Raw genomic sequence first — 123424 nt, forward strand, 5'->3', positions numbered from 1 at the left:
TGCCATTTGGGATGCAAATCTATGTGTGTTACCTTGGACTCCCCTCGGCTCCCCCTATTCATGTGTGGAATCTCATTGTTGGTGGGGACATCATTCAGGCTAGTGTTTTAAGGTCTGGAGAAAGGGAGGGAGGCTGGTTCTCGGTCCTAGTTCATTAGAGCTGTGTTTGGAGGACTGCACTGAGAGTGGGCACTACGTCTGAACCTGACAGCTACACTTTGGTGAATAGGTTAGAAGATTCACAGATCTGTGGGAAAGGGCCAAGAAGACAGTAGTCTGAGGTTTGGAGTATCTGACCGTAGAGAAGCCAGAGAGCACGAGTCCCTTTGAAGATGACACCTGCCAGTTTGGTGTTAGCCTGGCTCCTGCTCGCTGTGAGGACAGTCACCACTGCTGTGTATCTGGAACCCGAGGAGGAGGGTGAGTTCAGTTCAACTACTTCATGAGAAGGGTTGCTAAAATCCCCCAAATCCACTGGGGGTTTTCTTCTCAGAAACCCCAGTTGCAAGATTTCTGGAATCAGCAGGGAATAAGTTGATAGTAACCTCCAAGCTGGAATTTCTTCAACCAGGATTTTTGAAAAACCAGGGAATTTTGGGAAACGTTTTAGGAGTTTGCAACCCTATTCGTAGGCAAATCTCAAGTTTACATCTAGAATCCTTAATTGAAACAATAAACAAAGCGCCACCCCGCCTCTGTTTTGGTAAAAAGCTGAGGGATGGCCTGGAGAAATGTACCCACTCTCAAATTCATAGACGGATATATGGATGCAAGAACTGATCATTCATGCTATCAAAATAATAGTTTTAAATGCGTTTTGAGGCGACACAGCGTTTATTTACATTTACGTTGTATACAAACATTGGAGTTAAACAAGCTTATGTTGGATTCTTCAAGAATCAATGGGTATATATCATTAATTTATAAGTCCATAACTTGATGTAATGTGTTGTTGTTGTTTTTTTTGGGGGGGGGGGGCTGTTTCTTGATGTGGTCTTAATGTTGATTGGTCTTGTTAAACAATAAGCACCTGTTGAAATCTAGTGACCACATATATAATAGAGGGGGAGCCCAGAATCATGTTTTGACTGAGGAAACATTTTGGAGTTTGGGATGGAGCATATAGGAGAATGGAATCTGTAGTTGTTATTTCTCCGTGACCATATTGATGTCACAACTGCCCTTCATAATAACTGGGATAAATCTATTTTATAAATAACTCTTGAACTGTATACTTGCAAAAATGGAATAACAATGCATCACATTTCAAATTCGTAACATATTTCAGATGATCTGATATCATGTCAGGGTCAGGGGGACAGGATTTTTTAAATATTGTCCCACTGACCCCTTCCTCTCTTCTAGAGCTCAATGAAACTGTCCTCTGCACCAATGACCAGATGGAGGTGGTCATTCCCAGTGCCTTCTTCCTCAATAAATTGCCACCCATTTATGTAAGTTCAGTGTCAACCCGAATCGATATTTCTCTATATTACAGCTTACCTACCATTAACTCACTGTGAAGTTTGATATAATAAATCACTGCCTGTGTGCTGTGCTGTGTTGCTGTGTTCTCTAGTCATTTCAAGAACCAAATCAACATTTTAATATTAAGGCTGTCAGGTGGGTCTACCGTAGCTCTCTAGTCAGGTCCCTTCCTCTCTTTCTTAGGTCTGGGATTTGCACCTAAATGACCCAGAGTGCCGTGGTGTTGAGATTGAAGATGACTATGTCTTCAGCATCAAGACTAATCTCTCTGACTGTGGGACAATCATGGTAAGACTTTGAGCTTTACCCCCCTAGAAATGCCCTTTCATATTTGGGGAATTTCATTGCCATTCTCTGATAATTGCTTTGGGAGATTAAGATTCACTTGTCTACGCCAACTATGAAGGATTTAAATCCGTAAAGTAAACAAAGTAGTAACCTTTGTCGTTCAGAGCAACCCTGACAAAGAAGACAAACATAAGCACCAGTAACATGGAGACAAACTACAGTTTGGATCTCTTTTACCAGCCACATAAAATCCCCATCACAGTAAATTATCTAATTTTACGATGCACCTCTGTTGTATTGAGCTCTGGCCTGACGCCTGGTGTAGTATTGTAGAACTTCTCTGCACTGGTTTGTGCCAGGAAAAAGGACTTTTAATGTCTCTGTGTCCAGCATGGAGGAAGTTAGATGTAGTTTCGCAACTGGCGTTAGCGCAATGACTGGAAGTCTATGGGTATCTGCTAGCATGCTAGTATATACCGATAGCCTTCCAGTCATTGCGCTAAAATCCCGAAGTATCCCTTCAATGGGAGTTTGGATACACGCAATGCTCATAATAACTAGCATGAATAACACCTCTTTTCCTTTATAAGTTGCGTACATGGGCCTCCGCTATCAGTTTCCTGCAATGAAATGATCCCATAATCTGTAAAAAATTTTAAAAAATTTAAAAAGCGTGAGGGAGAGACCCAGACAGAGAGAAAGAGAGAGGGGAGGGATAAGTAGCCTATATTTAAAAGAAAATGGGAGTGTTGTTCCTTTGCCCTTCTAAGAGCCACTGGACTTTATTCAAAGCAGCGAGGAGTGGGTGGGAGCTCTAAATTATCCGGATTGACATGGAAATGAGCGTGTTTTCAGGCCTGCTGAATAGCCAGGCTATAATTCATTGGCCCACTTTGTAGTCGTCCCTTTTATACTGCCTCCCAGCCGCGTCTCATACAGTGGTGGCAGGAGCACAGCTCCGAGGACAATTTTAACTTTGGCGTGGTATAAATTTGTACTCAAGACCATGAGTGTCATTGAAACACTTGCTTAGAATGCACAGAGGCATTTCTTGTAAAGCAAGCAAAAGGTTAACACAGCTTTGTGTGTGTGTGTGTGTGGGGGGGGTCGGGTCTCTCCCTCCTTTCTCTACCCTCTGAGGTTTTACAAGGCTTTTGCTTCAGCAAACCAGCCCTAGTGAAAGTAGTAAGCCCGCTTTGCTTCTGGGATTAGACACTGTTGGGAAAAGAAGGGAATGCCATAGTTAGCAAACACTCCTCCTTTCACCTTGAGAGGTAGAAGTAGACCCTCTTGAACCCCACAGACAGAGAGAATAGCAAGTGGGAATGTAATGACTCTCCAAAATAAATTGGACTTGAAGATTTTGTCACCCATTGCCATAATCATTGTGGTCTCTTTGTCAAATTGCATGAGTTTGTTAATGAACCATTCATAAGAACCCAAAGTCAGTGAACAGAGCATTATTCCTACAGAATAATGAAGACGTTAGTGCACTGTGTAGGGAATAGGCTGCTATTTAAGACGCAGCTTCTGTGGGTCAGACAGTAGGCCCTGTGTATTTACCCTGGGGTAATAAAACAGTACTGGACAGTCGGGACAAGGGGCAATTCATCCTTCTCAATGGCCATGGGACCAGTCCTCCAGTTGCTCTCAACGGGGTTCCGGACACAACCCAGTCACAACCTTTTCATCCAACCCCTCTTTATGGTTTCTGCCTACGTCAGTAGTCTTCTACTAAACATTTTAATTGTATTACTTGGAACCCAGAACCAAATCTTGCATGGGCTGGCCAGCTACTCAATTTGATATTTATGTTAACAGTATGTCACAGGAAATTAAGAAAAGAGTTTGCTGAAGAGGGGTAACTTTTGGTGAATGTAGCAGGGTTTGGGACTTGTAGCGTGTGCTAGCTCACCCTTTCATGGTTATCAATCTGCAGTTACAGTGCATTTGGAAAATATTCAAACTGCTTTACTTTTTCCACATTTTGTTACTTTACAGCCTTATTCTGAAATGTATAACAATATAAAAAAAATCTCATCATTCTACACACAACACCACATAAAGACAAAGCAAAAACAGGTTTTTAGAAATGTTTGCAAATTTATTACAAATAAAAAAAACTGAAATATCACATTTACAGCGGCTTGTGAAAGTATTCACCCCCCTTGGCATTTTTCCCATTTTGTTGCCTTATAACCTGGAATTAAAATAGATTTTTGGGGTGTTTGTATCATTTGATTTTACACAACATGCTTACCACTTTGAAGATTCTACAGCTGCAAGTCTCTTTGGGTATGTCTCTATAAGCTTTGCACATCTAGCCTCTGGGACTTTTGTCCATTCTTCAAGGCAAAACTGCTCCAGCTCCTTCAAGTTGGATGGGTTCCGCTGGTGTACAGCAATCTTTAAGTCATACCATACATTCTCAATTGTATTGAGGTCTGGGCTTTGACTAGGCCATTCCAAGACATTTAAATGTTTCCCCTTAAACCACTCGAGTGTTGCTTTAGCAGTATGCTTGGGGTCATTGCCCTGCTGAAAGGTGAACCTCTGTCCAAGTCTCAAATCTCTGGAAGACTGAAACAGGTTTCCCTCAAATATTTCCCTGTATTTAGCGCCATCCATCATTCCTTCAATTCTGACCAGTTTCCCAGTCCCTGCCGATAAAAAAATAAATAAAACATACCCACAGCAGGATGAATGGTGTTCACGGGGTGATGAGAGCTGTTGGGTTTGCACCAAACATAGCATTTTCCATGATGGCCAAAAAGCTCAATTTTAGGCTCATCTGACCAGAGTACCTTCTTCCATATGTTTGGGGAGTCTCCCACATGCCTTTTGGCGAACACCAAACGTATTTGCTTATTTTTTTCTTTAAGCAATGGCTTTTTTTCTGGCCACTCTTCCATAAAGCCCAGTTCTGTGGTGCCTACGGCTTAAAGTGGTCCTATGGACAGATACTCCAATCTCCGCTGTGGAGCTTTGCAAGCTCCTTCAGGGTTATCTTTGGTCTCCTTGTTGCCTCTCTGATTAATGCCCTCCTTGCCAGGTCCGTGAGTTTTGGTGGGCGGCCCTCTCTTGGCAGGTTTGTTGTGGTGCCATATTCTTTCAAATTTTTAATAATGGATTTAATGGTGCTCTGTGGGATGTTCAAAGTTTCTGATCTTTTTTTTATAACCCAACCCTGATCTGTACTTCTCCACAACCTTGTCCCTGACCTGTTTGGAGAGCTCCTTGGTCTTCATGGTGCACTTGCTTGGTGGTGCCCCCTTGCTTAGTGGTGTTGCAGAATCTGGGGCCTTTCAGAACAGGTGTATATACAGTTGAAGTCAGAAGTTTACACGCACTTAGGTTGGAGTCATTAAAACTAATTTTTCAACCACTCCACAATTTTCTTGTTAACAAATTATAGTTTTGCAAGTCGGTTAGGACATCTACTTTGTGCATGACACAAGTAATTTTGTTTACAGACAGATTATTTCACTTGTAATTCACTATATCACAATTCCAGTGGGTCAGAAGGTTACATACACTAAGTTGACTGTGCCTTTAAACAGCTTCGAAAATTCCAGAAAATTATGTCATGTCATTAGAAGCTTCTTATAGGTTAATTGACATCATTTGAGTCAATTGGAGGTGTACCTGTGGATGTATTACAAGGCTTACCTTCAAACTCAGTGCCGCTATCCACAGTAAAACGAGTCCTATGTCAACATAACCTGAAAGGCCACTCAGCAAGGAAGAAGCCACTGCTCCAAAACTGCCATAAAAAAAGCCAGACTACGGTTTGCAACAGCACGTGGGGACAAAGATCGTACTTTTTGGAGAAATGTCCTCTGTTCTGATGAAACAAAAACAGAACTGTTTGGCCATAATGACCATTGTTATGTTTGGAGGAAATAGGGGGAGGCTTGCAAGCCAAAAAACACCATCCCAACCGTGAAGCACTGGGGTGGCAGCATCATGTTGTGGGGGTGCTCTGCTGCAGGAGGTCTGGTGCACTTCACAAAATAGATGGCATCATGAGGACGGAAAATTATGTGGATATATTGAAGCAACATCTCAAGACATCATCAGTCAGGAAATTAAAGCTTGGTTGAAAATGGGTTTTCCAAATGGACAATGACCTGAAGCATACTTCCAAAGTTGTGGCAAAGTCAAGAAAGTGGAGTCGCCATCACAAAGCCCTGACCTCAATTCATATAGAACATTTGTGGACAGAACTGAAAAAGCGTGTGCGAGCAAGGAGGCCTACAAACCTGACTCAGTTACACCAGCTCTGTCAGGAGGAATGGGCCAAAATTCACCCAACTTATTGTGGGGAGCTTGTGGAAGGCTACCTGAAACGTTTGACCCAAGTTAAACAATTTAAAGGCAATGCTACCAAATAATAATTGAGTGTATGTAAACTTCTGACCCTCTGGGAATGTGATGAAAGAAATAAAAGCTGAAATAAATCATTCTCAACTAATATTTTGACATTTTACATTCTTAAAATAAAGTGGTGATCCTAACTGACCTAAGACAGGAATTTTTACTAGGATTAAATGTCAGGAATTGTGAAACTGAGTTTAAATGTATTTGGCTAAGATGTATGTAAACGTCCGACTTCAACTGTATGCTGAGATCATGTGACAATTAGATTGCACACAGGTGGACTTTATTCAACTAATTATCTGACTTCTGAAGGTAATTGGTTGCACCAGATCTTATTTAGGGGCTTCATAGCAACGGGGGTGAATACATATTTACGCACAACTTTTCCTTTGTTTTTTAGGTTGTTTTTTTCAATTCACCAATTTTGACTATTTTGTGTATGTCCATTACATGAAATCCAAATAAAAATAAATGTAAATTACAGGTTGTAATTCAACAAAATAGGGACAACGCCAAGGGGATGAGTACTTTTGCAAGGCACTGTACATAAATATTCACACCCGTTACTCAGTACTTTGTTGAAGCACCTTTGGCAGTGATTACAGCCTTGAGTCTTCTTGGGTATGATGCTACAAGCTTGGCACACCTGCATTTGGGGAGTTTCTCCCATTCTTATCTACAGATACTCTCAAGCTCTGTCAGGTTGGATGGGGAGTGTCGCTGCACTGCTATTTTCAGGTCTCTACAGAGATGTTTGATCATTTTCATGCCCGGACTCTGGCTGGGCCACTCAAAGGACATTCAGAGACTTGTCCCGAAGGTACTCCTGCGTTGTCTTGGCTGTGTGCTTAGGGTTGTTGTCCTGTTGGAAGGTGAATCTTTACCCCAATCTGAGATTCTGAGCACTCTGGAGCAGGTTTTCATCAAGGAGCTCTCTGTACTTTGCTCCATTCATCTTTCCCTCGATTCTGATTAGTCTCCCAGTCCCTGACGCTGAAAAACATCACCACAGCATGATGCTGCCACCCCCCCATGCTTCCCCATAGGAATTGTGCCATGTTTCCTCCAGAAGTAATGCTGTCAACTGTAGAACCTTACATAGAGAAGTGTGTGCCTTTCCAAATCATGTCCAATCAATAGAATTTACCACAGGTGGTATCCAATCAAGTTGTAGAAACATCTCAAGGATGGTCAATGGAAACAGGATGCAGCTGAGCTCAATTTATTTGTATTTTTTTAATATATGCAAAAAATTCTAAAAACCTGTTTTCACTTTGTCATTATGGGGTATTTAGAATAAGGCTGTAACGTGGAAAAAGTCAAGGGGTCTGAATACTTTCCGAATGCACTTTACTTCCAAAGTGACTCGTTGACTTGCTTCCAAAGTTGCACCATCCACAATAACGATTCATACTTCTCTTTCTAGGCATCGGATGATACACACATTATGTTCATTAACACTATACGCAACAACGATTTGGATGTCATCACAAGGAACTACATAAACATCACGTTTGTCTGCCGCTACCCAATAAACTACATGGTCCAGCAACCTAATGGGGAAAACATGATCAGGGTGGATGTCAAGTAAGATGTCTAGTTATGGCCTTTAAAAAGGGTGGTTTAAACTTTCATTAACATTATTCACATAATCTTAATCTACAAGCATTTAGCTACACCCACAATTACATCTGCTAAATATGTGTATTTGACCAATATCATTTGATTTGATGTAAAAGAGGTCGCTTTATGTTCTAAGTAGTGCTTGCAGTTTGTAGAATACATCAATCCAATCACTTCTAATCGAATTTTGGACTTGTAACTGTAACTCATGCAAATTGGACCTGTAACTGTAACTCAAGCACTGCATCTGTACAATCTCTACTATTCTGTCCAGGATGATCACTCTGAACACGGAAGATGGGAACTTCTCTGTGTCCATGTTGCTATATAAAGACAAGGACTTTGAGGACAAGTGGACCACTGTTCCCTCACTGACACTGGAAGACAACATCTACGTTAAAGTTTTCATGGTAAAGGTCATCATATGATTTCATTCTGTTTGAAATTGTTTTGTTTTTTTCCAATCTGGACTCAGGGGTAGACGTGACATAGTAAATGTAAATCCAGGACACCAAATTAGTATGACATGTTGCGTTTTGCATGGTATGTATTAATTTGTGGATGTCTATCATCCATTTGTTATGATATGTTACAAATTGCAATTCGTACAATGTTACAAATGTGCAAAACATATGATGTTACGAATTACAATATGTTGTGGCTAACGTTAGCAAGGTGGTAACTTTCTGTCTTATGTAACCATACCAAACGTAACATATCATACTAATTTGAGTGGCCCGGATTTACATTTACTATGTTACTTCTAGTCTGAGACCAGGCTGATTTGTTTTCTTATTGTCATTGCAAGCACACGTGACACCATCATAGTCTTCTAGGAATGGTGTTGTTGCAATATGAAATCAGAGCTGATCATGACCAGCAGATATTTAGTTAGGCTGGTTAACTGAAGTACCAACCAATGTGGTGTAACTTTCTGTGCAGCTTTTGAATGTTAGAATAGGCCCAATTAACTGTAAGCTTACCTTGGTTGAGACATTTCTCCCTCTTGCTAGATAAAGATGAGCACCTTTAGTGAGTGTTGCGCTGAAGACCAGTCTTTGGCCCTGGCAATAGACATACGGTACATGTCAAGTATATTGGCCCTGGTCCAACGTGATTGTCTGTTGCTCCATCTTTGGCTTCCAAGAAACCCTAGTTCCCACTGTTGTTTACTCTCTCTTTATCTGTACATCTGTTGACCTGCTGACTTGGTCAAAATATTTACTGAGTGCAGTGTAGGCCGGAGACACCTCTCTCTACTTGTGTGTAGGGGGGTGTCAATTAGTCACTGACTGCAGTCCCGGTTTGTCTCTCTCTCTCTCTCTTAGATACCGGCTCATCTTTTGCTGCGTGTGGAGAGATGCTGGGCTACCCCAACCAACGACCCGTATAGCAACATCCAGTACACCTTCATTAAGGACAGGTATTTTAAGAAAGAAAGACATTTTTAAGAAAGAAATGAAGAAAGAAAAGTTTAACATTATATAAGCCCTGTCACCACATATTGCTCTTCATTCTGTTTATTAAAATTCAAAAATGTGTTATGGAGGCATATCTTTTTCCACATTTTGTTACGTTACAGCCTTATTCTAAAATGTATTAAATTAAATGTTTTCCTCGTCAATCTATGCAGAATACCCCATAATGACAAAGCAAAAACAGGTTTTTGGAAAAAACAGATGCCTTATTTACATAAGTATTCAGACCCTTTGCTATGTGACTCGAAATAGAGCTCATGTGCAACCTATTTCCATTGATCATCCTTGAGATGTGATCAAACTTGATTGGAGTCCACCTGTGGTAAATTCAATTGATTGGACATGATTTGAAAAGGCACACACCAGTCTATATAAGGTCCCACAGTTGACAGTGCATGTCAGAGCAAAAACCAAGCCATGAGGTTGAAGGAATTATCCATAGAGCTCCGAGACAGGATTGTGTCGAGGCACAGATCTGGGGAAGGGCATTAAAACATTTCTGCTGCATTGAAGGTCCCCAAGAACACAGTGGCCTCCATCCTTCTTAAATGGAAGAAGTTTGGAGCCTGGCCAAACTGAGCAACCGGGGAGGAGGGCCTTTGTCAGGGAGGTGACCAAGAACCCAATTGTCACTCTGACTGAGCGACAGAGTTCTTCTGTGGAGATGGTTGTCCTTCTGGAAGGTTCTCCCATCAGCCGTCATTGAAAATAAGTATTTGTTCATAACTGACTTGCCTAGTTAAATAAAGGTCAAATTAAATTAAATACCCAAGAAGCTGCCAAAGGTGCTTCAACAAAGTACTGAGTAAAGGGTCTGAATGCTTTTGCAAATGTGATATTTAAAAAGTATATATAAATAAATTTGCAAAAAAAAGTGGGTAATGTGTGTAGTTTAAGGAAAAAAAATATTTAATACATTTTAGAATAAGGCTGTAATATAACAAAATGTGGAAAAAGTCTAGGGGTCTGTATACTTTCCGAATGACCTGTATATTTTTGTAGTGTCACACATCAACCACACTTGACACCAGCACATAATCCTCTGGGAATGGCGTTGTTGAAATATGAAATAAGAGCTGTTGAAATGCTTAGACTTAAGAGTTGGGGGTAACACAACAACCTCAGACCCGTCACGTGATCTAGGACCCAGATCAACAACTGTGCATGTCCTTGACAACCAGGACATATGTTGTACTGTTAGCAACAGCACAGCAAAGACTTGCACAAGGACTTCTGTTTACTACATCTGAGAAGAAAACACTTAAGAGGATCTTCCTTGTCTTTTCCATAATCCTAATACTTTCCCATTATGAAAGATGGATATGTCAGTCACAAAGTGCTCTGCTCTTACATCGCATATGTTTAATGTAAACAAGCAAATGGATATTCTTTGTCGGGGTTTTGTTTCAGATGTTAGTATAGCATACCAGGAATGATTGTAATGGATTTGATTAACCAACGCATTCTAAAATGTATGATATCTTATTCAACCGTTGCACATGCTGCCTCTGATACTGATGCGATCCACTGCCTGCTCTCTCTCTCTCGCTCTCTCTCCTCTCTCTCTGGTTTTCTCTCTCTTTCTCTCTGGTGTGTGTGTTTCAGCTGCCCCGTGTTGTCAAACGAACAGACGTTGACAGTGCTGAAGAATGGACAGGGGCCAGAGGCTATGTTCAGGATACAAATGTTCAAGTTCGTGGGCAGCTCTTACAAGGATGTGTTTCTCCACTGCAATGTTCAGATCTGTCACAACACACCTGGGGTCTGTCAGCCTGTGAGTGATCCCTCCCCCTTTCTTCATTCTGATGATGCTCACTGGCTTGTTCAAACCCTAGTTTAAAGCAAGGGCCTACTGCTGTCACAAATAAAGACAATGAAAACACATCGTTTTCCTTTTTTTATTTTTGCAGTCCTATTATTTCAACTGGTATTAATTAAAGAAATGTGATAATTTTGGAAAATGTCAAAGGAAAAGTAAGTAGGATAATAATGCTGTGATAATACTAAGCTATACAAATGCTTGTTGTACCTTAACATTTGTCCCTTCATGTAACAGAACTGTTCTGTTGAGGATAGCTCCAGGCGGATGAGAAGAGATGTTGCCATGTCCCATACAGTATCTTATGGACCAATCAGGCGACGTCTGCCTGAGAGTGACCAACCCACTCTGAGTAAGTCTCACAATATAGGCCCTTTATTTATTATCACCAACATACTGTACTGGGTTGTGTTCAGCAGAGATAAAAGTTTTGTATTAGAGTGAAACAGGTAGGTGTTAACATGAGCTTGTCCAATAAGAACAGAGCCAAATTCAGGAGCCAAATATTGTTAAACATTGTAGATAGAAATGCCATGATAGAGCCAAGATGATTCCTTATTCTACATGGCAGAGACAGACCTGAATTGAAATGCATGTGTACAGTTGAAGTCGGAAGTTTACAGGTTGGAGTCATTAAAACTCGTTTTTCAACCAATCCACAAATATCTTGTTAACAAACTATAGTTTTGGCAAGTATAAACACCATGGGACCACGCAGCTGTCACACCGCTCAGGGAGGAGACGCGTTCTGTCTCCTAGAGATGAACGTACGTTGGTGCGAAAAATGCAAATCAATCCCAGAACAACAGCAAAGGACCTTGTGAAGACACTGGAGGAAACAGGTGCAAAAGTATCTATATCCACAGTAAAACGAGTCCTATATCGACATAACCTGAAAGGCCACTCGGCAGGGAAGAAGCCACTGCTCCAAAACCACCCTAAAAAAAAGACAGACTACGGTTTGCAACTGCACATGGGGACAAAGATCGTACTTTCTGGAGAGATGCCCTCTGGTCTGATGAAACAAAAATAGAACTGTTTGGCCATAATGACCATTGTTATGTTTGGAGGAGAAAGGGAGAGGCTTGCAAGCTGTAGAACACCATCCCAACCGTGAAGCACGGGGGCAGCAGCATCATGTTGTGGGGGTGCTTTGCTGCAGGAGGGACTGGTGCACTTCACAAAATAGATGGCATCTTGAGGAAGGAAAATGTTGTGGATATATTGAAGCAACATCTCAAGACATCAGTCAGGAAGTTTGGGTCTTCCAAATGGGCAATGACCCCAAGTATACTTCCAAAGTTGTGTCAAAAGGGCTTAAGGACAACAAAGTCAAGGTATTGGAGTGGCCATCACAAAGCCCTGACCTCAATCCTATAGAAAACTTGTGAACAGAACTGAAAAAGCATGTGCGAGCAAGGTCTACAAACCTGACTCAGTTACACCAGCTCTGTCAGGAGGAATGGGCCAAAATTCACCCAACTTATTGTGGGGAGCTTGTGGAAGGCTACCTGAAACGTTTGACCCAAGTTAAACCATTTAAAGGCAATGCTACCAAATACTAATTGAGGTTATGTAAACTTCTGACCCACTAGAAATGTGATGAAAGAAATAAAAGCTGAAATAAATCATTCTCAACTATTATTCTGACATTTCACATTCTTAAAATAAAGTGGTGATCCTAACTGACCTAAGACAGGGAATTTTTACTAGGATTAACTGTCAGGAATTGTGAAACTGAGTTTAAATGTATTTGGCTAAGATGTATGTAAACTTCCGACTTCAACTGTATTTCTATGTGAACATTCCAAAATGTTTAACAGCTTACTTATGTTTTCCATTTCAAAATGTTTTCCTACTTCTGTGTTTTGCTAACGTTGTGCCCTAACAACACATCCCTGCATCTCTGACTTGTGGTCTCTTGCCCTGCAGACTCTGGAGGTGTGCTTTCGGTGGAGACGTTTGTCCTGGGAGGACTGCTGGTGGTCCTACTGCTGATCACTGGAGTGTTCGGGAGGCTGTGGCTGAGAACCAGACACTCTTACCCAGCACAGGAGGCTGCTCAGCTCACTCTGTCCAATATACACCACATCTCAGAGGTAGCCTCCTAAGATAGCCTGAGCAGACCAGTAGTCCAAGCTATGAGAACAGATGTCAAATGGTGCATTCATACATACATCTACAAAGGCAGACACACAAGTGTAAGCATGCACAGGCATGCATGCAGTGGTGTAGTGGAGGGTGTATGCAAGTATACGCCGTATACACACTTATTTTTCAGTGGGCATTGCGTATACTCACTTCTTAGTCCCCACAATGTGTGTTGAAGTAGTATAGGGGAGGTATACGCTGTATCAATTAATACGGCTGATGGAACAGATCGGAATGTTTAGCTTAAAATGTTGATAGACTATTATTTCTTCATATTTTAGGTGCAGCAATGTGCTCAAGGCTGTAGGATATACACTAATGTTCCAAAATGGAATTTGCGGGAAAACTCTGTTCTAAAATGCACACCAGGTTTAATGGGCAGAGATGGAAATATCAGTTAGACATTTTTAAAGAGGCAAGATCTAAAGGTGCAACAACAATCATGGGTTGATAATATGACTAGGATAATGCCTTTGGCTGCTAGACAATGGAAGGATGTTGAAAGAAAACCAATAGAACAGGAGAATGCATATGAGGAAGTCTTTATAAAATAATTGCCTCCACATTTCTATGATTTCAAACAATGAAGGAACACTAAAAATATAGTGATGCTAATGATAGGCCTAAACATCTTCTGGTAGATAAAGTCTTTCCCAAAAACCTTCACAATTAAATGTTAACTAGCTACAAAGTAGCCTATGCCTTCCTGGCAGAATGATTGCATGATTATTTGCATTAATCCAGTGGCCATTTGTTTTCTCCATTTCATGTCCTACAGAAACACTGCTAACAAAGCAGCAGTGCTAGGTGCCCGTTCACTTGAATTAAAGGATAACTACACTCAAAAATACAAATGTCTTAGATTTTTCCCAGACCTCAAAAAGGGGTCTCTGGATGTGGTTAAAGCATTGTTGTGGTCTTAGAACATCCAATTGTGTTTTTCTATTTTGAAAAATGTACTTTGAGAGCATAAACCCTTCTATTAGCCTACTTGCACAGTACAGATTGGGTTGGCCTGATTGTGAAAGACCAATATGGGATTTATCATATTAGTCCATTCAAAGTGTATGTCACAATTTCTCATAGAATTTTTCACACATGGCGCCTTTCCTTCACCTTGTGGGCCTTTTGGTAAATTTCTGGCAAACTTTGAGTATACCCACTTCTCCAGTCACCACTACACTCACTTCATGCTTGCACGTGCACCCACACAAATTAAAATGTTGGATAAGGAAAGAGGAAACCATGAATTTATTGTACGTTTGGGTGTTTATAAAATATCAGTGTAGAAATCAGGGATTTTGAAGATGTGGTATAAAGTAACATATGGGTTTTTTGTAAAGAAAAAAAATAAAGGTATTTCAAAGAGCTGTCTTTAATTGAACTATTTCTGACCTTTTCGATGTCTGAAACAACATATTTATTGGAGATGTAGCTCGCTAAGTATTCTTGGGGTATTCCCCATCTATTTCAGGCGCACATCTCTAGCCAAACTTCGCTGTGGTCCGGGTCCGCTGAATGATGACGCAATCAACTTGCGCCACTTGTAGATATTAGGAGCTAGTCACAGATGAGCTTGCTAGCATTTTACAGCAGAAGTCACAATAGTGACTCGAGGCGGAAGAGACGACGTCAATATTTGTAGCCGACTACAAGCTAGCTGCTACAATATTACCTACCGAACTTTTAGTTAATTGTGTGTGGCTAGTGTTACTGCCGAATATAAGGACAAGACTCAGATATCAACGATTTGCTGTCTCGTTATTTAATACGGGTAAGCCAAATGGTATTGTGACATGTTTTTTTAAGTTAAATAGCTAGCTACCAAGCTAACTTTAGCTAGCTCAGTGGCTGGCTAAAATTGGACATTTGGAGAGCCGCCGGATCCAACCTCCATCTCATTTTCACCCGTTAATCAATATTGGGTATGTTAGCCGCTAGCTAGCACAGCTAAAGTTGGTTGGTGTTGCTAGTAAATCTAACGTTATAGAGTAAAAAAAAAAAAAAAAAGTTTAACCAGTAAGTAGGCCGGACATTACACTTGCCAGTGGCAAAAATAACTAGTTAGCTAGTTCTTTAACTGTGTTACTATTGTGTTAATCCAAATAGCCAGTTACTACTATGTGTTACTTGTGTTAGTTAGCTAGTCGTTTGTTTTTGTTTATCTTGCGCAATCTGACATGAGGCCTGTGAAGCCAGACAACTCAGTCATGCCCAGTCAAGACTGGCAGTGTAACGTTTCCCCTTACATGGTTGGCTGACAGTTGCTTAGACAGGTCACCAGGTTTTGTTGTCATCAAGCTTTGAGCAGGCCACTGAACCGTCTGTTTCATAAAATATTATGAATGAATATACTAACAAGATACACGGAGTGTACAAAACCTTAAGGACACCTACTCTTTCCAATACAGACTGACCAGGTGAAAGCTATGATCCTTTGATGTCACTTATTAAATCCACTTCAATCAGTATAGATGAAGGGGAAGAGACAGGTTAAATAAGGATTTTTAAGCCTTGAGACATGGTTTGTGTATGTGTGCCATTCAGAAAGTGAATGGGCAAGACCAAATATTCAGGTGTCTTTGAACAGGGTATGATTATGGTGCCAGGCGCACAAGTTTGTGTCAAGAACTACAACGCTGCTGGGTTTTTGTCAACCGTTTCCTGTGTGTATCAAGAATGGCCCACCACCCATTTTTACATTTGAGTAATTTAGCAGAAGCTCTTATCTAGAGCGACTTGCAGTAAGTAGTGAGTTCAAAATTGTCATACTTTTTTCGTACTGGTCCCCCGTGGGAATCGAACCCACAACCCTGGTGTTGCAAGTGCCATGCTCTACCAAGACCTGCAACGCTGCTGGGGTTTTCATGCTCAACAGTTTCCTGTGTATATCAAGAATGGTCCACCACCCAAAGGACATCCAGACAACTTGACAACTGTGGGAAGCATTGGAGTCAACATGGGCCAGTATCCATGTGGAACACTTTCGACACGTTATGGAGTCCATGCCACGACGAATTGAGGCTGTTCTGAGGGCAAAAGGGGAGGAGGTACAACTCAATATTAGGAAGGTGTTCTTATTGTTTTGTACACTCCGTGTAAATGTCTCTCCGCCCTAATAATGGGAGTCCGTAAAGCGGCACGGTGGGCTTTCTAGCTCCCGCCCATCATTTCTTCGAAGTGGTGGATACATCGCATTATTGTAATCCTTTTGTAAATATTTGATGAGGGTTGGTGACATCAACTGCCTGTATTCAATGGAGAGAGACGCTATGCTTACTAGCCTGATTTCACGAATATGCATAGCTATCTCCAGAGAGCTCTGATTATAAAGTTGTTTTTTCTCTGTTGCCGCGATGTTACTTGTCCTACTTGTATCAGTACACTCTTAACGACTTAAGGATTACTAAACTTCTATTTGGTCAAATAAAGCTCACGTAGCAAATAAGCTGTTAACCTCCATACAAAAACTCCTTGCTAGGTGGGCAGAACAATGACAAAACACCTGCTGGAGGGAGATTTTCCACAGAGTTGGGCTTCTCTCCATCCCTGGCTTCATACAGCCTCAGCCAGGGGTTAAAGGTCATGGTCCTTTAGGCTAGATCCTAGAACTGGTGTTGTGGCCATGTACTGTAACCCAAGAAGAGTGTTGTGAAATGTCATGTGGCAGCTTAAAGATTTAGTAAACAGAAATACTGAGATGGGAGCAGGTGCTAAGTTATAGAATGTGATGCTGGTTTTTAAAGGCATGGGACGCCATTGCCACGTGTTTGGTAGGTAGAGAGCTGGCCCTAGAACTGTCAGTGGGATAATTTAACAGGACAGGATGTTTCTAGGAACTGGGACATGGCCTGGTTGCTTTTTCTATTCATTAACTGACTGGTTCAACTTGAATTTGTTCACATCTAATTAGACCTAAATCTTTACTAAAAACGGCATGATTTTAAAACTTTTTTTCTCATTATTTCAGGGCAGGCCACTTCACTCATTCCTCCTTTTAAATCTAGAATATCAGCACCACAAAGATGGAGGCGCTCCATGCCCACTGCATGAAGTGTGTAAACCGGAGGTGTATGATCCGCCCAGAGACTGGTGTGTCCTGTGATCTCATTGGCTGCCCTCTCGTCTGTGGAGCCGTCTTCCACTCCTGCAAAGTGGAGGAGCATCATTTACTATGCCCGTTTGAAAGAGTGCCTTGCCTCAACACTGGATTCGGGTGCCCTTTCACTATTGCTCGGCTCAAAATGGCTGAACACCTAGAGACGTGCCCAGCCAGTGTGGTGTGTTGCACCATGGAGTGGAACCGTTGGCCTGTGAGCTATTCAGACAGGAAGTCCTATGAGTACCTGAGCAATGTTGAAGTGGTGGAGCAGCTAGACATGGCCCTGGCTCTCCAAGATCAGAGGATGCTACTGGAGTCCCTCAGAGTCACCACCAACACGTCAAATAACGGATATAATAAACCAGCTGTGGAAACAAATGAAAAGATGGCTGATGTCGTGTCAAGTGTACCAGAGACTGCAGTTAGTAATGGAATGGTTGAAATGGACGAGGCTGCTGCTTTGACTAATGGAGTGATTGAAATGGATGATGAGGAGTCCTATATTTCGGTACACAAAAAGAACTTAGCAGCGACCTTGGAAGTTCTCAGAAGTGCAAAGGAAGTCAACTTGATCAATGGAATTATAAATGGGGGAAAAACAGAACGAAATGGGGTTCTCCATAATGGAGAGAACAGTGATGATGACTTGAAGAATGTAGAGATGAAGGAGAGTGGCACACAGTTGGACTGTGAGCTCGGAGCAGTGGGCGGAGTGTCCGTGGACTGTGGAGTCGGAACAGGCAGACAGGGAGATGAGAGCCACTGGATAGAGCTCGACGAACTAATCAAGTCTTCAGAGGAGGTGGAGAAGGACGGCATGATGGGTCTAGCAGAGGTGGGTCGTCCTCCTCTCAGTAACGGTTTCCACCATACAGGAGACGACCACAATCACTTGAGACGACGTGAGCGGATGGATCTGAGCAGATCTCCACCCAGGCGCTCAGAAGTCAACAGGTCTTCAGACTTCAGGCCGGTGATGCCTTATCTCTCCATGCCTAATATAGTAGCACCACGGGAGCCCTCTGGGCCCCACCCTCCACCACTACCCATCCACCTGCCTCTTCCCATGCCTCTCCCTAATCTGGAACCCTACAACGTGCTCCAGCACCTGCCCTTAGAGATCGAAGATAGGTGGCTGGAGAGGAAACTACAGAACCTCCAGGTGCTCCGAGGGATGAGTGTGTTTACGTTTAACGGGCGCAGGGCTATGATGTCTGATCCCTATTTGTTCAGAGCTAAAATGGAGGACAAGTCAGTGGACACCTCAGACCTGGAGGTAACTGACGATCCATTGGGGCTCCATGGGATAGACCTGATCACGGCAGCGCTGCTTTTCTGCCTGGGTGATTCCCCCGGGGGCCGCAGCATCTCAGACAGCAGGTTTGTAGACGGTTATCGCGTCGACTTTGGTACCCAGACCTTCTCCTTCCCCTCGGCAATACTGGCCACTAACACCATGGTGGGGGACATCGCCTCAGCGTCGGCCTGTGATCACGCCAGCCCGCAGCTTTCCAACCCCAGCCCCTTCCACACCCTCAGACTGGACCTGGTGCTGGAGTGCGTGGCCCGCTACCAGACCAAGCAACGCACCATGTTCACCTTTGTGTGTGGACAGCTGTTCCGCAGGGATGAGTTCTCCTCGCATTTCAAAAACGTTCACGGGGACATCCACGCCGGCCTGAACGGCTGGCTGGAGCACCGCTGTCCCCTGGCCTACTACGGCTGCACCTACTCCCAGAGACGCTTCTGTCCCTCTGTGCAAGGCTCCAGAATCATCCACGATAGACACCTGGGCTCGTTCGGGGTGCAGCCGGGTATGCCCCCCCGGTTCGGAGATAAAACTCTCCCCAGGAATGCCTGTCGGTTCGGCTCCACCTGCGACCACCTGAGCTCCCTGCCCTTCGAGGTGCAACAGTATGTGGCTAGTTTCCTGGATGGCTTCAGCCTGTGCCAGCTGTCCAGGGTCTCGCGTACCATGAGGGATGTGTGTGGCAGCTTACTCAAGTCCAGAGGCATGGTGGTGCTTCTCTGGGAGAACACACGACGGGCAGATGGGTCTTCCTCATGGCAGATCCAAAACAAGGTTAGTCGCTCACTGCATTTTAAACATGTGCATTAACATCTGTATTGAATTTTACTTTATTGCATTTTCCCATAAATCTATGATCAATGGGTAATTTCAGAGATGTACGACAGTTTGAGACACGCATGGGGATCTCAAGTTAGAATTCACTCCTATTTCCTGACCACTGAATGCATGCTGTCCTGTATTAACACAGTAATCAATTACATTAAAGGTGTTGCGTTGCAAGCAGGCATACCATATTACACACATAAATGTCTTCATTACAACTAATGAATTTCAATTACTCTCTTTTGTGAACCAGGTGTGGCGATTCAGTACGGCTTTCGGTACTGTGAACGAGTGGAAGTTTGCCAACATCGCCAATATGGCCGAACATCTGAAGAAGTGCAAGTTTAACACCATCACCCGTCGGGACGAGGCAATCCCTCTGCCCTGCATGTGCTTCACCAGAGAGCTCACCAAAGAGGGACGCTCACTGCGCTCAGTCCTCAAGCCAGTATTATGAGTTGCCCTATAACAGGGTTGTAGTCCATGGGTATGTCTGAATTGGCATTCTATTCCCTATATATAGTGCACTACCTTTGAACCAGGGGCCATAGATATAGAGCGGCAGGTAGCCTAGCGGTTAAAAGAGCATTAAGCCGGTAACTGAAAGGTCGCTGGTTCGACTATGTGGAAAATCTCTTAATCTCTTAAGCAAGGCACATAATTGCTCCTGTAAGTCGCTCTGGACAAGAGTGTCTGCTAAATTGCTATTAAATTGAAATGTAGGAATAAGGCTGCCATTTTGGACTATGCCCATTTAATTTCAGTCCATTCAGGAAGTTTTTACTGAATTGAAATGGACTCCCAACCCTGCTTTTTTTCCAGCCTTGACAGAAAGAACCTGAATTGTTTTCAATGCCATTTTGTAATGTCATATTGTTACCAATGTACTGAAGAGATTAACTTTTACATACTCTGTCAATGTGTAAATAAAACAAATGTTACTTTATTTTTATATGAATAACTAGCGAAGTCAGTACTGTGCCACGTTGACAAAGAAAGAAAGTGGAGCCTTATGATAAACACTTGCTTTCTGGTCATACGAGGGTTTTGACGAAGACCTTTTAAAGAGATTTTTCACTAACTCCCAGCTAGAGCGATTTACACCATCTTATTGTCGTGCACGGTTTTACATACTTAGGGTCATCATGGTTTGAGTTAGCGGATAATGTCATTACCTTATCTGAATTTTAAGATTCAGACCAAACTTGATGTCCACACTACAGGCCATTATCAGAATGGAACATTTTACTATGTAGCTATTTAACTCTACAACCAGTATCAGACCGGGCAACCAATGTTGGCTGGTTAAATTAAGGGTGATTGGTTGTCTTTTATCTACTTTCCTAATTTGAGAAATGGTACTTCTGTGAAAACCATTTGTGTGAATACTAGTTATTGGATCTGTTTGAGTCCAGTGAATCCTGCAGGTCGGGGAACGTGGGCGTACTGTCGCTTCTGGGGATGAGAGTTGATCAGTATTGAAACTGATCATGGCGACTAATAATCAATCATGTTCCTGTCTATAAGTCATTTTAGTGTTCATCTTTATATTTTTCTCTTGGCACTACGTAGACACTGCTCAGAAGTTGCCTGCTGTGTCTCAGGGTTTGTAAAACATGCCTACCTCCAAAATAAGACCCTATTCCCCTATATGGTGCACTACTTTTGACAAGGGCCCATTTTAGGGCTCTGGTCAAAAGTAGTGCACTATAAAGGGAATAGGGTGCCATTTGGGATGCAGACAAGACGCTGTATCAATAAGTGCTGGCCATTACGTGTACTGTATTGCCTGCTTCACACGACAGGTTCCACCCAAACTGTACTGTACAGCTCTGCTTGGTTTTTGGTTCGGCTCTAGAGTGTGAATCAGGCTCGTGTGTAAAAGATACACCAATCTACCAGTCTTCACATGGAACAGTCACTTTAAAGTCATGGTTATAGAGTGGGGTTAGTCAGGACTGATATACCGGTCAGTATTATTGTGTTTTATGGCAGTGTTGGTACTGACACATTAAATTCCATGTCCTCAATAGATCTAATTATCAATAACCTACCTATCGTTTGACTTGATTTTTCTCTGAGTTGAGTATTAGTTGAAAGTCTTTGGATTTGGAAGTGTGTAGAACAAGATGTAATTATTCGGACAGATTGTGCTGTAGAAATGAAGGCTGGGATTCAATCCGATCGTGAGTTGTAGACAATGCAGCTTTAAAGGCTATGTTCGGAGCTCGCATTCCTGGTAAAGGCTGCATATATTGTTTCAATTAAGTGGTACATTGTCGACAAAGCGTAATCGGATTGGAGTCCAGCCTTCGTTCATGGGTCTAAGATTCTGTTGTAGAAAATTGAGGGCCAGACATGGATCTTAAGGGCATAGTTTGCATCCTGTTAAAAAAAAAGAAGTAAAAGACAAATCACTTTATTTGACCTTAAGTTCTTCTTCTCGGAATCCCTGTACAGTTTATTCTACAGTTGTATTCCATTTGGGGGGGGGGAGACCTGTGCAGACTTTGCATGGTTGAAAACATGATTAGCACCCCAGATGGATAGTTTGAAACATTTGTTTTGTGTGTGTTAACTTCCAAAATATGCATCAATCCTGCGTGTGTTTTGTGATATTTTATTTGTATTGTCAGAACTCAACTCTTTTTGTATTCTTCCATGCAACCCTTTTTTTAATGTCCTATTATCTGGTGTAGTTTCTAATCTGATGAACATGCCACAAATATTAGACTGTTCAGAGGATGCTATGGTTTAACCTATTGATCATCCCCACATTATAGCCTGGTCCCACATAAGTTTGTGCTTTTTAGCCAAGTCAGATGGTAGGCAAATGACTGTAGGCAAAACGCCATAAACAGATCTGAGACCAGGCAAATCATGTTTTTGCTCAAGTCAGATTTAATTTCCCCTGCATGTGAGTGAAGAGATTAACAGTCATTCTTAACCTTACATGTTATGGATAAATCAGGTTATGTTTCCTCTACAATAACCCTTTTAAAGGTTGTGTGTGAATTGAGCCTGGATACACTGGGCCTATGTAGTTCTGTCTCAACTGTTCATATTTGTTTTGTCTTACTATATTTGTATGGTAGCATCTGCAACAATGAGATCACACCAAGTTATAGCTTTAAACAAGGTGTCTTACCACTGTTTTACAATGTTTTTGTTTCTTGTTTTAGCCGCCCAGGTGTATAAAGGTCCTTCACATACTGTGTATCATCTAGATCATTTTCATCACCAATAAACGTTTGTTTCCATTACTTGTTACAACATGGTTGACATTTTTCTACAGGAACAGCATCATTTTTGCTGAAGGTGTGTGAGGAGACTAGAGGAGGTTGGGCCTCCATCAGTGAGGTTTGGTAGCAGGGCCTCCGTGGTGAGGATACGCAGGCGAGGCGGTTCCTGACAAAACACACAAACGATACAATTCTATTGGGGAAACGAAGCCACACAAAAGTTCACTGGTTACTAGGCTGTTATATGCCAAGAAGAGATACTCACTGTTTTGGGTCTCTCCAGCTGGGTGGTAGAATCCCTCTTGCTATCGTCCTGCTGTGGGCCAGTGTGTTCTGGGTTTCTGATGCTGGATCTGTTGTGAGGGAAAGTGTAACAAGATGTCTTGCGTCGCCCTGTTGAGAGAGAGCACAGGCTGAATCAATGGCTAGCTGCAGCATAGTGAGTTATTCATTAAACAGTGTGTTATGTTTTGTACTGGGCACATACACTACTCTAGAAGTGCATAGCGTAGTGGTTCTCAATCCTGGTCCGCTGGACCCAAAGGGGTGTGTTTTTGCACTAGCACCACACCTGATTCAAATCATCAAAGCCTGATGACGAGTTGATGATTAGAATCAGGTGTAGTAGTGCTAGGGCAAAAACAAAAATATGCACCCCTTTGGGTCCCCAGAGCCAGGATTGAGAACCATTGCCATAGTAAGTTACTGCTGTATGGAAAGGGAGTGAGTGGAACACACTGAAGCTGAGCCATTACCTGCTGTGTAGGTACACCTGGAGAGAGCAGTCTCAACATCCTCTACCTGGCTCTGCAGCTTGTCCACCCGCTGGAAAGCCTCCTGTTTGAGGCTGCGTTCCTGATGAAGCTGGCCCTTCACCTAAAGCCACAGTGGGTGCCTGGGTTAATGTCCATTACCATTACACCAATAATCTAAACTTGCTCTGTCTAATTTACGGTAAATGTGCTCCCTTCATCAGGGAATATACACATTTAGATAAATTATTCCCAGGGCCAGGGATTTTCCATGACCATATAATCTGACCAGGAAGTTTATACCTACGGGACACATACACTGCTCAAAAAAATAAAGGGAACACTAAAATAACACATCCTAGATCTGAATGAATGAAATATTCTTATTAAATACTTTTTTCTTTACATAGTTGAATGTGCTGACAACAAAATCACACAAAAATTATCAATGGAAATCAAATTTAGGTCTGGATTTGGAGTCACACAAAACCACACTACAGGCTGATCCAACTTTGATGTAATGTCCTTAAAACAAGTCAAAAGGAGGCTCAGTAGTGTGTGTGGCCTCCACGTGCCTGTATCAAATTCAAATCATATAGCCCTTCGTACATCAGCTGATATCTCAAAGTGCTGAACAGAAACCCAGCCTAAAACCCCAAACAGCAAGCACAACCCAAGGGGGGGGGGGGCAACCCAGACAGGAAGATCACATCAGTGACTCAACCCATTCAAGTGACGCACCCCTCCCAGGGACGGTATGAAAGAGCCCCAGTAAGCCAGTGACTCTGCCCCTGTAATAGGGTTAGAGGCAGAGAATCCCAGTGGAAAGAGGAGAACCGGCCAGGCAGAGACAGCAAGGGCGGTTCGTTGCTCACCTTCCCACTCCTGGGCCAGACTACACTCAATCATATGACCCACTGAAGAGATGAGTCTTCAGTAGAGACTTAAAGGTTGAGACCGAGTTTGCGTCTCTTACATGGGTAGGCAGACCATTCCATAAAAATGGAGCTCTATAGGAGAAAGCCCTGCCTCCAGCTGTTTGCTTAGAAATTCTAGGGACAATTAGGAGGCCTGCGTCTTGTGACCGTAGCGTATGTGTAGGTATGTACGGCAGGACCAAATCAGAGAGATAGGTAGGAGCAAGCCTATGTAATGCTTTGTAGGTTAGCAGTAAAACCTTGAAATCAGCCCTTGCCTTGACAGGAAGCCAGTGTAGGGAGGCTAGCACTAGAGTAATATGATCACATTTTTTGGTTCTAGTCAGGATTCTAGCAGCCGTATTTAGCACTAACTGAAGTTTATTTAGTGCTTTATCCGGGTAGCCGGAAAGTAGAGCATTGCAGTAGTCTAACCTAGAAGTGACAAAAGCATGGATTAATTTTTCTGCATCATTTTTGGACAGAAAGTTTCTGATTTTTGCAATGTTACGTATATGGAAAAAAGCTGTCCTTGAAACGGTCTTGATATGTTCTTCAAAAGAGAGATCGGGGTCCAGAGTAACGCCGAGGTCCTTCACAGTTTTATTTGAGATGACTGTACAACCATTAAGATTAATTGTCAGATTCAACAGAAGATCTCTTTGTTTCTTGGGACCTAGAACAAGCATCTCTGTTTTGTCCGAGTTTAAAAGTAGAAAGTTTGCAGCCATCTACTTCCTTATGTCTGAAACACATGCTTCTAGCGAGGGCAATTTTGGGGCTTCACCATGTTTCATTGAAATGTACAGCTGTGTGTCATCCGCATAGCAGTGAAAGTTAACATTATGTTTTCAAATGGCATCCCCAAGAGGTAAAATATAAAGTGAAAACAATAGTGGTCCTAAAACGGAACCTTGAGGAACACCGAAATGTACAGTTGATTTGTCAGAGGACAAACCATTCACAGAGACAAACTGATATCTTTCCGACAGATAAGATCTAAACCAGGCCAGAACTTGTCCGTTTAGACCAATTTGATTTGGGTTTCCAATCTCTCCAAAAGAATGTGGTGATCGATGGTATCAAAAGCAGCACTAAGGTCTAGGAGCACGAGGACAGATGCAGAGCCTCGGTCTGATGCCATTAAAAGGTCATTTACCACCTTCACAAGTGCAGTCTCAGTGCTATGATGGGGTCTAAAACCAGACTGAAGCATTTTGTATACATTGTTTGTCTTCAGGAAGGCAGTGAGTTGCTGCGCAACAGCCTTTTCTAAAAATTTTGAGAGGAATGGAAGATTCGATATAGGCCGATAGTTTTTTATATTTTCTGGGTCAAGGTTTGGCTTTTTCAAGAGAGGCTTTATTACTGCCACTTTTAGTGAGTTTGGTACACATCCGGTGGATAGAGAGCCGTTTATTATGTTCAACATAGGAGGGCCAAGCACAGGAAGCAGCTCTTTCAGTAGTTTAGTTGGAATAGGGTCCAGTATGCAGCTTGAAGGTTTAGAGGCCATGATTATTTTCATCATTGTGTCAAGAGATATAGTACTAAAACACTTGATCCTAGGTCCTGGCAGAGTTGTGCAGACTCAGGACAACTGAGCTTTGAAGGAATACGCAGATTTAAAGAGGAGTCCGTAATTTGCTTTCTAATAATCATGATCTTTTCCTCAATGAAGTTCATGAATTTATCACTGCTGAAGTGAAAGCCATCCTCTCTTGGGGAATGCTGCTTTTTAGTTAGCTTTGCGACAGTATCAAAAAGGAATTTCGGATTGTTCTTATTTTCCTCAATTAAGTTGGAAATATAGGATGATTGAGCAGCAGTAAGGGCTCTTCGGTACTGCACGGTACTGTCTTTCCAAGCTAGTCGGAAGACTTCCAGTTTGGTGTGGCGCCATTTCCGTGCCAATTTTCTGGAAGCTTGCTTCAGAGCTCGGGTATTTTCTGTGTACCAGGGAGCTAGTTTCTTATGAGAAATGTTTTTCGTTTTTAGGGGTGCAACTGCATCTAGGGTATTGCGCAAGGTTAAATTGAGTTCCTCAGTTAGGTGGTTAACTGATTTTTGTCCTCTGGCATCCTTGGGTAGACAGAGGGAATCTGGCAGGGTAGCCTAGTGGTTAGAGCGTTGGACTAGTAACCGGAAGGTTGCAAGTTCAAACTCACAAGCTGACAAGGTACAAATCTGTCGTTCTGCCCCTGAACAGGCAGTTAACCCACTGTTCCCAGGCCGTCATTGAAAATAAGAATTTGTTCTTAACTGACTTGCCTGGTTAAATAAAGGTAAAATAAAAAAAATAAAAATAAATCCTTGGGTAGACAGAGGGAATCTGGAAGGACATCAAGGAATCTTTGTGTTGTCTGTGAATTTATAGCACGACTTTTGATGTTCCTTGGTTGGGGTCTGAGCAGATTATTTGTTGCAATTGCAAACGTAATAAAATGGTGGTGCGATAGTCCAGGATTATGAGGAAAAACATTAAGATCCACAACATTTATTCCATGGGACAAAACTAGGTCCAGAGTATGACTGTGACAGTGAGTGGGTCCAGAAACATGTTGGACAAAACCCACTGAGTCGATGATGGCTCCGAAAGCCTTTTGGAGTGGGTCTGTGGACTTTTCCATGTGAATATTAAAGTCACCAAAGATTAGAATATTATCTGCTATGACTACAAGGCCCGATAGGAATTCAGGGAACTCAATGAGGAACGCTGTATATGGCCCAGGAGGCCTGTAAACAGTAGCTATAAAAAGTGATTGAGTATGCTGCATAGATTTTATGACTAGAAGCTCAAAAGACGAAAACGTAATTTTTTTTTTTGTAAATTGAAATTTGCTATCGTAAATGTTAGCAACACCTCCGCCTTTGCAGGATGCACGGGGGATATGGTCACTAGTGTAGCCAGGAGGTGAGGCCTCATTTAACACAGTAAATTCATCAGGCTTAAGCCATGTTTCAGTCAGGCCAATCACATCAAGATTATGATCAGTGATTAGTTCATTGACTATAATTGCCTTTGAAGTAAGGGATCTAACATTAAGTAGCCCTATTTTGAGATGTGAGGTATCATGATCTCTTTCAATAACGACAGGAATGGAGGAGGTCTTTATACTAGTGAGATTGCTAAGGCGAACACCGCCATGTTTAGTTTTGCCCAACCTAGGTCGAGGCACAGAGACGGTCTCAATGGGGATAGCTGAGCTGACTACACTGACTGTGCTAGTGGCAGACTCCACTATGCTGGCAGGCTGCCTGGCCTGCACCCTATTTAATTGTGGAGCTAGAGGAGTTAGAGCCCTGTCTATGTTGGTAGATAAGATGAGAGCACCCCTCCAGCTAGGATGGAGTCCGTCACTCCTCAGCAGGTCAGGCTTGGTCCTATTTGTGGGTGAGTCTGAGAAAGAGGGCCAATTATCTACAAATTCTATCTTTTGGGAGGGTCAGAAACAGTTTTCAACCAGCGATTGAGTTGTGAGACTCTGCTGTAGAGCTCATCACTCTCCCTAACTGGAAGGGGGCCAGAGACAATTACTCGATGCCGACACATCTTTCTAGCTGATTTACACGCTGAAGCTATGTTGCGCTTGGTGATCTCTGACTATTTCATCCTAACATCGTTGGTGCCAACGTGGATAACAATATCTCTATACTCTCTACACTCGCCAGTTTTAGCTTTAGCCAGCACCATCTTCAGATTAGCCTTAACGTCGGTAGCCCTGCCCCCTGGTAAACAGTATATGATTGCTGGATGATTCGTTTTAAGTCTAATACTGCGGGTAATGGAGTCGCCAATGACTAGAGTTTTCAATTTGTCAGAGCTAATGGTGGGAAGCTTCGGCGTCTCAGACCCCGTAACGGGAGGAGTAGAGAGAAGAGAAGGCTTGGCCTCTGACTCCGACTCGCTGCTTAATGGGGAAAACCGGTTGAAAGTTTCTGTCGGCTGAATGAGCGACACCGGTTGAGCATTCCTACAGCATTTCCTTCCAGAAACCGTGAGAAAGTTGTCCGGCTGCGGGGACCGTGCGAGGGGATTTATACTAACATTACTATCTGTACTTACTGTTGGCACAGACGCTGTTTCTTCCTTTCTTACACTGAAATTACCCTTGCCTAACGATTGCGTCTGAAGCTGGGCTTGTAGCACAGCTATCCTCGCCGTAAGGCGATCGTTCTCCTGTATATTATGAGTACAGCGACTGCAATTAGAAGGCATCATGTTAATGTTACTACTTAGCTTTGGCTGTTGGAGGTCCTGAGGAACCATGTCCAGCGTCCGGAGTGAAAAAGTTGAGGGAAAAAACAAAAATATAAACGGTAATTAAAAAGTAAAAACCGTAAAGTTGTCAGGTAGCAAAGTAAGGTTGGCAACAAAACGCACAGCAACACGTAAACAAGTCTGCAAGTTGTGACCGGAAATGGCGTACCATGTATGACCTCCCTACAACGCCTGGGCATGCTCCTGATGAGGTGGCGGATGGTTTCCTGAGGGATCTCCTCTCAGACCTGGACTAAAACATCCGCTAACGCCTGGACAGTCTGTGGTGCAACGTGGCGTTGGTGGATGGAGCGAGACATGATGTCCCAGATGTGCTCAATTGGATTCAGGTCTGGGGAACAGGCGGACCAGTCCATAGCATCAATGCCTTCCTCTTGCAGGAACTGCTGACACACTCCAGCCACATGAGGTCTAGCATTGTCTTGCATTAGGAGGAACCCAGGGCCAACCGAACCAGCATATGGTCTCACAAGGGGTCTGAGGATCTCATCTCGGTACCTAATGGCAGTCAGGCTACCTCTGGCGAGCACATGGAGGGCTGTGCGTCCCCCAAAGAAATGCCACCCCACACCATGACTGACCCACCGCCAAACCGGTCACGCTGGAGGATGTTGCAGGCAGCAGAACGTTCTCCACGGCGTCTCCAGACTGTCACGTCTGTCACATATGCTCATTCTGAACCTGCTTTCATCTGTGAAGAGCACAGGGCGTCAGTGGCGAATTTGCCAATCTTGGTGTTCTCTGGCAAATGCCAAACATCCTGCACGGTGTTGGGCTGTAAGCACAACCCCCACCTGTGGACATCGGGCCCTCATACCACCCTCATGGAGTCTGTTTCTGACCGTTTGAGCAGACACATGCACATTTATGCCTGCTGGAGGTCATTTTGCAGGGCTCTGGCAGTGCACCTCCTGCTCCTCCTTGCATAAAGGCGGAGGTAGCGGTCCTGCTGCTGGGTTGTTGCCCTCCTACGGCCTCCTCCACGTCTCCTGATGTACTGGCCTGTCTCCTGGTAGCGCCTCCATGCTCTGGACACTACGCTGACAGACACAGCAAACCTTGCCACAGCTCGCATTGATGTGTCATCCTGGATGAGCTGCACTACCTGAGCCACTTGTGTGGGTTGTAGACTCCGTCTCATGCTACCACTAGAGTGAAAGCACCGCCAGCATTCAAAGGTGACCAAAACATCAGCCAGGAAGCATAGGAACTGAGAAGTGGTCTGTGGTTATCACCTCCTTTATTGGGGGTGTCTTGCTAATTGCCTATAATTTCCACCTGTTGTTGTTGTCTATTCCATTTGCACAACAGCATGTGAAATGTATTGTCCATCAGTGTTGCTTCCTAAGTGGACAGTTTGATTTCACAGAAGTGTGATTGACTTGGAGTTACATTGTGTTGTTGAAGTGTTCCCTTTATTTTTTTGAGCAGTGTACAATGTAATTGTTTAAAAGTCTGGGAATTTAAGTTATTATCCATCTCTGTTTTATGTTGCTCCAAGCCGGATGATGTCTGTTGTAGTAATACTAGAACAGATCATTTTATATTATGTGTTGGTGTGTTTGTACTGCAGGGATGAGAACGAGTGTCACCTGTCTGATGTCTTTGGCACTGCGTTGTCTCAGCAGCCGTCTGTCTCTGCTGCTCCTGTCCAGCTGAGTCCTGAGGTCTTGGAGCTGTCTGTCTCTGTCCCCCACGCCCTCTCTCAGCTGCTCCAGGCTCTGCAGGTGGTAGCTGTCCAGCTCCTGTCTGCTCTGGACCTCCTGAGCAGAGTGATGCCTCACCTCATGGAGCTCTGCGCTCTGTGGGCATAAAAATATCTCTACTGTCAGACCAGACAGGCAAATATCTCTAGATCTGGTTATTAAAATCGGCTATGACAGAAAATATCACACTATTTACAATGATGTAAAATGAGAAGAAAATGTGAAGATTCATTCCACTTGTTATCTGTAATGTTGTAGAAAGAAATGCATGTGAATGAGTCAGAGTGAGGATATAGCTAGCTACCTGTTTGGTGAGCAGTCTCTTGGTGCGGTTGTACTCCGTCTGACACTGTGTCATGGCCCGCTGAGTGACTTCCAGTTCCTGCTTCAGTACGATCACTTCACCCTCTGACATCATCTTCATTCGCAGTGCCTCCCTCTGACAGGACATCTCCCTCTAGACACAACACAAGTCACAGTCGCACAAAACGTCAGCAAAAAAACATGAAAAGCCACAGCCATTCTGGTGCAATCCATATGAGTCTCTACATTTGTATTCATATTACAATAATTTAGCAGAGGCTCTTATGCACAGATTAACATCTGTGCATTCAACTTAAGTAGGTCAAATCATAAAACAACCGCGATGTCACCGTCATTGCAAGTCAATACACTTGTGTGATTTTGGGGACACTCCTTTCCAATCCTCCTAACCGTACCTGCTGGCTGTGGAGCAATCTACGGTGCAGCTTGCCCTGTCCAACCACCTGTCTCCAGTGGCCCAGTGCCTTCACCTTAGACAGCAGGCCAGTCAGCAGACTGTTCTCCATGCTCAGGTCATGGAGCTCCTGCTTCTGATGGAGGAGAAGAAGAAGAAGAAAGATTAAGGAAGAGAATATCTGTTAGTCATGAATGCAATAATTCTGTAAACAGCTGAGTCACAATTCAGTCACTTGCTTCGAAAACAACTTTGGGCCCCAATCGTCTCACCTCCGACTGCGTCGTAAGAAGAGCTTCATTGCCTTTAGTGGAGCCAAACTTCTTCAGCTTGATGATGTTATCCACTCCCTCTCTCCTCACTTTGCTCACCAGCTGAGTAACATCCTGGTCCATTCGCACATGGTACTCATCAAGCCTGGCCTGTGATCCATCCAAGTAAACAATAAAGTAAAAAGACGAGAGGGTGTGCGTTATGGTGCTTTTAGCATGGCAGTGATGTGGTCAAAAGTACGACGCGACCAAACACCAACTATTTTCCAAATTAATCAGTTATTGTGGATCAAAGTTAGTCAGGATCATTGTGAGGTGATACTAAGAGACCATAAGGTGCTCATACATGCTTATGTCAAGTCTTATAATGCATTCTAACAGCATCATAATGCATTATACCTTCAAGCTTTAGATAGTTACCGTTATGATAAAAAGATAGGTTTTAAAAGCGTTTCGTACCTTCAGTTGAATGCAGGTGGAGAAAAGTTGTCGGACCAGGGAGTCATAGCGCTGTCTGTATTTTAGGCTAATCTGCTGCTCCAGACCTCCCTGTTCCTCCTCCAGTTGGGTGACCCGGGTACGCAGGGCTGTGGTCTGCAACATCATCCCACGACAGAGCCCACTGACCTCGCTGTAAGGGTTGATGGTCTGGGACTGGGACGCCTCAAGGTTCTTCACATCCTGCAGGACAAATATTGTACAGAGAGAAGTCAAAGAAGCAAGAACTTAAAGATACGTTTGTGTGCAGTTTAGCAAATGAATGGTATAAAGCCCCGGAATCAAACAGGGTTTGGAACCCTGCTCACGTGATAACTAACCTTGCCCGACACCGGAAGACTAGCGTTATCTCCCAGAGGTTCTAATCCCAGTCGTTCACACATATACTGTATTACCAATGGAAAAAAGGCATTGCATATCTTGACACACGTCTTATGCGCTGAACTGCTGAAGTACAGTAGAGTAGGATACCTGTTCTCTGCGGTAGAGCAGCTGGCTCTCCTGCTGTAAGATCTGTTCATAGAACTGGGAGTAGAGGAGGAAGCTGCTGCGTTCTCTCTCCATCACAGAGTGGCCCAGAGTGGACAGACACCGCTGGAGGTGGGCCGCGGGGAAGGTCAGCTGGCAGGAGACGTATAACATATATTTTTGTCATGAAACTGTTCTCACGTTCTTGGTGCTTGGAACCTATGAACCTGTGACAGCCAATTTTTTATTATTTTTTTTCTGAGAAAAAGGACCAGACTGCTACCCATTGTTTTAGGGCTATTGTCTTGCCTGTCTGTCCATTCTGTGTTGGGTTTCTCACCTGTCCCTCCTCCGTCTGCTCAGCACACTCCATTAGCTGCTGGGTGAAGTGCTCCACTAACTGAGGTCTCTCTGGGGACAGACTGTACTTCATGGGGCCTTGCTTCCACAATTCTGGACGACAGTCGTAACAGTGATTAGTCAACCATTACACCTAGAATCTTTCGACTCATACTCGTAGCTGTTTAACCTGTTCGTGATGTAACAGTAAAATGTAAAACATCTTCAAATGTTTTAAAGGACAACAGAAATCCAGATCCAACATTGGTTACTGTCTCCGTGAGACATCCTGAGAGGTGGGTAGTGTACCTGTGGGGAGGCCTGTGTCTTGGCGTGCCCGCTCCGAAATCACCAGGGTCAGCTCTCTCGCGATCCTCCTCTGTACCGCTCGGATCATATCACACTCCGTACTCTCCAGCAGCCTGAGCAACTGAGGCACCATGCACAGACTCAATGAGATGTTCCTCATCATCTTGTTTGCCACATTACAGATATAACCTATTGCTCAGTCCGTAGAAACTGATTGAGCCACCATACTTAGAGTCAACAGAGAAACCAATGTTCATGTTTATCCTCATTTTCATTACACAATTTACAACCTGTTCCTCAGTCTGTAGCACTACTCGACTAGTCTGGGTTCCAACCTTTAAAAAAAAAAAGTGTTATTTAACCTTTATTTAACTAGGGAAGTTAATTTAAGAACAAATAATTATTTACAATGACGGCCTGCCAAGAGGCAAAACGCCTCCTGTGGGGAAGGGGGCTGGGATTCCAAGTAAAAAATGTAGGACAAAACACACATCATGACAAGAGAGACACCGCAACACGACACAAAAGAGAGACCTGCGACAACAACACAACATGGCTTAAACACAACATGGTAGCAACACAACATGACAAGAACATAACATGGTAGCAACACAACATGGCAGTAGCACAACATGGTAGCAGCACAAACATGGTACAAACATGGTTAGGCACAGACAACAGCACGAATGGCAAAAAAAAAGGTAGACTCAACCTGAATCAAGGCTTTATTTTGTGAAGTGAAACAATGGTGAAACTGGATTCAGTTCGGATCCTAGACTACTACGGTATATGGATTGTTACACGAATACAGTGGCTTTTTATGTCCATCAGACGTTATGTGTGTACATTTTTGATAAAACACTCAAGTTAACAGTTGGATCACGTACACTGAGTGTACAAGACATTAGGAATACCTGCTCTTTCTATGACAGACTGACCAGGTGAATCCAGGTGAAAGCTATGATCCCTTATTGATGTCACCAGTTAAATCCACTTCAATCAGTGTAGATAAAGGGCAGGAAACAGATTCAATAATTCTTTTTAAGCCTGGAGACACTTGAGACATGGATTGTGTATGTGTGCTATTCAGAAAGTGAATGAGCAAGACAAAAGATTTAAGTGCCTTTGAACGGGGTATGATAATAGGTGCCAGGCGCACCAGTTTGTGTCAAGAACTGCAACACTGCTGGGTTTTTCACACTCATCTGTTTCCCATGTGTATCAAGAATAGTCCACCACCCACTTTTACATTTTAGCAGATGCTCTTATCCAGAGTGACTTCATACATTTTTATACTGGTCCACTGTGGTAATCAAACCCACAACCCTAGCGTTGCATGCGCCATGCTCAACCAACAGAGCCACACGGAACCACCCAAAGGGCATCCAGCCAAATCGACACATTGGAGTCAACATGGGCCAGCATTGCTGTGGAACGCTTTCGACACCTTGTAGAGTCCATGCCCTGACAAATTGAGGCTGTTCTGAGTTATAAAGGGGGCCGCAACTCAATATTAGGAAGGTGTTCTTAATGTTTTGTGAACTCAGTGTACATTTGACTCTCTACCTAAACTAAAACAAATCCAATTGTATTGGTCACATACACATGGTTAGCAGATGTTATTGCGAGTGTAGCGAAATGCTTGTGCTTCTAGTTCCGACTAAACCGTGTTAAAAGATTCCAATAGAGGTCAGGTGTGTGAGTGAGCTATCATGGTGTGCTGCAGTAGTACAATACTTGGAATCTCTTGATGTGAACCTCGGAAGCTCCTGCAGGAGGCAGTAGAGGCTGGCTGTCAGACAGCAGAGCCTCAAAGTCCTTCTCTTTACCCATCTTTTGAGCCAGGGCTCTCATACTTGGGCACTGGATGTCTGCTCTGAAATGTAGAAGCATGAGACCCACTGAGCTACATATTAACGATGAGACGACATCATCTCACAGTCAGGATTAATAAACAAGGAACAATCATTTCTATGTGAACGTTTGTTAATGTCGCTGTTGCTTATCCCCCCCCCCCCCCAATACACATATTGAGCAGATGTTATTGCGGGTGTAGCGAAATGCTTGTGTCCCTAGCTCCAAACGTGCAGTAATATCTAACAATTCCCAACAACACAATACAATCTAAAAGTAAAAGAATGGAATTAAGAAATATATAAGAAATATGTATTGCATGGTATGTCAGAATATCACATCAAGTAAAAACTTTTTCATGGACAATACTAACTAACCTGTAGAGTCTTGAGAAGTGCCTGTGGATCTTCGTGGTATTGATCTGTTCCACCCCTAGCTGTCGCCTTCCCCAGCTCTCCTTAAACACCTCCAGCTGTTTGGTGAGGAGCAGGAAACCCTTTAACACAGACAGCACCTGGAGAGGGTCCTGGAGGGGAGCAGAGGAGATCCCCTTCTCTTCTTCATCAACACTGTCATCCACACTACTACCATCCTCCTAGTATTAAGACACAATACTGTCAGCCAGTGCAACAAAAAACAAAACTGTTCACAGCGTTGCTTACATGGTGCTTTTTCTGCCGGTAAACATAGATGTTACATACATGTTTAGGCCTACATGTGTTTTGAATGCAACTATGTACCTAGTAACCCATATATTTTAACACACCCCAAAGAAAAGACCTTCTAACACGTATGTAAATATACTTCCTCGGGCTTTCCACGTGAGTCCCCCCCCGCCTTGTTGTCATGGAGACGTAGCGGTGCTGCCCCTCTCCCTCCGCTGTTCAGGACATCCTCCATTAGTAGAGACACACCCAGGATCGCTCCATTGGCCTCCATCCTGCTGCGGTCACCCAGCCCACTCAGACACAGCTGGATTACAAGCAGCATAAGACCATGAACACCCACAATATAGTCATTTAGCATCGTAGATACTCTTATCCAGAGCAGCTTACAATGCATTCAACCAAAATAGATAAAACAATCACTATCGCGATCATTTCTAGTTGCCTCTATTTGCTAAATCACTTGCTAGTAAGAACGGAAAAACAAGAAATATCATAAAGGAGAGTGGAAGTCTACCTGCATGCAGTACTCAATGGGTGGGATGCCCCAAATGTCTACAGAGTGCAATCCATGACACACCAGAAAACTTCTCCATGGGTACATCCTTTGAGCCTAGAGAGCACAAATACATGATGACCTCACAATTGTCTAAGAGTACAACCCTGCCTGAGCAGTAGAAAACTATCAAAAGTAGCATTAACTATACTGTGTTTCCCATTTACTCTGGATAGTAACGCAAACACTGTCTGGGCTTTAGAATTGTAAACTTTATAACAAACCCGGGGGCTGTGAGGCTCCATTGGCTCTGGTAAAGACAGTAGAGAACTGTGATTGGTTCTGACGCTGTCACTCAGCGCAGGGAGGGCGTGTCCCATGTTGTCACTCACGCTCTGATAGGCTACGATGTTACCAGAGGAGAGAAACGCCTCTCTGAGAGAGAGAGAGCATATCAAATACTTTGTGTTTTCACTTTTGATCTCCATTGGTCCCATTGAACTGATTTAGCTAAATCAAGCTCAAGCGTTTGAAAGTTGTTGACACATAATGTATTTGACCAAGGTCTGGTTCTTATACTCCATTACACTTATCGAAACCAGCTCACTGATGGCATATATCAACATCTTCTACCTTTCTCCACTCACCTGATGAGGTGCCTCACAGCGGTGTCGTACTGCAAGAAGAGCACGTGTCTCCGTAGTTGAAGCAGGCGACCCACAGCCTCAGGGCTACCAGGGTCACAAAGAGAGTCAACCTGTTTCTGGATCTCCCACAGCTCCGCACCTTAACAATAACAGCATGGTCATTTAGAGGATGCTTTCCTCCACTGTGACTTACAGAACTGTAAACAGTGACACAGATAGTATATGTGTTCGAAGCGGGGAAATCAAACTCACAATCCTGCACCATGATTTAACCCACTGAGGCATTGGAACCATGGGTCTGTTTATGACTAAAACATACCGATGCCTTCAGCGCCGCCCCAGTCAGCTGTAAACTCTCCCCCTCCTGCTCCTCCTCCTCCTCTCTTGGAGCTGAAGACTCCTGGGTTCCCCAGTCGGGCGAAACTGACCAGGTAATAGATGATGTCATGCAGGGCAGAGACTATCTCCAGACTATGGTGAAGAGCCCGGCAACATGCCTGTAATGCAACAAAAGGAAACCAGTTCAAGATAAAGATCAACGTGCTCTATGCCGAGATCATCAACTAGATTCAGCCAAAGGCTGATTTAAAAAAAAGAATTTGCGGTTGGTCGGGGGGGGCCCGGTATGTAATTACAAATCATTTGTAGACTGCAAATTGACCACAATAAACCCAAACAGATTTAATATTTGACTAAAAGATAACGATTTCAAACCTTGCTCACGTTTGCATACGATCACGTGTCTCTCTGTTATGAGTGGGAGTACTTGGGAACAGATTTCCTCAATTAAAATCACTTGGAGTTGATTTCCTGGTGTTTCTACAGTCTTTTATGTCCACCAATAAAAATTTAAAATTTAAAATAAAGAAATCCTCCGAAAACGTATGAGGCCAAATAAAACCGCCATTTAAGAAACCCTGCTCTAGAGTCTTAGAAACATTCCATTGTTCTTGATTTAGTTTTCATTTGCATACAGGAAAGATAGACAGAGATGTAGCAAGGCCATGGTTTTGTTTTTTGACTGATATCACAAAATCTAATTTGAATCCACTCCTCCATGCATGTGTCTGTGTCCATCTGTAGGTTAACACAATGTAAAGCAGGTTAGAACCTCTCACCGAGTCCTCCAGGGTTCTGAACATGAGGAGAACCTCAGTGTAGTGGGGGAGGAACCACAGGTTGAGGAACATTCTGCCGTCGGCTGACAGCAGGCGCCTAGGACGCCGCTGGAACTTCCTGTCCAACCAAGTGGAACAAAAATCATCTCTGAGCAAATACACTACCACAGGGTGTCTTCACACTCCTAAAATATTCTCTCTGTTAACATATGCAAGGTTTTCTGAAGCAAGTATTCTTATATGATCATTGATGTAGTGGATGTTTACCCACCTATTTTTTTTACCACTACATCCCTGAATTTCATGCTACAAAACGCTCTCTCACACTGGTCTTACCTGGGGTCAGGGCGAACACCTAGTCCTGAGTCCATATCGCTTTTCAACTCATGGTCCTGGCCAATCAGGAAGTGGGACTGGCGGATGTCTGGCAGCTCGTCCAGTAAGGTGGTCAGGCTGTGGTACAGGCATATGATCTGCCCTCTCACACAACACTGGGACATGCGCAAACTGAATCTAGGAAAGAGTTGACAGACACAGACAACATGTTACAGGTACACCTGGAGGAAAGTCAGACTTCAGGGAAATAAAGTCCCCAAAATGTGATGAAACAATCGGGTCTCCTGTGAATAAACACTTCCAAATGAGTCATGCTAGGCAGCTTCACTTTAGCATGTCTGAACATGGCAATCATGATCATCAACTTCTACTACAGATGTACATACTTTCGACAGAACTCAATAATCAGCCACCTCTTGATTTTTGCTACTTCATCCTGCGGTGAAAGAGAAGGTCATGAAGGTAAACAATCAAACAGTAATATCTGAGATCCAACATAGCCCCTGCCCCCTCTGACCTCTATGACATTTCACTTACAGGGTTCATCATCACAACACCCATGATCTGTCTCCTCTTTACGAAAGAGTTCAACATCTCATCTCGTGGACCCACTTTCTCCAGCTGGATGGAGACAAACGCCTCGGTCAGCCTGAACAAACACAACAGTCAAATCACATGACATAATAATTATATTTAACTGTAATAATATTGATAATTACAAAACATGGCCATCATTGACCCTCCAACTCACCTCTCCCTGGTTCCTGCGCCAGTTATCTTTGGTTCACTTGTATCTTTGCGAACTTTGGGACCCTGCTTAGCTAAGGAGCTTGCATCGCCACTAGAACAAAGAACCGCCTAAATCAAAGAGAGAGAAAGAGAAGTAATTTGATCCCAGCAAACAGGCCACTGGATTAAAGTATATGTGTAGTGATGTAAGGTACCTCTGGAGAGCCTGTGAAAGTCTCTGACCAATAACATAGACACGCCTGCTTCACTGCACCAATCAGAGCGTTCTTCTGAGTCACCTGACAGGCCAGAGTCACCTGCAGGTTCTCTATGGCTGACCTATTCATGAGCTGGAGAGAGAAGACCGGGACTGAGGTGACCCCTATAAGATCACGTGTGAATCATAATGGGTAACAGCTATAATATGGCTTCATAAAAAGGCAGGACTCTCTCTTGACATTGATTTACACAAAAGGTTGTGGCCTCTTATCTCAACTCTGAATCAGGCCCAAAGTCTCAGTTGACCTTACATGCACTACTGTCTCTTCAGAGTAGAAGCTGAATTTTCCAATCTGGTTCTCATCAAGCTCCTGGATGCTCAGTGGAAACTTAGATGGAGTGTACCTACAGGAGTCGGGAATAACAAACATAAGAATATAGCTGCGAGCAGCAATAAATAGGGTTCAGAGGATGACAGAAAGGACACATGATCAGATGTGACAAAGCCAGCGCTCTATCATGTAGGAACTCACGAGTCTAAATGCAACATCTGGAGTGAATTTTAATACCTCAGCCATCCTTTGACCAATCCCTTAGCTTTTCTCAAACTAAGTTAAGACCTGTACCATTGGCCTACAAGCAGAATTTGGTGTCATTTGGTCTACGGTTCACGAGAAGAAGATTTTTGAAGTATTTCTTGCATATTTGAGCAAATTAGCGTATAGTGTGGTCATTTGAATGCATCAACGTTATTTTCTCAAACTCTTTAGGAGTTATTATTGTGAGGAGTCCAAAGGCCAAATGTGGAGTGAATATGACTTTAAGTCCGTGAGAAGAAGGTTTTTTATGATTGTTTTAAGCATTAGCGTTACATTGTCAAAAAAGTGAATTGTTAATAGTTCCCTTATTTTTCAAGACCTACTGTAGATATACAATTTACTAAGAAAAAAAAGAAGGTAGCTTCACATCTATCTATGTTAGCAGCGTAACAGGGTAAGGAGGGTACCTGTCCAAACAGCTGTCGTCCTGCAGTAGTGCCGTAACAAACAGAGGTCTATGCTCTGCCTTGTCTCTCTGGACAGCAAACTCAAACTGCTCCGGGCGCACATACAGGTGGAACTCATCAAAGCCCAGCTCCAGAGCTTGTGTTTTGTATAACCTAGGAGAGCCAGACCATAATATAAACACTACAGAATGGACATTTTATACCATAAACACATTTAGTAACACTTACATCAAAGCCTGCAAATACAGTGACGATAATCTCAGCGTAATGTAGTTTCAAATCCAATTTCCTGCAATTATATGCATTTTGCCATGGCTAATGCTGTGTTCCTCTGCTCAAACGTTATAACAAAATCAATGCATGTGGGTTGAATGCCCTTTTTTAATGTTATTCTCCCTGACTGTCTAGCTCTTCTTTGGTTGTTAGTTCTCAAAGATGGTATCATTTAATAAATACACTACCGTTCAAAAGTTTGGGTTCACTTAGAAATGCCCTTGTTTTTGAAAGAAAAGCATTTTTTTGTCCATTAAAATAATATCAAATTGATCAGAAATACAGTGTAGACATTGTTAATGGTGTAAATGACTATTGTAGCTGGAAACGGCTGATTTTGAATGGAATATCTACATAGGCGTACAGAGGCCCATTATCAGCAAACATCCCTCCTGTGTTCCAATGGCACATTGTGTTAGCTAATCTAAGTTGATCATTTTAAAAGGCTAATTGATCATTAGAAAACACTTTTGCAATTATGTTGGCACAGCTGAAAACTGTTGTACTGATTAAAGAAGCAATAAAACTGGCCTTCTTTAGACTAGTTGAGTATCTGGAGCATCAGCATTTGTGGGTTCGATGGCAGGCTCAAAATGGCCAGAAACAAATAACTTTCTTCTGGAACTCGTCAGTCTATTCCTGTTCTGAAAAATTCCATGCGAGAAATTGCCAAGAAAGAAATCTCGTACAACGCTGTGTACAGTACTACTCCCTTCACAGAACAGCGCAAACTGTTTCTAACCAGAATAGAAAGAGGAGTGGGAGGCCCCGGTGCACAACTGAGCAAGAGGACAAGTACATTAGAGTGTCTAGTTTGAGAAACAGACGCCTCACAAGTCCTCAACTGGCAGCTTCATTAAAATTAAATAGTACCAGCAAAACACCAGTCTCAACGTCAACATAACAATGAAGACGCGAATCCAGGATGCTGGCCTTCTAGGCAGAGTTGCAAAGAAAAAGCGTGTTATGGACAGATGGATCTAAGTTTGAGGTGGTCGGATCACAAAGAAGAACTTCGTGAGACGCAGAAAAAATGAGAAGATGCTGGAGAAGTGCTTGACGCCATCTGTCAAACATGGTGGAGGCAATGTGATGGTCTGGGGGAGCTTTGGTGCTGGTAAAGTGCGAGATTTGTACAAGGTAAAAGGGATCGTGAAGAAGGAAGGCTATCACTCCATTTTGCAACGCCATGCCATACCATGTGGACTTAATTGGAGCCAATTTCCTCCTACAACAAGACAAGGACCCAGCTCCAAACTATGCAAGAACAATTTAGGGAAGAAGCAGTCAGCTGGTATTCTGTCTACAATGGAGTGGCCAGCACAGTCACCGGATCTCAACCCTATTGAGCTGTTGTCAAGCCAATCCAACTTGTGGGTGATGCTTCAGGAAGCATGGGGTGAAATCTCTTCAGATTACCTCAACAAATTGACAACTAGAATGCCAAAGGTCTGCAAGGCTGTAATTGCTGCAAATGGAGGATTCTTTGACAAAAGCAAAGTTTGAAGGACACAATTATTATTTAAATTAAAAATCATTATTTATAACCTTGTCAACGTCTTGACTATATGTCCTATTAATTCTGCAACTAATTTCATGTATGTTTTCATGGAAAAAAAACATTTCTAAGTGACCCCAAACTTTTGAACGGTAGTGTATATATATATAAAGTTCAATATCTTTTCTGCATGCTTTCTGGCCTTGAAGCTGATACGTAAAGCTGCTCTTGCTAGTATCACTGCAAGAGCAGTGTGCGTGTTTCTTATTTTTTCTCATCTTATTCAACTGTTACCATGCACCTGCAAAAAAAAGATAGCTCAGATTTGCGAGTGCCTTTCGAATTTTGGTCATTTAGGTTGACCCTGAAACTGTTTTTCCATCCCGAAAATCACCACTTAGACGGCTCGCCTAAGAATTTTCATTACAGAAAAAAAACTTTAATTAGCTCTAATGACTGTAATTTCCTTCATATTAAAGGGATAGTTTGAGAATTTGGCAATGAAGCCCTTTATCTACTTCCTCAAAGTCGGATGAACAAGAATAGCTAGCATGCTAACTGTTCCTGTAGACTTTCAGTCATTGCGCTGAAGCTAGTAAGCATTGGCTCATGAAACTATCTCAAACTTCCATCATACTGGACGCAGAGACATAAAAATGGTATCCACGGTGGTAGTCTGCTGGAGCTAGCAATATTCATAAAATAATAATAATAACATTCAGAATTCAAAAAAAGATTTACAAATCGCAGACCCCTTGCAGTACATACCCCTGAAATAACTAACTACAATCAATATAGGAAGAATCAACTCAACTGTGCCAGATGTGCAGTCTCTGCTGCTGACTCCATAAGGCGATGGCGGATGGTGACTAACTCCAGCAGCTTGGCGAAGGTTTCCACAGCAAAGAACTGTTTCTCCTTCCCCTGCTTCATGTCCTGCTCCTCAGCCGATCTGATCAGAGAGACCCCCAACGCTCGGACCAGGGAGGGGTCCTCCATGAAAACATCTGAAAACAACTGGAGCGAAAGAAAAACAATCTGCTGCGATCTGTTTGCAATCATTGCACATAACAATATTGATATAGATTACGTGTTTTTTTAACCTTTATTTACACAGTTGAGTCAATTAAGAAAATATAATTTGACTCGACTCACATCCTTTTGAGTTTGAGAGCTATAGTAGGCACCGGGAGGATCCAGGGAGTGCCAGTGCTGCAGAGCCCGCTGTAGGAGTCTCTGTTCCAGGGTGACTCTCTCAGTCACCCCTTTGGCACGGTGGAGCTGGCAGAGCTCAGTGTGAGCCTGGGTCAGGGCCTGGTACATTTCAGAGGCCAGGCTTAGGGAGTGGTGCACCTCCAGAAGGAACACATTCATCAGGGCAGGACTGGTAACAAGAGGACAGACAGGCAGGGGTGTGCGCACACATTTTTACATTAGCTATTTATTTATACTGTTTAACATGTTTGTCTGTTTTGAGGTGACATCACATTACACTGTGATCAGTCTATAATTCATGGGTAGAACTACGACTTGCCTGCCACCACCGAGGGACACCAGATGTTTGGCCACATAGTTAGGAGGAAGACCATAGTCACAAGGAGTAGCTTCCTGTCCCTGACCTCCTCTCCACACCCGGTGGAGGTATTGCCGCTGACAATCTATCTAATAGATAGAGAGACCTTTAGAACACATGGCATGGAAAAGTGAATATATATTAGACCTCAAAACCTATTGCTTTTATTGGCTTTGCTAATGGGCTATCCCGGCCAATAGTTTATTAATGGTCCTTCAAGCCAGATACACCTGTTATGATTCAACTATCCACACTGGCATCAATAGCTCTCTAGGCTGTGCCACAATTTTTCAGAAACAATTACTTGGTTGTTCAGCATGGCTCTGATGAGTTGCTGGTGTGTCTGCATGCAGACCATCTCTGCCCGGTAGGCCTGAACAAAGTACTCTGCTCCCATGTCCAGGTGTAGCCGAGGCCTTCTGTGCATGATGTCTGTGATGACCTGTGCCAAGGAGAACCTCTCCTCTGGTCCTGTCACATGCTGGTATGCCTCAATATAGCAGTTCAACAACTGGAAATTAACAGAGGGGGCATGGTTCACATAATGACACACAATATACTAGACTTAAAATAAATTGATTATCACCTGGGTCGTGTTCCTTAGGCATCAATGAGAAGAAAACAGACTGAAACAGGGAGGGACTAAATGTACATGTCCAATGAGAAATGTGAATTTTTGTTTTCCGTTTCAGAACATTTTAAGATGTTTTCTGTTACGTGCCCTAATGAACACGGCCCCGTTCAGCATATTTGTTAACCTGCACTTTGCTCTCCAAAAAAGCAGCTTCGCACGTCCACAGGTCTAGGAGAACTGCAACTCTATCCACATCTGTCTGAGCCCAGGCAGAGTGAAGGTCTGTCGCTGCAGAGCTAGGTGACCTCTCAGATTGACCCTTGACCCTGCTGCCCTCAGACTGGCCCTTGACCCTCCAACTACTCCTATGGATGTAGTGTGAGCCCAGAAGAATCAGTGTGTCTTCCAGCTCCTCCAGGTCCTTCAGAGCCACGTCGTACACCACATAGAGCCCTCGCTGGTCCTGGGTGTGGACATATCTCTCCTCAGTGGTGTAGAAATCATGAAGATTCTCCACCTCTGGGTACTCCATGAACTCGGAACAGTGAACCTGTAGTCACAGTAAAACCGATATCAATTCCCGAAAGAAACTTTGACATAGCAGACGCACTCGCTTAATCACTCACTTACTCACTCACTCATGCACACACACACACACACACACACACACACACACACACACACACACACACACACACACACACACACACACACACACACACACACACACACACACACACACACACACACACACACACACACACACATACACACATACACACACACACATTCATACTACACCCACGGGCGGCAGGTAGCCTAGCGGTTAAGAGCGTCGGGCCAGTAACCGAAAGGTTTCTGTTTCGAATCCCTAAGCTGACTACGTAAAGAAATCTGTCTATGTGCCCTTGAGCAAGGCACTTAAACCCTAATTGCTCCTGTAAGTTGCTCTGGAGGAGAGTGTCTGCTAAATGACTAATATTTACATCACAACTTCTGCTACCAGACTCTTATTCTGATTGCACAATTAAACACAATTAAACACTTGCCCCCCCAAAACACGTGTAAATATTGGACGACGCTTAGAAAAAAGGGTTCCAAAAGGGTTCTTCGGCTGTCCCCATAGATCTTATTTTCCCCCCCAGTTAAAACCCTTTTGGGTTCCAGGTTGAACTCCTTTGGGTTCAATGTAGAACCCTCTGTGTAAAGGAAACTTTACATGGAACTCAAAAGGGTTCTACCTGAAACCAAAAAGGGTTATTCAAAGGGTTGGGGACAGTCAAAGAACCCTTTTATGTTCTAGATAGCACCTTTGGTTCTAAGAGTGTATCATTTGTGCTTTCCTGCATAACACTTATGCTCAAATGTTTATTCTATTCTACTGAACCATTTACTTTGTGTTCTTATTCTTATGTGTGGTGGGAATTCTACCTTTAACTAATATTACTTTGATGGAAAACGTATTATAATAAGGAGGCTGGTCCCCGCAGGTGAGATGGAGTGAAAGCCCAAATAACAGACAGAGTACAGGAGCATCATATAGTCAAGCTACCCCATGCAAGCATCTGCAAAACATGCGACCCTATGTATGTGTATGAGCCTGTTGCAAGTGGGTGAGGACAACAGGGGCCAGAATGACAGGAACCAGACATACGTCCTCTAACCGTAGCTCCACGGTTCCCCCAAGTTTAACGGGGTTTAACAGAAGATTTCCCTCACATATGTTCATTATATTTTATCGCTGTTGCATTGTCAGGAAGGAACCTGCGAGAAAACACCCTGTGTAAAAACACCCTGTGTAAACACCCTGTGTAAAAACACCCTGTGTAAACACCCTGTGTAAAAACACCCTGTGTAAACACCCTGTGTAAACACCCTGTGTAAAAACACCCTGTGTAAACACCCTGTGTAAACACCCTGTGTATCCCATACATACGACTAATAAAACGTGATCGTTCACAAGAAGTCTGGAAGTTGTGGAGAGAGTGGGGTTTAGGGGGTGTTGTGTTTGTACAATACTATTGTGCTGTGGTTCCAGATATTGTTAAACGAAAAACATTGGACACAAAACAACATCGACCACCTTAAATATCAGGTCATATCAGGTCCCCACTGTCCATGGGATCTTATTCATTGTGATCGTGAGGATTAAAACTGGTCCTAGATCAGAGAAACTCATTTGAATATGTGGCAGACAGAAGGGAACTTTGTGGAATCGAACTCAGTCCAACACAGGACTGAGTCACTTTCAGTTTCATTTCCTGTACACTGTGGTCTTCGTGGTTAGTCCTGCCTCCTTATTGCACAACACACTCATAAACACTGTGAGATGGGTCAAATAGCTGTCATTACAGGTCTTTTAGATGTGAGGAGAGGAAGGAGAGCAGCACCACAACACCAGCAAAGCGTAAGTTACTGTAAATATAACATATTTGATGTGTTATCTTGTTTGTGTTATCTTGTTTGTCCATATCAGGTGTGTATACTTAAGAGCCACTGAACAGTGTGTTTTTCTGTTGCTCATTAGAAAAACAAGATTTCAGTCTTAGAGGTGTGTGTGGACAGAGCCACTAAACCTATTTTTCACACCAATGCAACTTTTTCTACCATAAAAGCGTTGTAAGAGATGGCCCTCTATTAATTATACAACATGGTTGAATATTTTCCTTAAAGACCCAGGGCAGTTGTTTTTTTTCTTCATCTCAATATCAAATCATTTCTGGGTAACAATTAAGTAACTTACTGTAATATTTTCCATTAAAATGACCCGAAAAGAAACAAACATGTTTTTTTTGTTGCAAAAAAAAAAACTATTTCTCAAGCAAGAATTTTGCCTGGACTGTCTGGCAGTTGTCTGAGTGAGGCACCTAAGAGGAGGGGACTCATGGGAGGGATATTTAACCTGAAAACAAACTGTTTTTGACAGAGAGTTAGAACTCTCTTTGTTATTGGTGTATGAACAATCTAAAACGCCATCCATGCAAAACCTGCTGATTAGAAGGTCCTGGCTAAATTGTATTTTAAACAAGGCACTATTCAGAAATAACACTGAACACATTTTTCACGCGTTTATAGAGATAGTTTCATCAATATTATACAAAACACAGGTAAAGCGGAATGTTGACTGCACTGGGCCTATGAAGTTCCATGGTATGCACTATTCATCTCGAACGGCTAGATGTTCTTTACCATTCGGCCATCAGATTTGTCACCAATGCTCCTTATAGGACACATCACTGCACTCTATACTCCTCCGTAAACTGATCATCTCTGTATACCCATCGCAAGACCCACTGGTTGATGCTTATTTATAACCCTCTTAGGCCTCACTCCCCCCTATCTGAGACATCTACTACAGCCCTCATACACCAGGTTACTCATTACACCAGGTTTCACCAGGTTACTCATTACACCAGGTTACTCACATCACACCAGGTTACTCATTACACCAGGTTACTCATTACACACATCCCTGGGTCGCTCCTCTTTTCAGTTCACTGCAGCTAGCGACTGGATTGAGCTGCAACAAAGACACTCTTACTGACAGTTGTAGCTGTTTTGCGTGATGCATTGTTGTCTCTACCTTCCCTTTGTGCTGTTGTCTGTGCCCAATAATGTTTGTACCATGTTTTGTGCTGCTACCATGTTGTGCTGCTGCCATGTTGTTGCTATGTTGTGTTGCTACCATGCTGTGTTGTCATGTGTTGCTGCCTTGCTATGTTGTTGTCTTAGGTCTCTCTTTATTGTAGTGTTGTGTTGTCGCTCTTGTTGCGATGTGTGTTTTGTCCTATATTTATATTTATATTTATATTGTATTTATTTTTAATTTTTAATCAACAGGCCCCCGTCCCCCCAGGAGGCCTTTTGCCTTTTTCTTAGGCCGTCATTGTAAATAAGAATTTGTTCTCAAAATACTTGCCTAGTTAAATAAAGGTTCAATAAAAATAAATAAATAACATATTATGGGATTTTATTGCACACAATCACACCTACTAAAGTTCTCTAAATTTCTCTCTCAAGGGTACCACCATGGTTCGAGGTACGTTGAACACTATGGAAGATCTAAGACTCTCTGGGTTTGGTCGTCACTTGCCCAGACATGGACTCAAGCTCCTGTTCTGGTTCGCCAAGAATTACATCGACTTTGATATCATGGGTGAAATGGCTGCAAGATACAACCCCAACGAGGGGGGCTTTGATTTCCATCCCTTCCAGAACAGACCGGAGTGGGACTACAGCAATGTGACCACAACTATAGCCGTAATTACCTGCAATTATCTGCTCCCCGATAATGTCCACCCATACTATATAGTGGGCAACCTGAATCTGGAAGAATCCAATTGCCTTCCTCAGTATGTGAGAAAAGACTTTACTGGTGACCAAGACGACAGTAACATGGACCGCCTCATCATCAGTCTGCGTCCCGACGGGACTGTGGATAAGGTTTATGTGACCCAGCATGACGATGACGGTCTGAGTTTTGACCCTGACAACACCTACCGCGTCACCAGGGGTCTGCTCAGGGAAATCCGTGGCCTAAAGCTGCGTAAGTTCCTCAAACAGGCAGGCTATATCAACCGCCAACCAATCCTACGCATGAATGATTATGAGGACATTCTGAGTTATTTTGAAGACTTATTGAGACTGTAGTGTAGTACAGAGCTCTTTAACCATGATTCCACTGTTAATCTGATTCTGACGTGAAAGGACAGGACAGGAAAACAGCAGTATAGTTTTGCTTAGCCTTTTTCAATGTGTATTGTGTAGGTAACTGATTGTATTTTCATTGTATGCTGTTGTAACCCCCTCCTGTCTTGTTCATTGTTTTGTCCTTTAGCTTTTTCATGATGAAATCGATTTTTGAAAAAAGAAGAAGATCTATTTAGCATTACTATGCTATTGGTAATACAACAAATATATAAATATTTTCTATACAACATTATTGTATGTGTGTGTGTCTAGCTCATGCAAATCCTATGTAATGAATAGTGCCTCTTGGCTCTACCATAATACCTTTCTGTTTTTCCTGTGTTTTGTATCATTTTGTACAACAGCAGATTAAACTAACACTGTAAAAAAATATATGCAAATGTAATCAGTGTTATTTTCTGATAAATGCTATTTGAAAATACAATCTACACAGGACCTGGTTCTGCATGGGTGGAGATTCGGTGTGCCTCGTGAAATCCTCAGGCAGTATAAGTTAATAGACCAATAACAAATGGAGTTCCAAACCAGAAGAGGAACAACTGTGTGGAATGAAACAGCCCAGGGTCAGATTAGCCTGGTCCTCAGACCAGGCTGCCAGGGTTACCAGAACTGCTTGAGCTAGTGACCTCCATTGGCTGTAACTCACACACTTTTGGGCCCGTATTCACAAAGCGTCTCAGAATGGAGTGTAAATACGCGAAAAACCGCCATTTTGATCCTTTTTTATTTAATGCAAGTGTTTACACTGCTTTTGAGGAAAAATGTGTTGAAAGTTTAGGGTGCATTATTTTACTCACCTCTAATGGTGAGCGTTTACTCACTTATTTTCTTCACCCCTACAAATCACTAATGTCATTAATGTCTCAGGTTGTACTGTAGCTGTGATGCCTTACCTTGTAGTCAACAGGAGTGTTGTGGCTGTAGAGGTGAGAACCCAGACCTCCGATTGTCCCACTGCACCCTCTGGCCGCATTCATCCAGCTTGACTCCTCAGTGGTGCTGACCAAATCACCTCCTCCTCCTCCTCCTCCTGCTTCCCCTCTTCCTCCTCCTCCTCTTCCTCCTCCTGCTCCTCCTCCACATGCTCCTCCTCCCGCCACACTCATCCCAGCTGTGTCAAAAGTCAGGGTTCTCTCTATGGACCTCAGGTAGTTTAGAATGCCTAGGGAGATGCGCTTTAAGGGAGAGAGACAGGGTAAGACAGCTCAGGCTCCAGAGGGAATGGCAGGGTCAATAATATGACACAGTAGATAATGGATAGCAGTTCAGCATCCCAAGAGAGACTCACTGGGGAAGAGATGACAGCTCAGGGTTCAGTGGGAGCGACAGGAGTATAGAGAGCAGTCCCTAACAGTCTAAAAGTCTACCCTGAACCTCCCTTGTGGTCTTGTGTGGCGCTAGCTACGCCAAGGTCATCGTTTCAATTCCAGCAGCAATCACGTAAGTCTCCTTGGATGAAGCTCACCTGCAGTTCCCTGATCTTGAGGTGTCGAAGGTAGAGGAGTGACAGGTAGGCTCCCCTGGCTGTGACGGTGTCCGAGGTACCCTCTTCCCCTTCCTGGCCCTCATCCAAACCCAACAGCTGCATGCTGCTCAGGTAGCTATAGCTGGGATGAATGAGAGAGAAGGGACGCCAAATAAGCAAAAGGCATTCCGTTTTATTTCAATGAGACCCACATCCAAGTGATCCTATTCTGTCCTTCTTAATAATGTACCTTTCATTTACTTTCTTGACTGAAGTGGTTCTGCTCTTTGTGTTGCTTTTTTCCTGTCCTCCACATCCACTGGATTCCTAGCAGGGGGAAAAATGCTAATTGTGGTTGGAATGAACCCAGACACAATCCATTTTACATGATGAAAAAGCATGTTGTCTTTGTAGCACGCATAATCACATCTCTGACTAGGTAATTACATGCCTGATAAAGATTGGCAGCGCTGTAAATGCTGGTCCAGATCTGCAAGGTGTTGTGTCTGTTGGTGTGTGACGATGTCAGAGATGATGAGGGCTGGATGGCCTGAGGGTCACATACCTGGGAAGCATGCTCCCTCAGGGCCTCAGTCACTACGACAGGATCTGACAGCTGGGGAGGGAGAGAGTGAGGGGAGAGAGAGAGAGAGAGAGAGAGAGAGAGAGAGAGAGAGAGAGAGAGAGAAAGAGGTGTCACTGTGAGTATGTAAAATAACACGATTGAAAGTAATTGTAGTTAGCCCATACTTCGATACAAACTATAGAGTTGAACGTTAATAGGTCATTTATAAAATCCCTCCTTTAGGTGTTAGACTGTTTACCTGGAGAAACCTGTGGTGAGTCCTCAGCAACTCATCATAAGACTGGAGCTCCTTCAGCTTGGTGACAAGTTTCTGTTGCCAGGGATCCCGTTTGGGCTTCACCTGTTTTGTTAGTGTTTAGTCAGAAAATAAACATTAGGGATGGGATTTAAGGGTTTTGGGCACTGGTCAGCCGGGCTAGTAGGCTGCAATTTGTTTTTAGCCTAGGTCCAAAATCTGTGCCATGCCATATTTGCTAATACAACATTTGACTAGTTTGGCACATTTTCTTCTAGCCCAGTCTGAAAAGTACTAGCCTCTGGATAAAGGGCTAGCTCAATTTCCATCCCTTATATATCAGCGTTCCTGACACCTTTTCTCCAATCATCTCTGAACTAACTTGTTAGCACTTCAAGTGTTATAAAACCAAGTACTATGCAGGACAAGGATTGACAGGAGAGAGAGATCACGACAGAGACCGGGACAATCCCTCTCTCTCCAGACCTGAATGTATGGTATCCAGTTAGCACTCTTCCTCAGAGCCATGGTGCTCCTCTTCGTCCCCCACTGTCCCTCTACAGCCTCTGTCCCATCATACTGGAGGAAGGTCTTCATCACCTCCTGCTGTCTGAAGATCACCCTGAACTCCTTTGAGATCTGACCAACAAACAAAGGACCAGATTCCGAGTTGAGGTAAATGCGAACAGCTCAGACGTTCGCACAACTTATTCATTGACGCCAATGAGAAAAGTATGTGCGGATCTACACCAAGAGAGGTACACGACGGACCAAATAACTTGACATGTATGTTACAACGGTACTACCATGCTGAAGAGCTCCATCTCGTCTGCGGTGTTCCTGACGTTTTGGGTGTCGTAGGGCAAACGGAAGTAGGAGACCAGGCTTTGTAGTTCTGGGAGGAACTCCTCCAGGTTCACAGTGTGCATTGGAACTTGGTTAGCCAGTCTAAACATCCCTACAGAAAGGAACGATCACGAGCATGAATGAATCTCTTTTGTACCCACATGTAGAGTTACATCGAGTTCAAGTAAGACATTTAAATGTAGAGGTTCAATAAGGGTAACAGTCAATGTTGGTGTTACCCTCAAGCCCAGCCAAGATTTGGTCTTTATCTTCTGAAGATGTGTGGACACATTCAACCAGCACTGGGGAACTTGATGGGGACTTCCTTAATAACTCAGAAGATTCTTTATCCCTCTTCTCAGAGGCTGGGATGTAGTGGATCACCTGTAACCCATCATATAGTGTGAGGTAACAAACGGTCTTATTTCTAAATAAATCTATTACAAGGTATTCATCCACCCATCCCATAAGTCAACCAAGCTTTGGGGTGTATCTCAGTGGTCTAAAGTGACTTCCTCTCCTTGTCTCTTTTTCTTTATCTGCTCTAATCTAAACTAGCCTTTGATTTCAGCTACATGGCGATGAAGGAGAGGAGACGAATAGAGGAAGCCACTTTTAGACCATTGAGATGCAGCCATAGGATGCACCCTGAATGGTACCTTCTTCCCTGAAGCACTACTTTTGACCAGAGTCCTGTGATCCCTGGTCAAAAGTAGTGCACTATATAGTGAACAAGTTTAGATTTGGGACATACACATAGGGCAACGTAGTGAAAAAGCAATGTGTTAAGTGAAAATTGTACCATCAACCTCATTGTAATCTGGCAACGAGATTTAATTTGAAACTTTTTTTCAACAATGTGCATTTCAACAAAGAGGCAACTATTTATATATTGCTTAATCTCCTCCTTATAATGCACATTGTTAAAATTATTTCACAGTGCCAGATTCCAATGAGGTTTACGGTAACTTTTGCACTTAACACATCACTTTTGCGCTACAAAAACATCGCCCATAGTCTCTCTGATGGCCTTACTGTCAGGAAGTGGTGGATGGTCTTGGAGGCATGCAGGTGACAGACCAGCCAGGTGAGGTAGATGGTCACATCTTCCTGGGTGACTGTGTTGATGGGGTTGCCCCGCCCTGTCAGGAACTTCTCCCTGGAAACAGCCAGTCTCCTGGCCCGCTGGACAGCATCCTCATACTCACTGACCAGGTTTGATACCTGGGCCTGGTGGAACAGTATGGTGAAAGAACACACCCGACCTGGGTTCAAATAGTATTGGTTTTCTTTCAAATACTTTGGTGCTTGATTTAGCTTTCCTGGTGGAACACCACAGAAATCAACTGTTCATGTAAAAAGGGATTTATTGATTGATCCATTATCCTCTATTACTCATGATAAACTAAGGTGATTTATTAAATATCAACGTGCCAGGTTACCTTGTAGAAGGGATACAGCTGCTCAATGATGTGGGAGTGACGACAGAACCTTCTCCATCTCAGCATCAGCAGGTACTTGATCTGGGCCAACTGGTAGCATCGGTCTGCATAAAACTACCATAAATGCACTGAGTGTACAAAACAAAACACCTTCCCAATTTTGAGTCGCACCCCCTTTTGCCCTCACAAACACCTTCAATTTGTCAGGGCAGCCGCGGGGGCCCTGAGCGTCACCAATGTGATCCCAATGACATTATAAATCAGCCCAGTTTACCTGGTGCAGGAGAAGAGGCAGACTCTCAGGTGTGTACTCCAGGCTTAGGCAGCTTTGCAGCTCTCTCTGTAGCACATCAGACAGAGGCACCACTGGCAGTGCTTCTGCCACCTGAAGACCTCTCCTCAGGACCTGCTCTCTCTCCATACGAAAGTACGATACATCTTTAGGAACTGGAACTGAGCTATAGTACGATGAAAAAAAAAATATATAGAATACAATAAAATACAATAGAACATCTACAAAAAAAGGCAGCCAGTATCAAACAGAAGAAAATCACAATCACTGGCATTTTAACTGGGCAACTTTATTTTGCTCACAGACCTCCCTCATATCCATGTGTCCATCCATACCTGTAAGACTTGGAGGGTGTTTCCAGGGGAGATCCATTCTCCTCTATTTCAGTTCGGAGAACTGACAGCTGGACAGACAACTCTGCTTCCATCTGCTCTACCTTGGCAGTGGAGGAAACTTTGTACACCAGCTTGGACATGATGGGATGTCCTGGATACTATATAAGTAACAAACCCCAAAAATAACTCTATTGGTGGTGTTATCCAATCAAAACATCTCTGAGGAGAAATATGGCTGTTTGTGGGGAGGTTTATATAGAAAATGTTGAAGTTAGTTAGATTTCTCAATAGGTCTTCCAAAACAGAAAATAAACTTGCCTGGCTCCTGAAAACAACTCCAAACGGGTTCCCAAGCTTGTTGTCCAGTGTCACCATGGAGACTATGGTGCCATAAAAGTCTAAACAGACCTACACATACTTTAGAACTCTAGAGGGCACCAGAACTTCAATAACGCCCCTTGATCCAACAGGATTGCTGACCTATGCAAATCGAAATGTTCTGATAGACAATGACCATTTGCCAAAATGTATTTTTCAAATGTATCAATTTGTGGTAATATTTGTCTGTGGTGTTTCTTTCATTTCATACACTTAATTCTTAATACACTTAATTATCTTTGAATAATTTCACTTATGCTCTTGTAAAATATTTTCAGTGATAATCTTTTTAGCAGATTTTTGTTTTCCAAAAAGAATAAAGACAATTACATCACTCAATGAAATCACAATGATAAAGTTCTGTTTTACATTTCCAAAGCAATGATCAGCAATTTATATAAGTCAGGTGTACCTTGCAGCAATACAGTGCAATGATCTCTTGGTGGTAGACATTTACCTACTGTACATTTCAAATACTTCATTATTCTATTATCAGCTCCCCTAGCTGGATTTAAGTAGCTCAACATGCTCACTTCTCTTGGATACAGGAAAGCCGATTGGCTCCAACAGAGGATGGGCACATCCAATAAAAAATGGTCACAAGGTGCACTTCTACCAATAAATACTCAAGGACAAGGGAGTTTCATCATTCCTTTGTCACCAGCAGGAGAAGAGAGGCTGTGATAGCCTGGACTGAACTGCATGGTGACTGTGATTGTGGATGGAGGATTAACAAGAATGCAATATCCTGGTGCCCCCTTGATATCAAATCATTTTTGGGGTGAGGCAGGTAGCCTAGTGGTTAGAGCATTGGGCCAATAACCATAAAGGTTGTTGGATCAAATCCCTGAGCTGACAAAGTAAAAATCTGTAAAAACCCACTGTGTCTCAGTAGGCTGTCATTGTAAATAAGACCTTGTTCTTAACTGACTTGCCTGGTTAAATAAATAAAAAAACATGGCTTTGTTGTTGAATTTATGAATTAAGTGTGCGTCCACACACCGTGCTATTCCTATCACAAATAGGCAGTACTCAGTTTTTATTTAACCATCTGGTTGCTATCAATCCCCCATTTTAAGATGGCATGTTTCCCTAGCAACCATTTTCTATAGCATGATGTCTGAGGACAAAGGACATATAGGAAATCGAATAATGTTCTTAGAATGCGCCCTTTTTGTCTTCAATCCATTTTTGCTAGGTTACACTTGCAGTAGCGGTGGAGTATTTCAAAAAAAGAATACATGTAGAGACGGATATAAATATTCAATACAATAAAAGAACAAGACACATTTTCAAGACGATTTATAGTGTTTCACAAAGCTTTTATTTACATGCACCATTTCTTAGACCGACGTTACATCATCCAAAGTGGAAATACATAAGGAAATGCCAACAAAACATCAAGTAGAGTGACGTCATTTAGGACCAGCAAGGTTAATAAGATCATAGGTAGGCAGTGAGTGATCTACAGTACGAGAAATAATACTGCAATATTACTTTAATGATGATACTAAACAAAAATTATTTCAGCATAAAACCAGCCAGTCAAATGGTTAATATCTAAATCATCGTGAAACCAATCCAAGTACTGTAATCAAAATATGTTGTATCAGGTCTAAATCCATCTACATTTATTACATAGAACTCCTATGTCGGTAGCGTTAAGAATTACATCGATGTCAAGAAAATAAGGAGTCATTAAAACTCCTAACATTTTCAATACAATAGCATTGGACACCCGTAAAGCTTGTACAATGTATGTTGACTTGAAATTTTGGTAATAATCTCTTCACTTAATCTTATTCCATGTGAGAAATCAGCTCATTATATTATTTTTGGGGGCAATAATTTAAACAGAATGTTAAGAGTTTATTGCTTCTGATTCTGTAGGAAATATGGGCCATTCAATAATCTGATATGTCAGGCTTTGCCTAAATGTCAATATTTAGCATGAGTAACTGCTTATCCAATGTACAAAAATAGGATTTTTGTAAGATGTAATTCCTTTGGTGTTTCAAAATAAGTAAAAATACAAAAGTAGATCCATTCTCATTGGATGAGATTGTAAACTTAACCCTTAGGTTGACCCTTTTTTGCTCTTACAAAGTATATTGGAAAACCACGAGTTCAATCCATTGTTCAAATTATTGTGACAGTCGTTTTGCCTGTAGAATTTCACTTTATCCCTTATTTCTACTAAAGCGCGTGCTCAACAAAGTACAGTCTCAATGTTTTCGTTTATTGGATTTCTTGAACGTGGAAAAGATTTGTCAAATATTCAAGAAGATATTGTACTGTTATTGTTCCCTACTTAAAAGCCATCTAAAATGGTATGCTACCATGCAACTGCCAATGCTTTTTATACAACGCGTTTCCTTAAAGGTCCTGCACGGTCAATCCAACATCTGCAACGGCTGTGCAGCATTCAGAGCTATGCGGCCTCCGCAGAAGTCAGAACATTTAAACTTCTTGCGCTTCGCAGAGCTGTTGGAAGTCGTCAAGGAAGTTAATATGTGTTTATAAAGCACCTTCCGCCCCCACGTACCGTCGACCAATCATGTCAATGCAGAGCCCTAAGTATTATTACAAAATTTGGGAGGCGCACTGCGACGCGGTGCGTAGCTCGATTTGGCCTCTGCAAGCCTCCAAGAGGCTCTGCAATTGCGTCAAAACCTCCATACGGAGCATCTGGATCGCATTTCCAGAGCAATCACGAATTGCTATAAGGACTGACAATCAAGCAACACCCAGGCCTATATTCATAAAGCTTCCTAGAGTAGGAGTGCTGATCTAAAAGGCTAAACTGATCCTGTATCAGCACTCGTACTCAGAAATGCTTTATTGAATACAGGCCATGTTATAGTGCAGAGTCTGACGTTGCAACTTTACAAAGCAGAGACTTCTCTCAGGAGTATTGAATACCAAAATCACCGAAGAAAATGAACCAAACATCACATACATACAGTACAATTAACGCCATGTGGTTCACCTTGCTTTTGATGATGTTAAACATTTACAAGCTAAATGCTGTACGATACAGGTGCATGGAATGGTTCTTTGATGCAAAAGGCGTTTCAAAGATACACAATTGCTTTTCCCCCCCCTTATTTCTTTAGTCCTCTTTTCTGCTGAGAACATACCGGTAAAAGCATACAAAGCTGAATCAAGTATATACAAAATAATGGTAACATTCTCTGGAGCTTGTTATAGATGTAAACAGGCAGTCAACCACACTGGAGTGACGGCTGGTTTGGCAAAAAAATATTGTGTTGGTTAATGTATAGTTAAGAAATATGACATGGGAAGCTGGGTAAAAATAAAATAAAAAACATTTCATTTTAATATCAGTGTTTACAAATCACCACATAAGGATAAATCCCTGAGACTTAAAATAAGTGTCTATTTCACATTTTAACTTCACATTTACTAAAATCCCACTGATAATACGGATGGTTCCTGTCTCAACTCCCAACACTAAACAGAGCTCCACAGTCCTGGGCCTGTATTCACAAATCATCAATGCAGTCAGCGTCCATCAGCTCATTACGGATGATAGTGTCCATGTCACAGTCCAGGCTGCTGTTGAACACGTCCAAATCCAGATCGTCAGGGATGGGAAAGCGGTCTGGAGCGATCAACTGAAATGGGTTTTCAGAGGTGCTGTTGTTGGTACCAGAGCCACCAAGCTGCATAGAAGAGTTTCTACTGGGAGACGGTAGGTGCTGGAGAAGCTGCTTGGCCTGCTGGTCCAAGTCATTGCTTGAGCACAACACTTCATTGCTCGGTGTAGACAAGCCAGCCTGAGCCCGCCAACCAGGCATTAAGGAAGTCTGGGAATTCAGACCCGCAGCACCGTCCCAGTTTGATGACATCATAGGGTCCTTGCGAAGCAGCATGGCATTCCGCCGGGAATTCTGGGACAAAGTGACAGAGGCGCTGGCTTGTGACATCAGTGGGTCAGAGTGCGTGAGCATGATGTCGCTGACATGGCTGCCATGTGTCTCCAGGCTCAGCAGGTCCTGTAGGGCGTGGTGGTGGTTGAAACGAGAGGACAGGCAGGAGAAGGAAGCTTGGTGGTTCTCCTGGATGGTCTGCATGGGGGACTGGCGTAGGGAGGTCACTGAGGAGGACGGGGGGCTGAGCTGGAAGATGGAGATGGCAGACCCGTAGCTGCCGGAGGATGGGATGCCCAGACTACTACTACCACCTCCTGAACAGCTGAAGGTTAACACTGAGCTCCCCATCTGATTGGGTCCTCCGCTCTCCACCTCCTGCCCCAGGGGCTGCTGGGACGCCGTCAAGCTGATGTTGTCCAGAAGGTCGCCCATCAGATCGTCAGGGAGCCCATCATTGAGGTTCATAGTGAGGGCTAGGTCGGCCAGACCTAGGGGGCCAGTGGAGGGGGACAAACTGCTGGGACTGGAGTAGAGCATGGGGGAGAGGGGAGAAATGGAGTCGTCATCCAGCGCCTCGTCCAGCTCTGGGTTGGCCAGGATGGGGGAAAGGCGCCCGCTGATTGTGCTGGCGTTGGAGTTGGTGCGAGACCTGAAGTCCGTCCAGGCATCCAGTTCGTCGCTGCTGCGAGACGTGGGACTTCCTGTCCACTTGGACAAGCTAGAGGATAAGGATAAACTCTCGGAGCTGCCATCTTGGACGGCCTGTAGGCCTAGAGATGCTTTCTTCTTGGCGGCGCGGCCTCGAGCACCTTTGATCAGCTTGTTGCTGTTGTCCATGGATACGGCCCGTCGTCGTGGAGCTTTGCCGCCTTTCCCGCCCTCAGGGTTGACCATCCACCAGGAACTTTTCCCCGTTCCTTCATTCTGCACCCGCATGAAACGACTGTGGAGAGACAGGTTGTGTCGGATGGAGTTCTGGAGAGAGAGGAAAGGGTTAGTTTTGTGTGACACTTTAACAGGAGTTTAATACAATATTGTTACGTGTTTAATTACAGTGTTACTACACAGATCTAAGAGAAACATTATATAAAAACACGTTTTTGATGGAGAAAGAGCCCAATGCATGTGAATTTTTGCAGTATTGATTTCATTCCTGATGTAAATGTGTGGATTGTCTTTGATGTTAAAGATTCTTGGTGGTAAAATTGCTCCAAAAAAAAGCAGTTTTTATATGGAGACTTGTGAAAAAATGTTTTTAAACCTCTGTATAAAACAAATTACATTACATTTTTTTAAAAGGCCTGTGCTCAATCATACATACACACTGGACATAAAGCTGAGAAGCAAAGTAAAGGGAGAAAACAATAATATACACACACTGGTTAGTACACTGCAGTTATACAATGTGTGGCTCTTCTACTCAGAGAGACAGTATTCCACTGCAACTGTGACCTATTTTCTGTCTGCTGCTGTAAAAGGCCTAACAGATTTCCCTGGAGATATTCTCCACCATGTAGCTTCTAAATGAAAAGGGCTGGAGTCTGTCTGTGCATTCAGGTTACACTAACAGGGAGTCCTGCCACAGAGCGAAGCAAAAGGAGAGCAGGGGAGAGGAGGAACCGCGGTAAGTCATCTCTGGGTATGCGGCACCAGGGATTGGAGAGGGGTGGGTTAATGAGAGATGTACGGATAAGTGTGAGTCCTAAGTCAAGGGTAGTCCTAAGTGCCTCTACCATTTTGCCTAGCAAAATCTGATATGCACACGTCTGCCTACTATGCAAAGCTGGACATTTCTGTGATGTGAGATAGATCACTGTCCAAACCGGCCTATTCTTTCCTATGGGTCAGTGGGCTGTTTTGTCTATATTTGAATATGGGTCAATGGTTTGGTCTGTTGACATCAAACTTCCCGAAAACCCCTCGGTCAGTGACTCGCTCCAAGCCAATTACATGATTAAACTAAGCAGTGAAACACTTTAATCATCCAGTCAGGAGTGAAACATGCTTCTCTTTTCCTGCACTGTTAATGCATGACTCATCAGCCGTTCTTTTACTTATTGACTAGCCTGGCAGGGTTGATACGACTTTGCAACATGCCAACAACTGTGGGTATGACTATGGTTAGCTGTAAAGCGGGGAATTGGCAGGGACCTCCATGATACAATATCACGATACCTACACTACCGGTCAAAACTTTTAGAACACCTACTCATTCAAGGGTTTTTCTTTATTTTGACTATTTTCTACATTGTATAGTGAAGAAATCAAAACTATGAAATAACACATATGGAATCATGTAGTAACCAAAAAAAGGTGTTAAACAACATTTTATATTTAAGATTCTTCAAAATAGCCACCCTTTGCCTTGATGACAGCTTTGCACACTCTTGGCATTCTCTCAACCAGCTTCATGAGGTAGTCCCTTGGAATGCATTTAAATGCATTTAGCAGGTGTGCCTTGTTAAAAGTTCATTTGTGGAATTTCTTTCCTCCTTAATGCGTTTGAGCCAATCAGTTGTGTTGTGACAAGTTAAGGGGGTATACAGAAGTTAGCCCTATTTGGTAAAAGACCAAGTCCATATTATGGCAAGAAAAGCTCAAATAAACAAAGAGAAACGATAGTCCATCATTACTTTACTTTTTTGGTTAGTACATGATTCCATGTGTTATTTAATAGTTTTGATGTCTTCACTGTTATTCTACAATGTAGAAAATAGTAAAAATAAAGAAAAACCCTTGACTGAGTAGGTGTTCTAAAACGTTTGACTGGTAGTGTAGGTGCTGACATGACATGCACTGCGATTCTCAATGTACTGCGATTCTCAATGTACTGCGATTCTCAATGCACTGCGATTCTCAATGCACTGCGATTCTCAAAGCACTGCGATTCTCAAAGCACTGCGATTCTCAAAGTACTGCGATTCTCAATGTACTGCGATTCAATACTGCCATTTAATATACAGCTGAAGCGTTTACATACACTTAGGCTGGAGTCATTAAAACTTATTTTTCAACCACTCCATAAACGTATTGTTAACAAAAACTAGATCTTTGTGCATGACACAAGTAATTTTTCCAACAATTGTTTATATACAGATTATTTCATTTATAATTCACTGTATCCCAATTCCAGTGGGTCAGAAGTTTACATACACTAAGTTGACTGTGCCTTTAAACTTCTTGGAAAATACTAGAAAATGAAGTCATGGCGTTAGAAGATTCTGATAGGCTACTTGACATCATTTGAGTCAATTGGAGGTATACCTGTGGATGTATTTCAAGGCCTACCTTCAAACTCAGTGCCTCTTTGCTTGACATCATGGGAAAATCAAAAGAAATCAGCCCAAGACCTCAGAAAAAATTTGTAGACGTCCACAAGTCTGGTTCATCCTTGGGAACAATTTTCAAACGCCTGAAGGTACCACGTTCATCTGTACAAACAACAGTACGCAAGTATAAACACCATGGGACCACGCAGCCGTCATACCGCTCAGGAAGGAGACAAGTTCTGTCTCATAGAGACATTGGTGCGAAAAGTGCAAATCAATCCCAGACTTTGTGAAGATGCTGGAGGAAGCAGGTACAAAAGTATCTATATCCACAGTAAAACGAGTCTTATATCGACATAACCTGAAAGGCCGCTCAGCAAGGAAGAAGCCACTGCTCCAAAACCGCCATAAAAAAAGCCAGACTACGGTTTGCAACTGTACATGGGGACAAAGATCTAACTTTTTGGAGAAATGTTCTCTGGTCTGATGAAACAAAAATAGAACCGTTTGGCCATAATGACCATAGTTATGTTTGGAGGAAAAAGGAGGAGGCTTGTAAGCCGAAGAACACCATCCCAACCCTGAAGCACGGCGGTGGCAGCATCATGTTGTGGGGGTGCTTCGCTGCAGGAGGGACTGGTGAACTTCACAAAATAGATGGCATCATGACGGAAAATTGTGTGGATATATTGAAGCAGCATCAGTCATGAAGTTAAAGCTTGGTCGCAATTGGGTCTTCCAAATGGACAATGACCCCAAGCATACTTCCATAGTTGTGGCAAAATGGCTTAAGGACAACAAAGTCAAGGCATTGGAGTGGCCATCACAAAGCCCTGACCTTAATCCCATAGACAATTTGTGGGCAGAACTGAAAAAGCATGTGCGAGCAAGGAGGCCTACAAACCTGACTCAGTTACACCATCTGTCAGGAGGAATGGGCCAAAACTCACCCAACTTATTGTGGTTAGCTAGTGGAAGGCTACACGAAACGTTTGACCCAAGTTAAACAATGCTACTAAATACTAATTTTAGTGTATGTAAACTTCTGACCCACTGGGAATGTGATGAAAGAAATAAAAGCTCAAATAAAATCACTACTATTTTTCTGACATTTCACATTCTTAAAAGTGGTGATCCTAACTGACCTAAGACAGGGAATTTTTTACTAGGATTAAACTGAGTTTAAATGTGTTTGGCTAAGGTGTATGTAAACGTCCGACTTCAACTGTACAATACTGCCAAAGATATTGCTCACCATGTCTGCTGCAGAGGGACAAGAGAGAGCCATAAGAAAATGAGTTGTGATCAGACATAGGAATAAAAAAGTGCTGGAAACATGCTGGCTCACCATTTTAAAAAGAAGATAGAGAACGACAAATTCCGGAGTTTTGGCACAGGTACAGCTGACTAGCGCTAGCGAGATTAAACTACTTATTATTATCATCATCAATTATTTTTGATACTTGGAGTCAAGATATCGCAATACTCTGCTGTATCGATTTAGCTGATTAGGTTACACAAACCTACCGTATTCAGATTTAAATCTATACATTGTTGTAGTATTATTGTTATTTTCACATGTATAATTGCAAGTAGAATGTGATCTCTATATTTTGATTTAAAAAATATATATTTTTGACCTTTATTTAACTAGGCAAGTCAGTTAAGAACAACTTCTTATTTACAACGACAGCCTACCCTGGCACAAACCCGGACGACATTGGGCTAATTGCGCGCCGCCCTTGGGACTCCCAATCACGGCCAGTTGTGAGCCTGGAATCGACCCAGGGTCTGTAGTGACGCCTCTAGCAGTGAGATGCAGTGCTTTCTGTAAAAAGACAGAACTAAAAGCACCCACTGTAGCGCTCCCCTCCCCCACCCTGTCATACAACAGCAGCAGCCGGTAGCAGCCTTTGATCAAAGCCTCCTTGTGAACAGACCGACAAACCGACAGACAGACAAACCGACAGACAGACAAACCGACACAGACACCAGAATTCTGCCAGTCTACACAAAGCAACGCCAGATCCAGAGTAAACCGGCAGCACGCCTCTTCCCCCTCTATTTCTCACCCCGCTCACATCATCCCTGTCTCTCCCTCAGACACCCTCTATTTCTCCCTCCTATCAATCTCTCTCGGTCCCATCTCTCACTCCCTCTTACTGCTACACATTGACCTACATAGTTTCCAGTCAGCTGATTCTGATTCTTGTGCTCAGGCCACCAGCCAATAAAAAAAGAAATGGAGGTATGGAGCACAGCAGCCAATGGCAAGACTCCAATTGATTAAAAACAAACCATAGTAGGTAGACCCATAACACTGTACCAGGACAATAGCTACAGCAAAGGGTGCATTGTCTAGCAACCAGACATAATGCATCAATTCTGTAAAAAATAAGACTTAAACTAAATGTTTCAGGACAAATGTGCACTGAATAGGTAAGTTATGGGTTGACTGCAGGGCTAAATACAAGTATATTCAAGGTTGAACAGAAGCACTAATGTATGACATAAAACATAGCGTTATTATCAAAGTGGGAGCTGAATTACCCACTGTATAGATTGACAATGTCAACGATTAGCCCCAAACCACTCTTCATAAAGGACATAATGCACCGACCTTGCCCCAGCTCAGCCGATACAGATAGACAACCTAAATCTTATATTCCTTAATGCCACACTGTCCTAATATGCAGACTAAACCTCATCTTATGTGTACAGAGTATCAGTACACTACTGTACCTAACCTATAGAAACTAAGACCTAAATGGTGATCTCTAAAGCCATCAGCATGCTTCAGTTCAGCTGGAGGCAAGCCGAATTGTTGTTTGAAAAACTAGAAAAAAAGCGGCAATAGTACTGTTTGTCCATTTTGAGACGCCGTAGCCAGTATACACGTCCTCAAAATAATTAGAATGAATCCAACTCAACACATCTGTCATTTTGACATTTTTGCTAAGATCTTAGCCACACACTTTTACATAACATGTTTGGTGCAGTATTTCTCAATTTAAAAAATCTCTCTTGTTGAATCACAAAGACTTTATTGAAGAATCCCTACTGTTGACCAATCACCGACGAAGGGTCATAGAATTCGGCAACAGACTTTGGCTTGCCTCGAGAAAAAAATGCTGTGTGCCCGATAATTTTTTATCATAGGTACACATCAACTGTGAGAGACGGAATCTAAAACAAAAATCCAGAAAATCACATTGTATGATCTTTAAGTTATTAATTTGCATTTTATTGCATGACATAAGTATTTGATCACCTACCAACCAGTAAGAATTCCGGCTCTCACAGACTTGCTTCTTTAAGAAGCCCTCATGTTCTCCACTCATTACCTGTATTAACTGCACCTGCTTTGAACTAGTTACCTGTATAAAAGACACCTGTCCACACACTCAATCAAACAGACTCCAACCTCTCCACAATGGCCAAGACCAGAGAGCTGTGTAAGGACATCAGGGCTAAAATTGTAGACCTGCACAAGGCTGGGATGGGCTACAGGACAATAGGCAAGCAGCTTGGTGAGAAGGCAACAACTGTTGGCGCAATTATTAGAAAATGGAAGAAGTTCAAGACGACGGTCAATCATCCTCGGTCTGGGGCTCCATGCAAGATCTCACCTCGTGGGGCATCAATGATCATGAGGAAGGTGAGGGATCAGCCCAGAACTACACGTCAGGACCTGGTCAATGACCTGAAGAGAGTTGGGACCACAGTCTCAAAGAAAACCATGAGTAACACAATACGCCATCATGGATTAAAATCCTGCAGCGCACGCAAGGTCCCCCTGCTCAAGCCAGCGCATGTCCAGGCCCGTCTGAAGTTTGCCAATGACCATCTGGATGATCCAGAGGAGGAATGGGAGAAGATCACGTGGTCTGATGAGACAAAAATAGAGCTTTTTGGTCCAAACTCCACTCGCTGTGTTTGGAGGAAGAAGAAGGATGAGTACAACCCCAAGATCACCAAAAACAACCGTGAAACATGGAGGTGGAAACGTCATTCTTTGGGGATGCTTTTCTGCAAAGGGGACAGGACGACTGCACCGTATTGAGGGGAGGATGGATGGGGCCATGTATCGCGAGATCTTGGCCAACAACCTCCTTCCCTCAGTAAGAGCATTGAAGATGGGTCGTGGCTGGGTATTCCACCATGACAATGACCCGAAACACACAGCCAGGGCAACTAAGGAGTGGTTCCGTAAGAAGCATCTCAAGGTCCTGGAGTGGCCTAGACAGTCTCCAGACCTGAACCCAATAGAAAATCTTTGGAGGGAGGTGAAAGTCCGTATTGCCCAGTGACAGCCCCAAAACCTGAAGGATCTGGAGAAGGTCTGTATGGAGGAGTGGGCCAAAATCCCTGCTGCAGTGTGTGCAAACCTGGTCAAGAACTACAGGAAATGTATGATCTCTGTAATTGCAAACAAAGGTTCCTGTACCAAATATTAAGTTCTGCTTTTCTGATGTATCAAATACTTATGTCATGCAATAAAATGCAAATTAATTACTTAAAAATCATACAATGTGATTTTCTGGATTTTTGTTTTACATTCCGTCTCTCACAGTTGAAGTGTACCTATGATAAACATTACAGACCTCTACATGCTTTGTAAGTAGGAAAACCTGCAAAATCGGCAGTGTATCAAATACTTGTTCTCCCCACTGTATACACAAACTCTTCCGAACTGTTTCGGCTGGGAAGCATGCGGACGCCTTAACAGTGTGAGCCACCCACAAGTAATCATGAGTGGCTTGTTGCGTGACTATTTCCATGACTAGTTAGGTTCCCATCCAATTGGCGACAGACTTTCATGTGAATATTCAAAAATCTGCATGATGAAAATATGCGCATTTTCCCACCAGTGGTGGGTTTCCACCAAACCGACTTGTTGTGGATAAAAATCTGTGCGTGACAACATTGTATGCACTTTCTCGCTTACGTTTTCAGGCACCGAATAAAAATGTAAAGTTCGATGTGCTTCCATCGCATTTTAAACTCAACCGATAGTTGTCAGAAACTGTTGCGTTAAATAGAAAATGTGCCTACTCTGGTATTGGCACAACTGCGCCCTAACAGCTCACAGATACAGCGCAGGTAGGCTGTGCGGGTAGGCTAATGATTCAACCATATACGCATCAGCAACCACAGCTAATGAAGTCACTGAAACCCTTAACAAAGAGTTGCAGTCTGTTTTGGAATGGGAACATCTCCAAAACTAAGAGCATTGTATTTGGTATAAATCATTCCTTAAGTTCTAGACCTCAGCTGAATCAGGTAATGAATCGTGTGGCTGTCGAACAAGTTGAGGAGATTAAATTACTTGGTTTTACCTTAGATTGTAAACTGTCCTGGTCAAAACATATAGATTCAATGGTTGTAAAGATGGGGAGAGGTCTGGCCGTAAAAAAGAGATGCTCTGCTTTTTTGACAGCACACTCAAAAAAGCAAGTCTTGCTGGCTCTAGTTTTGTCTTATCTTGATTATCGAGTGGTCCAGTGCTGCAAGGAAATACCTAGTTAAGCAGCAGCTGGCCCAGAACAGAGCGGCACGTCTTGTTCTTCATTGTAATCAGAGGGCTGATATAAATACTATGTATGCCAGTCTTTCTTGGCTAAGAGTTGAGGAGAGACTGACTGCATCACTTATTTTTTATAAGAAACATTAATGTGATGAAAATCCCAAATTGTTTGCATAGTCAACTTACACACAGCTCTGACACACACACTTATCCCACTAGACATGCCACCAGGGGTCTTTTCACAATCCACGCAGTGCACGCTGACTAGGTCGCTAGGTGTCAGAGCACGGTGTTTCCTCTGACACATTGGTGCGGCTGGCTTCCGGGTTGGATGCGCACTGTGTTAAGAAGCAGTGCGGCTTGGTTGTGTTGTGTTTCGGAGGACGCATGGCTCTCGACCTTCGTCTCTCCCAAGCCCATATGGGAGTTGTAGCGATGAGACAAGATAGTAACTACTAACAATTGGATACCACAATCCACAAATCCAGACAAATTCAAGAAAGCGTAGTATTATATAGAGCCCTTATTGTATGGAACTTCCTTCCATCTCAAATAAACAGCAAACTTGATTTTAAAAAACAGATAAAGCACAACGCCTTTCCCCTATTTGACCTAGATAGTGTGTGTAGGCTACATGTTTTGAAACGCTCTAACCACCTGCCTTACATTGCACTCCACGAGGAGCCTGTGTGGCAGGCTGACTACCTGTTACGCGAGGGCAGCAAGAAGCCAAGGTAAGTTGCTAGCTAGCATTAAACTTATCTTATATTAAAAAAAAATCTATCTTGAAATAATCACTAGTTAACTCCACATGGCTGATGATATTACTAGTTTATCTAGCGTGTCCTGCGTTGCATATAATCGATGTGGTGCCTGTTAATTTCTCATCGAATCACAGCCGACTGACAAATAGGTGATGATTTAACAAGGGCATTTACGGAAAAAAAACAGTCGTTGCACCAATGTACCTAACCATAAACATCAATGCCTTCTTTAAAATCAATACACAAGTATATATTTTTTTAAACCTGCATATTTAGTTAATATTGCCTGCTAACATGAATTTCTTATAACTAGGGAAATTGTGTCACTTCTCGTGTTCTGTGCAAGCAGTCAGGGTATATGCAGCAGTTTGGGCCGCCTGGCTCGTTGCGAACTGTGTGAAGTCCATTTATTCCTAACAAAGGCCGTAAATTAATTTGCCAGAATTGTACATAATTATGACACAACATTGAAGGTTGTACAATGTAACAGCAATATTTAGACTTAGGGATGCCACCCGTTAGATAAAATACAGAACTTTTCCGTATTTCACTGAAAGAATAAACTTTTTGTTTTCGAAATTATAGTTTCTGGATTCGACCATATTAATGGTATCGTATGGTATTTCTGTGTGTTATTATGTTATAATTAAGTCTATGATTTGATATTTGATACAGTACTATGGCTCAGTCAGACTGCTCTATCATTTTTAATCATTTTAGTCAATAAGATTCTTGCTACGTAAGCTCAACTTTCTGAACATTCGAGACGTGTAGTCCACTTGTCATTCCAATCTCCTTTGCATTAGCGTAGCCTCTTCTGTAGCCTGTCAACTATGTGTCTGTCTATCCCTGTTCTCTCCTCTCTGCACAGACCATACAAACGCTCCACACCGCGTGGCCGCGGCCACCCTAATCTGGTGGTCCCAGCGCGCACGACCCACGTGGAGTTCCAGGTCTCCGGTAGCCTCTGGAACTGCCGATCTGCGGCCAACAAGGCAGAGTTCATCTCAGCCTATGCCTCCCTCCAGTCCCTCGACTTCTTGGCACTGACGGAAACATGGATCACCACAGATAACACTGCTACTCCTACTGCTCTCTCTTCGTCCGCCCACGTGTTCTCGCACACCCCGAGAGCTTCTGGTCAGCGGGGTGGTGGCACCGGGATCCTCATCTCTCCCAAGTGGTCATTCTCTCTTTCTCCCCCTACCCATCTGTCTATCACCTCCTTTGAATTCCATGCTGTCACAGTTACCAGCCCTTTCAAGTTTAACATCCTTATCATTTATCGCCCTCCAGGTTCCCTCGGAGAGTTCATCAATGAGCTTGATGCCTTGATAAGCTCCTTTCCTGAGGACGGCTCACCTCTCACAGTTCTGGGCGACTTTAACCTCCCCACGTCTACCTTTGACTCTTTCCTCTCTGCCTCCTTCTTTCCACTCCTCTCCTCTTTTGACCTCTCCCTCTCACCTTCCCCCCCTACTCACAAGGCAGGCAATACGCTCGACCTCATCTTTACTAGATGCTGTTCTTCCACTAACCTCATTGCAACTCCCCTCCAAGTCTCCGACCACTACCTTGTATCCTTTTCCCTCTCGCTCTCATCCAACACTTCCCACACTGCCCCTACTCGGATGGTATCGCGCCGTCCCAACCTTCGCTCTCTCTCCCCCGCTACTCTCTCCTCTTCCATCCTATCATCTCTTCCCTCTGCTCAAACCTTCTTCAACCTATCTCCTGATTCTGCCTCCTCAAACCTCCTCTCCTCCCTTTCTGCATCCTTTGACTCTCTATGTCCCCTATCCTCCAGGCCGGCTCGGTCCTCCCCTCCCGCTCCGTGGCTCGACGACTCATTGCGAGCTCACAGAACAGGGCTCCGGGCAGCCGAGCGGAAATGGAGGAAAACTCGCCTCCCTGCGGACCTGGCATCCTTTCACTCCCTCCTCTCTACATTTACCTCTTCTGTCGCTGCTGCTAAAGCCACTTTCTACCACTCTAAATTCCAAGCATCTGCCTCTAACCCTAGGAAGCTCTTTGCCACCTTCTCCTCCCTCCTGAATACCCCTCCCCCCCCTCTGCAGATGACTTCGTCAACCATTTTGAAAAGAAGGTCGACGACATCCGATCCTCGTTTGCTAAGTCAAACGACACCGCTGGTTCTGCTCACACTGCCCTACCCTGTGCTCTGACCTCTTTCTCCCCTCTCTCTCCAGATGAAATCTCGCGTCTTGTGACGGCCGGCCGCCCAACAACCTGCCCGCTTGACCCTATCCCCTCCTCTCTTCTCCAGACCATTTCCGGAGACCTTCTCCCTTACCTCACCTCGCTCATCAACTCATCCCTGACCGCTGGCTACGTCCCTTCCGTCTTCAAGAGAGCGAGAGTTGCACCCCTTCTGAAAAAACCTACACTCGATCCCTCCGATGTCAACAACTACAGACCAGTATCCCTTCTTTCTTTTCTCTCCAAAACCCTTGAACGTGCTCAGATTATCCTTGGCCACAGAAGCTCTCCCGCTATCTCTCTCAGAATGACCTTCTTGATCCAAATCAGTCAGGTTTCAAGACTAGTCATTCAACTGAGACTACTCTTCTCTGTATCACGGAGGCGCTCCGCACTGCTAAAGCTAACTCTCTCTCCTCTGCTCTCATCCTTCTAGACCTATCGGCTGCCTTCGATACTGTGAACCATCAGATCCTCCTCTCCACCCTCTCAGAGTTGGGCATCTCCGGCGCGGCCCACGCTTGGATTGCGTCCTACCTGACAGGTCGCTCCTACCAGGTGGCGTGGCGAGAATCCGTCTACTCACCATGTGCTCTCACCACTGGTGTCCCCCAGGGCTCTGTTCTAGGCCCTCTCCTATTCTCGCTATACACCAAGTCACTTGGCTCTGTCATAACCTCACATGGTCTCTCCTATCATTGCTATGCAGACGACACACAATTAATCTTCTCCTTTCCCCCTTCTGATGACCAGGTGGCGAATCGCATCTCTGCATGTCTGGCAGACATATCAGTGTGGATGACGGATCACCACCTCAAGCTGAACCTCGGCAAGACGGAGCTGCTCTTCCTCCCGGGGAAGGACTGCCCGTTCCATGATCTCGCCATCACGGTTGACAACTCCACTGTGTCCTCCTCCCAGAGCGCTAAGAACCTTGGCGTGATCCTGGACAACACCCTGTCGTTCTCAACTAACATCAAGGCGGTGGCCCGTTCCTGTAGGTTCATGCTCTACAACATCCGCAGAGTACGACCCTGCCTCACACAGGAAGCGGCGCAGGTCCTAATCCAGGCACTTGTCATCTCCCGTCTGGATTACTGCAACTCGCTGTTGGCTGGGCTCCCTGCCTGTGCCATTAAACCCCTACAACTCATCCAGAACGCCGCAGCCCGTCTGGTGTTCAACCTTCCCAAGTTCTCTCACGTCACCCCGCTCCTCCGCTCTCTCCACTGGCTTCCAGTTGAAGCTCGCATCCGCTACAAGACCATGGTGCTTGCCTACGGAGCTGTGAGGGGAACGGCACCTCAGTACCTCCAGGCTCTGATCAGGCCCTACACCCAAACAAGGGCACTGCGTTCATCCACCTCTGGCCTGCTCGCCTCCCTACCACTGAGGAAGTACAGTTCCCGCTCAGCCCAGTCAAAACTGTTCGCTGCTCTGGCCCCCCAATGGTGGAACAAACTCCCTCACGACGCCAGGACAGCGGAGTCAATCACCACCTTCCGGAGACACCTGAAACCCCACCTCTTTAAGGAATACCTAGGATAGGATAAAGTAATCCTTCTCACCCCCCTTAAAAGATTTAGATGCACTATTGTAAAGTGGCTGCTCCACTGGATGTCATAAGGTGAAGGCACCAATTTGTAAGTCGCTCTGGATAAGAGCGTCTGCTAAATGACTTAAATGTAATGTAAATGTAGGCAGCAGCAGGCTCGTAAGCATTCATTCAAACAGTACTTTCGTGCGTTTGCCAGCAGCTCTTCGCAATTCTTCAAACATTGCGCTGTTTATGACTTCAAGCCTATCAACTCCCGAGATTAGGCTGGTGCAACCGATGTGAAATGGCTAACTAGATAGCAAGGTGCGCGCTAATACCGTTTCAAATGTCACTCGCTCTGAGACTTGGAGTGGTTGTTCCCCTTGCTCTGCATGGGTAACGCTGCTTCGAGGGTGGCTGTTGTCGATGTGTTCCTGGTTCGAGCCCAGGTAGGAGCGAGGAGAGGGACGGAAGCTATACTGTTACACTGGCAATACTAAAGTGCCTATAAGAACATCCAATAGTTAAAGGTATATGAAATAGAAAAATAGTATAGAGAGAAATAGTCCTATAATTCCTATAATAACTACAACCTAAAACTTCTTACCTGGGAATATTGAAGACTGTTAAAAGGAACCACCAGCTTTCATATATTCTCATGTTCTGAGAAAGGAACTTAAACGTTAGCTTTTTTCAATGGCATATATTGCACTTTCTTCTCCAACACTTTTCTTTGCAATATTTAAACCAAATTGAATATGTTTCATTATTTATTTGAGGCTAAATTGATATTATTGATGTATTATATAAAGTTAAAATAAGTGTTCATTCAGTATTGTTGTAATTGTCATTATTACAATTTTTTTTAAATAATATTGGCCAATTAATCGGTATCGGTTTTTTTGGCCCTCCAATAATCGGTATCAGCGTTGAAAAATCATAATCGGTCGACCTCTACTATTGATGTTCTGTATTATGTTTCATGTGGACCCCAGGAAGAGTAGCTGTTGCAACAACTAATGGGGATCCTAATAAAATACCAAATATCTACATGGAGATATTATGGATAACAATATGTTTGTCAAACAATGATCATCAGGGCCATGTCCGAATACCATACTTAAAACTGCATACTATTTAGCGCGTACCGTTTAGTAAAAAGTATGCAGTATGCCACAACACAGTAGCGGCTTCTGATTGGCTTAGGTGGGGAGGGGCCGAGTGCGGTTGAATTTTTCCATTAACCAGCCTAAACTCTGAATAGAATAGGTTAGTTATAGGCCTCAGGCTGCCTATAACATTTGACCTACACCGTAGTAGACCATATAGCCCATGTATCCCGTTTAAAAAGGGCTGAAGTCAAACAGATCAGTTCCATTTCGACATATTTAGTGAAACCAAAGTGCTGTAACATATAAATGAAATCAAATAGCCTAGTACACACACCAAAACTTGGACAGCAACATAATAAACTAACACACTCATTTTTGGGAAGGAGATCAAAATGATCCATAAACTAAATAGGTAGACTAGACAACAAAACTAAAACAATCCACATGTTCAACTCAAAAGCAGCCATTTCCCGAGTCCCCGGTGCCGACAGATTCAGAAATCAAAAGATGGTTTAGTATTTCATTTTAAAGCTCTGACGAAAGCCAAGGGAACAAATAACACTTCAGTGAGAAACTAGTAATCCACTTTGGGATTTGTAATTTTATTTTTTAAGAACGTTTCCAAAGATGCAATACTTGTGATCATTTTAAGGAGAACAAAAACTACTTAGCCTACATTTGAAAACCACCAAAAGAAGCGTTGTGCATCTTCCCAATTAAGTAGCCTAGTTTTGTTGTTTGCTACTTGAAGAGAACTTGCAGCCCACCTCTTCCAATGCAATGTGGAAAAGTGTGCATCAAATTCTACTAGACGACGAGCCAGAATGAGTATAAAATCCTGGGATTTAAACCATACTTGATTTTCGAAATGTCACATAGTATTAAAACATTCTATATTTGCATACTGAGAATGCGTCATTGCGTTGTTTCCCGCTATTAGTTGATTTTGGTAGCGCATTCCCATATCTAAATGATCAGCTGTTGTCAAAGCCGAAACGAGTATGACGTCCAGGCATTAACAGTATACTTGATTCTCAACATGTCGTATACTATTAAGCTTTATTTTTTTGCATATTCAAACAGCCTACTATTGAGGACGCAAGTATGTATTCAGACACGGCCCATGTCACCAGAATAAGACCCTCGTTATTGATTTATTGTTATAACTATGATCATTATTATAGTAATGATCCTAGTGGGGTTGCGGTCCAAGGCACTGCATCTCAGTGCTAGAGGCATCACTACAGACCCTGGTTCGATTCCATGCTGTATCATAACCGGTCGTGACTGGGAGTCCCATAGGGCGCCGCACAATTGGCCCATCGTCTTCCGGGTTAGGGTTTGGCCGTCATTGTAAATAAAAATGTGACTGACTTGCCTAGTTAAATAAGTGTTAAATAAAAATAAAACACAAAAACCTCTATCCAACAGTTGCACAGGATTACAAACCTAGACTATTTATATTTCCAGACCTCTTTTTTCCATTTAAATCCAGCAAAGCTGTAGCTTTCATTAGACTCGATTCCATGACGGATGGATTGGTTTTCCAGGCCAAACTAATCCCCAGAATCAAACGGAGGCAAGAGACAACAGACCAGAGAGAGCCCTTTGCAGACCAAAATTATAGGCTTAAAGGGATATTTCAGGATTTTGGCAATGAAGACCTTTATCTACCTCCCAAGACTCAGATGAACTAATGGATACCATTTTTATGCCTCTGCATCCAGAAGGAAGTTGGAGGCAATTTTGTGAGCCAATGATAACTAGCTTAGCGCAGAGACTGGAAGTCTTCGGGTACAGCTAGCATGCCACCAGTCTTTGTGCTAAGCGAGCGCTAACGCTAGTTAGCATTTGGCTTCCTTCACAGCCAAAATCCTGAACTATCCCTTTAACCACCAGGTTATAAGGGCACTAAAAGAGAGGCCTCTGATGAGAGGGACTATCTGAACTAATGAATACTCCTCAGGAAAAACAATACTAATAAAATGGGAAAAGGTGGATGAAGAAGTATCTCAACTCGGGAGAAATTAAAGGAAAATAACTACCTTCATTGGCTGTTGAGGCCAGGTAGTGGGGTCTTTTGTTTTCGTCCTCAGCTGTATGCATCCATTTTAAATAATCAATGGCTATCATTCACCATCTACCATCACAATGAATAGCCCATCATTGGGTGCATCCCAAATGACAGCCCAATCCCTACATACTGTAGTGCATTGCATATGACCAGGCCCTACGGGACCAGAGTAAAAACAAATGCACTATAAAAGGAAATAGGATGCCATATGGGAAACAAATGTGTTTAACTGCGCCTTTGTTCTAATCGTGTTACTGAAAACTGCTCTAATAAATAAACTCAGATCAAAAGGACACCATAACATAAAAATTGGTCACCCTAAATGTGTTTTAATTTAATAACATTTTTTAATTTTCAACTGCTGACAAATATTCCTTTACAAGAAAAGTGTTTGTTGTAATTTGTTGCACTGAGCCGAGATCCCCTGCAGGCCAGAGGGCCTCTTCTACATGCAAGTACTCTGATAAGAGCGTCTGCTAAATGACTTAAATGTAAATGTAAATAAGACGGTGGCAGTCAGAGGAACTCTCCACTCAGTGTTACAGTACGAGTAGCATAAAGTGAAACTGAACAATTCAGTTTGAACCCAGGCTGACAGTATATAGCCTAAGTCTCCTAAACCAGAGCCATAGTGTAGGTCTATATGGTTCTGTCCTAAACTCGAGACAGCATCTGATTGCCCAGCTTTCTCTGAATGGTCTTCATCAAGAGGGCTGAATGACAATGTAGGTATCCATCTGCTTCTATTACAGCACTGTCATAGGCCGAGTGACAGGAGTGGTGTTGGCTGCACTCAGGAGGAGCCTCATGCAACAGTGATATCTGCATGGGGCGTCCCTTGTTTCTATCAGGCAGCCACACACTTTCCAATCCCAGCTGGTTATCATTTTTTTGTATGCTTTGTAATTCCAGAAAATGTCCATAATATATCTGCCGCTGATTAGTGGAATGATATTGTTTTACAGTATTACTTACCCGCAATTGTTCGCTCAATTTCAGTTTATGTGAGAAACCCTCCACTATGCAGTGCTTGGTATCATTGTACCATCTAAATCGCTGTGAAATATATTTTCAATAACAAAAAATATATAGTTTTTATAGTTGTTTGAAGCTGGCGGACCAAAATGAGTTGGTTTCAGTTTTGGTGCACCAGTTTCAAACTGTAAAAACGATATTTGTTACTGAAAATATATATTTCACAGCGATTTAGATGGTACAATGATAACAAGAACTGAAATTGAGCAAACAGTAGAATTTTTGCAACCAGGAAATGACAGCGATTTCCACTAGATAACACAGCCACAAAGTCAGAACAGCTTTTCTCAGTTTGACAACATATGCCAATCCAGCGGGAGAACTCAATTGGCAAAAATCCCAGCCAATGTGTAGCACCTATAAGAACACTATGACCTCAGGCCATATAACCCCAGGAATTACAGGAAATTAGCTTTAAAATGCATATTGTTCACTCCGCCCCATGGCAAAATGTGTAGAATTGCAGCAAACCTGATTTAAAAACTAAAACATTTTCTCTATGTCCAGTGTAGAATTGCAGGAAATATACCCTAAAAACGATAGTTATTTATTTTATCTCCGCTGTCAAGAGGGGGGCACTACTCGCAACAAATTTCACGTGGGGCCCTCAAAAGGCTAGGGCTGGCTCTGACTACATGTGTGGATGTGGGTAAGTAGACCCGCGAGCCACTTGCGGCTCCTAATGCGTTGAGCTTTTGTGGCCCCCACCCCTATCCCTGGTCTAGATGGAGGAAGACGTCACACCAAAAAAACATACTGTGGTCCTTGGTATGTGTGTGTTTGAATACCCCGAGTGTGTCCCCTCACTACAATATGTACAGTATGTAGCCTACCTAAAACACATTAACTCCAAGTGAAAGCATTGTAATATCTTTATCAATTCAGATGCCACCTGCAGATGACAGTACACACTAAGAACACATGGGCTAACTCACACAGCCTTTGTTACAGTGTTATTACTGAAAGCATCATCCCATATCAGTGATGTCACCCTGCTGCTCACCTTCCAGCCTGCAGAGCTGTTGCTGTCTCCTTTGTCCTTGAAGTAAGGGACAGACCTCACCATCCACTCATAGATCTGGGATAATGTCAGCCTCTGGTCCGGGGAGCTTTCTATGGCCTGGGTGATGAGGTCCGCATAGGAGTAGTTCCCCCAGGCATTCCTCCTAGCTGAGGACTTCCTAGGTTGGGAGGCCAGGCCATTGAGAGCTGAGACAGCATGCGTCTGTGTGGACAAGGAGGACCCATCGATGTCATTCCCCTCCTCTTTGGAAGTGGGGTTTAGTACTTCTTCCTTAGTGGTGGTGGTGAAGCATGGGTGTTTAGAAGAGTTCTTTGTGTTCTGATGTATGGCTATGCCACCATTCACATTATTGACAGTATACGAACTAGAGCTGCTGGGTGCTGTGACATCATCATCCTCTTCCTCGGGAATGATGTCATCGTTTGATTCGGGCTTCCCTACATTGGACTCTGGTCGAGGCAGAGGCCAGGTGCAAGACCGTGGTCGTTTCTGGGGCTCAAAGTCTGGATCGATGTCAATATCCTGAGAGAGTGGTTCATTGTGTGATACTTCAGCCATATTCCCCTCCTTGGTTTCTTGCTTGTATTCGGTATACACTGATCAACAAAGTTGCATTCCATTAATAATAGGCTATTATTCGTTTGGTTATCATGCATAATATTAGCAATCAATCACCAGACTAATTTAAAGCATGTATAATGAGTCAAATGTGTCCAAGGTCTACATTCCACACCTCCAGCTGCTGATAGAACTCCACGTGCGTCCCGTCGACTGTCTTTTCTCTGATGATCGCAGCAACTTGATCGTGCGATTCAAAAGGCCATTGTTTCATGTGCATGTATTACTGCAGCGTCTGTCTGTAAACAAATTGATTTATTATACATACGGCATTTTAAGTGATACAACAGAATTCCATCACCTATCTTGGGAATGGCGTGTAAGCGCACCCTCTAGAATAACGTTAGCTAGCTACTGTATACAATCAACAGCGTTCCGTGTTTGTTTACTATTTCCAATATGCAGGTTACATTTTTTTTTTTAAATAGCTCGCTAGCGATAAGAATCCACACCTTCACATTCCAAATGGGGCTGCCATCTTGACCATTTCCTTTCCAAATCCTTTATTAACCGTGTAGCTATGAGGAGCACCGCCGAGAGCTTTCATTCCCTGCCTCCAGTGAGCTACTGGTTACCATCGATAAATTATTTTCAGCGTTTGCAACAAATGAAGAGTCCAGCTACTTACACAATGTTGCATGTCGAATTAATAAAACATTCGCTCTGCCTGTGATTCTGCTCCCTCTCCTCATCCCGAGCAGCGGTGCACACCACAAGCACAACCTCCAAGGCCATCTCCAGCTGGCTACTAATACTGTAGTCCCAGATGAAAGAAAAGACCTGCCCCCTGGATTGCACTGAAGGAATCGGAGTTAAAGTGACACGCTCACTCTATTGCATCATATTGATAGGTTGAAACATTTCAAGTAAAGGCAACATACCAAGACATTTAATACAATAATTATGCATAATTACAAAAGGTACTTAACTTACTTAGTATTTCAAATAATAATTATAACACTATTATAATCATGGAAGGCAAAATTACACATGGTACTACACAGTAAAGATATATATATATATATACACTATATATAGTGTATAGAAAAGTATGTCCAAATTAGTGGATTCGGCAATTTCAGCCACACCCGTTGCTGACAGGTATATAAAATTGGGCACACCGCCATGCAATCTCCATAGACAAACATTGGCAATAGAACGGCCTTATTGAAGAGCTCAGTGACTTACAACGTAGCAGATAGAATGCCACCTTTCCAACAAGTCAGTTTTTCACATTTCTGCCCCGGTCAACTATAAGTGCTGTTTGTATTTATTAAGGATCCCCATACTCTTCCAGTGGTCATACGCAATTTTAAATATTACATGACATTTCATAAGACTTTATACAATACATTAAGTGTTCCTTCGGGCCACTACTCTACTATCAAATATCTACAATACCTGTTATTGTGAAGTGGAAACGTCTAGAAGCAACAACGGCTGAGCCGCAAAGTGGTAGGTCAAAAAACAATTCGAATGGGACTGCCGGGTGCTGAAGTGAATCGGTCCTCAGTTGCAACACTCTACCAAGTTCTAAACTGCCTCAGCACAATAACTGTTAGTCAGGGGCTTCATGACATGGGCCGTACACAAGCCTAAGATCATCATCGGCTGGAGTAGCTTAAAGCTCGCTGCCAGTGGAAACGCGTTCTGGAGTGATGAATCACACTTCACCATCTGGCAGTCCGACGAACTAATCTGGGTTTGGCGGATGCCAGGAGAACGCTACCTGCCCGAATCTATAGCGCCAACTGTAAAGTTTGGTGGAGGAGGAATAATGGTCAGGGGCTGTTTTTCATGGTTTGGGCTAGGTCCCTTTGTTCCAGTGAAGGGAAATCTTAACGCTACAGCATTCTAGAAGCTTCTGTGCTTCCAACTTTGTGGAAACAGTTATGGGAAGGCCCTTTGCTGTTTCAGCATGACAATGCCCCCGTACATAAAGCAAATTCCATACAGAAATCATTTGTTCGAGATCGGCGTGGAAGAACTTGACTAGCCTGCAAAGAGCCTTTACCTCAACCCCATCTAACACCTTTGGGATGAATTGGAACGCCAACTGCGAGCCAGGCCTAATCGCCCAACATCAGTGCTGACCTCACTAATGCTCTTGCGGCTGAATGGAAGCAAGTCCCTTCAGAAATGTTCCAACATCTAGTGGAAAGCCTTCCCAGAAGAGTGGAGGCTGTTAAAGCATCAAAGGGGAGGACCAACTCCATATTAATTCCCATGATTTAGGAATGAGATGTTTGACCAGCAGATGTCCACATACTTTTGGTCATAAAGTGTATGTCATGTCAAACTACACAATTGTGCCCAGTAATCTGTGTTTCCTAGCCTGATCCTAGATGTTTGTACTCTTTCCCACTCCAATTATTTGACTTGACAATGAGTGACAAAGAGGTGGCATGACAGCACAGCATAGGCTGGCACTCAGTTACAGTCATATCTGTTTGCTAAATAAAACTTAAAAACCATGAAGGCAGGATGTTGCTTTCAACATCAGAGACAAGCAGCCTTACATACATCCATGTGAACCATACTGTAGTCATCACTCTATGATCGTCTCAATAAAATAATACAGTACATCACTTATTAAAATAGACAATCCTTTTCATTAGAAGATATAAAATAACAAATGTACCTTGAACCAGTAGTTCCATTTGTAGAAGTGGATTTCATTGAACTTTTTTTGCAAAAGCCATTCACACAATATACCCTATCTACCGTATGTGTACAGTATAGAAAGAAATCCACAGATAAAAGTTTAACTTAAAATGTTCTGCACAATATAGTCAGTTTGTAAAGTGCAATGGCAAAGTAAAATCATAAAGGCTTGAAGTCATACTTTCTTAGTATAATAAATATATTCCATTGTTTGGAGTCCCTCGTGGTAGTGTATGTGCATGTTTGAGATGTCCGACTGCAAAGTAGTCCGGCGTAGAATCACTGATCTACAAATCACACTTATTATATGTGATCATGATTGGTGATTCTGCGCCTCACCACGCTCAAACTGATCCCGTCAAATTAACTGATAGTCTGTACTGGTGAGGTGGTTTTCACTGTCCTTGCAGGTAGTGGAGGGTTGGTGAGGGGTACTGTACAGCTACGTGGTGATGGTGCTCCTGTCCCCTTCCAGCCAGTACTCTTCAGTCTGCATCTCAGTGAGGCGAGACACTGTCCTTTGGAAGGCAAAGATCTCCTCTGCTCCACTGAAGATAGACAACTCACTGGCTGCATCCTGATCCAGGAACAACACATGAGGGTGTAAATGCATTCAATAGAAAAACACCATTAGTGAGAGTGTTTGGTATTTTCCTAAAGCCTGAGAACAAAGCAGTTTTGGAGAGAAGCTGAGAAGTCAACAAACAGAAGGTCATAGTGTACAAAACATTGGGAACATCTGCTCTTTCCATGACCAGGTGAAAGCTGTGATCCCTTACTGATGTCACCTGTTAAATCCACTTCAATCGGTGTAGACCAGGGGGCTCCAAACATTTCTAGCATGATTAACTACTTTTTTAAAATAAAACATGTCGCAAGATACTTTTATAGCTTTCAAATAAGCACATTATTCTCTTCTCCAGTGTCTTTAGTGTACCAGAGAAATTAATGCACTATGTACTGTCAATATACCTGGTAAACTAAATGGTTAATAAACCACTAAGGGGGCCCTATAAAATCTGTGATTTCCCCCCTCCCCAAAATTGTTTTATAATTTTCCCAAATTATGTTCTCAGTTGTATTTTTTTTGTCTTTCACTCTCAAAATTACAATTGTTCATAGAGAAACAACAAAATAGAATGTTCTATCTTTGTTCTGGAAGACTGGAATAAATTCCCCTTAAATTGTGCATCTAGTGAGTAAAAGAATATGCCTTCTAAGGCGCCAGTAGAGTGATGATTCTGTATTGCTACTGCTCATTTAATGGGAAAGTTTGAAAATAACAAATAATAGATACAAATGATATTTGTTAATGACAGTTTACGGTGGAGTACTTGAAAATCACATATACTTTCAGAATTGTTTGGCGAGCTACTCAAAGGTGGGCTGCGGTTAACCTTTTAGGAGACCCCTGGTGTAGATGAAGGGGAGAAGACAGGTTAAAGAAGGATTTTTAAGCCTCGATACAATTGAAACATGGATTGTGTATTTGCGCCATGTAGAGGGTGAATGGGCAAGAAAAAAGACTTAAGTGTCTTTGAACGGGGTATGGTAGTAGGTGCCCGGCGCACCAGTTTGTGTGTGTCAAGAACTGCAACTCTGCTGAGTTTTTCATGCTCAACAGTTTCCTGTGTGTATCAAGAATGATCCACCACCCAAAGGACCTCCAGCCAACTTGACAACTGTGGGAAGCATTGTAGTCAACATGGGCCAGCATCCTTGTCGAAGGCTTTCAACACCTTGCCCCAACAAATTGAGGCTGTTCTGAGGTAAAAAAATGGGGTGCAACTCAATATCCTTATGCTTCGTACACTCAGTATATTGTAGGTCATATACTCTCTACCTAAGTTAGAGATCAAGAAAATAATGTTGGGAGTATTTGGCTGAAATTTGTACCTTTTTTAGGTTGAGATCATCCATGAGTTCATGATGGTGGTGTTCGTGATCTCCGTCGTGTACAAAGATGTCATCCAGAGGGTGATCGGCCAGAATCACCACTCGTACCTGGGGGACCCAGGATGAGACATTTACTGACACTGGTTGTTCTCATCAAGCCTGGTCCTAAATCTGGGACCAGGCTAGTTTTTAGCAACTCAAAAAAAAGTGCATCCAACAAAATGCTAATCAAAAAACCTCAGTGATACATATAAAAAGCACACTCATATCAAAGGATAGTCTCAAACAACAATCACAATGTGTTACAATAACAGAAGATGTGAGATAAGAATTTATGGAGCAAAGACAAAAGTTTCCTTATAAACCATACTATATTAAAATGATCCAGCCTCGAGCTTAGAAATAAAGCCCTCTGTTTCAACCTCCCTGTATGATTATGCTTGTTGATTTGGTTTCTTATTAGGTGCAAATAAATAACATAAATTAAAACTAAGTGGTTTGTAATGTTACCTTGTGTTCATAGAAGGCATCGATAAGCGTGATCAAGCGTCTCGCTTGAGTCTTCTTGTTCATAGTGAGCAGGGGAATGTTCCTGATGAATACAGTATCAAACTGCCTGGAAATCTCCAAGTAGTCACTGGCACCCAATGGCTAGAATACAAAACACATCATGTATAAGTATGCCCCTTACAGTACAGGGAGTGCATACATACAGTGAGTTCCGAAGGTATTGGGACAGTGATATGTTTTGTTGTTTTGGCTCTGTACTCCAGGACTTTGGACTTGAAATGATACAATGACTACGAGGATAAAGTGCAGACTGTCAGCTTTAATTTGAGGGTATTTACATCCCTATCGGGTGACCCGTTTAGAAACTACAGCACTTCATTTACTCTCCCCATTCTATGGAACCAAAAGTATTGGAACAAATTCACTTACATGTATCAAAGTAGTCAAAAGTTTAATATTTGGTCCAACACAATGGTTGCATCAAGCTTGTGACTCTACAAACTTGTTGGATGCATTTGCTGTTTGTTTTGGTTATGTTTGACTATTTTGTGCTCAATAGAAATGAATGGTACATAATGTATTGTGTCATTTGAGTCACTTTTACTGGAAATAAGAATATGTTTCTAAACACTTCTACATGAATGTGTGGATGCTACCATGATTACAGATAGTCCTGAATTAAATGGTAAATAATGAGTGAGAAAGTTAGGGGGGGGTATGATATTTGTGCATCTAACTGTCTCGCTCATCATTATTCACGATTAATTCAGGACTATCCGTAATAATGGTAGCATTCAGATTAATGTAGAAGTGTTTAGAAACACATTATACTCTTATTTACAATAAAAGTGACTCCAAAATGACAATACATAATTGACCATTCATTTCTATTGTTCACAAAATAATCTGGGTTAACAAAAAAAGTGTGGTAATTTCTAAACGTTTGACCTGAGATGGATTTTTTTGTAAAAAATATCCTCAAATTAAATCTGACATTCTGCACTTTAACATCATAGTAGTACAGAGCAATAACATCACGTGTCCCAATACTGTTGGAGCTCACTGTATTTAGTATGCCTATGTGATCCCTGTGGGAATTGAACCAACAACTCTTACCAACTAAGTAACACAGGACGTACAGTCAAACGTACAGTCTGCTGTGGTCACTTACTCTATCACACAGCTCCTCGAAGGTACAGTCTGCTATGGTCCCACAGGTTTTCATAAGACTGACCTCCCTGGCTAGCAGTTTCAGAGTCCTTGGCCGTGTTACTAGAGAAAGAAAATGAACATCTGGTTCAGCTAAATTACAAGTAATAAACTCAACATGATGGAACACAATGAGGCCCAATATATTATTAAGTATACCATTAATACAGAATGTTATGTTCATATCATGCACCTATAATTATAGACCGCTCCACCGATCCCTCTTTATCTACACTCAATGACAACGTGAGCATCTTACTGTCGTTCTGTTTGAAGGCCAGCTCGTCAAACAGCTTGTCCAGTATTGCCTCAACACAAGGTTCACTCGAGCTGTGTCGAAAAAGGGTAACATATGCAAAATATGATGAACCACATTATTTAATACATGAAACTATACTGATCAAACACAAATTGGCTTGAAAGAAAGAGTTCCATATTAAAATAAATACTACCAAATATAACCTAGTAATTTGAGTATTGAAATGCCTCATTGCTGTATCCATGGTTTGTACCATGCAGTTCTTACAGGAAGTACAGTTTCCCAGCTGAGGGTCTGTTTCTTCTGCGGTAGTCTATCCCAGAGTCCAGACGAAGCTCTTGGCAATAGTTCTGCATGAAAGAGGCAGACTATACCGTAAGACGAACCTTGCCTGTATGTTTTCAAATCAAATCACATTTTATTGGTCACATACACATATTTAGCAGATGTTATGGCGGGTGTAGCGAAATGCTTGTGTTCCTAGCTCCAACAGTGCAGTCGTATCTAACAATTCACAACAATACACACAAATCTAAAAGTAAAAGAATAGGATTAAGGAATATATAAATATTAGGATGAGCCATGTCAGAGTGGCATTGACTAAAATACAGTAGAATACATGTCTTATATACAAAATAAATCAGAAATGTATTTCTTATTTACCTTCAACACAGCAATAAATGGCACAAAGTTGACCCTCTGTAGTCCGTTCTTGTACAAATCTAGAAGAGAGGAATAGGTCTGGTTAGATCAGTATAGATTGTCCTCTATGGATTGTGCTGAACGCAGCTCAACAAGGTATTTGTTTTGTGATGTAATATTCTACTTGCCCTCTGGGGGCCGGTTGGACGTGGCCACGACAACAACCCCATTCTTAAAGAGGTTTTCAAAGAGCTGTTTCAGAATCATTGCATCTGCAATGTCTGTCACCTGTGGAATGAATTTACAACCAATTCACTCATATTGTTCTATCCTGTTATATTGTCATGCGTCCAAAACTGGGAACCATGCATAGAATAGAACTATTAGTCCAACTCTAAAACAGGCTTTGGCTAAAACAGGATTCCTCATTATCACATCCATACATTAGCTAACGCTATTCAGATGATTTTGTACAATTATAACATGAAGGTATAACAGTAGTTACAAGTGATCAGTAAGAGGAATATCCCCCAGACCTCACCTGAAACTCATCAAAGCACAACAGACAGGCCTCTTCACTGATCTCCTCTGCTATTGGTGCAATCGGGTCATAGACTTTAGCCATCCTCCCAGCTTTCCTTTTTGGCAGGCTCTTTTTAAGGCGATGTATTCCTAAATACAGTAAGTAAAAGAACAAAGATTGAGTCGACTCTGGACCCACTCATAGATCTCAGTTCAATCAATCTGAATCTATTGCTCAACTCATTATTGACATTAAGTATGATCAACAAGTCATGTCAAATGGCCATTCAGCGACACAACTTAACCTACTATTATGTACATCTAACATGAAGCCGTGGAAATGGACCCTCTTTTTCTTCTCTGTCTCCACGTAGGAGTAGAACATGTCCATAACCATCGTTTTCCCTGTGCCTATAAATAAAACAGAGAAAAACAGAATGATAATTCATTGTTTCAAATGTGCAATGTAGTCAAAAAGGGAAATATCATAAATGTAATGCTAAAGTGGCAGCACAAATATGGATAATTATAGCTACTACTTACCAACATCTCCATAGATGTAGTACCCTTTTGGGGGCTTTGGCTTAGAGAAAAACTGTAAAATAAAATAGACAGTGTTCAATGTATTGTGAGTCTGTGTGAATATAGGGTTAACTATAGATTATAGTCTATACTTTATTTAATGTGTTTTGACAGTGGTAAAAATCAAATAATGTATTATGGACATCAGTAAGAACATGCATAGAAATCAGATTACCTTCGAGAAGAGGGACGTAGGCTGGTTGTTGTAACCTCTTAGGGTTTTGTGCATTTTATCCAAGGTCTGAACCACGGCTTTTTGATGTGGGTCCTCTTGCAGCGACTCATCCCTGACCAGACTGTTGTAGTGCTCCAGTGGTCCGCTGTACGCTGCGGCAGCATTGCTGTCTTCTGCAGCCGGCTGGGGGAGAGCATCCGTCGAATAGCCTGAGCAGTAGAAAAGATCACGGAATCGGAATTATCGGTACATCCTGAAGCTGTATTAGTACTAGAACTAGTTAAATAATTAGCGAGACCACCTGTGGCGGTTATTGGTTAACGTGCTAAGAGCAGAAACGTAACGTTATTCATTTAGCGAGCAAACTGTCCAAAGCCAAAAGGTTCAGTCAGCGATTCGATATTCCTTCGTCTCTAAAGGTAAGTTGTGTAAGCACCGTAACAATGTAAGTAGCTATCTAAAAATGCAATTATAATAATGGCTGATTGACGCATATGTTGCTAGATAATTCGCTATCTAGTCTAACTAGACAGGTCATGAATATAATTAAGTTTGACAGCTGACACTAGCGGTTTAGAGAAGTTAGCTATGCTAACTAACTGTCAGTACTCATTTTGAACAACACACAGCAGTCAATCTAGCTCTTGCCTCACCAAAATAATATTCTCACCTCGTCTGGAAATGTTAGTCACACCGTTACATATCGTTTTCGAGGAATAGTACTGATCTTTCAGTAGAAATCTAATGATGGGTGACACCAAGGGCGACATCTTTGACGACAACATGCACGTCGCCATTTTGGCTTCAATTCCAACTTTATTGAACAAGGCGGAAATGCACAAAACGATTCTGAAGTGCGTCAGGAGAGGGCAGTAGTAGAAGAGAGAGGCCCAACTCGGCGGGAAATGTGTCCCTCCAGCAGGTGGCACTCTTTTCGTTGTTTTGTCCACCAAGCAAAGAGTTTGAAAGTGAGAAATCAATGGGTGTCGAATTTGGTCAACAACAAAAATGAATGGCTTATTTTATCACATGAGGTTTATTTGATAAAATATAATTTTTGTAATGCTTAAAGTTGCTACGAGTGTACTGATATAAGTAGGACTCGTGATATCACGGCAACAAAAACACTAACTTTGAGATGTCTCCAGATGGATATTCAGCCTGAATGTATTTGGATCCAGATAGCTGCCAAAAGGTTGAACGTATGTATTGTTAGGATTGTAAGAAAGTCCATACCTAAATTGTTAAGATCGTAAGAAAAGCCATGTGTGAAACATGAAACGTAACCATTAAATTAGATCTGTAAAATGTACAAACCCTATGTTACGACTATGAATTAACATTTACACATTAAATTCTTACTTTACGTCTCCCTTTACTCAGTTACAAATATTTTTTATACTTACAAACCTTTGTCAGGAATGGAAAGGACATGAACTGAACGTAGCTAGTCAAAGTTAGCTAGTCAATCAAGCAACTGTAGCCCAGACTTGAGTTGTTTTGCAGCTTTCAAAAGCAGCAGACAAAATAAAAGTCTTGAGCTTGTTTTAGAATGACGTTCAATAACAACAAAACAAAAAAATCCACCAAAAATGACATACCCAAATATAACTGCCTGTAGCTCAGGACCTGAAGCAAGGACATCAAATGATTGATACTATTTGAAAGGAAACCGTTTGAAGTTTGTGTAATTGTGAAATTAATGTAGGAAAATATAATACATTAGATCTGGTAAAAGCCTTTTTTTTTCATCTTTGAAATGCAAGAGAAAGGCCATACTTTCAGTTGAATAATTACATTACTACACAATATTTTGTATCAGGTCTGCCCCGAGTTTGCCCAAATGTGCCGAATTGGTCAATTAATACATTGTCAAGTACATAACTATAGATAACATACAAAAATAAACATTAAAAAATAAAAGTTTACACACTCCCAGGAATGTCATACATGATGGATCATTAGCTTATACACTAACTTACACACATCTAGATGGCCGGGCGGGGTGGGTGTGGAGCCAGAGACAGCGGTGGGGTCAAACTGTAGACCCCAGTTCCCGCATTTGAACATCACAATTGATTTTATCAAACAAAAGTATGCTATATTTTATCTCTGGGACCCTTAGGATGACAAATCAAAGCAAGATTACTGAATGTAAGTACATTATTTACCTTCAGAGGTGAATGTATCAATCCAGTTGCTGTGATCATTTTTGTTGTTGTTGTGCACTCCTCAAACAATAGCATGGTATTTCTTCACTGTAATAGCTACTGTTAATTGAACATATTAGACATGTCTATGTCCCGGAAAGATAGCTGTATACATCGTCATTCTAGTCACATTAGCACACACGTTAGCAACAACCGTCCAGGTTTAGGGACACCCATCCCATAGTTTGGCCGCCGGCCAAACTGAGCAATCGTGGGAGAAGGGCCTTGGTCAGGGAGGTGACCAAGAACCCGATGGTCACTCTGACAGAACTCCAGAGTTTCTCTGTGGAGATGGGAGAACCTTCCAGAAGGGCAACCATCTCAGCCGCACTCCACCACGCCACTCCAGCACGCCACTCCTCAGTAAAAGGCACATGTCAGCCCGCTTGGAGTTTGCCAAAAGGCACCTAAGGACTCTCAGACCATGATAAATAAGATTCTCAGGTCTGATGAAACCAAGACTGAACTCTTTGGCCTGAATGCCAAGTGTCACGTCTGGAGGAAACCTGGTACCATCCCTACGGTGCAGCATGGTGGTAGCAGCATCATGCTGTGGGGATGTCTTTCAGTGGTAGGGACTGGGAGACTAGCCAGGATCGAGGGAAAAATGAACGGAGCAAAGTACAGATAGATCCTTGATGAAAAACAGCTCAGGACCTCAGACTGGGGCCAAGTTTCAACTTCCAACTGGACAATCACCCTAAGCACACAGCCAAGACAACGCAGAAGTGGCTTCGGGATAAGTCTCTGAATGTCCTCGAGCGTCCCAGTCAGAGACCAGACTTGAACCTGATGGCGACAAAGAACATGGCTGACGTTTTACATTCTCACTGGAATATGCCCAGATGCGTGGCCTTTTGCGTGAAGAAAAGACGCAGGAAAAGGAGCCGCAGATCAGGCAGCCTTCTGAGAATCTGTAGGCGAGCAAGTAAACTCCCATTGCCATCCGTTCTTCTTGCTAACGTGCAATCATGGGAAAATAAAATTGATGACCTACGTTTTAAGATTATCCTACCAATGGGACATCAAAAACTAACATCTTATATTTCACCGAGACGTGGCTGAACGATGATACGGACAATATAGACCTAGCGGGATGTTACATGCACCGGCAGAACAGAGACGCTACCTCTGGTAAGACGAAGGGTGGGGGTGTGTGTCTATTTGTCTATAACAGCTGGTGTGCAATGTCTAATATTAAAGAAGTCTCGAGGTATTGCTCGCCTGAGGTAGAGTACCTTTTGATAACCTGTAGACCACACTATCTACCAAGAGAGTTCTCATTTATATTATTCGTAGCCATCTTTTTACCACCACAGAACGAGGCTGGCACTAAGACTGCTCTCAACCAACTCTATAAGGCCATAAGCAAAGAAGAAAAGGCTCACTCAGAAGCAGCGCTCCTAGTGGCCGAGGACTTTAATGCAGGCAAACTTAAATCAGTTTGCCCAAATTTTTACCAGCATGTCACATGTGCAACCAGAGAAAAAAAGATTCCTTGACCACCTTTACTCCACACACAGAGATACATACAAAGCTCTCCCCAACCTCCATTTGGCAAATCTGACCATAATTCTATCCTCCTGATTCCTGCTTAAGCACATTCACGTCAGGGTATATACAGCAGTTTTGGCCACCTAGCTCGCTGCGAACTGTGTGAAGACCATTTCTTCCTAATAAAGACCGTAATTAATTTGCCATAATTTTATGTAATTATGACAACATTGAAGGTTGTGCAATGTAACAGCAATATTTAGACTTAGGGTTGCCACCCGTTCAATAAAATACGGAACGGTTCCGTATTTCACTGAAAGAATAATAAACCTTTTTGTTTTCGAAATGATAGTTTCTGGATTTGACCAGCTTTTTTACATGGCACATATTGCACTTTTACTTTCTTCTCCAACACTGTTTTTGCATTATTTAAACCTCCAATAATCGTATTGGTATCGGCGTTGAAAAATCATAATCGGTCGACCTGTTCATTGACTACAGCTCAGCGTTCAACACCATAGTGCCCTCAAAGCTCATCACTAAGCTGAGGACTCTGGGACTAAACACCTCCCTCTGCAACCGGATCCTGGACTTCCTGACGGGCCGCCCCAGGTCGTAAGAGTAGGCAACAACACGTCTGCCATGCTGATCCTTAACACTGGGGCCCCTCAGGGGTGTGTACTTAGTCTCCTCCTGTATTCCCTGTTCACCCATGACTGCGTGGTGAAACGCGACTCCAACACCATCATTAAGTTTGCTGACGACACAACAGTGGTAGGCCTGATCACCAACAACGATGAGACGGCCTATAGGGAGGTGGTCAGAGAACTGGCAGTGTAGTGCCAGGACAACATCCTCTCCCTCAATGTGAGCAAGACAAAGGAGCTGATCGTGGACTACAGGAAAAGGCGGGCCGAACAGGCCCCCATTAACATCGACGGGGCTGTAGTGGAGCGTGTCGAGAGTTCCAAGTTCCTTGGTGTCCACATCACCAACGAACTATCATGGTCCAAATATACCAAGACAGTTGTGAAGAGGGCATGACAAAACCTTTTCCCCCTCAGGAGACTGAAAAGATTTGGTATGGGTCCCCAGATCCTCTAAAAGTTCTACAGCTGCACCATCGAGAGCATCCTGACCGGTTGTATTAGCGCCTGGTATGGCAACTGCTCGGCATCTGACCATAAGGCGCTACAGAGGGTAGTGCGAACGGCCCAGTACTGCCAAACTTCCTGCCATCGAGGACCTATACAATAGGCGGTGTCAGAGGAAAGCCCATAAAATTGTCAGAGACTTCAGTCACCCAAGTCACAGACTGTTTTCTCTGGTACAGCATGGCAAGCGGTACCTGAGGGCCAAGTCTAGGACCAAAAGGCTCCTCAACAGCTTCTACCCCCAAGCCATAAGACTGCTGAACAATTTAATAAAACCGCCACTGGACAATTTGCTTTGACTTTTTTGTACACTGCTGCTACTCGCTGTTTATTATCTATGCATAGTCACTTCACCCTCACCTACATGTACAAATGATCTCAACTAACCTGTACCCCGCGCACTGACTCGGTACCAGTGCCCCCTGTAATATAGCCTCGTTATTCTTATGGTGTTACTTTTTATTTTAGTCAACTTGGTAAATATTTTCTTAACTCTTCTTGAACTGCACTGTTGGTTAAGGGCTTGTAAGTAAGCATTTCACGGTAAAGTCTACACTTGTTGTATTCAGAGCGACTGACAAATAAAGTTGGATTTGATTGAACATCTCTGGAGAGACCTGAAAATAGCTCTGCAGCAATGCTACCCATCCAACCTGACCGAGCTTGAGAGGATCTGCAGAGGAGAATGGGAGTAACTTCCCAAATACAGGTGTGCCAAGCTTGTAGCATCATACCCAAGAAGACTAGGGGCTGTAATCGCTGCCAAAGGTGCTTCAACAAAGTACTGAGTAAATTTAATATGGTCAATTTCAAAAGAAACATTGAACATCTAATAGTCAAATCATAGTGTAAAAGTAGGTGAGCTGGTTCTACTTTGGCCATTTTCTGGTGTTTTGTGGTGAAAATGAGCGTAACATCAACCCTGTTACCTACCCATAGATAGACAGGCTAGACTTATTTTAACAATTTCATTTGTTTTTGTGAATCTTGCATTCAGTTGCCCCTCCTTGTTGCACACCACAAGCTTCCATTCCCTGTGTCACAAGGGGATTCATGGCTGATTTAACTAGTAATTACCAGTTGGAGGGCCTTCCAAATGGATTTTTCCCAGATGTGGTAAAATCCCACTTGGTCACAAACAAACGTAACACCACTAACCATCCATTGTAGAGCCGTATAATATCACTCATTGGAAGTACAAGACCTAGACTGTCACAACTTCCACCGAAGTTAGTCCCTCTCCTTGTTCGGGCGGCGTTCGGCATCACCGGTTTTCTAGCCGCCACCGATTCACTTTTAATTTTCCATTTGTTTTGTCTTCATTGTACACACCTGGTTTCCATTCCCATTATTAAATGTTCCTTATTTAACCCTCTGGTTCCCCATGGTTTTGTGCGTGTTTGTTCGTTGTAAGTTGGTCTGTATTTGTGAGCTTGATTATTTTCCTTCTTGGAATATTTTATGTTTTGAGTAAAGTTACGTGAATTACTCATCTCTGTGTCCTGCGCCTGACTCCGCCTTACCTGCTACACCTAGACGACTTACATAGACCTACACTTTGACATACTGTGGAGTACGATGTATAGTTTTTGATTAAATCGATATAAAATAAGATAATACAAATAGATTTTTTTCATTTTTTCATTCAGCTGGAGAGGCACTTACTATAGTTTTTTGTTTTTTTTACTCTCAAGATAGGAAAATATTACCGCATGCCAAAAGTGTGCAAAGCTGTTACCAAGGCAAAAGGTGACTATTTGAAGAATCTCAAATATAAAATATATTTAGACTTTTTTGGTTACTACATGATTCCATGTGTTATTTCATCGTTTTGATGTCTTCACCATTATTCTACAATGTAGAAAATAGTAAAAATGAAGAAAAACCCTTGAATGAGAAGGTGTGTCCCAACTTTGGACCGGTAGTATATGCACACACTCAATACTTAATTAATTTCCTATTGTAGTTAGCGGTTGGTTTGAGGATGTCTTCTGTACTCATTATTCATCCTCCCAGTTTTGAGGGAAACTGACTCAAGCGGCAAAACATGGGAGTTACAGCCACCATGGTGTTACAGGCTTGTTGCCATGACAACAGTAGAACGTTTCTGGCAGAGACACAGACACACATACACACACACACACACACACACCATTACAGTGGAATCTGCCCTGCTTGGATATTCCACTCTGCGTTGCGGTTCAAGAGATTTAGAAGCAGGCAAATACACTCAGACACAGACAGAACAGAGGAGGATTCAGTAGGAGATCAACTGAAAAGGGATATACTCTCCAATCCTCATTCTTTCTGATGGTGTGTGCATATTGGCTATGTCTTCTCTTCCTATTTTTCATTGTCTTTGTCTGCATGAAGGAAGGATGAAGCATGTTGCAGGCTACTGCTATAGTCTGACCACTGTTATAATTTAGCAGTGCCTGTGTGCATAGCCTTCTGTGCTGTGTATATATGAGACATGTATGTATCATTTTTTTTCATCAGTAGGATGGCACTTGAGGCTGCTGCTTTTTTAAAGATTAGGGTGAGCACTGTCATCGTAATGGTAGTTCATAGCTGTGTAGTGAAATCAATTCCTCCCTCCCTCTGCCACTGCTGAATGCATTAGTGTAATGAGATGTCTGCAGCCAGCCAGCCAGCCTGTGTGCCGTGCAGCAGTAGCAGCAGCAGCAGAGACGAAGGGAGCAGGGAGAAACACGTACAGTACAGCAGCTAGAGGCAAAATGGCTTTCACAGCCTGCTGAGGGAGTGTGCTGTGCATAGTACCTTCTCCTGCGGATCTGGACTCTAACAGGGATCGAAGAAGGGAAGAGCTTGCTTCTCAAGCGTTCTAGATCAGAGGAGATCAGGTAACGGAGGCGCTGGTAGACAAGCAGCCAGAATGTTGGGGCTCACAATGAAGATAGGATGGACTGGGTGGTAGATCTGTTCCATCAGGGGGAACTTGCTTTAGGCATTGTTGCTTTTTGTGTTGTCTGTTTTTTTAGTGTTCAACTCAATTTTCTGTAGCTGGCTGCATTTTAGTGCCCTGCAGCAGAATGTCTTGCAGGCTCTTCTGTTTACTGTTGTTGTGGTTAATGTTATGTGACAGCATCTTTTTTCCACATCCGCCTCAGCTGATTATGGAGGCACAATGTAAATAGATTCTTATGTAGCATGTGTATGTTTGTTATATGTGAAGAGATGATTGATTCTATGAAAGAACAATGTTGATGTACGACGTGTGCACTAACAGTGGTTTAGATTACAAGACATGCAGTCTTAAATTATTATTATTGTATCTCCCTTTGTGTTTCCCTCCTTCCTGTATGTCTCCCTGCAGCTCCAATGAGTGTACTTGCAGCAGCACAGAAAGCAGACAACAACAGTGAAATGCAGTCGCCTGCAGTGTCTCCTTCCTTCCTCCCTAGCCAGCCAGGAAAGATTCCCGGCAGGAAGAGAGGGAGACCCCACTTCATCGCAAGATGGATTTTCCAACCCACTACCCTGATTCCCTTCCTCCTCTCAAAGTTCCCAAGAAGAGGGGGAGAAAGCCTGGCTTCAAGGTCAGTGTCAGGGATGGGAAGGGAGGGGAATAGAAGAGGAGGGTATGGGATGGGATGGGGGGAAAGAGAGGGGAAGGGGGGTGGCAATGGGGATGCAGTGTGTTTAAAAATGCATATCATGATGTAGCAAGACAGACCCCATTTCATTTATATTTAGTGGGGGTCATATTTGTCTGAAAAAGACTTAACATGAGGTAGGTTTGTTTAATTGATTAGTATTCTGATTGGCCACTGTGTATGCCTAGCAAAAATGTCTGCATTGTTTAAGTGATTGGTGAGTGTCGCAATAAGAATAGGGAATATTGTGAATCATTTCATAAAAAGTGATTTTATTTACACTGAACAAAAATATAAACGCAACATGCAACAATTTCAAAGATGTTACAGTTCATATGAGGAAATCAGCCAATTGAAATAAATAAATTAGGCCCTAATCTATGGATTTCACTTGACTGGGAATACAGATATGCATCTGTTGGTCACAGAAACCTTTTTAAAAACTGGGCCTCACAATGGGCCTCAGGGACTCGGCAATTTGAATGCACAAAAATACATTGACATCGATAAAATGCAATTGTGTTCGTTGTCTGTAGCTTATCCCTGCCTATACCATAACCCCACCGCCACCATGGGGCACACTGTTCACAACGCTGACATCAGCAAACTGCTCACCCACACGACACTATACCCATGGTCTGCGGTTGTGAGGCTGGTTCGACATAGTGCCAAATTCTCTAAAACGATGTTGGAGGCGGCTTATGATAGAGAAATGACCATTTAATTCCTCTGGCAACAGCTCTGGTGGACATTTCTACAGTCAGCATGCCAATTGCACACTCCTTCAAAACTAGAGATATCTGTGGCGTTGTGTGACAGAACGACACATTTTAGAGTGGCCTTTTATTGTCCCCAGCACAAGGTGCACCTGTGTAATGAGCATGCTGTTTAATCAGCTTCTTGGTATGCCACACCTATCTGGTGGATAGATTATCTTGGCAAAGGAGAAATGCTTACTAACAGGGATGTAAACAAATTTGTGCACTAAATTTGAGAGAAATAAGCTTTTTGTTGGATATTTTATTTCAGCTCATGAAACATGGAACCAACACTTTTTACATGTTGCGTTTATATTTTTGTTTTGTGTACAAATTGCTGTACAAGTACAATACCAGTCAAATGTTTGAACACACCTACTCATTCCAGTTTTTTTTCTACATTGTGGAATAATAATGAAGACATCAAAACTATGAAATAACACATATGGATTCATGTAGTAACCAAAAACATTTCGAACAAATCAAAATATATTTTATAATAGAGATGGTTCAATGTAGCCACCCCTTGCCTTGACAGCTTTGCACAATCATGGCATTCTCTCAACCTGCTTCATGAGGTAGTCACCTGTAATGCATTTCAATTAACAGGCGGACCTTGTTAAAAGTTCATTTGTGGAATTTGTTTCCTGCTTAATGTGTTTGAGCCAATCAGTTGTGTTGTGACAAAGTAGGGGTGGTATACAGAAGCTCTATTTGATAGCTCTATTTGGTAAAAAACCCAAGTCCATATTATGGCAAGAGCAGCTCAAATAAGCAAAGAGAAACGACAGCCCATCATTACTTTAAGACAAAGTCAGTCAATCAGGAAAATGTCAAGAGCTTTGAAAGTTTCTTCAAGTGCAGTCGCAAAAACCATCAAGCACTATGAGGATGTTGTGAGTGGCTCTCGTGAGGACCGCCACAGGAAAGGAAGACCCAGAGTTACCTCTGCTGCAGAGGGTAAGTTCATTATAGTTAACTGCACCTCAGAGTGCACCACAAGTACATGCTTCACAGAGTTCAAGTAACAGACACATCTCAACATCAACTGTTCAGAGGAGACTGTGTGAATCAGGCCTTCATGGTCGATTTGCTGCAAAGAAACCACTGCTAAAGGACACCAATAAGAAGAAGAGACTTGCTTGGGCCAAGAAACATGAGCAATGTAAATCTGTCCTTTGGTCTGATGAGTCCAAATGTAAGATTTTTGGTTCCAACCGCTGTGTAATTTTTGAGACGCAGAGTCGGTGAACGGATGATCTCCGCATGTGTGGTTCGCACCGTGGAGGAGGAGGTGTGATGGTGTGGGGGTGCTTTGCTGGTGATACTGTTGGTGATTTATTTAGAATTTAAGGCACACTTAACCAGCATGGCTTACCACAGAATTCCGCAGCAATACACCATCCCATCTGGTTTGTGCTTTCATTTGTTTTTCAACATGACAATGACCCAAAACACACCTCCAGGCTGTGTGAGGGCTATTTGACCAAGGAGAGTGATGGAGTGCTGCATCAGAAGACCTGGCCTCCACAATCACCCGACCTCAACCCAATTGACCCCAACCCAAATGGTTTGGGATGAGTTGGACCGCAGAGTGAAGGAAAAGCAGCCAACAAGTGCTCAGCAAATGTGGAAACTCCTTCAAGACTATTGGAAAAGCATTCCTCCTCATGAAGTTGGTTGAGAGAATGCCAAGAGTGTGCAAAGCTATCATCAAGGCAAAGGGTGGCTAATTTGAAGAATCTCAAATATAAAATATATTTTGATTTGTTTAAACTTTTTTGGTTACTACATGATTCCTTATGTGTTATTTCATAGTTTTTATGTCTTCACTATTATTCTACAATGTAGAAAATAGTCAAATTAAGAAAAACCCTTGAATGAGTAGGTGTGTCCAAACGTTTCGTTTGAGGTTTATTGTTTTGTTTTGCTGTGAGTTTCACTTAGTAATAAAAAGATGTGGAACCCAGATCACGCTGCGCTTTGGTCCATTCATTCCAACGATCGTGACAGTTAACTAATGCAAATTGCGAACCATAATATTTTAATAATAATAGTACTACTAATAATAATATATGCCATTTAGAATACTTTTTATCCAAAGCTACTTAGTAATGTGTGCGTACATTTTATGTATGGGTGGCCCCTGGAATCGAACCCACAACCCTGCTGTGGAAGCAACATGCTCTACCAACTGAGCCATACAGAATAATTTTAGACTATTGTTGCTACCTAAAACTGGAATAAAATGCCATTATTTACAAGTGATCCATTTAAACTGTGTACAAATAACCCTGTAGATATTGAGATCCTAGCCTTGTGTCTCCCTGCAGCTGAAGCCCAGGATGGTGATGACTCCCCTGGCCATCTCTCCTCCCAGCAGCACCCCAGAACCAGACATGAGCTCCATCCCCCAGGATGCTGCGACCATCCCCCACTCTGCCACGCCCCAGGTGCTCACAGGTAGGCCACTCCTTTTCGATCCCTCCTATTGTGTTCCCTGCAGTGTTTATCTACATAAACAAGCAGGGTAACATGGGTGTCTCTCTCTCTCTCTCTCTCTCTTTGTGTTCCCTGCAGTGTGTATCTACATAAACAAGCAGGCCAACATGGGTCCTAACCTGGATAGGAAGAAGCTGCAGCAGCTCCCAGATCATTTTGGGCCTGACAGGCCTTCCGTGGTGCTGCAGCAGGCTGTCCAGGGGTGTATCGACAGTGCCTTCCAGCAGAAAGCTGTGTTCACTCTCCTCACACAGGGCTACGGAGGAGAGAAAATATCAGGTATAACATAAACCCACAGATTGTATGTAGTGTAACTGAGATTTCTGTTTTTATATTCATTTATTTCATTAGTAGAAATAGCCCGTAGGGAAATAACAGAAATTGGCACACACGTATTTGATCATCTAATAACCATGAGGTATCCTTCCTGTCTCATGTCCATTCACCCGCTGAATGACACACATAAACAATCCATGTCTCAGTTGTCGCAGGGCTTAAAAATCCTTCTTTAACCTGTCTCATTCCCTTCGTCTACGCTGACTGAAGTGGATTTAACAAGTGACATCAATAAGGGAGCAAAGCTTTCACCAGGATTCACCTGGTCAGTCTGTGTCACGGAACGAGCAGGAGTCCTTAATGTTTTGTATACTCAGTGTAGAGAGCAGTACTTTTGACCAGGGCCCATAAGGCTCTAGAATAGGGTGACATTTGTTGCTTTGAGATCGTTGCTTTGAGACATGGCTGTAGAGATGTGTCGCCTAGGGCAAGGTTACCTGCAACAAGCTTTACTACAATAGGAAATCAACAAAGTTTCTAGGTTAATCAAGTGTTCCTTTTGATTTCCAGCCACCTTCGATGGGAAGCAGCACCTTCTGAGTCTGCCTGTGGTCAACAGCGTTGGCTACGTGCTACGCTTCCTCAAGAAGCTCTGTCGTAGTTTACACTGTGAAAACCTCTTCAGCGACCAACCAATCACCCAGCATAATGCCTCCTACCAATCAGAGGGTAATGTACTGTCGTTTATTCAATTACATTCAAAATACTTTATTTATCCTACAAGGGGCAATTATGTAGGCAGGAGTGCAGATGTGATGCATTGTACATTACTTCTTAGAAAACACAGTCCTGTAACTTAACAAGAGCCTCTGAATAAATGTCCCTCTGAAATATAGTGGGCTCAGTTCCCCAAATATTGTACTATATTACTTCAGATTGCACATGGAAGCACAGAATGACAATTTGTGAAATACACATCATTTGGTGTTTTACTTGTGTAGTCCCTAGTAATCCATTATCAAAATCCCTGTATTCCTACCCAAACAGCTGAGACCTCCATGCCAGAAGACTACCTAGAACACTCCCATGTCCCCCAGAAATATCCTAGGCTCAATTCCCCAAAACATGTGCGTTTGTTGCTTCGGATTGGACAATTAAAGCACAGAACGGCATTTCAAATACATATTTCAAAGACTTCAGCTTCTATCCAAAAGTGATTCAAAGTGTCGCAAATATTTTTTTACTAATGTCATTTCTTTCCATCCATTTCACAGCTGAAACCTCCATGCCAGAGGAGTACCTTCTGGACCCGTCAGACAAACGCTACTCAATGGACCCAGGTGACTCCGCCTTTAGTGCCATAAGCTCCTCCTACTCATCCAAACCGTCCTATGGGTTTCGCTCCTCGCAGCAATTCCCCAACAGCTCCTCCCCCATGGGCATGTGTAGACAGACGTCTAGTCCAAATACTTTCCTGGAAGGTAACAGGATAGGTAAGAGACTGGAGAGTGGAGACTAGAGTTGCAAAATTCTGTTAATTTTCCCAAAATGACCAGGTTTTCCTGCTTATTCCCTTCTGATTCCGGCGATCTTCCAACTGGGTTTTCTGGAAAACCTGGGGATTTTGGGAAAGTTTGTTTCTTGCTATAATCACAATGCCTTAACCAGGTAAAATAGACCCGTAGTGAAATCTTTATTCTGTACCTATCTGTCTCTTTTCTCATCCAGCGTACAATCCATCTCAGGACTCCCAGGAGTCCAAGGTGCCCCCCAGTAAGGACCCTTCCACCTGGAGCGTAGAGGACGTGGTGTGGTTCATCAGAGACGCTGACCCCCATTCCCTGGGCCCTCATGTGGACATATTCAGGAAGCATGTAGGCTACCCCTGTGCTCACTCTTAATTCATTCATATTTTGATACCTTGCATCCTCTCTCCTCACCTTCTCAAAACGCCTTGGATGAGACGGTCAGGGGGGAGGAACAGAGGAACCTTGGACCTTCTCCTCCAATATAGTTGAGAAGGAGGCGAGGAGACTGGGTGAGAAGAATCACAGAAAATCTCAATGAAATTGAGGCCTGCCCACTGGGCAAAACCTGGTTGAAGAAACATTGTTTCCACGTCATTTCAACAACTGCAAAAAATGTGCTGACATTAAATCAACGTGGAAAACTGTTTGGATTAGCAACAAGTCATCAGTTTAAGGGATTTTTTTAAAAATGCTACCAACTTGCAACCTAAATCCAATGACATGGTGACTTTTTTTGGTTGATTTCACATTGAATTCACGTTAGTTGACAACTTAACCAAATGTAAATCAAAACTAGATGTTGAACTGACATCTGTGTCCAGTGGATGGATCTGCAACAGTGATCAGATTATATCTGGATGTGATGTTTTGTGAAATACTAACCAGGATTTGGGTCACTTCTATTTTAATTCAGTCAATTCAGTAAACAACACTGATACACGTGTATGATTAGTTTACTTGTGGAGATATAACCTGACTTTCTTTCCCACAGGAGATAGACGGCAACGCGTTGTTACTTCTAAAGAGTGAGATGATCATGAAGTACCTAGGACTGAAGCTGGGGCCAGCCCTGAAGCTCTGCTATCACATCGACAAACTAAAACAAAACAAGTTCTGAATCTGAACATTTTTTCACTTCATCAATCTGTGGGACCCAACTTTGTGGATGCCTCCCAAATGGCACCTTTATACAGTGCACTACTTTTGACCAGAGCACTAAGGGTCCTGGTCAAAAGTAGTACACTATATAGGAAATAGGGTGCCATTTGGGATGCTATATTTGACTAATTATTTAGCATTTTCCAGATGCTATGTAGCTAATGAAAAAAAATGTATTCTAACAGAATACATCATTTTGGGATATTCTAGTTTTGATGTTGAAATAACTTTTTGGTTTATACAGATGCCACAATATGCAAATTCTGGAATGCATAACTGATACACTGGCAGACAATATTGGGAAAAGTAGACTATATTACTTCGAGGATACAGTTGTCCCATAAATGAGTTTATAATGTGCCCAAAGCATATAGCAAGTCACATTTATGATCTGTTGAGAATTGTGAATTATTTTAGATAAACTATTATTTATACTTGGTCTTCTAAAAACATAGTTAAGGCCTCACAAATGTGTGATAAACAGATAAAAATTGTCCCATATTGTTTTGATTCTATACCCTCACAAAAGTTATTTGAATGCGCCATAGGGTTGAAGCTACAGATACAGTTCCACATAATGGTTTTTCAAGTTCTATACACATCAATGTAAACTCATATTGTGAAGCATGTGATTAGAAACAGGAATTTAAGCCCATGTTAAACATTATTAAACTGTTTTTTTTTACACAAAATAATGTTAACTAAACTCAGTGCAGAAATACAAATGACTTTGCATATTGTTTTACATACTATTTTGATAGAATTGTCAAAAAAAACATGTTTGCGCTCAAATACATGACACTGAGCCATTTCTAGTTGAATATACCAGATTGTCAAATAATTATCATCGCCAGACACCTCACAAATTCGTTGAAACTTGATTGTGTGGATGTTTACTATATAAATGTTTTACTATGTTATCCTACTTGAAACAGATTTGGAGAGCATAAGGGATGACAACACTCACCGGGAAAAATGTCTAAGGACCTACAGTATTGGGTTATGAGGCCATATAGCATTGCTTGTGTGTGCCAGTTTGGCAGTATGTGTACATTTTAGTAACCAGTGTATGTGAATGCTGCTGTATATGATTACATGTTAGCCATGCCAAGTCAAATCAAGCTGGGAAGATGTCTTTTATTTTGAAAATCATGTTGGAAAGATGTACTGTAAGTCAGAGAATGACCAATGTATGGATGAGTTTACTTGTACTGGTGCTAAAAGAAATTCTCAATGTATTGAATATCTCATGTTTGCTTTTGTGTTGTGAGTTTTAAATGGAAAACACTCAAACGTGTGTATTTAACCTGGCTGTGTATCCTAAGTATTAAATTAAGAAAATATTAAGGGGACAAGGTATGGTTTGAGGAGGATCTTTCTTTGTGATATCAACCAATTTACGGAATGAAATGAAGCTTAGGATTCATGGAAAAATAAGAATGAAACGTTACCAAATGTGTCCACATGGTGACACAATCATATGTTAATTCAGATAGTTCTGCTCCCTCCTGATGCAACATTATATATTACAGGCTACTTCAGTATATTTGAATTAGTCAAACAGTATATATAGCATATCCTTTTTCTACAGCCATGTTTGCATTGGAAGTTAGGCTACATAGGCTACATGCAGAAATCGTTGCAAATGTAGAATAGGGCAACATGCCTTACTGCAGTAGGCTTTGCAGGGGCATGTAAGTGGTATAATCTGATTGAATATAACTGTTAAAGTGTAAATATTTACTGAATATTCCATTATGATACATAGCCCTTCAACAAAACCAAATAAAAAACCCCAGGGTAAAATACATATTTAATTATGCTGGATGTGCTTATTGACTGGTTTTGGTCACCTCAGTCATAATTTATCCATACACCTACCTATCCAATAAATGTCATTATTTGTGCTAAAAGGGAACACGACTTATAAGTCATAGATAGGCCTATACTTATTTTATCAACGCAAATATAAAATCAATCAGTTGGAGCAATGCACAGAGACAACAGTCAACATAAGATCAATTTGTGATGCACACGGGTGACGCCGTATGTCTACAGTCGCATTACCAAAGACTAGCGTGGGATCGGTCCCTACTGCCGCTGCTGCCTGCCTGCGCCTGTCTCATCTGGAATAGCACGGGAACCCGTTATTTTTCTCTCTGCGTCTTGAAGAGGCCAATTTTAGGGTATATTCCCATTTGGGCACTCTTGATCATCGGGAGGTCTCACAATACACGACAGTGTCTGCACCGACCATTAGCAATAGCATCTCCAAAAATTGTATAATAAGGTAAGAAGCATGTGTCTGCAGAATGTCGTTTTTATGTTGGCATGGCATGTATTTAAATAGTTTGAGATGGTTTTCTATCGATATAATAATTTCCATTCACGATGTATCACATAATTGGGGGTTTTCCTGCCCTTATAGACACGTTTCAATGAATGAGATTTGGGGAGAGGTTTTGGCGTTTTATTTGGTGGATATGTGCATCCATCATTAACATTTGCATAACGTTTAGAAATAATAAAACATGCTTAACTAATTATATTTCGAAAATAATATTCATATCATGTTTTTCGTTGGTTTATTCACATTTCACGAGAATGACCAGATGTCATTTGATTGGTTGATAGTTCATTTTTGACGTTTTTATCATTTTTAGATGGTGCGCATGGTGAAAAATGACATGAGTGAGTGGTGTGATTTCGGGCGGGTTATCAACTAACCAGGTTTAATTCCCACACCACTGCGTCGTTTCTATCGGAATGCACTTGCATACCCCCCTCTATGTCCTAGCAGGTTTATACCATGAACTGGATATCTGAAACGACATGTTCTATCTGCAATTAAATATATATTTTTTTCTCCACATGACGTTAGTGTTGCGCGTACATGTGATATGGACAACTATACATTTTTATATTTGGAACGACGTTAATCTAAGGGACTCGAATATTAAGCCTTCAGACCGTAGGAGCCAAACCCATTTTCACCTTCCCTCTGATCTCTTTTCTCATCTTCAAGCAAAATGTTCCTCCTCAAGGTCATTCCATGCCTTAGGCTCATTTGATGTTATGTAAGATCCAAATCATTTCAACACAAGCCTTTTGGTAGCATCATCTAAATATATGTCGTTTTTTTAATGAACAATATCCTTTGCGCCAAATGTTGGGTATGCAACATACAGTGCAAATAGGCTAAGCCCGTGTCAATGTAGTGTGCCTGTGTATTGTGTAATGTGCCTGTATGGGGCATACATGGCCTCTGCAAAGAGGTCTGCACCTTTTTGGCATAGAAAGTGCACTGCTACATGGTTGTTGGTTCAAGCACGGTGCTTGCTGTCAATGACTCCATCACAATGTATGCCTACTGCATAGCCTAAACCTCAGGCCATCGACAGCTTTTGTCATATTATAGTTGTTCCAGTTACCATGGTCTCCCACAACTGTCAATTTACAATTAGTCTTTGAGTTCATTTTATTATGTTTTCTAGGACAGGATAACATTTTAGCATATAAGGCAACTGTATGAAGTTCCATGTATAGTTTCCATAGTCAACATATTGGCAGAACAGATGTAAGCAGTAGCCACTGCCAATCTATAGGCTGTCAGATTTGTGACTTCTTATCATTTAAGATGATGATCCACTGTGAGAGAGCAGCTCACAAGTTGGGTTGATTCCCTTGTTGATGAATTATTATCTAGTCAATGGCTTTAAAGGATTAATGAAGTACTGCACCATCGATGCTCCCTCCCTCCGCCCAAAACATGCTGCCTGTCTGAAGAGAACCGCATCAACTCCTATCTAACTACAGACTCCCTCACTCTTCATCGTGTTATCATCTGAAGTTGCGGAAGGCATCGCCCAAGAATTTGCGAGATCAACATGAATGCCTGTTTTGTTTTTACAGGGACTTTGAGATTACTTGTGTAATGAAAAGCGCTATATGAAATAAATATATGATTATTATTATTATTGCCCATGTACTCTACGGGTTACACACTGCTGACTTCATATAATTACTCCATTATGTGATGAGGACATGTCATTATCACTCACTTCGTTTTCATTAATGAATAGAACCCTCTAGAGGTTTATACTTTGACGTTATTAAACGTGAACTGCAGTTAAAAGGATGCGTCCCAAATGGCACCCTATTCCCTATATAATAAACTAACAATGTACACTGTACATTTGGGACGAACACTAAACATCAGGCTATTGGTCATTTTGGAATCCAGAACAAAACTTGCGTGCGAAAGTCTGTCCCAAGAGACTATAGGCTACAGGTAAAACGTAGACCTAGGTTGTTACATGATAGGCAATGATCGAACGCTTGATGTGAGTCTTGCTGACTGCAGTGTTCCTGCCCAGCACTGTGTGATGTCAGGCCAGAGACTGTGGTGCCAACAGATTTAGAAAACACAAATAGAACACTGGCTTCAGGCAGGCAAAGCAATTCATTATTGATGAATAGTCTTAGCTATTTTTTTTAAACTAATTTCATTCCTTATAAAGGGACTGTTTGAAACAAAGCAGGTTTGAGAGCAAACTTGTTGGTTTCACTTCCAGTGAAAACCCTCTCTTTATAACGCATTATAAGCACGTTTATAACACCTTATGCGTTATGCATAATGCATTATAATGCACAACATACATTTGAATGTGTGATAGGCTATTTCTCTCGCCATGATTCAAATGAAGAAATGCCGTATGTACTGTGCTATATTGTACTACATGTTGGTATAAAAAAATACCCTGATGAAGGTCTACTGAGACCGAAACGTTGGTCTTGGATCCATTAAATGTTGCGAAGCATCAAGATCACCCATGTGCTGGAGTTTCCTTTCTAATCAGTATAAATCCTTCCCAGTCATAATTTTCAGAGATGTTTTATGTTATTGAGTCTCTTTGGTCATGTGCTTCCTGCACAACAGGCACCATGGGAAAACAGAACAGCAAGCTGACCCCTGAGGTGATGGAGGACCTGGTGAAGAGCACAGAGTTTAACGAACACGAGCTCAAGCAATGGTACAAAGGCTTCCTCAAAGACTGCCCCAGCGGCAGACTGAACCTGGACGAATTCCAACAGCTCTATGTCAAGGTGTGTTGTGATTGGCTACATTCTCTCATTGCAGATCAGGTGTGGTACATCTGCTTCACATGCTGGAGACATTATTTATATGGTGTTATAACTTCTAACTAGGGAAATGATTGATATCATGATTCTATAATGTGATTCTAAGAAATCTTTGTGAAGCTAGAACAGAGCGGAATAAGGGTTTGATTTCTCTGTTCGGCACTGTTGTTCAATATATTTTCTAACTGATCATAATGCCTGAACAGTTGTCCCTCTGAGCTATGTATTATGGAATCCTTGTAAATGGTTCAAAGAAAACCAGTAGAGGTGTGTGGGTAAAATCACTGGGGAGCCAAGCCAGGAAAAATTCCATATTACAACATGTGTTGTGATGAATGGCTTTGTTTGCTCTATTAGTTCATATGCCTAGAAAACCATGATATATTGGCCTAAGGCCGAGACAATAAGAAGACCCGGTGTCAGAATAAATTCAACCACACCTTCGTTACATCACAAAACAGGAGAGCAACATCTGTCCAGTGGAGTCCACAAAGCATATTGCATGTAACAAACAGTTGCATGACCTATATCATGGTCAAGCAAGTTCATCTTTTCAACATTTTCAGACTACTAAACCAACACCTTAGAGTAACCACAAGTCGCAAAGAAAACAGGAGCTGCCTCCACTATTCCAACACCGTTTCAAATGTAACATTTCAACATCATCAAATCACTCACCTATACTTAGTCTAATACAGTGACAACTAAAAGATTCCCAAAACAATTTAGTCCAATCAACGTAAGCAAAATATCATGTGGCTGTCCATGGTACTGATTTCTGTGTGTGCGTAAGTAGAAAAAACATGTTGACTCACCCTACTACCAATGCCATCCTCCTCTCTTTCATGTTTCCGGAACGGTCTATGACTCAGTCATACAGTACACACTATTCGTTTTTGTTTTCCCAGGCTACCTTGCTAAAATGCTTGCTCTCTAGTCTAACTAGTTATCATTAGCCTACCAAACTGGCTTCGCTTGACACCTTTTTTGGTGTGCCAGGACCATTCACAGTTGAGTTCACTCAGTTTAGCTCAACGCTGATGGCCTGTTATTGTATACAAATAAACATCAAGGGAGGCCAAATGCTCGCTGGCTTCCCTTGCATCCAATGTTACGGGTGGCAACAATGTCATACTCTTTTTGACCAGACAGCATTAGATAGATGGGCTACACATACAGAGACAGAGGGGTGCTGTTTCGCTCCCTAGGATGCTTTCTCCGGTGAGATACATTAAGCTTTTGCGAATTGAAGGAAAATTCTGAAACACAGAGAGACGAAAGATAAAACCATTTCTGTTTAAATAGGATTTTTCTTGGTACATTTTTGGGGGAAGCCTGGCTTCCCTTGGCATCAATGAATACACAACACTGAAGGAAGCTGTTCCTTTCAGTTAGAGAGCTAAGTTAGATAGAGCTAAAGACATGTTTTTAAACATCATGTCAGAGATGAATAAATAATTGGATATCACAGCTGTCTCTCAATCAATCACTCTACTTTGCAGTTCTTCCCGTATGGCGACGCATCAAAGTTTGCACAGCACGCCTTTAGGACCTTCGACAAGAACAGCGACGGCACCATCGACTTCCGAGAGTTCATCTGTGCCCTGTCTATCACATCGCGTGGCAGCTTCGAGCAGAAGCTCAACTGGGCATTCAACATGTACGACCTGGATGGAGACGGCAAGATCACCAGGGTGGAGATGTTGGAGATCATTGAGGTAAGGAATCACATTGATGGCTGGTTTCCCAGACACAGATTAAGCCACATTCTGGATTAAAAAGATATTTCCTCCATTGAAATAGCTTTTTAGGAGGCCTCCCGGGTGGCGCAGTGGTCTCTTGGTTCTCTTGGTTTGTGCCCAGGCTCTGTCGCAGCCGGCCGCAACCGGGAGGTCCATGGGGCGATGCACAATTGTCCTAGTGTCATCGTGCACCAGAGACTCCTGTGGCGGGCCGGGTGCAGTGCGCACTAACCAAGGTAGCCAGGTGCACAGTGTTTCCTCCGACACATTGGTGTGGCTGGCTACCTGGTTGGAGGTGTGCTGTGTTAAGAAGCAGTTGGGTTGTGTTTCAGAGGACGAGATTGTAATTATTAACAATTGGATACCACGAAAAGGGGGTAAAATAAAAAATGGTTTTAGTCCATTATTAGGTTTAATCTGTGTCCGGGAAACCAGCCCTATAATGTGTGTTTAAAACAAATTACACTGGATTGTTACCATGACGTTTATATACCATTTGTTAAAGCTATCTATCCAGTTTGAAGTAATCAGCAGTGCATGTTATTAGAATGTATTCTACAAAGACAAACATGGTTAAAAGGAAACATTGAGACAGAGGACGGTCAAGTTTAGCTAGATAATCAGGAGAATGTGTAGGACTACAGTGTTGTGGGGAACATTGGTATATAATTGGTAAATAACTGCAGTAGTATTGAGATTAAACTTTGAACATGTTCCTTTCTGTGGTATTGCCTTACTTATCATCCCTCCATGTCGTCCCCTGTGTCTCTCTAGGCCATTTACAAAATGGTGGGCACTGTGATCATGATGAAGATGAACGAGGACGGCCTGACACCGGAGCAGAGGGTGGACAGGATCTTCAGCAAGATGGATAAGAACAACGACGACCAAATCTCATTGGATGAGTTCAAAGAGGCGGCCAAGAGTGATCCTTCCATCGTGCTCCTCTTGCAGTGTGATATGCAGAAGTGAGAAGGAGGTGCTCATCTGTATAAAACCAGACGTGTACACTCTCTTTGGACAGGCAGCACATGTTTTAATGTCTCATTAAGTTCTTCTTCTCAGCCATTTCCACAGGAAAAAAATTATGCTTGGACTATTTTTCAATGGACTCGCTTCTTGTGGTTGTATGCATGAGAATGTGAAATAGCTGAATCATTTTGAATATATTATATTACACAATATCATGATACGTTTATATTTTATCAAACCTAACCTGCCAATGTGAATTGTACACCAGTAATCCTACTCCATTTACCCATTCACTTTTAGGCTAGCTTGTATATCAGTGAAGCGCTATACATTGAATTATTCTGTTCTTGCAGTATTTAGATGATCCATGTCCACTGTGGCAGCTAGCTGCTAATGCTAATGCTAATGCTAATGCTTAACATACTGGTAATGAACGATAATTCCTATGATAATTGTAACTCGTCTCTATAATGTCCAAACTTCTTGAGCTCTTGGAAAAATAGAGACTGGAACTGTGTAGGTTCCAATCTTTGCATGCATGTGTTATGTGTTCAGACTCTATAATCTAACCTCTTCAATTTTTGCATCCTCAAGAGCGGTATTCCAGAAATAGCCCTCCGAAAAAGCGTTTGGTATTGTTGCATGGGATGTACAGTAGTGATTCACCAGACCATTATATTATTAACTTCCTGTGGGAGCATGTTGCCCTCATTATTAATAACATTACGTATGTGTGATTAACATGACACAAGTTCTTGAATGATAGCTAATTACGAGCCCTTGTCGTAACCTCTCACACAGAGTCCAGATGTATCTGAAAGTTGAGTATTGAATTAAAGTCCAGCACTGTAGAACAACTAGTGAATAAATATGCTGCTGATGATATACTATATTTCCCTGATAATATTATTCTATTGCACTGTTGCCATCAATCAACACCAGGCCAATGCTTATCCATCTTCAATGGTATCAACCACCTATCACTCTTAGCATTGCTGGATACATAATGCGCCATGATAACTCCAAACTGGTTGGAATTCTCAGCCTGTACGTTTGCCCACTCGATTTACAATACAAAGTAACATCACACATATCAATATGTTTACAGTAGCACAGAGCACGGCAGAAATTGAACAAATCTTGGCTTTCAAAGCACGGCGTCCGGAGCTTGTGAATTTCCAAAGCCAGATACGAAAAGCCCTAAGAGTTTACTGGACATACTGCGTTCCTACAAAAGGTACTTTTATATAAAACAACTTTTTATTGAAGGTTTAATCTTCTAATCTCTCAATAAATCTAAGTTTACAATGGTCTGTGATGGTGCAGAACCCCTCCACGAGTTGCAAGAAGTGCTAGGTAAAAAAAAACAAAGCTTCTGTTTCAAATTTACTCCTATATGGATTGCAGATATCGTGAAAATGTGCATTTCATTGAACATACGAGACCTATTTACCATTTCGAAGCTATGCAGGCATGTACTGGCAAACATTCCACTTATTATACTAGTGGAAGCTGACACCGTTTTTTGACAGTTCTGGATACAGCATAATGTAGACTTGAATGCTCATTATTGATTATTATTTGTCTATACTATTATGTGTACAGGATGATCCAAACTTCATGGCAACAATCTTTGTCAAGTAAATGTTTATACTGAATATGAAAAATCTAATTTAAAAGATAAGTGACTGTGTATTTTTTTGTTTTGTTCTTTTTATACATGTGGCATGTGTTGCACCCAAAATTACATAGTTACATTCTTTATGTAGTACTAATGAAACTCAATAAAAACATCTATGGGCTTTTTCAAAAGGCATGGTCTGGTAAGTGTGATGCTATTCCTTAACCAATCAATCAATGTTACACATTTCCGTGATTGATACGCCAACATAGAAATGATGCAAGTTGACAATTGGTTAGGTTCCAAAGGTATACATTATGTGATGCATTTTGTTGTTGTTTGAGGTGGAATTATTCACCTTTCAAGATTCTCTGATTTAACCATTCTTTCCCATTTCTGTCTATTTTCCCGCCAATGTCTGTATTTGCATTTATTACAACCAATGACTGTTGGTTAAGCTAAGATTTGTTATATAATCAGGGGTAAAAGTAAGGCGGTACCATGGCGTACCCCCATGGTGTAACCCCCCCTCCCCCCTGGGATGCCATACCGGTAAAACATGAGCCTCTCACAATAATGAAAACAAAATGTCAAGAAAACTGTAGGCTGTTACACCATTATTTATCATTACTTCATGTCAGAGGCATGAGAAATTAGCGGATGGACTTGAAAACTGGTGGTGTAGGCCAGGGTTTTCCAAACTAGGTCCTAGTAAAGGAGCCCTTTGAAGAGATCGTTTGACAATCAGATAAAAAGCATCATGACTGGTTGTGTTTATGCCACAATTAAAGGCATAAAACATTTTTTAAACATTTTAAAAGTTAAATGGCAAATCTTTACAGCTAGGCACACAGAGATCCTATTAAATTAACAGGGATTCTATATGTAGTTCTATGATTAGGCCCCTAAACATTTTTGGTGCAAGCGCACGCACATATAGGAGGTCCCGTACCGGGAAGAAATTAATTATACATTCTCCCCTGTATATACATTTTTTGTAACAGTAAGAATTCCAACATAATACATTCTTAGAAATATTGGCTGCTTAAAACACATGCAAAAAAATGTTTTCTTTCGTCTCTCTGTTTCGTAAATGCCCTTCAATTCGCAAGAGGCTGAATGTATCTCACTGGAGAAAGCATCCAAGCGAACGAAACAGTGCCCCTCTATCTCTGTATGTGTAGGCCATCCATGCTGTCTGGTCAAAAAGAGTATGACGTTGTTGCTGCCCTAACGCTGAATGCAAGGGAAGCCAGCGAGCATTTGGCCTCCCTTGATCATTTTAGGCCATCAGCATTGAGCTAAATAAACTGAGTGAGCTCAGCTGTGAATGGCACACAAAAAAAAAGCGTCAAGGGAAGCCAGTTTGGATTTGGCTTCACACCAATCACATCACATTAGAAGCCAAACATCATTGACAGAACACTTGTATTGTTACATCTCATATAATCTGCCTTTTCCTAAATTAGACATGGATGGAGATAGGGATTTGTGGTTTTACTTAATTCTACATACTGGCCAATAATTATAATGGCGATTCCAACCATAAACTCATACATTGTGCCCTTGGCCTAAGAGGATGGAAGTTCAACATGTAGCTAGATGTAGTAACATCAGGCTAATGTTAACTAGCTGGCCTGGCACATCGTTGCCCATGAAAGGAAGTTAGGCTAGAGAGCAAGCATTTTAGCCAGGTATACTAGGACAACAAAAACTAAAAACGTGTATGACAGAATCATAGACCGTTTAGGCAACATGAAAGAGGATGGCATTGGCATTTCTCTACAAGTAGGGTGAGTCAACATATTTTTTCTACTTGCGGGCACACACGCAAACACACACACACAACCCTACAGCATGGTAACTCTCCGTGGTTCTAAATCAATAGTTGTTTTGTAGTCTGAAAATGTTGGAAACGTTAACTCGCTTGACCATGCTGTAGGTCATGTAACTGCTTACATGCAGTATGTTTTGTGGACTTCACTGGACAGGTGTTGCTCTCCGGTTTTGTGATGAAACAAAGGTGTGGTTGAATTTATTCTGCCATTGTCTTTTTATTGTCTCGGCCTTAGGCCTACAATATATAGACACTACATGACCAAAAGTATGTGGAACATCTCATTTCAAAATCATGGGCATTAATTTAGAGTTGGTCTCCCCTTTGCTTCTATAACAGCCTCCACTCTTCTGGGAAGGCTTTCCACTAGATTTTGGAACATTGCTGCGGGTACATGCTTCCATTCAGCCACAAGAGCACTGATGTTGGGCGATTACGCCTGGCTCGCAGTCTGCGTTCTAATTCATCCCAAAGGTGTTCAATGGGGTTGAGGTCAAAGCTCTGTGCAGGCCAGTCAAGTTCTTCCACAGTGAACTCGACAAACCATTTCTGTATGGACCTCGCTTTGTGCACGGGGGTATTGTCATGCTGAAACAGGAAGTGGCCTTCCCCAAACGGTTGCCACATAGTTGGAAGGACAGAATTGTGTAGAATATCATTGTATGCGGTAGCGTTAAGATTTCCCTTCACTGGAATTAAGGGGCCTAGCCCGAACCATGAAAAACAGCCACAGGCCTTCATTCCTCCTCCACCAAACTTTACAGTTGGCACTTTGCGTTCGGGCAGGCAGCGTTTTCCTGACATTCACCAAACACAGATTTGTCCGTCGGACTGCCAGATGGTGAAGCTTGATTAATCACGCCAGAGAACGCATTTCCACTGCTCCAGAGTCCAATGGCGGTGAGCTTTACACCACTCCAGCTGGGGATCTTAGACTTGTGTGCGGCTGCTCGGCCATGGAAACCCATTTCATAAAGCTTCTGGTAAACAGTTCTTGTGCTGGTGTTTCTTCCAGAGGCAGTTTTGAACTCGGTAGTGAGTGTTGCAAACGAGGACAGAAAATATTTACGCGCTACTCGCTTCAGCACTCGGCGGCCTCTTTCTGTGACCTTGTGTGGCCTACTACTTTGCGGATGAGCTGTTGTTGCTCATAAACATTTCCACTTCACAGTTGACCGGGGCACCTCTAGCAGGACAAGATATTTGACAAGCTGACTTGCTGGAAAAGTGCAGTGGTGACCCGTCAATCAGGCCAGGTGGGGCATTATTATAAATAATAATAACCAAATTATCTGTTTTTTTTAAACCTGTTTTGCATGTTATTTTGGCATTAATACTTGTCACATATCAGTTTGCAAACAACGTAAAAAATACATGAGCATTGAGTTAATAAGTCGCATACAAACATGATCTCTTTTTTGCTTTCTTGAGTAAGGCAGCTCCAAAATGTAGGTATTTCAGCCTAGCTCAGTGCTTTCTGTGGTGGTTGGGCAGCCAGCGGAAAATAAGGAGCGTAGGGGTTGGTACTGTTCTCTAGTTGCGCTGTGATTGGCTCAGTGTTCTGTAACTCATTGGGACACGACACCACCACAAAATCTATGGGGAGAGCTCGAAACTTCAAGCCCCTTGGGTGCTGCCATGGAGTTACATTACTACTGCCCAAAAGGCCAAATAAACTGAACAATTTCGATAAAAATCTATGTCAAATTGATTCTGACAAATATATTGGTATTATCTATAAGCTATAGAGGCCATTTGAGAGCTATCAGGATTAGCTCACATACCGAGATGGAGTGTTTCACTGTTGTGATCAAACATCATGTACCAACAGCAATTCATGTTTATCAGGAAATGATGAAAGTACAATTTGCATCTCACAGAGAGGGACCTATGTACATTAAGACACAAATATGAATTCAAAAGAATGTGGGAATATTCAATATACAGTATTTGTATTCTCAGTATTGTGGACTATAGGGAGAGTTGTGTACTAAAAGGGCCAGTCGTGGGCTAAAAAGCTTGCTCAATGGAGATTATCAATTTTTTGTACAGGGTTAAGCTTCATCTGTGTCTGGGAAACCAGCCATAGAGTAGTATTTTTATTTTGGGGGTGTAATCTTTAAGAGTCTAAGCCGGGGGTGTGTGTGGGGGGGGTTGACTACTTGGTCAGAACCACATTGAATAACACATTGTAACGATTTTCCTCCTCTTCTGACGAGGAGTATGATGGATCGGACCAAGGTGCAGCGTGGTACGTGTCCATCATGATTTAATAGAACAGAACACTGAATGACAAAACAATAAAGAGAACAACCGAAACAGTTCTGTCTGGTGCAGACACAAATACAGAAAGCAACTACCCACAACCCATAGTGGGAAAACAGGCTGCCTACGTATGGTTCTCAATCAGAGACAACAATTGACAGCTGCCTCTGATTGGGAACCATACCAGGACAAAACCAGAATACAAAACATAGAACAAAAACATAGAATGCCCACCCCAACTCACGCCCTGAACAAACTAAAATAGAGACATAAAAAAGGTACTAAGGTCAGGACGTGACACACATTCATACATGGATAAACATATATATGTACAGTGGGGCAAAAAAGTATTTAGTCAGGCACCAATTGTGCACGTTCACCCACTTAAAAAGATGAGAGAGGCCTGTAATTTTCATCGTAGGTACACTTCAACTATGACAGACAAAATGAGAAAAAAAATCCAGAAAATTACATTGTAGGATTTTTAATGAATTTATTTGCAAATTATGGTGGAAAATAAGTATTTGGTCACCTACAAACAAGCAAGATTTCTGGCTCTCACAGACCTGTAACTTCTTCTTTAAGAGGCTCCTCTGTCCTCCACTCATTACCTGTATTAATGGCACCTGTTTGAACTTGTTATCAGTATAAAAGACACCTGTCCACAACCTCAAACAGTCACACTCCAAACTCCACTATGGCCAAGACCAAAGAGCGGTCAAAGGACACCAGAAACAAAATTGTAGACCTGCACCAGGCTGGGAAGACTGAATCTGCAATAGGTAAACAGCTTGGTTTGAAGAAATCAACTGTGGGAGCAATTATTAGGAAATGGAAGACATACAAGACCACTGATAATCTCCCTCGATCTGGGGCTCCACGCAAGATCTCACCCCGTGGGTTCAAAATGATCACAAGAACGGTGAGCAAAAATCCCAGAACCACACGGGGGGACCTAGTGAATGACCTGCAGAGAGCTGGGACCAAAGTAACAAAGCCTACCATCAGTAACACACTACGCCGCCAGGGACTCAAATCCTGCAGTGCCAGACGTGACCCCCTGCTTAAGCCAGTACATGTCCAGGCCCGTCTGAAGTTTGCTAGAGAGCATTTGGATGATCCAGAAGAAGATTGGGAGACTGTCATATGGTCAGATGAAACCAAAATATAACTTTTTGGTAAAAACTCAACTCGTCCTGTTTGGAGGACAAAGAATGCTGAGTTGCATCCAAAGAACACCATACCTACTGTGAAGCATGGGGATGGAAACATCATGCTTTGGGGCTGTTTTTCTGCAAAGGGACCAGGACAACTGATCCGTGTAAAGGAAAGAATGAATGGGGCCATGTATCGTGATATTTTGAGTGAAAACCTCCTTCCATCAGCAAGGGCATTGAAGATGGTCTTTCAGCATTTCAGTCTTTCAGCATGACAATGATCCCAAACACACCGCCCGGGCAACGAAGGAGTGGCTTCGTAAGAAGCTTTTCAAGGTCCAGGAGTGGCCTAGCCAGTCTCCAGATCTCAACCCCAGAGAAAATCGTTGGAGGGAGTTGAAAGTCCGTGTTGCCCAGCAACAGCCCCAAAACATCACTGCTCTAGAGGAGATCTGCATGGAGGAATGGGCCAAAATACCAGCAACAGTGTGTTGGGAGACTTGTGAAGACTTACAGAAAACGTTTGACCTCTGTCATTGCCAACAAAGGGTATATAAAAAAGTATTGAGATAAACTTTTGTTATTGACCAAATACTTATTTTCCACCATAATTTGCAAATTAATTAATTAAAAATCCTACAATGTGATTTTCTGGATTTTTCCCCCTCATTTTTTCTGTCATAGTTGAAGTGTACCTATGATGAAAATTACAGGCCTCTCTCATCTTTTTAAGTGGGAGAACTTGCACAATTGGTGGCTGACTAAATACTTTTTTGCCCCACTGTATATCTAAAAGAAAGTGTCTGTCCTATATATGAGGGATATAACATTATATTTAACCCCTATTTTAGGCACTTAACTATCTCCAGATACAGTGCCTTCGGAAAGTATTCAAACCCTTTACTCAAAGCTTTATTCTAAAATGATTTAAATATTTGTAAAAAGCTCAGCAATCTACACACAATACCCCATAATGAGGAAGTGAAAACAGGTTTTTAGACATTTTTGCAAATAAAAAAACAGAAATACCTTATTTACATAAGTATTCAGACCCTTTACTATGAGACTCGAAATTGAGCCCAGGTGCATCCTGTTTACATTGTTCATCCTTGAGATGTTTTTACAACTTGATTGGAGTCCACCTGTGTTAAATGCAATTGATTGGACATGATTTGGAAAGGCACACAACTGTCTATATAAGGTCCCACAGTTGACAGTGCATATCAGAGCAAAAACCAAGCCATGAGTTTCGAAGGAATTGTCCATAGAGCTCCGAGACAGAATTGTGTCGAGGCACAGATCTGGGGAAGGGTACCGAAAAATTGCTGCAGCGTTGAAGGTTTCCAAGAACACAGTCACCTCCATAAGTCTTAAATGGAAGAATTTTGGAACCACCAAAACTCTTCCAAGAGCTGGCTCCTGGCCAAACATGGCTTGGTTTTTGCTCTGACTTGCACTATCAACTGTGGGACCTTATATAGACAGGTGTGTGCCTATTTTCTCTTTGTCATTATGGGGTAATGTGTGTAGATTGATGAGGGGGGGGGGGAAATAATACATTAATTTTAGAATAAGGCTGTAACGTAACAAAATGTGGGAAAAGGGAAGGGTTCTGAATACTTTCCGAATGCACTGTACACAAAAATGTACTCATTGCACTGTGACGCACCACCTCCCTGTACTGTTAGTCGCTAATGTCTCTTCACCTTCAGTGGCTCCATCTCTTCAGCCAGCTGTTCAAACCTGTTCCTCCCGTCAACATACTGGCAATCAACTTCCTTGGTAGTTTTCTCATGCTCCTCCAGCTCCTCCTTTGCTTCCTCCACAGTTTTCTTCTCACCATTCAATTCTCTGCTGGTTCTCTTGAGCCACTTCTTCCTGTAAGCATTTGATGAAGTTAGCACGGTCAACCTGTAAAGGTTTTACAGAATCAATCAAACCAACATCGATCATCTCCATAGGAAATCAAAGCATAATTTGTAATCATGGATCAATAAAGTTGTATTTTTACCAAAGTGCAGATGTCCTCAGTCTGTTCCTCCTCGACATTCTCAAGCTCTGTCACACTGGCCTTGACCTGATTCACTGTGGCCTGCATTCAAAAATACAGGTAAACAGTTAAACAGCATTCATGTCATACATTAAATAGAGGTGTATCATGCACAATAACAGACAGCAGCACTGCGTTGATATACAGGACATGCATTTTTATTTTTTGAGATGCAATTAATACAATTGTAACAAGCATGCTTACAGTCACAACACAATTACCAGTCTTTTTCAGTCATTATGGGGTCATGATGGTGCTGAAGTGTGATGAAGCAACGCATCTGACTGTTGTCTATTCAATGCATCAATGTTTACATTTTATACAGCAGTGACTGACACATTACAACACAGTTCAAGACATTACCAGGGCCATGATGGTGTTGTGTAGTTTGGCCTCCATGCGCTGGATGTCCTCAGTGACTGAGCCCAGGTGAAGATGAAACCCGGGAGAGCTGGGCCTTGTAGTTCTTCAGCTCTGACTCCAATTTGCTGAGAAATGCAACTACAAATCAATACAATTCTGCAAGACAAGATCAGGTTTAGGGCGGAAACTTAATTCCCTTCTATTATCGCCTCCTGGAAAAAGAGATCAGTCCTCTCGTGGGACTTCCTGGTTAAATAAAACATGAAATAAATAGAAAAGATTTACTGCTGATGCGTTTCTGTGCCAGCTCTTTCATCAACCAATACAATATGAACATTGAACACATCTAAATAACCTAAATAAGACATCCTCCAGCGATTGTTTTGCTTTTACTGTTGAAAGCGATATCCCAAGTATACTGTAAATACAGTCAAGTACACACACTAAAGAGCAAAAGATATATACGTTTTGAGCAAAATATATTTTTTTTTACACAACTGAAAACTTCAAGGAGTAGGGCATTCAAGGAGTTGGTCTGATGAGAATCTGTAATGTCATCGACCTCCCCCTTGCTTGAGGAACAATAGAGGAGAGATAGAGAACAAAAGAGGAACCCCCTCACTTGTGCTATGTCATGACATACCTGGAACACCTACTGAGATGTGCCTCTTGTTAAGTAAAACAGGTCTTAAATGAGGTGAAAAGGAGACTGGAGTGGAAAATAGTAGAGACCAGATGAACAAAATAGTTACTCACCGAATTTCTGTCTCCAGATCTCACCTGAGGTATTTGGCCATGCCGAAGTCTGGGGTGTAGTATCGGTTGCGGTAAACCTGATCTCCTTCGACAGTGAAGGACAGTTCCTCGGTGGGTCGGCCTTGTCGCATCACCCTCCTGGCTGCGTCCTTCCCCTGCAATCAAAATAGGGGAAGAGACATTAGTACCTGGGCACTTTATAACCATCGACTCGAGCAAGCAAGGGGTCTACCTTTTACATTTGCAGCAAAGTCTACTGCCAACTTAAACTACCTTCATCAAACATCAGCCACATACAGTGCCCATTCTATGCAAGACAGCCTGATACATTACATGATGGTACAGTTAGAAGTACAATTGTCAAAACCACTTTTTATCTTTCAATTTGATCTACCTCAATGCACTCTCCTTCAAACAGTTTGTTGGACTATGCATGCAACATGTAAATATTATGAACTTGATCAGGGTAGAAACTAACTTTGATGATGAGAATGGATTCTATGCCCCTCATGTCAATGAGACAGTTGGTAATGACTGGGTTGGCTATGCTTAGAGAGTCCAGCACCGAGGGGTAGTCAGGATGATTGACTCCCCTGAAACACAACAGAATACAAAAACACATTTATACAAAATAGCTTTACTGACTCAACATGTTTATATACAGTTTGTTATGTGCATATAACATAATTATTTGTTAAGATTAAGACTTCTCCACACACAGCGATAACTAAATATGGTCATTGACCAAATATGGTCAATAGTAGCTACCGCTATTCAACAACAACAATAAAAATGATGTCAGCTTCCCAAATGGCACCATATTCCCTACATAGTGCACTACCTTTTTCCTTCTTGGTTAAGAATTGAGACTGGGTTATTGACCTGTGATTTACGGTAAAAGAGGCTTTTAAAGTACAGACATTTAAAAGTAAGCAACATCATTAAACTCTCCATTGAACATATACAAACACAAACACTGACACCACCACAGACACTCACACACAAAATAAATCACTTTATTTATCTAGTCTCCACATTTGAAGAAGTCATAAGTATTTGGACAAATTCACTTATAATGTATGAAAGTAGTCAAAAGTTGAGTATCTGGTCCCACATTCCTTGCACGCCAAGACTACATCAAGCGTGTGACTCTACAGCCTGGTTGGATGCATTTGGGGGATGTCACACGCTTGACGTAGGCATGACTTGCAAGGAATGTGGGACTGAATAATATATGTTTGACTACTTGAATACACTGTAAGCTGAATTTTTCCAAGTACTTATGACTGCTTCACATGGGGGGGGGACTAGATACAGAAAGTGCTTTCATTTCCAAACAGTAAAACAGATAGGTGTGAAAATACCCTAGAATAAAAGGTGACATTATGTACTGTCGCCTCACATGAAACATTTCAAATCCAAAATGCTGGAGTATAGAGACAAATTTAAAATGTTATCTTCACTGTCCAAATACTTATGGAGGGGAACAATAGTATATGGAATGGGAGTCTATAACATGAGACTTTACCTTTCACCATTTTTCACGAAACCCTTCAATGATACTCCTCTGTTAGTGATGGTGGCCTTTCCACCAAGACCCACTATTACAGCAGTCAGGATGACACTTTTCCCACCTGCAAAAACAAATCAGATCAAATTCACAAGGCAAAACAATATAGCCGAAATTGGTCCCACTCTATAGGACGCATTTATAGTACAATGAATAGCCACAAATAAAAAATAAACTTGAATGAGTAGGTGTGTCCTAACCTTTGACTGGTACTGTATGTTGTAGTTTAGACCCTATTTTACATAATCTGAGGTGTTGGTTTTGTGCCTGCCATCGGTTGAGACACAGCATACTATTGAATGCAGGGTAGGTGTCAGATATAAGAGAACGTTGACATGAGTGGGAATATCCATTGTTATAAATTAAACGGGCAGTCTTTTATAGGAAACCTATTGAAATCATAGAAATATAGACAATAGAATAAAAAACAATACCCATTCAAATTGACATTTGACGGTGGGTGGACCGGCGTAATTGGAAGTTAAAGTTTGAATTTAATTTAAATGTCAGGAGTCTGAAGGGATAGTTTCATTCTATTAATTATATTTCCATGATTGAAATGACCCCCACCCTGTATTCAAGAGTATGACAGACACACCACAAACACTTCAGATTATGTCAAACAGAGTCCAAAATATAACATTTGAGATTTTTTAAATTTTTATAATTGATGTTAATAGTACATTTTTTGTATTTATTATTAAACACTTTTTTCCCAAGAAATCATAGAATAGTTTGACAATCTTGTTTGTAAGCTTTCGAATGATATCAAACACGATCATTTTCAATGATGAAGACATGGATGTCTCATGGTGAGGTATGCAAAATTGGTCAACTTTGAGCACCTCTAAGGTTCCGTTCAAATCAAAAGGGGTGCAGTCAGAAAGTGATTGAAATCATATGGAATGACCCAGAGGTAAGATAAGGCAGAGAAAACATGTATATATCGTAAGGCATACAAAGTGACAATCCTCTTTCTTACATTGTTGCCAACATTATGCAACGATACGCCATCCCATCTGGTTTGCGCTTAGTGGGATTATCATTTGCTTTTCAACAGGACAATGACACAAAACACACCTCCAGGCTGTGTGAGGGCTATTTGACCAAGGAGAGTGATGGAGTGCTGCATCAGATGACCTGGCCTCCACAGTCACCTGACCTCAACCCGATTGAGATGGTTTGGGAAGATTTGGACCGCAGAGTGAAGGAGAAGCAGCCAACAAGTGCTCAGCTTATGTGGGAACTACTTCAAGACTGTTGGAAAAGCATTCCTTATGAAGCTGGTTGAGAGAATGCCAAGAGTGTGTAAGGCTGTCATCAGGGCAAAGGGTGACTAATTTGAAGAATCTAAAATATATTTTGATGTATTTAACACTTTTTTGGGCTACTACATGATTCCTTATGTGTTATTTCATAGTTTTGATGTCTTCACCCCCCTTCACGTAAGCTGGATGTCCTTTGGGTGGTGGACCATTCTTGATACTTTGCAGTAATTGACACAAACCGGTGTGCCTGGCACCTACTACCATACCCAGTTCAAAGGCACTTACATTTTTTGTCTTGCCCATTCACCCTCTGAATGGCACACATACACAATGTATGTCTCAATTGTCTCAAGGCTTAAAAATTGTTCTTCAATCTGTCTCTTACCCTACAACTACAGTGATTTGAAGTGGATTCAACTAGTGACATCAATAAGGGATCAGAGCTTTTACCTGGATTCACCTGGTTAGTCGACGTCATTGAAAGAGCAGGTGTTCTTAATGTTTTCTAGACACTCGGTGCATACGACCATTTTATAAATGGTATAATTGCGTGATATGATTGCTATTTGCAACCTCTACTCCCTACTTTGCCCCTAGATGAATGGGTTTCACCACTGAAGTCTTGCATCAGTACACAAGTGTCTATCCTAAAGAAAAGAAAAAGTAATACAATTACTCATCATTTAAGAAGCGCAGAGAAAGGGGTTGCTGGATAAAAATCTGTGCGTCCCAGAACAGCCATTCTCTCCTCCACTGTTCTCAGTACTGCCATCTGGTGGATGTAGTTAGTGCTGGTGTACTTGGGGATGGTTTGTAGTTTTTGCACCAGGCTGGACAGGCATGTTCAAGCAGGGGTCGGCAGTACTGCATACGTTGATAAGCAACTGCTTGTTAAGTTTACGTTATGGTTAGGGTAAGGTTTAAAATAAGGGTTAAGGTTAGAGTTAGGGTTAGTAGATAGTTGAATTGTTACTGATAGTACATCTGGAGATGCTCTACAGACTATCCAAATAAAGTGTTACCTATTTATTTAGTTAGTTGGTTTGTAGACCTGAAATTGTCAGTAGTGGAAATCATTGTCACTGGCATCCATTTAGCTCTGTATTCAAACGGGTATTTACAGGAAGTACAGCCATGTTGATGTTGTTTTTCTCTTCATTCTCTTGGAAAGTTATATTTGGTACTGAACTGCTCTGATAGTGTGGACTATAAGGTAGCCACTTTTGATGCATTGAAAGATGTTTGGTTTTAACACATTGCATCAGTTGTAGAGACTAAAGAAGTGTACGTAGACATTTAACTGTATACTGTGAGTTAGTTGCACACATGTACAACTCAATAAAGTAGTCGTGTAATTCATCTCATACAGTTTTCTCTCTCTGTGACATTCCCTTACCAGATGATGGGGAAGCTGTACTTTGGTATGGTGCAGTCTGGTTCCTGGTGTTGCTTTGATGAGTTTAACTACATCGTACTGTCAGTCATCGCTGATCAGCTTCAGTTCATTAAGCATAGTAACAGTTTATAGTATGCCACTTGACCTTACAGTACTCATTAGACTGCTTGTATTGTTATGGCTTAAATGTTTTTCATTTTCCATTGAATTAACTTGACAGATAAATAGTTCAGTTTAAGTGTTCAAACGTATATTATAATGACCTGTTTTCCCCCAAAGGCTTGTGTTCGAGGGAGATATCCTCAAGTGGATTCTTCATCACCATGAATCCAGCATAACATTTTGCACACCTGGACTGTTCAATATATTTGGCCATTATTCTTTTCAAAATTCTTTAAGCTGTGTCAAATTGCTTGTTGATCATTGCTAGACAACCATTTTCAAGTCTTGCCATAGCTTTCCAAAAATATTTAAGTCAAAATTGTAACTCGGCCACTCAGGAAAATTCACTGTCTTCTTGGTAAACTACTCCAGTAAGGGATTTGGCCTTGTGTTTTAGGTTATTGTCCAGCTGAAAGGTGAATTCATCTCCCAGTGTCTGGTGGAAAGTGGACTGAACCAGGTTATCCTCTAGGACTTTGCCTGTGTTAGGCTCCAAACCGTTTATAAAAAAAACTCCCCTGTCCTTAATGTTTACAAACATACCCATAACATGATGCAGCCAACACTATGATTGAAAATATGGACAGTGGTACTCAGCAATGTATTATATTTGCCCTAAACATAAGACTTTATATTCAGGACAAATC

At 42.3% G+C, this 123424-nt stretch overlaps 8 protein-coding genes across 14 annotated transcripts; 5 read left to right on the forward strand and 3 right to left on the reverse strand.

Moving 5' to 3' along the window:
- Positions 1 to 332: 332 nt before the first annotated feature.
- Positions 333 to 13187, forward strand: si:dkeyp-110a12.4 (alpha-tectorin). The gene is made up of 9 exons (XM_029687564.2): positions 333 to 420; positions 1366 to 1454; positions 1672 to 1776; positions 7583 to 7743; positions 8054 to 8189; positions 9108 to 9202; positions 10863 to 11031; positions 11314 to 11428; positions 13009 to 13187. The coding sequence occupies exons 1-9, from the start codon at positions 333 to 335 to the stop codon at positions 13185 to 13187; spliced, it is 1137 nt and encodes a 378-aa protein (XP_029543424.1).
- Positions 13188 to 14763: 1576 nt separating this feature from the next.
- fbxo30a (F-box protein 30a) lies at positions 14764 to 22726 on the forward strand. The gene is made up of 3 exons (XM_029687562.2): positions 14764 to 15001; positions 17198 to 19412; positions 19717 to 22726. The coding sequence occupies exons 2-3, from the start codon at positions 17253 to 17255 to the stop codon at positions 19918 to 19920; spliced, it is 2364 nt and encodes a 787-aa protein (XP_029543422.1). The 5' UTR covers positions 14764 to 15001; positions 17198 to 17252; the 3' UTR covers positions 19921 to 22726.
- Positions 21867 to 54223, reverse strand: si:ch73-242m19.1 (uncharacterized). Of its 3 annotated transcripts, none has more exons than XM_029687561.2 (43): positions 53866 to 54223; positions 53513 to 53696; positions 53239 to 53352; positions 52832 to 53026; positions 52036 to 52180; positions 51757 to 51908; positions 51437 to 51589; positions 50954 to 51055; positions 50695 to 50745; positions 50380 to 50456; positions 50130 to 50271; positions 49558 to 49839; positions 44139 to 44504; positions 43685 to 43891; positions 43342 to 43469; positions 42963 to 43191; positions 42622 to 42824; positions 40037 to 40189; positions 39342 to 39435; positions 39027 to 39161; positions 38834 to 38940; positions 38620 to 38731; positions 38469 to 38518; positions 38083 to 38259; positions 37747 to 37864; positions 36948 to 37125; positions 36629 to 36767; positions 36266 to 36416; positions 36003 to 36098; positions 35625 to 35792; positions 35198 to 35415; positions 34704 to 34842; positions 32967 to 33087; positions 32659 to 32771; positions 32322 to 32471; positions 31812 to 32033; positions 31353 to 31502; positions 31082 to 31216; positions 30667 to 30819; positions 30249 to 30458; positions 23461 to 23581; positions 22971 to 23098; positions 21867 to 22871 (listed from the first exon to the last, which is right to left on the reverse strand). In XM_029687561.2, the coding sequence occupies exons 1-43, from the start codon at positions 54003 to 54005 to the stop codon at positions 22767 to 22769; spliced, it is 6513 nt and encodes a 2170-aa protein (XP_029543421.2). In that variant the 5' UTR covers positions 54006 to 54223; the 3' UTR covers positions 21867 to 22766. The 3 variants fall into 3 exon arrangements, with proteins under 3 accessions (XP_029543421.2, XP_029543419.2, XP_029543418.2); XM_029687559.2 differs by having other exon boundaries at positions 35198 to 35346; positions 50581 to 50745; XM_029687558.2 differs by having other exon boundaries at positions 50581 to 50745.
- LOC115145918 (uncharacterized) lies at positions 46254 to 49036 on the forward strand. Its single transcript, XM_029687565.2, has 2 exons — positions 46254 to 46361; positions 47975 to 49036. The coding sequence occupies exons 1-2, from the start codon at positions 46284 to 46286 to the stop codon at positions 48602 to 48604; spliced, it is 708 nt and encodes a 235-aa protein (XP_029543425.2). The 5' UTR covers positions 46254 to 46283; the 3' UTR covers positions 48605 to 49036.
- A 1321-nt stretch (positions 54224 to 55544) lies between the features above and the next one.
- LOC115145912 (forkhead box protein O3-like) lies at positions 55545 to 78136 on the reverse strand. 3 transcript variants are annotated; one of them, XM_029687555.2, is made up of 4 exons: positions 77948 to 78136; positions 77435 to 77558; positions 76681 to 77297; positions 55545 to 59114 (listed from the first exon to the last, which is right to left on the reverse strand). In XM_029687555.2, exons 3-4 carry the CDS (start codon positions 77257 to 77259, stop codon positions 57750 to 57752), a joined length of 1944 nt encoding a protein of 647 aa, XP_029543415.1. In that variant the 5' UTR covers positions 77260 to 77297; positions 77435 to 77558; positions 77948 to 78136; the 3' UTR covers positions 55545 to 57749. The 3 variants fall into 3 exon arrangements, with proteins under 3 accessions (XP_029543415.1, XP_029543417.1, XP_029543416.1); XM_029687557.2 differs by having other exon boundaries at positions 76681 to 77554; XM_029687556.2 differs by having other exon boundaries at positions 76681 to 77558; positions 77772 to 78136.
- Positions 78137 to 78186: 50 nt separating this feature from the next.
- afg1la (AFG1 like ATPase a) lies at positions 78187 to 86605 on the reverse strand. Of its 3 annotated transcripts, none has more exons than XM_029687549.2 (13): positions 86449 to 86605; positions 85779 to 85987; positions 85565 to 85616; positions 85331 to 85432; positions 85041 to 85171; positions 84688 to 84787; positions 84521 to 84579; positions 84125 to 84207; positions 83792 to 83928; positions 83561 to 83661; positions 82390 to 82530; positions 81880 to 81987; positions 78187 to 80560 (listed from the first exon to the last, which is right to left on the reverse strand). In XM_029687549.2, exons 1-13 carry the CDS (start codon positions 86573 to 86575, stop codon positions 80426 to 80428), a joined length of 1485 nt encoding a protein of 494 aa, XP_029543409.1. In that variant the 5' UTR covers positions 86576 to 86605; the 3' UTR covers positions 78187 to 80425. The 3 variants fall into 3 exon arrangements, with proteins under 3 accessions (XP_029543409.1, XP_029543410.1, XP_064860174.1); XM_029687550.2 differs by having other exon boundaries at positions 83858 to 83928; positions 86449 to 86604; XM_065004102.1 differs by lacking the exon at positions 78187 to 80560 and adding an exon at positions 81212 to 81747 and having other exon boundaries at positions 83858 to 83928; positions 86449 to 86604.
- Positions 85954 to 101831, forward strand: LOC115145910 (sex comb on midleg-like protein 4). Its single transcript, XM_029687551.2, has 8 exons — positions 85954 to 86197; positions 93974 to 94196; positions 97345 to 97474; positions 97592 to 97792; positions 98360 to 98518; positions 99064 to 99282; positions 99518 to 99663; positions 100310 to 101831. Exons 2-8 carry the CDS (start codon positions 94116 to 94118, stop codon positions 100433 to 100435), a joined length of 1062 nt encoding a protein of 353 aa, XP_029543411.2. The 5' UTR covers positions 85954 to 86197; positions 93974 to 94115; the 3' UTR covers positions 100436 to 101831.
- Positions 101832 to 102505: 674 nt separating this feature from the next.
- LOC115145911 (visinin-like protein 1) lies at positions 102506 to 110146 on the forward strand. The gene is made up of 4 exons (XM_029687554.2): positions 102506 to 102766; positions 105416 to 105582; positions 107121 to 107336; positions 108135 to 110146. Exons 2-4 carry the CDS (start codon positions 105421 to 105423, stop codon positions 108330 to 108332), a joined length of 576 nt encoding a protein of 191 aa, XP_029543414.1. The 5' UTR covers positions 102506 to 102766; positions 105416 to 105420; the 3' UTR covers positions 108333 to 110146.
- The last annotated feature ends 13278 nt before the right edge of the window (positions 110147 to 123424 follow it).

Source organism: Oncorhynchus nerka, linkage group LG18 (genome assembly GCF_034236695.1).
Source record: "Oncorhynchus nerka isolate Pitt River linkage group LG18, Oner_Uvic_2.0, whole genome shotgun sequence".
NCBI classification, from domain to species: domain Eukaryota; kingdom Metazoa; phylum Chordata; class Actinopteri; order Salmoniformes; family Salmonidae; genus Oncorhynchus; species Oncorhynchus nerka.

Excerpts from the sequence above, each read along its gene's own strand:
- LOC115145911 (XM_029687554.2), top strand. The coding sequence starts at position 105,421 with ATGGGAAAACAGAACAGCAAGCTGACCCCTGAGGTGATGGAGGACCTG. Across the intron at positions 105,583-107,120 it reads TCCAACAGCTCTATGTCAAG|TTCTTCCCGTATGGCGACGC; the intron begins GTGTGTTGTGAT and ends TCTACTTTGCAG. Across the intron at positions 107,337-108,134 it reads AGATGTTGGAGATCATTGAG|GCCATTTACAAAATGGTGGG; the intron begins GTAAGGAATCAC and ends GTGTCTCTCTAG.
- si:ch73-242m19.1 (XM_029687558.2), bottom strand. The coding sequence starts at position 54,005 with ATGTCCAAGCTGGTGTACAAAGTTTCCTCCACTGCCAAGGTAGAGCAG. Across the intron at positions 38,732-38,833 it reads GGCGCAGGAACCAGGGAGAG|GCTGACCGAGGCGTTTGTCT; the intron begins GTGAGTTGGAGG and ends GTGTTTGTTCAG. Across the intron at positions 38,519-38,619 it reads GTGTTGTGATGATGAACCCT|GATGAAGTAGCAAAAATCAA; the intron begins GTAAGTGAAATG and ends CTTTCACCGCAG.
- LOC115145910 (XM_029687551.2), top strand. The coding sequence starts at position 94,116 with ATGGATTTTCCAACCCACTACCCTGATTCCCTTCCTCCTCTCAAAGTT. Across the intron at positions 97,475-97,591 it reads CACGCCCCAGGTGCTCACAG|TGTGTATCTACATAAACAAG; the intron begins GTAGGCCACTCC and ends TGTTCCCTGCAG. Across the intron at positions 97,793-98,359 it reads CGGAGGAGAGAAAATATCAG|CCACCTTCGATGGGAAGCAG; the intron begins GTATAACATAAA and ends TTTGATTTCCAG.
- afg1la (XM_029687549.2), bottom strand. The coding sequence starts at position 86,575 with ATGGCGACGTGCATGTTGTCGTCAAAGATGTCGCCCTTGGTGTCACCC. Across the intron at positions 85,617-85,778 it reads CTACGTCCCTCTTCTCGAAG|TTTTTCTCTAAGCCAAAGCC; the intron begins GTAATCTGATTT and ends TTTATTTTACAG. Across the intron at positions 85,172-85,330 it reads CATGTTAGATGTACATAATA|GAATACATCGCCTTAAAAAG; the intron begins GTAGGTTAAGTT and ends TACTGTATTTAG.
- fbxo30a (XM_029687562.2), top strand. The coding sequence starts at position 17,253 with ATGGAGGCGCTCCATGCCCACTGCATGAAGTGTGTAAACCGGAGGTGT. Across the intron at positions 19,413-19,716 it reads CATGGCAGATCCAAAACAAG|GTGTGGCGATTCAGTACGGC; the intron begins GTTAGTCGCTCA and ends TTTGTGAACCAG.
- LOC115145912 (XM_029687557.2), bottom strand. The coding sequence starts at position 77,259 with ATGGCTGAAGTATCACACAATGAACCACTCTCTCAGGATATTGACATC. Across the intron at positions 59,115-76,680 it reads ACAGCTCTGCAGGCTGGAAG|AACTCCATCCGACACAACCT; the intron begins GTGAGCAGCAGG and ends CTCTCTCTCCAG.
- si:dkeyp-110a12.4 (XM_029687564.2), top strand. The coding sequence starts at position 333 with ATGACACCTGCCAGTTTGGTGTTAGCCTGGCTCCTGCTCGCTGTGAGG. Across the intron at positions 421-1,365 it reads TCTGGAACCCGAGGAGGAGG|AGCTCAATGAAACTGTCCTC; the intron begins GTGAGTTCAGTT and ends CCTCTCTTCTAG. Across the intron at positions 11,429-13,008 it reads GAGTGACCAACCCACTCTGA|ACTCTGGAGGTGTGCTTTCG; the intron begins GTAAGTCTCACA and ends CTTGCCCTGCAG.
- LOC115145918 (XM_029687565.2), top strand. The coding sequence starts at position 46,284 with ATGGGTCAAATAGCTGTCATTACAGGTCTTTTAGATGTGAGGAGAGGA. Across the intron at positions 46,362-47,974 it reads CACCACAACACCAGCAAAGC|GGTACCACCATGGTTCGAGG; the intron begins GTAAGTTACTGT and ends TTCTCTCTCAAG.